Source organism: Bos taurus, chromosome 4 (genome assembly GCF_002263795.3).
Source record: "Bos taurus isolate L1 Dominette 01449 registration number 42190680 breed Hereford chromosome 4, ARS-UCD2.0, whole genome shotgun sequence".
Taxonomy (NCBI): domain Eukaryota; kingdom Metazoa; phylum Chordata; class Mammalia; order Artiodactyla; family Bovidae; genus Bos; species Bos taurus.
This window is the reverse complement of record NC_037331.1, coordinates 58,901,553-59,045,731: the sequence shown is the minus strand read 5'-3', so window position 1 is coordinate 59,045,731 and position 144,179 is coordinate 58,901,553.

Genomic DNA, 144,179 nt, shown 5'->3' with positions numbered 1-144,179 from the left:
TGCTGCTGCTAAGTCGCTTCAGTCATGTCCGACTGTGCGACCCCAGAGACGGCAGCCCACCAGGCTCCCCTGTCCTTGGGATCCTCCAGACAAGCCACTCCAGTGGCTTGCCATTTCCTTCTCCAATGCATGAAAGTGAAAAGTGAAAGTTAAGTCTCTTAGGTTGTCTACTTGAAAGTTATACCGTCGTGTCCAACTCCTAGCGACCCCATGGACTGCAGTCTACCAGGCTCCTCCGTCCATGGGATTTTCCAGGTAAGAGTACTGGAGTGGGGTGCCATTGCCTTCTCCGAGTTTTAAATATAGGAAACGACATAAAGTAATTGCATAACAAATGTCAGATGAATGAAAAAATTAGTGAAGTATTAGTGAAGAAATATTGAAATAATTTGCTAGTGATATTAGTGGCAATACCTTGATATAAGTTGTACGTTTATGAAATTCAGCTTCTACTATCTTCTTTCATGATCTTTGAGATTTTATATTTTTTGAGATTCAGTCACCCAAAGATACTTTACACAAATTAGTCTAATTAATTATAGAATATATTATAGGCACTTGGACCAAAGTATGTAAATCTCAATCTGGATTTTATAGGAAATTTGTCTGTATAATTTGTCATGAATGAATCCATGAAAAGAATAATTTTAAATTGAATTTTTAATAAAACTTATAATTTACTCATGCTATTAGAATCAGATGGTCAACACCGAAATCAGATTGATTATATTCTTTGCAGCCAAAGATGGAGAAGCTCTGTACAGTCAGCAAAAACAAGACCAGGAGCTGACTGTGGCTCAGACCATGAACTCCTTATTGCTAAATTCAGACTTAAATTGAAGAAAGTAGGGAAAACCACTAGACCATTCATGTATGACCTAAATCAAATCCCTTATGATTATACAGTGGAATTGAGAAATAGATTTAAGGGCCTGGATCTGATAGATAGAGTGCCTGATGAACTATGGAATGAAGTTCGTGACATTGTACAGGAGACAGGGATCAAGACCATTCCCATAGAAAAGAAATGCAAAAAAGCAAAATGGCTGCCTGGGGAGGCCTTACAAATAGCTGTGAAAAGAAGAGAAGTGAAAAGCAAAGGAGAAAAGGAAAGATATAAACATCTGAATGCAGAGTTCCAAAGAATAGCAAGAAGAGATGAGAAAGCCTTCTTCAGTGATCGATGCAAAGAAATAGAGGAAAACAACAGAATGGGAAAGACTAGGGATCTCTTCAAGAAAATCAGAGATACCAAAGGAACATTTCATGCAAAGATGAGCTTGATAAAGGACAGAAATGGTATGGACCTAACAGAAGCAGAAGATATTAAGAAGAGGTGGCAAGAATACACAGAAGAACTGTACAAAAAAGATCTTCAAGAGCCAGATAATCACGATGGTGTGATCACTCACCTAGAGCCAGACATCCTGGAATGTGAAGTCAAGTGGGCCTTAGAAAGCATCACTACGAACAAAGCTAGTGGAGGTGATGGAATTCCAGTTGAACTATTGCAAATCCTGAAAAATGATGCTGTGAAAGTGCTGCACTCAATATGCCAGCAAATTTGGAAAACTCAGCAGTGGCCACAGGACTGGAAAAGGTCAGTTTTCATTCCAATCCCAAAGAAAGGCAATGCCAAAGAATGCTCAAACTGCCATACAATTGCACTCATCTCACATGCTAGTAAAGTAATGCTCAAAATTCTCCAAGCCAGGCTTCAGCAATATGTGAACCGTGAACTTCCTGATGTTCAAGCTGGTTTTAGAAAAGGCAGAAGAACCAGAGATCAAATTGCCAACATCTGCTGGATCATCAAAAGAGCAAGAGAATTCCAGAAAAACATCTATTTCTGCTTTATTGACTATGCCAAAGCCTTTGACTGTGTGGATCACAATAAACTGTGGAAAATTCTTCAAGAGATGGGAATACCAGACCACCTGATCTGCCTGTTGAGAAATTTGTATGCAGGTCAGGAAGAAACAGTTAGAACTGGACATGGAACAACAGACTGGTTCCGAATAGGAAAAGGGGTTCGTCAAGGCTATATATTGTTACCCTGTTCATTTAACTTCTATGCAGAGTACATCATGAGAAACGCTGGACTGGAAGAAACACAAGCTGGAATGAAGATTGCTGGGAGAAATATCAATAACCTCAGATATGCAGATGACACCACCCTTATGGCAGAAATTGAAGAGGAACTCAAAAGCCTCTTGATGAAAGTGAAAGTGGAGAGTGACAAGGTGGCTTAAAGCTCAACATTCAGAAAACGAAGATCATGGCATCTGGTCCCACAACTTCATGGGAAATAGATGGAGAAAGAGTGGAAACAGTGTCAGACTTTATTTTTCTGGGCTCCAAAATCACTACAGATGGTGACTGCAGCCATAAAATTAAAAGACACTTACTCCTTGGAAGGAAAGTTATGACCAACCTAGATAGCATATTCAAAAGCAGAGACATTACTTTGCCAACAAAGGTCCGTCTAGTCAAGGCTATGGTTTTTCCTGTGGTCATGTATGGATGTGAGAGTTGGACTGTGAAGAAGGCTGAGTGCCGAAGAATTGATGCTTTTGAACTGTGGTGTTGGAGAAGACTCTTGAGAGTCCCTTGTACTTCAAGGACATCCATCCAATCCATTCTGAAGGAGATCAGCCCTGGGATTTCTTTGGAGGGAATGATGCTAAAGCTGAAACTCCAGTACTTTGGCCACCTCATGCGAAGAGTTGACTCATTGGAAAAGACTCTGATGCTGGGAGGGATTGAGGGCAGGAGGAGAAAGGGAAGACAGAGGATGAGGTGGCTGGATGGCATCACTGACTCGATGGACTTGAGTCTGAGTGAATTCCAGGAGTTGGTGATGCACAGGGAGGCCTGGCGTGTTGCGATTCATGGGGTCGCAAAGAGTCGGACTCGACTGAGCAACTGAATGATCTGATTAGAATAAAATGCTGATTAAATATAATTTATTCTTTTAGAAACTGTAATAAAATTTTAGCCTGATATATTGTTTATTTTCTGTAACGTCATTTAAAATTTATCTGGTGTTCACAAACTCTAAATAAAAATTGGTACACAGCAAACTTAATTATCTAGTGTTTGTATTAAACTTGGTATTGCCTCCAGGAGTTCAGTTCAGTTCAGTTGCTCAGTCGTGTCTGACTCTGAGACCACATGAATAGCAGCACACCAGGCCTCCCTGTCCATCACCAACTCCCAGAGTCCACCCAAACCCACGTTCATTGAGTCGGTGATGCCTTCCAACCATCTCATCCTCTGTCATCCCCTTCTCCTCCTGCTCTCAAAAAGATTGAGAATCTTTTTGAGATTCTCAAAAAAGACCCGGAATCAGGGTCTTTTCCAGTGAGTCAGCCCTTCACATCAGGTGGCCAAAGTATTGGAGTTTCAGCTTCAACATCAGTCCTTCCAATGAACACCCAGGACTGATCTCCTTTAGAATGGACTCATTGGATCTCCTTGCAGTCCAAGGGACTCTCAAGAGTCTTCTCCAACACCACAGTTCAAAAGCATCAATTCTTTAACACTCAGCTTTCTTCACAGTCCAACTCTCACACCCACACATGACCACTGGAAAAACCATAGCCTTGACTAGATGGAACTTTGTTGGCAAAGTAATGTCTCTGCTTTTGAATATGCTATCTAGGTTGGTCATAACTTTCCTTCCAAGGAGTAAGTGTCTTTTAATTTCATGGCTGCAGTCACCATCTACAGTGATTTTGGAGCCCCCCAAAAACAAATCCTGACACTGTTTCCACTGTTTCCCATGAAGTGATGGGACTGGATGCCATGATCTTCGTTTTCTGAATGTTGAGCTTTAAGCCAACTTTTTCACTCTCCTCTTTCACTTTCATCAAGAGGCTTTTGAGTTCCTCTTCACTTTCTGCCATAAGGGTGGTGTCATCTACATATCTGAGGTTATTGATATTTCTCCCAGCAATCTTGATTCCAGCTTGTGCTTCTTCCAGCCCAGCGTTTCTCATGATGTACTCTGCATATAAGTTAAATAAGCAGGGTGACAATATACAGCCTTGTCGTACTCCGTTTCCTCTTTGGAACCAGTCTGTTGTTCCATGTCCAGTTCTAACTGTTGCTTCCTGACCTGCATATAGGTTTCTCAAGAGGCAGGTCAGGTGGTCTGGTATTCCCATCTCTTGAAGAATTTTCCACAGTCTATTGTGATCCATACAGTCAAAGGCTTTGGCATAGTCAATGAAGCAGAAATAGATGTTTTTCTGGAACTCTCTTGCTCTTTTGATGATCCAGCAGATGTTGGCAATTTGATCTCTGGTTCTTCTGACTTTTCTAAAACCAGCTTGAACATCCAGAAGTTCACGGTTCACGTACCCACTGTTATTTATGGCTAAGCCCAAGTTTGCTGCAGAACCAACCCATCTCAAGTGTCTGTTTAATATTAGAGAGCAGGAAACATACAAGACAATAAACGCTTCAAAATTTTGGGTTTGATTAAAATTCATTATTAGCTAATGCCTAACAATATTCTTATGCGAAAGTTTTCAGTATTTTCTGAGAAAAGTAAAATATTCTTGGTAAACTATAATATTTCTCTGGCAGCGTCGATCTATGTGTGATTTATTAATACCCATGTTCCATACTTTTTTTGAGATATATTAAAAATATGTTCTGAAAAATACTTAATTTTTCAGTAGTTCTACTTAGGACAAAATTGAATCTATAGATACCTCTTTGTTTTCCAATTTCAGTGTGATTTTTCTCCATGCTAAAAGAAATGCAATGAAATAAATCAGATCTGTAAAATATGCTTTGAAGTTAAAGGGCTTTGTGTCATGAAACCCTCAGGGCAAATAAAATGGTTGATAGCTGCTAATGTCATTTGAAATTAATAGTGTATCAATTTGCAATACTGTTTTTCCTGTTATGGAACCTAATATTTAATTCAACATTTATTGATCCCCTACTATGTGCAAGGCATTGTGCCATGCCATTTGGGGGTCACAAAGTCAAAAGAGAACAAGGAACCTACTTCCAAAGGATCTAAACATTTTGAAGTCACTTAGTCGTGTCCAATTCTTTGCAACCCCAGGCTCTTCCATCCATGGGACTTTATAGGCAAGAATGCCGGAGTGGGTTGCCATTTCCTTCTCCAGGAGATCTTCCCAACCCAGGAATTGAACCCGGGTCTCCCGCTTTGTAAGCAGACGCTTTACTGTCTGAGCCACCAGGGAAGTCCTAAGGACATGTGATAAAATTTGACTGTGACTCAAGGTAAGATGTACAAATGCTTCACTAAAAGTGTAAGTGAAAGACAGTGAGAGGAAAGAGTGATTAAAATATCCAACAGGGGCTTTTCTCTGGGCTTTAAAAGAAAAAAAAGATTTTTAGGGGTTGAGTAATTAGGAAAGTACATTGTATACTGTAGCCTGATGAAATAGCATGGGAAAAGAAGTGGCCATCTTGGAAACTGAGTAGTCTGAAGGAATTGAAGTATAAAGAATGGAATGTCACGGCTGTGTGTGTAGAGGGAGATACTGTGGAAGTAAGAGTGTGGCGATCCTTGAGTGCCATGCATTTTACCCATATTCTAGAAAATAGAGCCTAAAGCAGAGTTTGCATGCTCATACTTTGTTGAATATTTTGGTTCCAGAAAATTAAGAGCATTGGAAAGGACAAATGAAGGGGACAGGATGGAAATCAAATACAAGATGTTCTGTCACTGAGTTGTTGCAAATTGTTACAAGAAATCACAGATGGTTGTTTTGTCAAGCAGGACATCTCTAGAGAGGCCATATGGAGCCATTGCATCTCACAACAGTCTGTCACAGGGGGAAGGTGAGCAATTTATCTCCTGGCGGCTTCTCATCCCATCTTTCATAGATCAAAATTCAAATCGTGGGTGATGAGAATGCTCTAAAATTGGACAGAGGTGATGGTTGTGCAATTCTGTGATTGGACTAAAAGCCACTGAAGTGTACACATTAAACATGTGAATTTTATGTCATGTGAATTGTATCGCAATAAAGTTAATATTAATAAATTCATGGGCTTCCCTGGTGGCTCAGACAGTAAAGAATCTGCCAGCAATGTGGGAGACCTGGGTTCGATCCCTGGGTTGGGAAGATCCCCTGGAGAATCCTCATAGACCGAGGAGCCTGGTGGGCTACAGTCAGTGGGGTCAAAAGGAGTCGGACACAACTGAGCGACTTTCACTTTTCAAGAATACTAGTACTCTTACTAGTACTCCCACTCCAGTATTCTTGCTTGGAGAATTCCATAAGATAGAGGAGCCTGGTGGGCTACAATCCTCCCCTCGTGGCTCAGATGGTTAAGAATCCACCTGCAATACAGGAGACATAAGAGATCCAGGTTTGATCCCTGAGTTGGAAAAATCCCCTGGAGAAGGAAATAGCAACCCACTAAAGTATTCTTGCCTGGAGAATTCCATGGACAGAGGAGCCTGGCAGGCTATACAGTTCATGGGGTCACAAAGAGTCAGACGAGACTGAATGACTAACTCTTCACTCTTTAATAAATTCAACCCATTGGAATCTAGAACATTTGGGGATTCAGTTAGGTTTAAACTGGGAGTTAAGAGTTTCTGTGGATTCTACCATGAAAGATGGTCACGGAGATTAAGTTCAAAGCCAGTTCCTGCATTTTAAGAAAACTGAAACAACTGATGTGTGAGATAATGATGTGAATGTGACTATCATAGTGGCCATGGGTTTGTGATCTTCCATAGGAGCTAATCAGATCAGAAAACAAGTAATTGGACAAGGCCTAGAAGAACAGATAGGACTGAAATATCTGTAAAGCAGCAAAAGCTAACTCCTAAAAAAGGCTTAAAGAGGATTAGCACACCAACCTGAAATTTCTATTGATATTATTGTATCTGATCTTGGGGTCTGAGATTGAAGATAGCCACAGATTCTTCATTCTTCCATTCATGGAAGGGTGGAGTCCAGGTGCACTCTTGTTGAATCTAGGCTGGTCTTAGTGATTCTCTTGACTAATATAATGCAGAAGAATTGACTTCCTGGGACTTTTGAGTCTAGGTAAGGAAAAGATTTGCAGCTTCCATCTTTATCTCTTAGAATACTTGCTCTTGAAACACAGCTGCAAGTGGGGAGAAAGCCCAAGAAGCCCAGTGCAGAGGGCCCTGTGGAGCAGAGCTGAAGCACACAACTTAAAAGGCCTCCTGAGTGCCCAGCCAACAACCAGCAATAACTTACCAGCTCTGTGAGTGGTCTCTCCTATACACAGATCCTCCAATTACTTGCATTCTTTGTATACATTAGCATAATTAATCCCAGGTGAAGTCTGTAGTAATTGTGATCAAAATAGTGAAGAGAAAGGAAGATAAGAATGGAGGAAAATAATAAAGATAATGTATTATGGAGCCACAATTTTAAAAGAAAGCACAGCTGGAGGCTAGGTCATGCATGATATATCTGGAGAGGCCATTTGTAATCCCTACATTTTGGAATAGTCCACTTGAGGATGTCAGTCTTAAAATACTTCATCAAAGGAAGTGTTCTTCACCTGAAAGAGGATTCTACAATGGAATCTGGGGTAATTATTCAATAAATACTTAATAATTTCTCTTTTCATTTGTGAGGTAAGACAAATCAAACACAATATTAACTAAGTTTTTGTTAGATTTATCTGCCAGTTCTTTCTGGCTTTCACTGGTTAAAGTTCTCTTAGGATGCTCGTGTTTCATGTTTGAATTGTGTCTCATGTATCCTCAGGGCTACTAAGAAAGATTGGAACTTATGAAACTAATTGAGTCACACTTGGGCCTTAGAGCTGCTGTGGTTCCCACTGAAGTGGTTAGTTCAGTCGCTCAGTCCTGTCCGACTCTTTGTGACCCCTTGGACTGCACCACACCAGGCTTCCCTGTTCATCACCAACTTCCAAGCTTGCTCAAACTCATGTCTACTGGGTCAGTGATGCCATCCAACCATCTCATCCTCTGTCATCCCTTTCTCCTCCTGCCTTCAATCTTTCCCAGGAAAGTGGTATTATTATAGGAAGTGGTATTATGTATGTAAAATTACAACCTTGCTCTTGGAGAATTCTCTGAAACTACTGAGGTGATAGGAAATGAGGTAATAGTGTAGCACTTGAGGCTTGAAGACTATATATCCAAAATATTATGTTACTATCACCAGAACATATTCATAATCCATAGAGGAAGACAACTGTAAAAAATAAATTTGGAGATGCTCAGTGGAGTCAAGTAGACCATAGTTCTTGTCTGTGCCCAGTTTTTACTATTTTTAAGGATTATGTTGGCTGTAGATAAGGCATAAACTGGATATATCCTTTGATATTGAGAAAGTTTGTCAACTAGTATTTGATTAATATTGTGGACAATTTGTCCCTTTTATCATGAATTATCTCATTAAATATTTCAGCACGTGTCCACTTGAGGTTATCTTTTGTGACTTTAGCCATCCTAGCTTTGATATAATTTGTCTTACAACCCAGTCATTTTCAGTATTTTTTTTTCAGAACTGTTGGCCAAATTTGGTGTATTAACTAGTGGAAGTTTTTGACTTCTCCAGGATTTTTCTTTTTGTTTTACAAGAGCTCTTTGAATAGGACTTTAGTCAGCATAAGTGGCTTAGCATAATGGCCTGCGTAACCATTTCCTCTAGATGCATTTTTATGTCATTTATGATAAGTCACATAACCACAGTTTCATCAGATAGCATAAAGCACGAAGTGCTTCATATAACTGTTGTCTAGTTTTTGTAGGAATACCTGAGGAAATTAAGACTCTTTTTTGTTTTCATAAAAGAGTTTTCAACTTTGACTTGATTTCAAAGTCATGAAGTATAAAAACCTATCAGCTTTCTATGATTATATTTAGCCTTTATATTAACCAAATTGACATGCCCTACAAAGGGTCATAAGTTTACCTACCTGACGATTTCTTTTGGTAAGAAGCAGGGTTATACAATAGATTCTCAGGTAGTTACTCAATAACCACTTTATATTTTCTCTTTTCATTTGTGAGATAAGACAAATCAAGCAAAATATTGAATACGGTTTTTATGAGAATGTCTAAATGATATGTTCTTAAAATGGACAACTCTTGAACTATAGAAACATGGTCATTACATTCTCCATTGGATAAGGATGTTAAAGTTGCTAAATTTAAAATATAAAATACAGATGTATATTTAATATGAGAAAGGAAAATATAAATATTTTGTATTTAATCAGATACCATAGTTAAACATTTAAAAATAATTTCAGTTAGCAATAGACATTGTATGCGTATGATGCCATCAAGTTTGAAGGTAGTTTTAACACGAGAACTGAATAGGTTTTTAAAAATTAAGACTTTACTCTTTTAGAGAAGTTTTAGATCACCGTAAAATTGAAGGAAAGGTACATAGATAGCCCATTACAGTTGTTTTAATTGATTAACCTACACTGACACATCATTATCACCCAAAGTCCATAGGTCACAGGCTTCCCTTGTAGCTCAGTCAGAAAAGAATCTGCCTGAAATGCAGGAGACCCTGCATTTGATTCCTGGGGGTCGGGAAGATCCCTGCAGAAGGAAATGGCAACCCGTCCGGCAGGCTACAGTCTACGGGGTTGCAAGACTTGGACACGACTTAGTGACTAAACCACCACCACCATAGGTCACATTATGGTTTACTACTGGTGTTGTACACTATGGGTTTAGACAAACATATAATGGCATATACCCATCATTATGATATTATACAGGGTATTTTCACTACCCTAAAAATATTCTGTGCTCCATATTTCATCCTTCCCTTGACCCTAATTGTCTGGCAAGCACTGATTTATTTATTTATTTAGTGAATTTATATATATCCTTTTTAATTTCTACTTATTTTATACTTTTTGCTGTTTTTTTTTGTGTAAAGAAATAATATTGTCTGTGTATGTGTACTTGATTTGATTTGATTTAGGTCATACCTGAATGGTCTAGTGGTTTTCCCTACTTTCTTCAATTTAAGTCTGAATTTGGCAATAAGGAGTTCATGGTCTGAGTCACAGTCAGCTCCTGTCTTGTTTTTGCTGACTCTATAGAGCTTCTCCATCTTTGGCTGCAAAGAATATAATCAATCTGATTTCAGTGTTGACCATCTGGTGATGTCCATGTATAGAGTCTTCTCTTGTGTTGTTGGAAGAAAGTGTTTGTTATGACCAGTGCATTTTCTTGGCAAAACTCTATCAGTCTTTGCCCTGCTTCATTCCGTATTCCAAGGCCAAATTTGCCTGTTACTCCAGGTGTTTCTTGACTTCCTACTTTTGTATTCCAGTCCCCTATAATGAAAAGGACATCTTTTTTGGGTGTTAGTTCTAAAAGGTCTTATAGGTCTTCATAGAACTGTTCAACTTCAGCTTCTTCAGCGTTACTGGTTGGGGCATAGACTTGGATTACTGTGATATAGAATGGTTTGCCTTGGAAACGAACAGAGATCATTCTGTCGTTTTTGAGATGCAGGTCAGGAAGCAACAGTTAGAACTGGACATGGAACAACAGACTGGTTCCAAATAGGAAAAGGAGTACATCAAGGCTGTATATTGTCACCCTGTTTATTTAACTTATATGCAGAGTACATCATGAGAAATGCAGGACTGGAAGAAACAAAGCTGGAATCAAGATTGCCGGGAGAAATATCAATAACCTCAGATATGCAGATTACACTACCCTTATGGCAGAAAGTGAAGAGGAACTCAAAAGCCTCTTGATGAAAGTGAAAGTGGAGAGTGAAAAAGTTGGCTTAAAGCTCAACATTCAGAAAACGAAGATCATGGCATCCAGTCCCATCACTTCATGGGAAATAGATGGGGAAACAGTGGAAACAGTGTCAGATTTTATTTTTTTGAGCTCCAAAATTACTGCAGATGGTGACTGCAGCTATGAAATTAAAAGACGCTTACTCCTTGGAAGGAAAGTTATGACCAACCTAGATAGCATATTCAAAAGCAGAGACATTACTTTGCCAACAAAGGTTCGTCTAGTCAAGGCTATGGTTTTTCCGGTGGTCATGTATGGATGTGAGAGTTGGACTGTGAAGAAGGCTGAGCGCTGAAGAATTGATGCTTTTGAACTGTGGTGTTGGAGAAGACTCTTGAGAGTCCCTTGGACTGCAGGAAGATGCAACCAGTCCATTCTGAAAGAGATCAGTCCTGGGATTTCTTTGGAAGGAATGATGCTAAAGCTGAAACTCCAGTACTTTGGCCACCTCATGCAAAGAGTTGACTCATTGGAAAAGACTCTGATTATGGGAGGGATTGGGGGCAGGAGGAGAAGGGGATGACAGAGGATGAGATGGCTGGATGGCATCACTGACTCGATGGACATGAGTCTGAGTGAACTCCGGGAGTTGGTGATGGACAGGGAGGCCTGGCGTGCTGCGATTCATGGGGTTGCGAAGAGTCAGACACGACTGAGTGACTGATCTGATCTGATCTGATCTGATGTGTACTTGTGTGCTCACATTGATTATTTTTTGCCAACTCTCTTAACTCTCTTATGAATCATATAAAGGGGTTCCTCTTAGGTGTACAGTAAGCCCCCTGCTGCTGCTGCTAAGTTGCTTCAGTCATGTCTAACTCTGTGTGACCCTATGGACAGCAGCCCATCAGGCTCCTCTGTCCACAGGATTCTCTAGGCAAGAATACTGGAGTGGGTTGCTATTTCTTTCTCCAAGTAAGTCTCCTACTTATGAGCCAATTATGTTCTGAGAGCAAATTCGTTAAGTTCAGTTTGTTCATAAGTCCAAAAAATTTAACCTAGATACCCAACTAACACAATGGTCTATATAATACTATACTTCAATTAAGTGTGTGATGCTTTTCATGCAAATAATACATTAAAAACAAACACAAAAATAAAACATTTTTTAGTCTTATAGTAAAGTACCTTGAAAAATGCAATAGTACAGAAGAATGACTAGCATAAAGGGGCTGGCATCAAGTGAACAGGCAAGAAGACTTAGTGACTGGAAGATGGTGAGGAAATGGTAGAGCTGAAGGGTCATCAGCAATAAGAGATGAAGTTCAGTTCAGTTCAATTGCTCAGTCGTATCTGACTCTTTGCAACCCCATGACTGCAGCATGCCAGGCCTCCCTGTCAATCGCCAACTCCCGGAGCTTGCTCAAACTCATGTCCCTAGAGTAGGTGATGCCATCCAACCATCTGATCCTCTATCGTCCGCTTCTCCTCCTGCCCTCAATCTTTCCTAGCATCAGGGTCTTTTCCAATGAGTTAGTTCTTCCCTTCAGGTGGCCAAAGTATTGGAGTTTTAGCTTAATCATTAGTCCTTCCAATGAATATTCAAGACTGATTTCCTTCAGGATGGACTGGTTGGATCTCCTTGCAGTCCAAGGGACTCTCAAGAGTCTTCTCCAACACCACAGTTCAAAATCATCAATTCTTTGGTGCTCAGCTTTCTTTATAGTCCAACTTTCATATCCAAGCATAACTACTGGAAAGATGATAGCTTTGACTAGATGGACATTTGTTGGCAAAGCAATGTTTCTGCTCTTTAATATGCTGTCTAGGTTGGTCATAACTTTTTCTTCCAAGGAGCAAGCATGTTTTAATTTCATGGCTGCAGTCATTATCTGCAGTGATTTTGGAGCCCAAAAAAAGAGTCTGTCACTATTTCCATTGCTTCCCCATCTATTTGCCATGAAATGATGGGACCAGATGCCATGATCTTAGTTTTCTGAATGTTGAGTTTTAAGCCAACTTTTTGGCTCTCCTCTTTCACTTTCATCAAGAGGCTTTTTAGTTCCTCTTCATTTTCTGCCATAAGGGTGGTGTCATCTGCATATCTGAGGTTATTAATATTTCTCCCAGCAATATTGATTCCAGTGTGTGCTTCATCCAGCCCAGCGTTTCTCATGATGTACTCTGCATAGAAGTTAAATAAACAGGATGACAATATACAACCTTGATGTACTCCTTTTCTGATTTTGAACCAGTTTGTTGTTCCATGTCCAGTTCTAACTGTTGCTTCCTGACCTGCATACAGATTTCTCAGGAGGCAGGTAAGGTGGTCTGGTATTCCCATCTCTTTCAGTATTTTCCACAGTTTGATGTGGTTCACAGTCAAAGACTTTGGCATAGTCAATAAAGCAGAAGTAGATGTTTTTCTGGAACTCTCTTGCTTTTTTGATGATCCAACGGATGTTGCCAATTTAATCTCTCGTTCCTCTGCTTTTTCTAAATCCAGCTTGAACATCTGGAAGTTCTCAGTTCACACAGTGTTGAAACCTGGCTGGGAAAATTTTGAGCTTACTTTACTAGCATGTGAGATGAGTGCAATTGTGCCATAGTCTGAGCATTCTTTGGGATTGCCCTTCCATGGAATTGGAATGAAAACTGACCCTTTCCAGTGTTGTGGCCACTGCTGAGTTTCCAAATTTGCTGACATATTGAGTGCAGCGCTTTCACAGCATCATCTTTTAGTGTTTGAAATAGCACAACTGGAATTCTATCACCTTCATTGGCTTTGTTCATAGTGAGGCTTCCTAAGGTCCACTTGACTTCACATTCCAGGATGTCTGGCTCTAGGTGAGTGATCATACCATCGTGATTATCTGGGTCATGAAGATCTTTTTTGTATAGTTCTTCTGTCTATTTTTACCACCTCTTATTAATATCTTCTGCTTCTGTTGAGTCCCTACCATTTCTGTCCTTTATTGTGCCAATCTGTGCATGAAATCGTCCCTTGGTATCTGTAATTTTTCTTGAAGAATTCTCTAGTCTTTCCCATTGTACTATTTTCCTCTATTTCTTTGCATTGATTGCTGAGGAAGGCTTTTTTACCTCTCCTTGCTATTCTTTGGAACTCTGCATTCAAATGGGTCTATCTTTCCTTTTCTCCTTTGCCTTTCACTTCTCTTCTTTTCTCAGCTATTTGTAAGGCCTCCTCAGACAACCATTTTGCCTTTTTACATTTCTGTTTCTTGGGTATGGTCTTATTCCCTGCCTCCTGTACAATGTCACAAACCTCCGTCCATAGTTCTTCAGGCACTCTGTCTATCAGATCTAATCCCTTGAATCTATTTCTCACTTCAACTGTATATTTGTAAAGAATTTGATTTAGATCCTATCTGAGTGGTTTAGTGGTTTTCCCTACTTCTTCAATTTAAGTCTGAATTTGGCAATAACGAATTCATGATCTGAGCAACAGTCAACTCCTAGTCTTGTTTTTGCTGACTGTTTAGAGCTTCTCCATCTTTGGCTGCAAAGAATATAATCAGTCTCATTTCAGTATTGACCATCTGGTGATGTCCATGTGTAGAGTCTTCTCTTGTATTGTTAGAAGAAGGTGTTTGCCATGTCCAGTGCATTCTCTTGGCAAAACTCTACTATGCTTTGCCCTGCTTCATTCTGTACTCCAAGGCCAAATTTGCCTGTTACTCCAGGTTATTTCTTGACTTTTACTTTTGCATTCCAATCTCCTATATGAAAATGACATCTTTTTTGGGTATCATTTTTAGAAGGTCTTGTAGATCTTCATAGAGCCATTCAACTTCAGCTTCTTCAGCATTACTGGTCAGGCCATGGACTTGGATTACTCTGATATTGAATGGTTTGCCTTGGAAAAGAACAGAGATCATTCTGTCGTTTTTGAGATTGCATCTAAGTAATGCATTTTGGACTCTTTCATTGACTATAATGGCTACTATTTCTTCTATCGGATTCTTGCCCACAGTAGTAGATATAATGGTCATCTGAGTTAAATTCACCCATTCCAGTCCATTTTAGTTTGCTGATTCCTAAAATGTCAATGTTTTCTCTAGCCAATCCCCTGTTTAACCAGTTCCAATTTGACTTGATTCATGGACCTAACATTCCAAGTTCCTATGCAATATTGCTCTTTACAGCATCAGACTTTACATCCATCACCAGTCACATCCATAACTGGGTGTTGTTTTTGCTTTGTCTCCATCTTTTCATTTTTTCTGGAGTTATATCTCCACTGATCGCCAGTAGCATATTGGGCACCTACTGACCTGGGGAGTTCATCTTTCAGTGTCCTATCTTTTTGCCTTTTCATACTGTTCATGGGGTTCTCAAGGCAAGAATACTGAAGTGGTTTGCCATTCCCTTTCCAGTGAACCATGTTTTGTCAGAACTCTCCACCATTACCCGTCCGTCAGAGGGCAGACAGACTGAAAACCACAATCACAGCAAACTAACTAATCTGGTCACATGGCCCACAGCCTTGTTTAACTCAATGAAACTATAAGCCATGCTATGTAGGGCTACCTAAGACAGACAGGTCAGGAGATGAAGGGCAAGCTGCAATTTCACTCACAGCTGACATTAACCTCAGGCGTGAATGCAATTGCACCGGTACTGGTTCTTTGCTGGATTCAATTCTGTCTACCCTCTTAAAAAAACAATCCAGTGGTATCTGGGTAGTATCTCTTTCTTCTCTCATTATAAATGACAAGGTAGCACTGGTCTGCATTCTTAAAGGCTGCTGCAACCTTCATGTACCATTCTACATTTGTGGCCTATGTCTCAAGAACTAAGATTGCCTCCTCAAATGAAGACAATCCCCTTGCCATTTCATGCATCAAGAATCTCTTCAGTCACTTTTTTCCTCTTGTTGCTCCACTTTCTCAATTATTTTCACTTTTGTTTTTCTTGTTATTGCTGGTTTGTGCTTCTTAGCAGTACCAGCTACATCATCACTGCTTTTATGCTTGCTTCTGGACATCCTGGACTTGAAATAAAGATACTATCCTACTGTACTCTATACAATACTGTACAAAAAGTACTCTATACAGTAAGTACACAAAAGCACACCCACTTGTAAGGATGCATGCATGACAGTGTATGCCAGACATGTGAACTAACTTATGTGATTGGACCTGGGAACACACATTCACCTCCTTGAAATTTTGCAACTTAAAGATTCGTTTGTAGGGGACTTACTGTATAATATATGGGGCTTTCTCCGTGGCTCAGTAGTAAAGAATCCACCTCTAGTATAGAAGATGTGGGTTCAATCCCTGGGTCAGGAAGATCCCCTGGAGGAGTGCATGGCAACCCATTACAGTATTCTTGCCTGGAGAATCCCATGGACAGAGGAGCCTGGAGGGCTATGGTCCACTGGGTTGCCAAGAGTTGGGCATGACTGCAGTGACTGAGCATGCACGCCCCTACTCTAATATATATAAGTATTTCTGAGATCTTCATCTGTCCCTCTGAATCCTATAAACTTGATTTTTTTTAAAGCTATTATCTATAGAATCTGTTAAACTTCACTGAAGAGATTGGTATCCTTCTTTGTTAAACTAGAATTTTCTTACTTGAGAAAGGAAACCATTGTTATCACTTTATTTTATTGGATCCTATTATTGGATTCAAACAAATTCTTTAGTGGCTCAGTGGTAAACAATACACGTGCCAGTGCAGGAGATGTGTGTTCGATCCCTGGGTCCAGAAGATCCCCTGGATAAGAAAATGGCAACCCACTCCAGTATTCTTGCCTGGGAAATCCCATGGACAGAGGAGCCTGGAGGGCTACAGTTCATGGGGTTACCAAAGAATTGGACACAACTGAGCAACTAAACAAAAACAACTATTACTGGATTACCCCTTAGGTAGTTTACATGGAAAAATCATTAAAGAACAGTAAATTATTTTAAATTTTGTGAATTTCTAATAACAGAAATGATCAGTAGTAGTGTGTATTTATCAATAGAATTTCAAAATTTTGATTCTGCTAAAACACTGTCTTATTCACTTTGCTTCTTAACTAAATCTTTTTTTTTTTTTCAAATCAGAAAAATCTCAACATGCTTGCAAATCTTCAAAGGTTCTTCCTTATTAAGGCACAGAAATTCACAGCATTGCAGTTCTTCATATCTCAGTAGGTATTTTCTAGTGACATCTCATCAAATGATATTTCATGACTATTCCATTGTCCCACCTGATCAATAGGAATTCTCTTTACTTTTTAAACAACAAGTTTAGATTGTAGGATCTTTGGCTCACCAACAGTATTTTATATTAAGGAAGCAAGAAATTTGTTATTTTTCCTGACCCATTTTTTGACTGGTATCTCTCATGTGTAATTTAATCTGTTTAACACATTTTTATGGAGACACTTCAAAGACAGTTCATGTCACCTTAAGAAAAAAAGAAATGAAAATTTAGTGTCCTAGAATTTGTTTCTTAGGGAAAATCAGCAAACTATAAAACAATGAAACACCATGATGTCAGAATCTGTAGATAGATGGTAGCAACAGTGACTTTCAGGTACCAAGGAGATGTAGGATCAGACTATTCACTGATATTTTCTCTAAAGAAAAACCAAAATTAAGTACCTTTGAATTATGAAGTAAAATTTGATTGTTTCATGAGTTAAAGGACTCAATTTAATTCCATTTAAATATATAGTGACCCATGATAGCTGATAATCACAGAATATCACATGAGAAAATCTTAAAATTGTGCTTTTTATTTCAACATTGAAATGGAGCTGCAGTTGATATTTGGCTTAAATATTTGATCTAAGTATGTTGTAAAATAATGATTGTCAAAATAAAAATTACCAGTTTTTTAAAAACATAAACTTGCAAAATATTTTCATTTTTATGTACTAATCAATGCTTAGAGGCACAAATATGAATCTCAGAGAGTCTGGTTTTTCTTCTTTTCCTAAGCAAAATAAGATTTCACGTAACTTTTCCTCCATTACATTTGCATCTGTTTTCTCCTCTCTTGTCACTCATACCCAAACTACATACAACGTAGCCTCTACCTCTGTCGTCTTTTGGCCGGGATCTCCAAAACCGTCTTAATTGCCCAATTTAGAGGATTCAGTTTTTTTGATATCTTCTAAGATTTCTCAGCTATATTTCGTATTGTTGACATTATGCTCCTTATTACAATTCTGTTTTCTGGGAGAGAATACTTTGCTTGTAATCTTGCCACCTCTGTGAGATTTTTATGTTTGGCTTTCCTATCGTCTACATCCTCTTCCTGAGTCATTTTAGCCATCTCTTTGTCTTCAGATTCTCTGTAGAAGCAGATTGCTACTAAGTCCATATTTCCATTACAGACATATGAGTTGGCCAAAAAGTTCATTCATCTTTTTCCATAAGATATAAAAAACCCAAATGAACTTTTTGACCAACTCAATATTATTTTAATTATGGACTTTTATTTTCATCTCCAGTCCTAGGTGTCATACACAGCACGTGCTGAACTCAAAGGCTTTGTTTCATAAGCATTTCTTCAGAAATGTTCTTCATTTCTGACCTCTGTCAATTAAAAGAACCATTATTCATTTACATTCTAAAGTCTGAAAACTGCGTATTTCATGTATCTTTCACCACCAAGTTCTGTTTTTCTGGATTTTATCTCATCTTTTTGCCCCTTATTTCTCTTTTGTCATGTTTCATTTAGTCTGCTTATTAGTCTCCCAACTTGTGGTTTTCTATAGTTTTGCCCAGTCCTTTCTCCACATTTTCCCTAACTGAATCTTTCAAATATCAAGAGAGTAATTCATCTTAAATTGAATTTGATGTATGAAATAAAACATCTATTGATTTTCTTAAAATTGCAAGCTAGTTGTTTCAGATTTGCTTACAAAAATATTCCTCATTTGATTTGTGGTGTCTATATTACTGTAATAAATTCTAACACACAGTTGCATCTCTTTCTGGGCAATCTTTTCCAATCCGTATTGTTCATGTAGTTGCTTGTCCGGGAACAGCTGTCCTATATGACATATTATGTCTTTATAATGTACTGAGATTTTTTTTAAATAACTAGATTCTTCATATTAGTCTATTCTTTCTGAATTATCTTTGATATAGTCACCTATTGATTTTTTCAAATCACTTTTTTAGTGATTCCCAAAGAAGTCCATTTAAATTGCATTGAATTATGGCATACTATGAGAGAGAATTAACGTTTTTATATATACAGTTGCATTTGAATGACATGATATATCAGCCCACTTATTCTCTCAAAGTGTTATATCCTTGAATAAAAATTTGTAGTTTCTTTATAGATTTCACACAAAGAACTAAAAAAAAAGATTAAAAAGCCCTCTTTTGTCACTTTTTTCCCCCAAGGGAATAGTGTAGCAAAAAATGTTCTCATCTAAGAATTTTATGTAATTTAGGATTGTCCCTGGAAAGTTATTCATTTTCACCCCTCCTCCCAATAGCTCAATCACATTATTTGTGAACCTTGTCAGATCATCACTCCCATACATCTAAAGAGAATGATTAAATCCCAAAATGGGCAGAGATAGCTGAAAGAGCATTACAATTTGGTATTCAATAGAAATGTGGCCATATTTTGTAGTAACAATAAGTGGGGTTGGGATAGTATAATTGCAGTTTAATTTATTTAAAGATGGTGCTGTAAATCATTATTTTCTATATTCTTCTTTATGTTTTTGTGTTCCAAGAAATGATAAAATTCACTAAAGACTAATCTGTAAACCAAATACTAAATTATTGTTTAAAACACTATATATACCAGGCTTTCCTGGCAACTCAGTGGAAAAGAATCTGCCTGCCAATGCGGGAGACACAGGTTTGATCCCTGATCCAGGAAGACCCCATATGCCACAGAACAACTAAGCCCAGGCACTACAACTGTTGAGTCTGTGCTCCAGAGCCCAGGAGCCACAACTACTGAGCCCCAGTGCTGCAACTACTGAGGCCCCCACACTCTAGAGCCTGTGCTCTGCAACAAGAGAAGTGACCACGATGAGAAGCCTGTGCAGTGCAACTAAAGACTAGCCCCTGTTCACTGCAACTAGAGAAAAGCCTGCACAGTAATAATGACCCAGCACAGACAAAAAAATAAAATAAATTTTTTTTTAAGAAACAGCATATACCAACTCTTAGTGATCAGAGTTGCCAAACAAGAGTGATATTAGTAAGACTAGCTCTTACTTGTTAAATACTCAGTTCCATACACAGAGGGAATATAGCCTTACTTGTGAGAGTTTAAGCATTGTCAAACTGCTTAAATTCAACTTTGGCTCCTTAATCAGTCTGTTGCCTGGGACATATAGCTTAGCCTCTGCTTGCTTTGATTTTATCATCTGTAAGATGCTTTATAGAGCTGCACGGTGAAAAACTGAGATAGTATGTGTAAAGAACTTTGCGTAGTGCCTGACATCTGCTAAGTGATAAAAGTTAGCTATCCCTTAGATAACAAGGATGATATTTTGAAAGCATCAAACCAATTTAATTTAATTCACATGCTAATTTAAAATTTATTTCCCTGCATCCTTTCTATCATTAAGGCCAAAATACAAGGTTTGTCTATTGTCACCAAAGAATGTTTTGACCACCTTTGGCTTTTAGACCTCTTCCTTGAAAAATAGAACCAGGCTTTAGTGAGGGAAAGGGGATTTATATATTTTCCAACAAATTAAGCAATGTGTTATGATTGTTCAGATAACCAAACTTTTACTGTAAGTAAAGGCAGAGAAACCTCAGAATATACACAAAGGAAAGAAAAAAGAGTTCTCAGACTTGAGAGGTTAAAAGAAGAGATGGGGAAGAGGTCCCACTTGAGGGCTGAAGGTGTTAGAAATCCCAAATAGGTTATGTGGGAAGCCAAAAGCTGAAGATTTTAGACCTAGATTAGTCTGGAACTGTGAGAAGGGACCACAGGCAGGTGTCCTTGAACCAGAAAGGAAATGGCAGCATAGTGTGGGTCATAGAGTGCCTGAGTTTCCATTGGCTCTTACGTTTTAAAAACATAGATGCTCTAGTATGATCTCAGAATTGGTACTGGGAATTGAGAGTTAGTGGAGCTGCTCTGGGACTATCAAAGTAAAAAACTTGAGGGCACTCCCCAGAAGAAGCCATGAAGACAGTTGTTGAATCTTCAGTCTTGGTGTAAGTTCTGACTAAGATCCAGTATCTGCAAAGCTCGTGAGAGCTGGGGTGGGAGCTAGTCAGGAAAGCAGGGCTGTGCCTGGAGAAAAAGGACTGAAAGCTGAACATGCTGATGACTTCAACTGGTGAGGACGTTTGCCGCCAGAGTGTCCAGTGACCAAGAATTACTGAAGAGAGCACCATGAATTTAGAGGGCAGTACAACCACGTGTAGACATATCAGCTGCCCCTTTATCCATCTCCATGGAGACACATCTATACCATATGGGGAAAAAGATAAATAACTTGGAAAGACTGAATATTTACTGAAAAGATTTCAATTCATCCAAAAGAAAATGAATTAATTTTGTCTAGTTCAGTGTTTTCCTCCTGTATTCCCTTTCACCATCCACATTAATGGGGACTTCAGAAGAATGACTACATTATAGAAAGTATTCTACTAATTTGACTTTTCCCTATCCAAGTCATGGTGCATATGTGTCATTTCTTAACACATTAGCATTATCCTATTAATACCCACAACAACTTTTGAGAATACTACTGGTTTTTTCTTCTATTTTGTAGATTTAACCTCCTCCCTCCCCCCACCCCCCCCCCCCAAAAAAAAAAAAAAAAACCAAAGTTACCAAACTTGCAAGGGAAAACTGAAACCCAGGCAAGGGAGTTCATTGCTAAAATCCAGTGCTTAAAGTGCTGTTATACTACACAGTGCCGCCTGCAAAAAGCATATCTGGATTGTTTTTATATATTTCCCAGTATGGACTTCTTTTGTTAGTCTCCCACACTATCATTACATACTATTTTTCTTCCCTACAGCCATTTCCCCATTTTCCTGTGTCTGTCTGAAAACTCCTCCTTTCTCTTTCCTGGAACTCTTCTGTTATGGTGGTGGTGCTGGTTTAGTTGCTCAGTCATGTCCAACTCTGCGACCTCATGGACTGTAGCCAGGCTCTTCTGTCCATGGGATTTTCCAGGCAGAATACTGGAGTGGGTTGCCATTCCCTTGTCTAAAGGATGTTCCCAACCTAGGGATTGAACCTGGGTCTCCTGATTTATGGCAGATTCTTAACCCTCTGAGCCATCAGGGAAGTCCTCTCTTCTATTACATTAGTTAACAATTAGTGGCCAACCCCTGACTTTCACTGACTATTCCCTCCACTTTCAGGTTTTACATAAGGACTGGCTATCTCTTGAATTTCTATTTGAAACTGCTCTTCTCCCAGCATCCTAGCACCTGGGGGTTAGGGGCTAGTGCTTCTCTCCCTATTACTGACGCTTTCAGATTACAGCACCTCTCTCTTCCAGTTAAAACCCCTGTTGCTTTAAAATTCCTGACTTTCAGTGATTCTTTTTTTTTTTTTTTTTTTTTTTTTTTTTTTTTTTTTGTATTTCTTTTTTTTTTTTTTTCTCTAATTTTATTTTATTTTTAAACTTTACATAATTGTATTAGTTTTGCCAAATATCAAAATGAATCCGCCACAGGTATACATGTGCTCCCCATCCCGAACCCTCCTCCCTCCTCCCTCCCCATACCATCCCTCTGGGCCGTCCCAGTGCACCAGCCCCCAGCATCCAGCATCATGCATCGAACCTGGACTGGCAACTCGTTTCCTACATGATATTTTACATGTTTCATTGCCATTCTCCCAAATCTTCCCACCCTCTCCCTCTCCCACAGAGTCCATAAGACTGTTCTATACATCAGTGTCTCTTTTGCTGTCTCGTACACCGGGTTATTGTTACCATCTTTCTAAATTCCATATATATGCGTTAGTATACTGTATTTATGTTTTTCCTTCTGGCTTACTTCACTCTGTATAATAGGCTCCAGTTTCATCCACCTCATTAGAACTGATTCAAATGTATTCTTTTTAATGGCTGAGTAATACTCCATTGTGTATATGTACCACAGCTTTCTTATCCATTCATCTGCTGATGGACATCTAGGTTGCTTCCATGTCTTGGCTATTATAAACAGTGCTGCGATGAACATTGGGGTACACGTGTCTCTTTCCCTTCTGGTTTCCTCAGTGTGTATGCCCAGCAGTGGGGTTGCTGGATCATAAGGCAGTTCTATTTCCAGTTTTTTAAGGAATCTCCACACTGTTCTCCATAGTGGCTGTACTAGTTTGCATTCCCACCAACAGTGTAAAAGGGTTCCCTTTTCTCCACACCCTCTCCAGCATTTATTATTTGTAGACTTTTGGATCGCAGCCATTCTGACTGGTGTGAAATGGTACCTCATAGTGGTTTTGATTTGCATTTCTCTGATAATGAGTGATGTTGAGCATCTTTTCATGTGTTTGTTAGCCATCTGTATGTCTTTTTTGGAGAAATGTCTATTTAGTTCTTTGGCCCATTTTTTGATTGGGTCGTTTATTTTTCTGGAGTTGAGCTGTAGGAGTTGCTTGTATATTTTTGAGATTAGTTGTTTGTCGGTTGCTTCATTTGCTATTATTTTCTCCCATTCTGAAACTTCAGCATGTATCAGAAATCACTGCTAAAACAGATCAGGGACTGGGGACTAAGAATTTGAATTTCCAACAAGTTCTTGTGTGATGATGATACTGCTAACACAGCTACATACATATAAATCATTTTTAGATCTGAATGTTAAGAATAAAATCTATAGAGATTTTCAAGATGTTTAATCTTAAGTAGTTAGAATTATCTCACCATATTCTTTGTTATTGAAATCTGAAATGATCCTTTTGTATTTAGCAGGAATTTCCACTTCTTAATTTCACCAAATACTAATTTGACAATGATGCTCTTATGTAAACTTTACAATTCTTTCATATATTAGAAAAAGCACATGTAGCAATTATAAACTGCTTTTTGTGAGTAAATTGGGTAATTCATGATTCAAGTAGTAATACATGGACATAAAATTACCCTTTTTCAGAAGTATTTCTGCGATATATTCTGTCAGATATAATTTTGAATTTCAGTCTTTGCAAAACCTTGTGAAAGAACCCAATATCCTCTTTCCCCTGAAGTCTTGTATTATTTATGGTAATATTTTATGAATAATAGTATCTTTTTCATTAATATTTATATGTTCATTATCATCCTTTTGCAACTCTCAGTATATGTAATCTCAGTAATTACATTAGGAATGATACATCTAGCCAACATCTATTTTTTGGAATGCATTGCAATTTTCTTTTCTATTGTTTAACTACACAAATAAATTACTACTAACAAGTTTGAATTGAGAATAGTATGTATTCATGTGACAATTTTAATTAAAACTGTGGATTGATTTTCAGTTCTTTTAAATGACAGGTAAAATACTGATTTCTAGGTAAATATAACACATATCTAAAAGAACTTTTAAAATGCAAGTATCAGCAATGTTAAACTCATTGTTCGTGAACAAAAGAGAGAACAAGATTATCAATACATTATTCTGGGAAATACTGACAGAACAAGGTTATTAAAAATAACTATGGTTTTTCCAGTGGTCATGTATAGATGTGAGGGTTGGACTGTGAAGAAAGCTGAGTGCCGAAGAATTGATGCTTTTCAACTGTGGTGTTGGAGAAGACTCTTGAGAGTTCCTCGGACTGCAAGGAGATCCAACCAGTCCATTCTGAAGATAAGCCCTGGGATTTCTTTGGAAGGAATGATGCTAAAGCTGAAACTCCAGTACTTTGGCCACCTCATGCGAAGAGTTGATTCATTGGAAAAGATTCTGATGCTGGGAGGGGTTGGGGGCACGAAGAGAAGGGGATGACAGAGGATGAGATGGCTGGATGGCATCACTGACTCGATGGACATGAGTCTGAGTGAACTCCGGGAGTTGGTGATGGACAGGGAGGCCTGGCGTGCTGCGATTCATGGGGTCGAAAAGAGTCGGACACGACTGAGCGACTGAACTGAACTGATACAAACAGAAAAAAAGAGAAATTTCCTCATAAGCTCTTATTTTAGTCCACCGAAGATGAGTTCTCTCTATTCCTATGTGAAAAACTGCTGCTGCTGCTGCTGCTAAGTCGCTTCAGTCGTGTCTGACTCTGTGCGACCCCATAGACGGCAGACCACCAGGCTCCCTATGTTCCTTTAATTCACATATATTATGGGTCTAGATTAATTTTATATCAACTCCGATGGTAGGTATAAATATTAACATAGCATTGAAATAAACATAACCAGGATGAATATCTCCTAATTTTCTTACCCAAGGGAGCTTTGTTTCAGGAATAGAAACAAGTAAGAATTAACTTATTAAAAATCAATTGTACTTTAATGTTAATGGCCTCATGGAAGCCCAGGAGGGTTTCATGGGAACTTGAAATTTTTTAGGACACGTGTTTTCTTCTCTTTTCTTTCTGAATGTCAGCTTGACTCTTCTGCTTCTCTCTGTGGCCCAGCTCTCCTTGCTTACGTAGCATTGCATTCTTGACTCATCATTGTTATTCCATGGCAGCTTTAGCTCCCAGGCTGTCAAAGTTTTCAGTTCAGCTCCATACATTTGAATGATTCATTCTGTTTTCCAAATAGCAATTACCAGGAGAGAGAAACTGAGCAGATAATTTTGGATCAGAATACCTACCTCTTGTTAAATCAGTTATCCTAGAAGATTTGAGTTGTATATTTTAGGCCCATGATGTGGGGGCAATATTCTAAATCTTTACTTTTCTTCCTGCAAAAAAAAAAAAAAAGCCTGATTTTTTAAGATGTACAAAATTTATCCAAACTACTCTTTCCCATAGTTATTATCAGCTGTTACCAAATTGCTATTATTATTAATAATATTGTTGTCTTTGCCATCATTAATTTCAAGTGTTTTTAGAGTAATCACTATAAAACTTAGGTTATACATTGTCACACCTCTGCTCAAAACATGTCAATGGCTTAGTGTTCCATTGGAATAGAACATACAGTTCTACCTGGGTGGCCCCTGCCGCCTGCCTCTTTGCCATATTTTGTATCACTATTTCTTTTTTTTTTTAAGATTTTTTTATGTGAACCATTTTTTAAACGATTGAGTTTGTTACAATTTTGCTTCTGTTTTATGGTTTTTTTGTTTGTTTGTTTTTGGGCCAGGAGTCATGTGGGAACCCTAGATCCCTGGACAGGGGTGGGACCCACAGCCCCTGCCTTGGAAGGCAAACTCTTAACCACCGGAGTGCCCGAGAGTCCCACATACCACTTCCTTGATCACTGTGCTTTAGATACTGAACTCTTTTCTATTCCCCTATTATGTTAGATCCTACTCCAGGGCTTTTATACATTTCATTTCCTACACTTGGACTGTTTCTTTTCCCTTCTTAATACCCTCCTTCCCCCAGGTTAACTCATTTATTCTCCACTTTAAGTATCATCTATAGGAGGTCTTTTCTACCCTCTTGATCTTAAGAAAGTTGTCTTGTTATATTACTTGAGAACACCCTGTATATATTTTTGTTCTTTCTGTTGCATGACACTGCAATTTTTTCTTAGTGTGATTACTTCTTTTATGTCTGTCTCTTGTGCTTATCTTTACTTCCTAAAGAGAAGAATGCATGTTTTATTGATCAGCGTATCAGAGGCTCTTGCAGTTACAGATGTGTAATTAGTACTGAATAAAGTTTAGTATATGGATAAATTGATAAATAGGTTGGGTTGCCTCTTGCAGGCTATAGGTTTTCTAAGGAAAAGTAGAGAATATGAGGGAATAATGCTTGTCTAAACTTGCTTTTTGGTACAGAAGAGAGAACTCTCAAGTCGTTTCTGAAAAATGTAAGTGAAGTGAGGGCCTCTACCCTATTCCTTTCTTTGAATCTAATACTCTTATTTAGATAATTTAAGTTGTTCTTTATTTGCTGTGCAGTTTTGAGCATGATGCATGCATTCTTCAGTTCTTAATTCTCTCATTTCTAAATAAGCATAACAGTGACAATTTTAAGCACATTGGTTTTTTCAAGGGTTGCTTAATGTACACATGTAAAACCATTAGCACTCTGCCTTGAATACTGAATGCAATTATTAAAGAATAGTTTCTTTCCCTCCTCATTTCCTCTGCATTGTCATTGATTAGGTATGTCTTTTCTAGGTAGTGAAAGCCTTAAAATAGAATAACTTGTCATGGGACACTGTGAAATTTGCTTTTCTAGCTACCTTAACAATTAGGATTGACTTATCCATCAGATTTTGATTGACTGACTCAGGGTGTGGATCAAATGAAATCTCAAGGGCTTCCCAGGTGGCACTGGTGGTAAAGAATCTGCCTGCCAGTTCAGGAGACATGAGAGGGCTTGGTTTGATCCTTGGGTCAAGAAGATCTCTTGAAGTAGGAAATGACAACTTACTCCAGTACTCTTGCCTAGAAAATTCCATGGACAGAGGAGCCTAGCTGGCTATAGTCCATGGGGCCACAGAGAGTTGGACACGATTGAGCAAAGTGACTATAAACAGTAAGCACCACAGTCTTTTTTTAAGGTTGTAGATTTTAAAGTTGGAGAATAGTGTAACTGGTGCTAGAAATATCACACATGATATAGAACTGCCTTACATACAAACAATGGTAAGGCTCCGATGGCTCTAAAAACTGAACCACTTTACAAGGTTTAACACACTTTAGGAAGAAATATCAGAAAAGCTAAGAGACAAAACTGTATTTATCATGTCTTTGGATGCAGAAAATTCTATCTTATGTATTCTAGGTTCATCAGTATATGGTGCATGCCCTGAGATAAAATATTGGTTAAATTAGCTGCTTTAGCTAATTAGAAGATAATAAATGACCTAAAAGGAGTACCACAGTGTTTTCTTGTTATAACAGGCAAGAAGCATCTAAACAGAACCTTGACATTACTTTTAGATAGAAGCTGTTTTCAGGTCAATTTTATTTAGTCACTCAAATATTAGTTGATAATCTATTACATGTAGAGAACTATTAACTATTAATTATTTGTTTATTTCTTTGCTTAAACAGAACCTTGTGCTCACCAGGACCCAGGAGAAAGGAGCAGTGAGCCCAAAAGAGACTGACCCAGACTTGCCTGTGAGTGTTCAGGAGTCTCCGGTGGAGGTGTGGTTGGCCGTGGCCTGCTGCAGGTTGGGGACAACTGAGTGTAGCAGTTTTGAAGGAGGTTGCCATTATCTCCATTACCTCCACCATAGTTTGGCCCCAGGTAAATAACAGGGACTTCCCTGGTGGCTTAGATGGTAAAGCGTCTGCCTACATTGCTCTGGAGACCCGAGTTCATTCCCTGGGTCAGGAAACTCCCCTGGAGAAGGAAATGGCAACCCACTCCAGTACTCTTGGCTGGAAAATCCCATGGACAGAGGATCCTGGTAGGCTATAGTCCATGAGTTAGCAAAGAGTTCGACTGGGTGACTTTGCTTTTACTTTTCAAATAACAGGGAAGGAACACAGCCCCACTCATCAATAGAAAATTGGGTTAAAGATTTACTGAGCATGGCCCTGCCCATCAGAACAAGGTCCAGGTTCCCCCTCAATCAGTGTCTCCATTCAGAAGCTTCCATAAGCCTCTGATGGAGACGGATAAGCCAGAATGACAGAAAATGAACCAATCTGATTACAACGACTATGGCCTTATCTATCTAAATAAATGAGCCATGACTTGTAGGGCCACCCTAGACAGACAGGTCATGTTGGAGAGTTCTAACAAAACGTGGTCCACTGGAGAAGAGAATGGCAAACCACTTCAGTATTCTTGCCTTGAGAACCCCATGAGCAGTATGAAAAGGCAAAAAGATAGGACACTGAAAGATGAACTCCCCAGGTCAGTAGGTGCCCAGTATGCTACTGGATATCAGTGGAGAAATAACTCCAGAAAGAATGAAGAGACTGAGACAAAGCAACACCACCACCCAGTTATGGATGTGACTGGTGATGGAAGTAAAGTGGGATGCCGTAAAGAGCAATACTGCATAGGAACCCAGAATGTTAGGTCCATGAATCAAGTCAAATTGGAAGTGGTCAAACAGGAGATGGCAAGAGTGAACGTCGACATTCTAAGAATCAGCGAACTAAAATGGACTGGAAAGGGTGAATTTAACTGAGATGACCATTATATCTACTACTGTGGGCAAGAATCCCTTAGAAGAAATGGAGTAGCCATCATAGTCAACGAAAGAGTCCGAAATGCAGTACTTGGATGCAATCTCAAAAATGACAGAATGATTTCTGTTCGTTTCCCAGGCAAACCATTCAATATCAGAGTAATCCAAGTATATGCCCTGACCAGTAATGCTGAAGAAGCTGAAGTTGAATGGCTCTATGAAGATCTACAAGACCTTCTAAAAATGATACCCAAAAAAGATGTCATTTTCATATAGGAGATTGGAATGCAAAAGTAAAAGTCAAGAAATAACCTGGAGTAACAGGCAAATTTGGCCTTGGAGTACAGAATGAAGCAGGGCAAAGCATAGTAGAGTTTTGCCAAGAGAAAGCACTGGTCATAGCAAACAACTTCTTCCAACTACACAAGAGAAGACTTTACACATGAGCCTCACCAGATGGTCAATACTGAAATCAGATTGATTATATTCTTTGCAGCCAAAAATGGAGAAGCTGTATACAGTCAGCAAAAACAAGACTGGGAGCTGACTGTGGCCCAGATCGTGACCTCCTTATTGCCAAATTCAGACTTAAATTAAAGAAAGTACCAAAACCCACTAGACCATTCAGATATGACCTAACTCAAATCCCTTACGATTATACAGTGGAAGTGACAAATAGATTCAAGGGATTAGATCTGATAGAGTGCCTGAAGAATTATGGACAGAGGTTCATCACATTGTATAGGAGGCAGGGATCAAACCATCTCCAAGGGGAAAAAAAATGCAAAAAGGCAAAATGGTTGTCTGAGGAGGCCTTGCAAATAGCTGAGAAAAGAAGAGAAGCAAAAGGCAAAGGGGAAAAGGAAAGATATACCCATTTCAATGCAGAGTTCCAAAGAATAGCAAGGAGAGATAAGAAAGCCTTCCTCAGTGATCAATACAAAGAAATAGAGGAAAACAAAGGAATGGGAAACACTAGATATCACTCCAAGAAAATCAGAGATACCAAGGGAACATTTCATGCAAAGATGGGCACAATCAAGAACAGAAATGTTATGGACCTAACAGAAGCAGAAGATATTAAGAAGAGGTGGCAAGAATACACAGAAAACTATACAAAAAAGATATTCATGACCCAGATAATCATGGTTGTATGATCACTCACCTAGAGCCAGACATCATTGAATGCAAAGTCAAGTGGGCTTTAGGAAGCATCACTATGAACAAAGCTAGTGGAGGTGATAGAATTCCAGTTGACCTATTTCAAGTCTTAAAAGATGATGCTGTGAAAGTGCTGCACTCAGTATGCCAGCAAATTTGGAAAACTCAGCAGTGGCCACAAGACTGGAAAAGGTCAGTTTTCATTCCAATCCCAAAAAAGGCAATGTCAAAGAATGCTAGACTACTGCACAATTGCACTCATCTCACACGCTGGTAAGATAATACTCAAGATTCTCCAAGCCAGGCTTCAACACTACGTGAACTGTGAACTTCCAGATGTTCAGGCTGGATTTGGAAAAGGCAGAGGAACCAGAGATCAAATTGCCAACATCTGCTGGATCATCAAAGAAGCAAGAGAGTTCCAGAAAAACATCTATTTCTGCTTTATTGACTATGCCAAAGCCTTTGACTGTGTGGAACACAATAAACTGTGGAAAATTCTGAAAGAGATGGGAATACCAGACCACCTGACCTGCCTCCTGAGAAATCTGTATGCAGGTCAAGAATGAACAGTTAGAACTGGACATGGAACAACAGGCTGATTCCAAATCAGCAAAGGAGTACATCAAATCTGTATATTGTCACCCTGCTTATTAAACTTATATGCAGAATACATCAAGAGAAATGCCAGGCTGGATTAAGCACACACTGGAATCAAGATTGCCAGGAGAAATATCAATGAACTCAGATATGCAGATGACACCACCCTTACAGCAGAAAGTAAAGAAGAAATAAAGAAGCTCTTGAAAGTGAAAGAGGAGAGTGAAAAAGTTGGCTTAAAACTCAACATTCAGAAAACGAAGATCATCGAATCTGGTCCCATCACTTCATGGCAAATAGATGGGGGAACAATGGAAATGGTGACAGTCTTTTTTTTGGTGGACTCTAAAAGCACTGCAAATGGTGACTACAACCATGAAATTAAAAGACATTTGCTCCTTGGAAGAAAAGTTTTGACCAACCTAGACAGCATATTACAAAGGAGAGACATTACTTTGCCAACAAATGTTCATCTAGTCAAAGCTATGGTTTTTCCATTAATCATGTATAGATGTGAGAGTTGGTCTATAAAGAAAGCTGAGTGCTGAAGAATTATGCTTTTGAACTGTGATGTTGGAGAAGACTCTTAAGAGTTCCTTGGACTGCAAGGAGATCCAACCAGTCCATCCTAAAGGAAATCAGTCCTGAATATTCATTGGAAGGACTGATGCTAAAGCTGAAACTCCAATACTTTGGCCACCTGATACGAAGAACTGACTCATCTGAAAAGACCCTGATGCTGGGAAAGATGGAAGGCAGGAGGAGAATGGGATTACAGAAGATGAGGTGGTTGGATGGCATCACCAACTCAATGAACATGAGTTTGAGTAAACTCCAGGAATTGGTGATGGACAGGGAGGCCTGGCGTGCTGCAGTCCATGGGATCACAAAGAGCTGGACATGACTGAGTGACTGAACTGATAGAGAAATATCCTTATATGCTCATTTCATTTTCTCTTTCTGCTTGAGTTGTTATTTATTATGAAAATTAAAAGTGTCAGAAATGACCAGAAAGGGAGAGGCCATATTCATCTGGAAAAGTAAGTCAGTGCTTCCTAGACAAGGTTGTTGTAGTGCTGCATATTGAAAGGTGCCTATACATTTGATAGGGCTTCCCTGTTAGCTCAGCTGGTAAAGAATCTGCTTGCAATGCAGGTGTGGAAGATCCACTGGCGAAGGGATAGGCTACCCACTCCAGTATTCTCGGGCTTTCTTGGTGGCTTAGCTGGTAAAGAATTCTTCTGCAATGTTGGATACCTGAGTTCAGATCCCTGGGTTGGGAAGATCCCCTGGAGAAAGGAATGGTTACCCACTCCAATATTCTGGCTTGGAGAATTCCATGGACTGTATAGTCCATGGGGTTGCAAAGAGTCAGACACGACTCAGTGACTTTCACTCACTCATACATTTGATAACTTGAAGTAAAATCTGGCCTATATCATGAGTAGAGAGGCAGAGAAAAGCATATTCAAGCAATAAAAAAGCCAAAAAAAAAAAAAAAGGCACAAAACAAGTAACTTGATTGGATCAGTGCTTTTATATAGAGTAGCTATTGGTGTTCAGGTTAGAAAAGCGATTTCTGGGCAGCCTCTTTTATTTTGTACCATTTATTTTATTTTACTTTTTATTTTATATTGGAGTATAGCCAATTAATTTAATTAACAATGTTGTGATAATTTCAAGTGGACAGCAAAAGGACTCAGCCTTATATATACATGCATCCATTCTCCCTAAACTCCCTTCCCATCCAGGCTACCACATAACATTAAGCACAGTTCTCTGTGCTATACAGTAAGACTTTTCTGATTATCCTTTTTAAATATAGCAGTGAGTTTATGTCCATCCCAAATTCCCTAACTATCTGTTTCCCCTATCCTTTCCTCTGGCAACCATAACTTCATTCTCTAAGTTCTGTGAGTCTGTTTTGCAAATAAGTTCATTTGTATTGTTTCTTTTTAGATTCCATATAAAAAGGATGCCATACAATATTTCTCCTTCTCTGTCTGACTTAGTTCATTCAGTATGACAGTCTCTAGGTCCATCCTTATGTCCTTTTATTCTCTGTCTCAATCTGGCAAAATTCCTACTCATTCTGTCAATACCAATTTACTTCTCATCTCCTGGGAAAATTGGACTTTGACCCCCTATACTACATTGCTGTTAAGTCCTCTTATATCTATCACCTATAGGCTTTCTTTTACAATGGTCGCAACCTGCCCAGCTACTGAAATTGCAGGAGATATTTGGGCTCAATAGCTATAACAGTTGGTATAGTGTATTGGGTTTGGGTTGTAATTCATGATCTCCTGAAAAGGCTGTCTCAATCATATGATCAAAGGTGATCTTTCCAAAACAACCTGGTCAATTGCTAGAGCTTGTAATACTGCCATAGGGTTGGATCAGTTTCTGAGTCATTTTACTGAAAATGACTAGTACCAAGAATGACTTATATATTTTTCCAGACTTGATTGAGAATTTAGTTAAAATGCCCAAAGTCTAATTAGAATTGACACTTCAGCTTGTCTAGGGGATTTTCCAGGCATGCAGTTTTATTGTCCTTTGTGTATGGTGGTGGATGGGAAGAAGAGTAGGTTGGGGGATATTTCTAAGCTCATTTAGATTAGTTATTCCTAGTGATAAAACCATAGAAGCCATTATCAAGACAGGGCACTTTTGGCATTTGGCAACTAGAAAGGCTTATAAAGTGGGGTAAAATGAAAATATGTTTCTTTTTAATTATCCCATCTAGTCTGTAAGCAAATAAACTGAATCAGGGACATTCTAGGTTTCTTTCTATTTGATGGAGGGGAGTGGGAGCTCCAGGTTTCCTGGAGGTCTGTTATCCCAAGTCAAGGCCTGTTAGGTCAGCTTTGCAAAATGTCTGAAACAGAAATGAAGCTGTGGCCACTGGGGAGAGAAAATAATGGTTTTCAGAGAAGACTCTCCTCAGAGTCATATATTGGCCTTTTTTTCTTCAAGTTTTTTTGAACTTTGTTCATAAATATTTGTTGAACTTTCTTGTTTAACCTTTTAATAAGCTGATGAGGAAATCTTAAACAACTTTATTAGTAGGGTAAAAATTCAACTAAAATTGTTATGGTTTAGGTTTTTCAGATGCCCTATTTGTTTATGCAATCCTACCTTTAGAGAATTTTGATGTATATAATCCAAGTGAAAGATAATATGGGAAGTGCGTTTTGAAAATGGGACAGTTCTGTGCTTTCTGTTCAGCTACAGGAAATGCCCTGATTCTCAAGGTTGTGATGGTTTTATATTTTAAACCAAATCTTGATTTCAGTTTTTTGTGTTTTCCTGGTAATGCAAACACAAGAACAAACCCCATAGTTTTCAATATAGAGTGACTTTATAACATTTTATAGAAATACATTAATTACATTAAATGTTCCCATTGGCAAAGTCTTGTATCTAAAATGGAAAGTATCTCCTATACTTTATATTTAGGTAAAGGTGCTAAAATATTCTTTTGCACCCTATTGAAAAGCTCAATTTAAGATTGTTGCCTGCTGATTTTAAGGGAACAAGGAAGCAAAAGGTGACACTGAGCGATGGATGCTTTATGAGGAAATGTGTATGGCAAGTTAGTTTCCTTCCTGAAAAAAATTTCTATCCCATAGCAGAAATGGATTATCTTATTTGTGAGAGTTTACCTCATTAAGAAACTTCACATATTTTTTTTTAATCTTAGAAAAAAATTCTCTTGGAGACATTTTCCCTCTAAGATGTTATATGGAACCAGTGGGGAAAATATCCCTAAAAAATTTGAAACCACTATTTGAGTTAACACTTATTTTTCAAACAACACATAAAAACCACCATGGTGATGTTAAATATCAAAATAAAAATTTAAGATTTAATGCTGTGTGTATTTTTCTCCTTTGTGATCCTAATTAGTATTAGATGCAGGTAGAAGTCATAGTTAGAGCCCTGTCTATACAAGTGAGGGCAACACATACTCCATTTCATGTTTTATGAAACTGTGCTGGCCTCTAGTTCTGTGGACCTCCAAAACTAAGATCATGGCATCTGGTCCCATCACTTCATGGGAAATAGAATGGGAAACAATGGAAACAGTGACAGACTTTATCTTCTTAGGCTCCAAAATCATTGTAGACAGTAACTACAGCCATGAAATTAAAAGATACTTGCTCCTTGAAAGAAAAGCTATGACAAAACTAGACAGCATATTAAAATGGAGACATTCAGTTCAGTTCAGTTCAGTCGCTCAGTCGTGTCTGACTCTTTGTGACCCCATGAATCACAGAACACCAGGCCTCCCCGTCCATCACCAACTCCCAAAGTTCACTCAGACTCATGTGCATCGAGTCAGTGATGCCATCCAGCCATCTCATCCTCTGGCGTCCCCTTCTCCTCCTGCCCCCAATCCCTCCCAGCATCAGAGTCTTTTCCAATGAGTCAACTCTTCACATGAGGTAGCCAAAGTACTGGAGTTTCAGCTTCAGCATCATTCCTTCCAAAGAAATCCCAGGGCTGATCTCCTTCAGAATGGACTGGTTGGATCTCCTTGCAGTCCAAGGGACTCTCAAGAGTCTTCTCCAACACCACAGTTCAAAAGCGTCAATTCTTCGGTGCTAAGCCTTCTTCACAGTCCAACTCTCACATCCATACATGAAGAGACATTACTTTGCCAGCAAAGGTCCATATAGTCAAAGCTATGGTTTTTTCCATAGTCATGAACAGATGTGAGACTTGTACCATAAATAAGGCTGAGCACTGAAGAATTAATGGTTTCAAACTGTCATGTTGGAGAAGACTCCTGAGAGTCCCTTGGGCTGCATGGAGATCAAACCAGTCAATTCTACAGGAAATCAACCCTGTATATTCATTGGAAGGACTGATGCTGAAGCTCTAATACGTTGGCCACCTGATGAGAACAGCTGACTCTTTAGAAAAGACCCTGATGCTGGGAAAGACTGAAGGCAGGAGGAGAAGGGGTGACAGAGGATGAGATAGTTGAATGGCATCACCAAGTCAAAGGACATGAGTTTGAGCAACTTCCGGACATGGTGAAGGACAGGGAAGCCTGGTGTGCGGGGGTTCATGGGGTCAAGAAAGTCAGACATGACTGAGCAACTGAACAACAATCAACACGGTACTTCTCAGGATATTTTCATAATATTGAAAGGTTCTCTATAGCAGTTTGTTGAGATCAGATTAAAGAATTATTTTTGAGCAAAAAAAGTCTTGGAAAAAATAAGGTCACATATCCATTCAAGAAAGAAAGACTGGAGAGATGCTCTTTCTGCTCACCTGTTTTCCCTAAAACTGTAAACAATGCACAGGAGGGTGATTTCCTCCTTTTCTGGAAGGGAAATTGATATTATTTTAACTCGATATCATTTGTCTACTGTCCTGTAAATATGTTTGCTTCCTGGGCATAAAAATAGAAGAAACATTTTCTAAAACATTGAGTTTTACCTATTCTTGATGAGTTTTATGGAAGTACTCTGATGGTTTACCCAGAAGATATTTTTAGTTTTATATCACCTTTCCTTTTGTACTCCTGTTCAAAAGGTTGAGCTCTCAGAAAAAGGAGTTCTCAGAAAATACAGCTTTGGTCTAACAAAAATTTAATTAGAAATATGATACATCAGTTGCAGAGTTAAATCATATAATAAATTCCTGAGTTCATTGTGAAGGATTTTGAGTTATGGCTAATTTGAATAATCCAGCCCAACTGGGAATTTCCTCTCACTGTCATTTATAGGAAAAGAAAAGCAGGCCTGCAGCTGCTGATATATATATATATATATATATATATATATATATACACACACACACATATGTATATATATATATATTTTTTTTTTAACTGACACTGGCAGTAACTTCTAAATAAAAGGAAAAAGAAAGAGCTACTGAGAGCTTAGAATGAAAGATTTCCAGGAATATTTTTCTATTTGAGATTTCTTTATTTATTCTCATTGTATCCCCCCTAGGATTACAAATAATGTCCTTCAGGCCTGTCAGTATTAACAATTATATGTTTATGAGCAGACAGAAATTCAGGATACTATAGACTCTATTGCTATAGATCTAGTAAGGGCGGGGACTGCAGGGAGGAGTAAATGGGAAGTGGTTTGGATGGAATTCTGCCAGATAATCTCATGGGTTTATAGATCAAGATTCACAAACTTAAATGCCTCTAGGAGTGTGTTAGCATCTTAGTGAGCTGAGGAATACATGTCTCATTTAAGTAAGGATTCTTTATATTAGGATTTAAGATCCTTTATATTACTTTAGGATCCTTTATATAACTGCAATGAATTAATCCAGCCTCAGTGTTGCCAGAGTGTGGGACCACCAATATGTGAATTATCTCCTAGATCAGAGCTGAATACTCCTCCACAGGAGAAAACAAAATAGAGACATCCAATAACCTAACACTTACTAATGTCTTGCAACCAAGAAAAAATTACTGGGCAAGCAAATAAGTAGGAAAATATGACTCATAATCAGGACAAAATATAGTTAATAGAAACAGATTCAGAAATGAAAGATGATGGGATCAGAGGGCAAAGAGTCTAAGACAGCTTTCATAAATATGTCCAAAGTAAATACAAAGTACTGTTATAAATAGGGAGTTGGCCAAGGGAAACTAATAAAAAAACATCATCATCAGTAATGAAGCCAAATGACTTGCTACTTAATGGTATCTCTCAAAGTAAAATGTGTGTGGTTTGACAGATTGTGTGTGTAATTTGAAATGTAGAAACATACTGCCTATGAAACAAAAGTTTATTTTGGCTCTTTTGGCTCAGTCATGAAATATATATGTACAAATTCTCAGATAAATCTGCTGCTTTAAAAGAAGCGTGTGTGTGTGCTAAGTTGCTTCAGGTATGTTTAACTGTTTGCACTCTATGGACTGTAGCCTGCCAGGCTCCTCTGTCCATGGGATTCTTCAGGCAAGAGAACTGGAGTGGGTTGCCATGCCCTCATCCAGAATATCTATTTACCCAGGGATCTAACTCACATCTCTTATGTCTTCCACATTGGCAGATGGGTTCTTTACCACTAGCACCAGCTGGGAAGCCCAAAAGAAGCACAGGGTTTGTTTAGTGCTTCAGCAATGATGGCATGACTTAATGATTATACATACCTGTACAAACAGAGATTTACCTCTTCCTAGAGATATTGAGGTAGGGGATGTATGGAATACACCTGTTTGAGTATTTAAATACAGCCTCCCTGTAGCATGATCTAAGTGAAAAAGTTAAAAAGAGAAAGAATCTGTTTTCATGTTTATCACTTTGTTTTTCTAGTGAGAGCTATTTAAAAGTTAAAACATTTTTTTTTTTTTTTTGCTTGAGGAGGTGAGAGGAAAACCTTGTTGAGTTAAACCCTATAGGCGAGCCCTTAAGTTTTATAAGGACTCAGCTCTGGAGCTGAATGTATATGTCTCCAACATAGCCTACTAACTTTAATGTAAAGACACCAGTGCTTTGCAGACACTGAAAAGAGAGAGTTAACACTCCCATTCAGTATTGAACAATATCTGGGAAAGTTTATAAATCATTGTTTCTGATTTTAATGGTCTTTATCCAAAGGATTCGCAAGTTCACTTCAGATCAACCAAACTAAGTAGGTTACATCATACTTGGTAAGTGCAATTGAAACCTGAATTTAGTATTAGTATTGGCATACTACCAAATAATTCTGTTTTAAATATTTCCCTGAGGGAATGTGTTGTGTGTTATTCTATTTTCTACTATTATGCAAAATTGCCTGGCACTCGTCCTTTCTTATTCTTCAGGTCTGTGGAAGAGGTTGATTTATATATTTGCTGTTTTATTCAGTTGGTTTGTCATTTTTGTTTGTTGACAGTATTGCATCTTTCCCTTCTTTCATCAATATTTTTCAATAATTTTCATACTAAAAGGTTTTACAATGTATAACAAGTATTTTTTGTCATGAAAATATACTGTTACTAAATGTTGTTATATACAAAACCTATCTGTAAAATCAGAGAAGGTGATGGCACCCCACTCCAGTACTCTTGCCTGGAAAATCCCGTGAATGGAGGAGCCTGGTAGGCTGCAGTCCATGGGGTCGCTAAGAGTCGGACAGGACTGAGCAACTTTACTTTCGCTTTTCACTTTCATGCATTGGAGAAGGAAATGGCAACCCACTCCGGTGTTCCTGCCTGGAGAATCCCAGGGACTGGGGAGCCTGGTGGGCTGCCATCTATGGGATTGCACAGAGTTGGACACGACTGAAGTGACTTAACAAAATCTGTAAAATGGGAAATTTTAGTTGTTCTGAAAAGCCTCCTATCTCAAATCACTGAGGCAACTTCACAGATTCTTAGATTTTTGAACTTTATTTTTTTTTTATCAGTAAAATAGGAGAAACACCTATTCAGTGTGTATAACAGATCTGTTAAAAAGGAGGTTTATCATATGGTAAAATATGTCCTGTCCTTTGATGGCGTTTAGTGAGGTTGTCATTATTATTCTCACAATATGCTTCACAAATAGAAAATGAAGAATATCAAATCTCTGTGCTTAGCTTTTCAAGATGAATCAGTTTATAAAGGACACAAGAGTCCCTGAGATGACTGGAAAGACAGACCAGTTCAGTTTTACATTGACTGAAGGCAAAATATGTGCATTCGTGGATAGACATCTGAATTTTTTAGAGCTGTTAACACAAAGAATGCCTGTATACCCATATCATTTCCTCTACTGTTAATAGCTGATGTTAGTTCAATATAAGTCAGAAATATGACATAATTTTACTGGGCTAAAATCAAAGTGTCAGCAATGCTGCTGCATTTTTTTATGGAGGCCTGTACAGGAGAATCTGTTTTCTTGCCTTTTTCCCACCACTACAGGCTAAGTTTGAATGCTTATAATAGTTTTACTATAATCACCAAAAACTAAAAGCTCCTATAAATTTGTAAGTTTGTGTGAACATTATTTTTTCAATTTATTGAATAAATACCTATGAGCACCATTGCTGAATTGTGTGCTAAGATGTTTAATCTTCAAAGAAACTAGCAATCTAAGTGACTGTGCATGCAGGCATGCTAAATCACTTCAGTTGTGTCCGACTCTGTGTGACCCTATGGACTGTATCCTAACAGGCTCCTCTGTCTATGGGATTCTCCAGGCAAGAATACTCAAGTGGGTTGCCATGCCCTCCACCAGGGGATCTTCCTGACCCATTTGCTATTTCACCAGCAATGAATGAGATATTCTATTGCTCCATATCTTCACCAGCTATTGATATGGTCTTTTTTTGTTTGTTTCATTTTAGCTACTCTAATAGGTGTAACGTACAGGGAAGCATGGAATGCTGTAGTCCATGGGGGGTCGCAAAGGGTTGCTCAGTTGTGTCTGATTCTTTGTGACCCCCATGGACTGTAGCTCCTCTGTCCATGGGATTTTCCAGGCAAGAGTACTGGAATGGGTTGCCATTTTCTTCTCCAGAGGATCTTCCCAACCCAAGGATTGAACCCCAATCTCCCTCATTGTAGGCAGACACCGTCTGAGCCACCAGGGAAGTCCTAACTGAATGACAAATACGACTGGCATGTTTTCATATGTTTATTTGCCATCTGTATATATTTGGGCTTCTCTGGTGGCTCAGACAGTAAAGAATTTGCCTTTAGTGCAGGAGACTCAAGTTCGATCCCTGGGTTGGGAAGATTCCCTGGAGAAGGAAGTGGTTATCCACTCCAGTATTCTTGCCTGGAGAATTCCATGGCAGAGGAGGCCTGGTGGGCTACAGTCCATGGGGTTGCAAAAGAATTGGACATATTGAGTTACTAAAACTTTCACTTTTCATATTTTCTTCAAAGATGTTTCTGCTGAGATCTTTTGTCCGTTTTCAAATTGTGTTTTGCTTTCTTTTTGTTGGGTATATGGTTTTTCCAGTGCTCATGTATGGATGTGAGAGTTGGACTGTGAAGAAGGCTGAGCGCCGAAGAATTGATGCTTTTGAACTGTGGTGTCGGGGAAGACTCTTGAGAGTCCCTTGGACTGCGAGGAGATCCAACCAGTCCATTGTGAAGGAGATTAGCCCTGGGATTTCTTTGGAAGGAATGATTCTAAGGCTGAAACTCCAGTACTTTGGCCACCTCATGTGAAGAGTTGACTCATTGGAAAAGACTCTGATGCTGGGAGGGATTGGGGGCAGGAGGAGAAGGGGACAACAGAGGATGAGATGGCTGGATGGCATCACCAACTCGATGGATGTGAGTCTGAGTGAACTCTGGGAGTTGGTGATGGACAGGGAGGCCTGGCGTGCTGTGATTCATGGGGTCACAAAGAGTCAGACACGACTGAGCCACTGAACTGAACTGAACTGACTGAAGAGTTCTTAGTATATTTTTGATTCAAGTCATTTATCAGTTATATGTTTTACAACCGTATTTTTCCAGTCTTTGGCTTATTTTCTATTCTCTTAACAGTGCTTATGACAGAGCAGAATATTTTTATTTTAATGAAGTTCAATTTATCTTTCCTCATGAGTTGGGCTATTGGTGTTTTATTGAAAACTCATCACCAAATTAAGGTTGTAGATTTTCTTCTATGTCTTTATCAATAAGTTTTTGTTCTGCATTTTAGATGTAAGATTGATTTTCAGTTAATGTTTTATGTAAGGCGTAATTGTGTTCTGTTTTGTTTTATTTTTGTTTTTTGCAAATGAACATCCAGTTCTCCAATTTTCTTCTTAATTATTGTGTTGCCTCTTCTAGGACTTTTTCTTTTCCATAGAAAATTTAGAAACAATATCTGCAAAATAGCTTTCTGGGATTTTGTTTTGGGATTACATTGACTCAATAGATCAGGTTGAGAAGAATTGACATTTTAATAATATTGTCTTCAATCCCTGAACATAGACACCTCTCCTTTTATTGAGATATTTTTTTGATTTTTTTTCACCAGTGTTTCTTGTGATTCTGCTTATGGTGTTCTGCTTATGCATCCTATTCATATTTCATTAGATTTATGCATGTTTCATTGAGTGCTATTGAAATGTTATAACTTTGTATACATTTCATATTTCAATTGTTCTTTGCTGGTATATAGAAAATCAGTTGACTTTTGTATGTTAACCTCGTATCCTCAACCTTGTTATGCTCACTTATTAATTGTAGGACTGTTTTTTAATTGTTTAAGGTTTTCTACATAGACAATCATGCCTTCAGTGAATAGAGACAATTTCTTCTTTCTCAATTTGTGTAAACTTTATTTCTTTATCTTGTTTTACTGCCCCAGCCAGGGCTTCCCTCTATGACACTGAGTAGGCGTGGTAAGAGGGCACATCCTAGTCTTGTTTACAAAGTAGAAAGTGAAAGTATCAGTCACTTAGTTGTGTCTGATTCTGTGACCCCATGGACTATATAGCCCACCAGGCTCCTTTGTCCATGGAATTCTCCAGACAAGAATACTGGAGTGAGTTGCCATTTCCTTCTCAAGGGGATCTTACTGACTCAGGGAACAAACCTAGGTCTCCCACAATGCAGGCAGACTCTTTACCTTCTGAGCCACCAACTAGCCCTATTGACTGTCAAATGTCAATCAAGCACAGTCCCTAGAGATACTGGTGATACTAAGTAATATTTATATAAATTGATATATTATATGATCTTTTTGTAACTCTTTATAATTCCTAGAAATAGTAGCTACTCAATAAATATTTTAAGATTTGATAAATAATATAATGAGTTTATTTGACAATTCTTACTCTCAAGAGATTAGAGTTTAGTATTGAAATCCTAGCAAAATTCTAGATTGGTTAACAACATAGTTTTTTCAAAAATGCATCTTCCTGGAAAATGTTCCCTATGTAAACAGACCCATTAATACATGAAAAACACAAAACTTGGTCAAAAGGAGGTACATTATTCGTTAGAATAGATACAGAAGAAGTAAAAATAGATACAAAAGAAGGGAACACAGCTCCACCAATCAGCAGAAAATTGGATTAAAGATTTACTGAGCATGGCCTGGCCCATAGTCAGTCTCTCCCATCAGGAAGCTTCCACAAGGCTCTTATCCTATCCATCAGAGGGCAAATAGAATGAAAACCATAATCACAGAAAACTAATCAAACTAATCACATGGACCACAGCCTTGTCTAACTCAATGAAACTATGAGCCATGCCATGTGGGGCCACCCAAGACAGACAGGTTGTGGTGGAGCGTTCTAACACAATGTGGTCCACTGGAGAAGGGAATGGCAAACCACTTCAGTATTCTGGCCTTGAGAACCCCATCAGATCAGATCAGATCAGTCGCTCAGTCGTGTCCGACTCTTTGCGACCCCATGAATCGCAGCATGCCAGGCCACCCTGTCCATCACCAACTCCTGGAATTCACCAAGACTCATGTCCATCAAGTCAGTGATGCCATCCAGCCATCTCATCCTCTGTTGTCCCCTTCTCCTCCTGCCCCCAATCCCTCCCAGTATCAGAGTCTTTTCCAATGAGTCAACTCTTCGCATGAGGTGACCATGCAGAGTATCAAAAAGGCAAAAAGATATGACATTGAAAGATTAACTCACCAGGTTGGTAGGTGCCCAATATGCTACTGGAGATCAGTGGAGAAATAACTCCAGAAGGAATGAAGAGGCTGAGCCAAAGTGAAAATAATACCCAGCTGCGGATGTGGCTGGTGGTGGAAGCAGAATCTGATACTATAAAGAACAACATTGCATAGGAATGTGGAATGTTAGGTTCACGAATCAAGGTAAATTGGAAGTGGTCAGACAAGAGATGGCAAGAGTGAATATTGACATTTTAGGAATAAGTGAACGAAAATGGACTGGAATGGGTGAATTTAATTCAGATGACCATTATATCTACTGCTGTGGGCAAGAATCCCTTAGAAGAAATGGAGTAGCCCTCATAGTCAATAAGAGTTAGAAAAGCAGTACTTGGGTGCAGTCTCAAAAATGACAGAATGATCTCTGTTCATTTCCAAGGCAAACCGTTCAATATCACAGAAATCCAAGTCTATGCCCTAACTCAGTTTAGTTTAGTCGCTCAGTTACGTCTGACTATTTGCAACCCCAGCAGCATGCCAGGCTTACCTGTCCACCACCAACTCCTAGAGTTTACTCAAACTCATGTTCATTGAGTCGGTGATGCCATCCAACCATCTCATGCTCTGTCATCCACTTTTCCTCCTGCCTTCAATCTTTCCCAGCATCCGGGTCTTTCCAATGAGTCAGTTCTTCACATCACGTAGCCAAAGTATTGGAGCTTCAGCTTCAGCATCAGTCCTTCCAATGAAAATTCAGGACTGATTTCCTTTAGGTTTGACTGGTTGGATCTCCTTGTAGTCCAAGGGACTCTCAAGAGTGCTCCAATGCCACATTTCAAAAGCATCAATTCTTTGTTGCTCAGCTTTCTTTATAGTCCAACTCTCATATCCATACCTGACTACTGGAGAAATCATAAGCTTTGTTTATATGGACCTTTTTTGGCAAAGTAATGTCTCTGCTTTTTAATATGCTGTCTAGACTGGTCATAGCTTTTCTTCCAAGGAGCAAATTTCTTTTAATTACATGGCTGCGGTGGCTTTGGAGCCCTAGAAAATAAAGTCTGTCACTGTTTCCATTGTTTCCCCATCTATTTGCCTTGGAGTGATGGGACTGGATGCCATCACCGATGCCAAACATTAAGTTTTTTGAATGTTGAGTTTTAAGCCAGCTTTTTCACTCTCCTCTTTAACCTTCATCAAGAGGCTCTTTAGTTCCTCTTTACTTTCTACTTTAAGGGTGGTGTCATCTGCACATTATCTGAAGTTATTGATATTTCTCCTCACAATCTTGATTCCAGCTTGTGCCTCATCTAGCCCAATGTTCCTCATGATGTACTCTGCATATAAGTTAAATAAGCAGGGTGGCAATATACAGCCTTGATGTAATCCTTTCCCAATTTGGAACTAGTTTGTTGTTCCATATCCTGTTCTAATTGTTGCTTCTTGACTTGCATACAGATTTCTCAGGAGGCAGGTAAGGTGGTCTGGTATTCTCATCTCTTTAAGAATTTTCCAGTTTGTTTTGATCCATACGATCAAAGGCTTTGGTATATTCAATAATGCAGAAATAGATGTTTTTCTGAAATTCTCTTGCCCTAACTACTGATGCCAGAGAAGGTGAAGTTGACCAAACCCATGAAGACTTATAAGACCTTCCAGAACTAACACCAAACAAAGATGTTCTTTTCATCATAGGGGACTGGAATGCAAAAATAGGAAGTCAAGAAATACCTAGAGTAACAGGTAAGTTTGGTCTTGGAGTAAAAAATGAAGCAGGGCAAAGGCTAACAATGTTTTGCCAAGAATGCAGTGGCCATAACAAACACCTGATTCTAACAACACAAGATATGACTCTACACATGGTCATCACCAGATGGTCAATACTGAAATCGGATTGATTATATTCTTAGCCAAAGGTTGAGAAGGTCTATACAGTCAGCAAAATCAAGACTGGGAACTGACTGTGACTCTGATCTTAAACTCCTTAATGCCAAATTCAGACTGAAGTTGAAGAAAGTAGGGAAAACCATAGGGCAATTCAGGTATGACCTAAATCAAATCCCTTAGGAATATACAATGGAGGTGACAAATAGATTCAAAGTATTAGATCTGATCGACAGAGTACCTGAAGAACTATGGATAGAGGTTCTTGACTTTATACAGGAGGCAGGGATCAAGACCATTCCCAAGAGAAAGAAATGCAAAAAAGGCAAAGTGGTTGTCTTGAGGAGGCCTTACAAATAGTTGAGAAAAGAAGAAAAGTGAAAGGCAAAAGAGAAAAGGAAAGATACACCCATCTTAAATCAGAGTTCCAAAGAATAGCAAGGAGGGATAAGAAAGCCTTCCTAAGTGATCAACGCAAAGAAATAGAGGAAAACAACGGAATGGGAAAGACTAGAGATCTCGTCAAAAAAAATTAGCTATATCAAGGGAATATTTCATGCAAAGATGGGCACAACAAAGGACAGAAATGGTATAGACCTAACAGAAACAGAAAATATTAAGAAGAGGTGGCAAGAATGCGCAGAAGAAGAATACAAAAAGATCTTAATGACCCAGATAACCACGATGGGGTGATCACTTACCTAGAGCCAGACATCCTGAGTGTGGTGTCAAATGGGCCTTAGGAAGCATTACTATGAACAAAGCTACTGGTGATTATGGCATCCCAGATGAGTTATTTCAAATCCTAAATGATGATGCTATGAAAGTGCTGCACTCAATATGCCACAAATTTGGAAAAGTCAGCGGTGGCCAAAAATGTTCAAACTACCACACAATTGTACTCTTTTCACATGCTAGCAAAGTAATGCTCAAAATTCTCCAAGCTAGGCTTCAACAGTACATGAACTGAGAACTACCAGATGTTCAAGCTGGATTTAGAAAAGGTAGAGGAACCAGATATCAAATTGTCAACATCCACTGAATCATAGAAAAAGCAAGAGAATTCTAGAAAAAACATCTACTTTTGCTTCACTGACTAAGCTAAAGCCTTTGACTGTGTGGATCACATCAAACTGAAGAAAATTCTTAAAGATACGGGAATACCAGACCACCTTCCCTGCCTCCTGTGAAACCTGTATGCTGGTCAGGAAGCAACAGTTAGAACTGAACATGGAATAATAGACTGGTTCCAAATTGTGAAAGGAGTACATCAAGGCAGAAAGTGAAGAGGAACTAAAAAGCCTCTTGATGAAAATGAAAGAGGAGAGTGAAAAAGTTGGCTTAAAGCTCAACATTCAGAAAATGAAGATCATGGCATCTGGTCCCATCACTTCATAGGAAATAGATGGGGAAACAGTAGAAATAATGCCAGACTTTATTTTTGAGGACTCCAAAATCACTGCAGGTAGTGATTGCAGCCATGAAATAGACATTACTTTGCCAACAAAGGTCAACCTAGTCAAGGTTATGGTTTTTCCAGTAGTCGTGTATGGATGTGAGAGTTGGACTGTGAAGAAAGCTGAGCACTGAAGAATTAATGCTTTTGAACTGTGGTGTTGGAGAAGACTCTTGAGAGTTCCTTGGACTGCAAGGAGATCCAACCAGTCCACTTAAAGGAGATCAGTCCTCGGTGTTCTTTGGAAGGAATAATGCTAAAGCTGAAACTCCAGTACTTTGGCCATCTGATGTGAAGAACTGTCTCATTGGAAAGGCCCTGATGCTGGGAAAGATTGAAGGCAGGAGGAGAAGGGGATGACAGAAGATGAGATGGTTGGATGGCGTCACTGACTCAGTGGACATGAGTTTAAGAAAGCTCTGGTAGATGGTGAAGGACTGGAAGCCTGGCATGCTGCAGTCCATGGGATCACAAATAGTCAGACATGACTGAGTGACTGAACAACAATAATATTCAAACAGCATTATAAAGTGAAACAAATATGTAAGAACCTTTGTAATTTAGGAAATAATTTCGATAAATGAGGTAGCAGACAAAAAGTTCTAATTTTGCTAACAATTTTCTTATGCCTATTTTTCTACTGGGTTAATACTTTTCTTTTCACATAGAGAAGAAAAGTATGTTATATTTCCCACAGTGAGCAAGAGTGTGCTGTCCTTCTATGCCTTCAATACTTTCCCAAATCTAGATACTTTGAATAAAGCAGGGAAGGCTTATAAATATGAAATTTTAAAAAAAGGAAAATTAAAAAGACCAATGTTAAGCCACTGAGTTTAAATTGAGGTATAGTAAGGAAAACTGTGAATAACTAAGATAATAAGATACTTCAATCATTTGAGGACTAGGAATGCTGACTGTTGAACAATTCTGAAATGCAGGGTCTGCCTTTAAGCAGAAATTTCTGGGAGAAGATACAACCTATTACGAAATAATATCAATAAGAATTTTCTAGTATAATAGAATTTTCTTATATGGAATAAACTGAAAGAAACAGAGTTTACAAACCAGACTATACATGAACAATTGATAAGTTAGATGCAAATCTTAGTATTTATTGATTAGAGCTACTCTTGTAGAACTCTTTAGCATATCAACTAGGTATTTTAGTAATGTTCTGCATAGCAGAACCGTAGTTTTTGTTTGTTTGTTTCCAGATGGAAGTGACTGTAGAAATAATCCCAAATGACTGGTTCTTTTTAAAAACTGATGACTTTGAAAAGTGATTCAAATATTTCAGTTATGGAGAAAGTACCCTTATAGATTATGCTTGCAACAAGATTTAAGAGGAGAGAAATTAAAGGAAGTCACCTATGTATCCACTCTCTGGAAGTCTTTATTTTTGTAATTGTAAGCTCAAAATAGTGAGTAATGATGGTAACTTGAGTTGAAAATGAGCTTGGAAGGTGGAAGAAAACAAAATCTTAATACTTTTGATTATAATTTGATGAATTAATTGGAAATAAATATATATTTATGTCCACTAAATATATAGGTGATAAAGTAAACTAAATTAGAAGTCCTGATGTAACTTTCAATTTAGTTACTGATAGCATTCTTCTGCAGAGAAGGCAATGACAACCCACTCCAGTACTCTTGCCTGGAAAATCCCATGGATGGAGAAGCCAGGTAAGCTGCGGTCCATGGGGTCGCAAAGAGTTGGACATGACTGAAGTGACTTAGCAGCAGCAGCAGCATTCTTCTGAATTGTAGTACTGAAAATTCTAGACCGATTCATGAATGCTTAATTTAGTTACCCCTGAAGCCACTACTTTTGTCCATTTCTATATTTTAACACCCTCTAAAAATATATGCTACCATCTTTCTTTAAATTTATTTTTAATTGGAGGATAATTGCTTTACAGTGTTATGTTGGTTTCTTCCATACATCAACATGAATCAGGCATAAGTATACATATATTTTCTCCCTCTTTAGCCTCCCTTCTGCACCCCATCCTATTCCTCTTGGTCATCATAGAGCACCGAGCTAAGCTCCCTGTGTGATATAGCAGCTTCTCACTAGTTATATATTTTACACATGGGAATGTATATATGTCAATGTTACTCTCTCAGTTCTTCCTACCTACTCTTTACCCGGCTGTGTCCACAAGTCCATTCTCTATGTCTGCGTCTCTATTTCTGCTCCGCAAATTATCTTGCCATCTTGTACTTATTTTTCTTAAGACTCTTAAAGGGTATATTGGTAACATCAAGTAATTTCTTATAATCTCCCCATAAAATAGGTAGGTTATGGTTATAATTAGATGCATTATCTTGTTCAAAAACTCCAACAAGTTAAAAGAAATAAGCCCTGAAATCTGATAGTCATGTAAATTTCACTAAGCTATTTTGCTGATTCTTTAGCACATTCTGCTATTCAAAAGGCAACAAAACTTACAAACATAGTTAACTGTAAGAAATCAAAACATGTTTGAATTACTGCTATAGCAATTAATAATCAGAAATTAGACTAAGGTCTTCACACATCTTTTACTTTTCTTATTTTTAATATCATGTAAGAGGTATGACGGAGAAGGCAATGGCACCCCACTCCAGTACTCTTGCCTGGAAAATCCCATGGACCGAGGAGCCTGGAAGGCTGCAGTCCATGGGGTCCCTGAGGGTCAGATACGACTGAGCGACTTCACTTTCAGTTTTCACTTTCATGCATTGGAGAAGGAAATAGCAACCCACTCCAGTGTTCTTGCCTGGAGAATCCCAGGGATGGGGGAGCCTGGTGGGCTTCCGTCTATGGGGTTGCACAGAGTCGGACACGACTGAAGTGACTTAGCAGTAGCAAGAGGTATGAGAAATTTCCCTTATTTGAAGTTCTTGCTCACCAGCTCACTCTGTTCACAGTTTCAGCTGGCGTATGTTTAAGTGAGCATGTTCAAAGCATCCAAAGCATTGTGCTGCTGTTGACGTTTTTAAGGATGAGTTGATTGGGAAAAGTCATAATTCAGCTTTCTCTGAAAATCACCTATCAGTATGCACAAATCTAAAGCTTTCCTTTAGGCAACTCATCTAAATTCCATCTTTTGCCTGTGATTTTTTTCTCAGCTCCTGGCATTGAAATATATAGTAGCTATTGATCATTTTGCCATGATTTTAGGGTGCTTTTACAATTGGAAATCTGTGAAGTTAATTTTCCAATTTGGAATACTTTGAAAGGAGTATTCATTCTGCTTTGCTAACTATACCCAGAACTTGAGCTGGAAGGCAGAACCAGTTTTCTAATAGGTATAAGTGAATGGATTAGGGGGCCACACACCTGGCATGGGTTAAAGGAGTTCTAGTCTCTCCTATGCCAAACAATACTGTATTTTGCTTACACTTAAAATTTAATTTCTCGAGTTCCAACTGTGTGGGCTTTGTAGATAAGACTTATAGAACAGGGATCTTGGGAATCATCTATTCTTTAGAAAAATATAAAAATTCATTACCAGAGAACAAAATTCAAACTAAAATATAATGACAAAATAAAAAGACTCAGAGACCAGAGGATAGGTTGGTAAAATGGTATCACTAAGGATATAGAGAAGTGGTGGTTTTAGCATATTGAAATGTGACCAAATTTTTCTGCTTTACAGATTTTCTTAACACTAAACTCAGAAGAAGGTCATTTCCTCAGAAGTGGGATTTTTTTTTTTTTCTGAAAAGCTATATTTCTTATGTTTTTTTGGATTGATAAGATGTCTGTTTTGAGAGAAGAGTCATTTTCAGATACTATTTTCTGGCTTAATTAGCCGGTTGGAAGGGAGAGTACCCTTAGTTACTGCTTAAACTTTTAGGCTGAATGTTTTCTTAAGAGCACAAATATTTAATGATAGATTCAAGGCTAGGTTTCTTCAGCAAATATTAAGGAACCAAAAAAAAGTGACTTGGAATTATAGTCTATTTTATAATAACATTTTATATTCCAAGAAAAGTTCTGCAGGACAGTGTCCTCTTATCTTTACCTGGCTCATTGTTTAGTATGCTAATTATGATCCTGATGTTACTGAGTGGAGCTGGGGCTGCTCTGTTCCTTGACTACTCAATTAGCTGAACTTTAACCATATCTTGACAGCTTGCTGTCAATCACAAGGTGGAATGATTAAAGAATGGATTCAACAATATAAACTAATAAATAAAATGGTATACAGCACATTGGAGAAGGCAATGGCACCCCACTCCAGTACTCTTGCCTGGAAAATCCCATGGATGCAGGAGCCTGGTAGGCTGCAGTCCATGGGGTCGCTGAGGGTCAGACACGACTGAGCGACTTCACTTTCACTTTTCACTTTTATGCATTGGAGAAGGGAATGGCAACCCACTCCAGTGTTCTTGCCTGGAGAATCCCAGGGACGGTAGCCTGTGGGCTGCCGTCTATGGGGTCGCACAGAGTCGAACACAACTGAAGCAACTTAGCAGCAGCAGCAGCATACTGCACACCTGAATTTTACTGATAAATATACTACTAATTGAATGAACTTGAAAAAGTCACTTCAACATTCCAGGTCTCATTTGTCATCTCAAGTAAAAGGATAGGGTTACCTTCAATGATCTCTATAACCAGGGTGACATATATCATCCAATGGAAAACTCTCTTTTGAGAGCAAAAGATGGCAGTGTTAATATTTATACCTGAAACACAGACTCAATCAAGAATGTCTCAGGAAACCTAAGATGTATGAACAGCCTGTGTACAATGAACAGACCCTTCTTGGAAGTTCTTCATAGTCCCACAACCTACAGACTCCCAACTTCCTATTCACAACAGTGATGAGGTCTCAGCAACTGTTTTGTAAAATGTTACTCTTCTGCCTTAGCCTTAATTGGGTGCTGGAGGAATTAACACTTGAACCAAGCTGGCCTGTCACAGTTCTTCACCCAGGAATTTAGAATTGTAGCTAAAACTTTATAGTTTAGTCTGCCTGTTACCTTTAAAGGAGAAGATTTAGCTTGCACATTGTAAGTAAATATTCAGAAACCAAAAAAAAAAAATCATTTTGCAGAACAAGAGTAGAATGAGGCACATAGATCATTCATCTCTGTCACATTTACTCAGCATGGTGGCCATCACAGAATAGCACTTAGAGAAAAAGCTTTTAAAATGAATTTCTGTTTCTTAGCTGATAATTAGTGTTTCACAGATTTAAACTGTATTTTGACTCTTTGATGACTATGCTTCTGCTGGTGCTGCTGCTAAGGCGCTTCAGTCATGTCTGACTCTGTGCGACCCCATAGACGGCAGCCCACCAGGCTCCCCCGTCCCTGGGATTCTTCAGGAAAGAACACTGGAGTGGGTTGCCATTTCCTTCTCCAATGCATGAAAGGGGAAAGGGAAAGTGAAGTCACTCAGTCGTGTATGACTATAGGATTTCCAAAATGAGTACTTTATTTCCAAGAAGGATTCCAGGTGGCTATACTTATTGACTTGTGTCTTAAGAACAAAACAACAACAACAACAAAAAAAATGAAAAAGAGTAAAACTCTAGATGATAGGAGAGATGAATGGATCAGGAGTTTTGTACTAATAACTTGTGGTTTTGAGCATTAAACATTCTTTTTTTGCGGGGAGGCAGTAAAGAAAATGGTGAGCAAGGCATTTCATGGAACATAAATACGTTCTTGGAGGGGAGTTTATTGAAATGCTTTGAGATCACCTCTTCATACTGAAGAGGCAGCAAGCCTTAGTAAAGAAGCCTTGGAGCTTTGGAGCCTCAATAAAGGAGTTCTTCATTCTTCTAGGACACAACCTTTAACGTGCATCAGCCAGTTCAATCTCTGGGCCCTTTATTCAAGTTTTAATTTCTTGGATGAAATAAGGGTCAGATTCTATAGCTAGGGCACCTATGGTGTATAGAGAAGAATCCTAATAGCACAGATAGGGCCATTTAAGAATTTAATGTGAACCAAGTAGTCAGCCAAATAGAATTGATGCATACAAAGTTACATCCCAACTTCAATGATGTAGAAATGTGGGGAAAATCAAGCATCTCAAAGATATGTATCTTAATTTGAGTTTCCCCAGGCATAAGCCTTGAGAAGCATATTTGAGGGCAAGAAATTTATTTGAAACACAATCCCTGGAAATGCCAATAGAGAAGTAAAGAAGTGTGGCAGTAAAGTATAGGAGGTAAATAAAGAGTATTCTATCTAATAAGTTGCCTCTGTGAGCAAATAGAGCTTAATATCACTGAAAGACTCTGAGAAATGATGTAGAACACACATCAACTCGTGTGAATTATCAGTGGAGCTCTACTTATGGGAAGCACTCCTTGTAGTACACTTCTCTCCTGATTATACAAAGTAAGAACAGGTGTTAGCAGTCAGTGACTACTTAGGCATAGAGATATGATGCTGAAAGCAAGGATATGGTAAACGGCTGAGAAAAGTGATGTTGGTGCAATAAGAACAGCATCTGTCATATCAAGGAAAGGCAGCAGTTCTGTAATCCTAAGAGGAATGGGGAACTAATGGCATCAGACAAAGGTGGTGGTTATTTGCTAAGTTGTGTCCAACTTGTGACCTCATGCACTGTATAGCCTGCCAGGCTCCTCTGTCCACGGGATTCTCCAGGCAATAATACTGGAGTGAGTTGCCATTTATTTCCCCAGGGGATCTTCCCAACCCAAGAACTGAATCCAGGTCTCCTGCCTTGCAGGCAGATTTACTGACTGAGCTACAAGGGAAGGCGCTTTGAAACATTAACTTTTTCAGTTCAGTTCAGTTCAGTTGTGTCCGACTCTTTGTGACCCCATGAATCCCAGCACGCCAGGCCTCCCTGTCCATCACCAACTCCCAGAGTTCGCTCAAACTCATGACCATTGAGTCAGTGATGCCATCCAGCCATCTTATCCTCTGTCATCCCCTTCTCCTGCCCCCAGTCCCTCCCAGCATCAGAGTCTTTTCCAATGAGTCAACTCTTCACATGAGATGAGGTGGGCAAAGTACTGAAGTTTCAGCTTTAGCATCATTCCTTCCAAAGAAATCCCAGGGCTGATCTCCTTTAGGATGGACTGCTTGGATCTCCTTGCAGTCCAAGGACTTTCAAGAGTCTTCTCCAACACCACACTTCAAAAGCATCAATTCTTCGGTGTTCAGCCTTCTTCACAGTCCAACTGTCACATCTATACATGACCACAGGAAAAACCATAGCCTTGACTAGATGGACCTTTATTGGCAAAGTAATGTCTCTGCTTTTGAATATGCTATCTAGGTTGGTCATAACTTTCCTTCCAAGGAGTAATCCTCTTTTAATTTCATGGCTGCAATCACCATCTTCAGTGATTTTGGAGCTCCAAAAAATAAAGTCTGACACTGTTTCCACTGTTTCCCCATCTCTTTCCCATGAAGTGATGGGACCGGATGCCATGATCTTTGTTTTCTGAATGTTGAGCTTTAAGCCAACTTTTTCTCTCCTCTTTCACTTTCATCAAGAGGCTTTTTAGTTCTTCTTCACATTCTGCCATAAGGGTGGTGTCATCTGCATATCTGAGGTTATTGATATTTCTCCCGGCAGTCTTGATTCCAGCTTGTGATTCTTCCAGCCCAGCGTTTCTCATGATGTACTCTACATATAAGTTAAATAAGCAGGGTGACAATATACAGTTTTGACGTACTCCTTTTCCTATTTGGAACCAGTCTGTTCCATGTCTGGTTCTAACTGTTGCTTCCTGACCTGCATATAGGTTTCTCAAGAGGCAGATCAGGTGGTCTGGTATTCCCATCTCTTTCAGAATTTTCCACAGTTTATTGTGATCCACACAGTCAAAGGCTTTGGCATAGTCAATAAAGCAGAAATAGATGTTTTTCTGGAACTCTCTAGCTTTTTCAATGATCCAGAAAAGGTTGGCAATTTGATCTCTGGTTCCTCTGCCTTTTCTAAAACCAGTTTGAACATCAGGAAGTTCACAGTTCACATATTGCTGAAGCCTGGCTTGGAGAATTTTGAGCATTACTTACTAGCGTGTGAGATGAGTCCAATTGCGTGGTAGTTTGAACATTCTTTGGCATTGCCTTTCTTTGGGATTGGAATGAAAACTGACCTTTTCCAGTCCTGTCTGTGGTCACTGCTGAGTTGTCCAAATTTGCTGGCATATTGAGTGCAGCACTTTCACAGCATCATCTTTCAGGATTTGAAATAGCTCCTCTGGAATTCCATCACCTCCACTAGCTTTGTTTGTAGTGATGCTTTCTAAGGCCCACTTGACTTCACATTCCAGGATATCTGGATCTAGCTGAGTGATCACACCATCGTGAAAAACAAAATTTACATATTTTTTTCAAGGCTTGAGCATGAGTATTTGCTATTTTGGTGTTTTGATAAATGAAGTCTTCTTGGGGCCTTGGAGAATCATTAAGAAATCATTATTAAAGAATTATCTAATAGCAAAATATACAAATAGAAGAAAACTTTGGAAGGTGGATTTTTTCTGTAAAGTTTGTTTTCCAGTAAGTAAATTTTATCTATCCTAAGAAGGCTATTAAACAAATAAAACTCTTAAATTTAATGTTTATGTTTATATATATATATGTTTATATATATATATATAATGTTTATATATATATATATAATGTTTATATATATATATATAATGTTTATATATATATATATGTAGCCTCATCTTCCAAGAGTGTTGTTTTTTTTATTATTTCATCATTGAGAGGTCATTTCCAAAATACTATCAGAGAACACATGCAACAGTTTGGAATTATGTTCATAGTTACCTACAACATTCACTGCTGAATGGTCTAATCTGTCAGGGCCCAGTGTGGCAGAAAGTAAAGATTCTCAGAGGGTGATATTTACTGACTTTTTCATCTGAGGAGCAAAGGGAGGCTCAATAAGAAGCTGTACAAATGCATAAGACATTCTCCTTTGCATGATTTTGGAATTACATTGGATATGGATAAATTCAAGGATACAAAGAAAATATTTGGAAGCAAAGCATACTGAGGAAATGGTAGATGGTCAGTGAGCTTGTAGTGATTCTAGGCTCTGTAAAGAAGTGAAAATTCAATTAAGTGAGAATTGAGTAGAAACAGAATTTTGTTATGATATTTGGTTGAAACATTTATCAAATTAGGGGAGCATAAAATGTGCCTAGATCATGCATATTGATTGTTTTCCTTTAAAAAATTTACAACAGATTATTTAAATCTCTTATTCACTTCTCTTAACAGGCAATACAATTAAAAAACTTTTTTTAGATTAACTATTTGTGCTAAAGAAAATCCCTTGCCAACTTTTGCAAGTTAGTTTATTCACTGGGGAAACATATTAAATCACTAAATGGAAAGACATACTCTCCAAATAAAGTCTCAAATTCTTTTGCATGGAAGAAACATGAGTCTCCCTAAATACTTCCAGAATGTAGAGGGAAAGTACAGAAAAAGCTTTGGGCATTTCAGATCGACCTGTGACAAACCAGAATTTATGTAGAACATAGGTCTAAATCACAAAGATATATTGGCAAATCTTGACCTAAACCTGAAAAAAAACTAAACCTAGAAAATATTTACCTAAGGAATAATTTTTGAGGTTTTAGTTATTGTTAAATGTGCAATATGTATTTTGTCATTTTAAAGCAGTCTATTTTTAGGGTATTAAGGATCAAACTCGTATACATTTATTGTGAAATTATGCTGGTAATGAGAAATAAGAATGCATACAAATATCCTTTTGCATGGTTTTAAAAGTCACAATTAATAATGAAAGTGAAGGCTTGTGAGGACATATAACATTGGAAAATTCATTTTAACATCATTGTGCAGTCACCCTTTCTGTATGTCCTTTTAAAAAATGTTTTAATTAAGAAGTGCCAAAATTTGAAATTATTTCTTAGTGTATCATATCATCCGTATTTTTAAAGCAGAACTCTAATTTCAGTCATAATTACTGGCATTCCTCACCTAAGAGGCAGACAAGGAAATATCAGCCATCCCATAATGTAACCAGGAAGAGGAAGGAGTAACACAGAAGAGAGCAAACCGAAGGCACAAAAATGAGAACAATCTGTACTGAGTATGTACATATTGTTTCAGGACAGCTAATGATCACTAATGAAGCAGTAAATATATACATTTTTATATACTGTATTATTAAGAAAAAAAAGTGATTTTATTCATCTCACATGTAACACAATTGGTATAATACTCACATTATTGGTAAATCAACTTACAATTTATTAAGTTAAAATAAGTTCTTGTTTCTTTTTTTTTTTTTTTTTTTGATCTGGCACAGATTCCCTGTGAAGGCAGAAAGTATGAAGCTGATAACCTTAAATTAGAGGAGGGCTACTTGTTCTAAGGCTGTGTAAGTCTAAGATGCACATTCCTTTTTGAGGAGTAAGATGAAAACAGTTAACCCATCTGGAATAGTTGTTTTTAAGAAACTACCAAAGTATGCTGGGTATTTTTATTGTTTAATTTTGTGTGGCTTTTCCCCAATGTGCAGACCAATCCTATTTCTGGTCATTTCCATGTATTTAGAGCCATGGTTTTCAATGTTGGAAATGGTCATATGACCCTGCTGCTGCTGCTAAGTTGCTTCAGTCGTGTCCGACTCTGTGCAACCCCATAGACAACAGCCCACCAGGCTCCCCCGTCCCTGGGATTCTCCAGGCAAGAACACTGGAGTGGGTTGCCATTTCCTTCTCCAATGCATGAAAGCGAAAAGTGAAAGTGAAGTCGGTCAGTGGTGTCCGACTCAGCGACCCCATGGACTGCAGCCCACCAGGCTCCTCTGTCCATGGGATTTGCCAGGCAAGAGTACTGGAGTGGGGTGCCATTGCTTTCTCCATATGACCCTAGGCTTTAATATTCATTTGTCAAAGCCCATTGGGTGCTAGTCTTTCCATTGTGTGTCTACCAGACCTTTGGGTAGGCTTTGGAGAAGTGCTGATGGATATATAGATACAGAAATAGATGGCACAGATAGAAAAAGATGGATAACTGTATAGATAGAAAGACACATGAATAGTTTGGAAAATAGGAAATTTTACCTACCATCAGTGGATATATATGGAATAGCCTTACATGTTCATCTTCTTATTTTGGGAAAATTCTTACTTTCTAGCTGGAAGTGAAAGTGATAAAATATGGGTACACTTATACAATATCTGATAAATTAACAACTAATAGAAGAAAGAAATTGCTCTTCAGCTGTCTTTGTAATACTCTATCAAATAAGTAGTTCCTTGGATTTTCTCAGTACACATTTTCTGTTTTATTTGTTGACTGCAGATCTGTAATTCCTGCATGCTTCTGACTTGACCATTACCATTCTAAGAACACATTAAGTAGTCAACAAATAATATACTCTCTTATTCAAAAGCAGAGACATTACTTTGCCAACAAAGGTTCATCTAGTCAAGGCTATGGTTTTTCCAGTGGTCATGTATGGATGTGAGAGTTGGACTGTGAAGAAGGCTGAACACCGAAGAATTGATGCTTTTGAAGTGTGGTGTTGGAGAAGACTCTTGAGAGTCCCTTGGGCTGCAAGGAGATCCAACCAGTCCATTCTGAAGGAGATCAGCCCTGGGATTTCTTTGGAAGGACTGATGCTAAAGCTGAAACTCCAGTACTTTGGCCACCTCATGCGAAGAGTTGACTCATTGGAAAAGACTCTGATGCTGGGAGGGATTTGGAGCAGGAGGAGAAGGGGACGACAGAGGATGAGATGGCTGGATGGCATCACTGACTCGATGGACGTGAGTCTGAGTGAACTCTGGGAGTTGGTGATGGACAGGGAGGCCTGGCGTGCTGCAATTCATGGGGTCGCAAAGAGTCGGACACGACTGAGTGACTGATCTGATCTGATACTCTCTTTATGTAGAATATATTATTTACTTTAATAATTTTGGTGTCATTTCTTGAGACAATTGTTTCCATATACACTTATGTACAAATTCTTTCAATACCTATAATATCACAGAAGGTAATTTACAGATTATCTCGTTCTATTTACCTACTATCTAGGTGAGGAAATTAGTCTGTGGTAGTTGAGGTGTTCTGAGTAAGTAATCAGCTTTGAGTGAAAAACAAAAACAAAAACAAAAAACTCCTGACATCAGACACGTACTCTTTTTAGGATTAACATGTTTCTCTTGGGGATTATTGAAATCTATTGTAACTTGGGGAGATCAACTTCAGTGAAGGGAATTTTTTCTGTTTGTTTCTTCCTTTTACTTTTCTACTTTTTTAGAAAGGAGTTTTGAAAAGAATGAAAATTTTGAAATGAAGTGCACTGTGCAATAAGGTTGAATCTGATGACCTTGATAATGGAAAGCCTTTGAGGATAAGCAAGGGAAAGGAGTTAGATGGGTCTGAAGGACTGTGTAAATTGAGCTATGACATTGAGTGGGAAAAAATGTGTGGCATAATTATTAATTATTGGGGTTAGGATGTCAGATTTTGTTTCTATAATGACAGCGTTCTGTCAGTTTTGGCATCTTTCATTCTTTTACTCTTCAGTTTATTTAGTGTCTACCATTTCTGACGAGCATTTCCTCTCTCATTCTTGCCTTCTTTCCTCCCATCCCTCATTGCTCACCTTCTTCTCTATCTCTCTCTCTTTTTTCCCTCCCTCACACATACACACACAGAATGAGGAAGAAGTAGAGCAAATAGCTATTTTTTAGCACATATTTCTTAGTGAAAGCTGTGTAAAGCAAGTATTTAAATACTTAAATCATTTTATGATTTGTTTACTTAATCCCACCATCTGTTCCTTCACTCTCATGGATATTTAATTTCCCTTGCTAACAGGAATATATATATCTATAATTTTTCCTCCATAGATGCTGATGGCTTCCTATATACATATAATTGCAATAAGTATGATCTTATCTGCTTTGTTTCTTAAAATTTCTTCCTTCAGTTTCTTAATTCCTTCCTGCCATTTACATACCACCCAATATCCAAAACACAACTCATATATAGATGACTTGACAGTATGCATTTTCTTACTGAGGTTATTATTCATCATTTGGTTGTTATACAAATCACTTTGATTTAGGGATTATCCTTTGACTGATGTGAAGTATGTTCAAATAATCATATTTCTTCTCAATAGAGGAACGTATAGCCATGCAAAAATGTGGGGCTACGGTTAATGGATTCAGTCAGGAAGCTAATGGATAAAATTGACTTAGAAAGAGCATGAACAAACTGGCTTATACTAGTCTACAGGACTGGATTAGTGCTATAGTTTTAATTGCTTGTTATTTTAAAAATCACACTGTGTATAATACTTAATGACTTATGGGGGTTTAATATATTTAAAATAAGCCTTAGCCCTTCAAGGTTCTAAGGAATATGGAAACATTATTGTTGATTTTACCTGTGATTGTTTTTTGGCCTCTTGAAAAGGAACTTTGTAGTTATAAATTATAACTATGTTAGAATTATAAATTGAAGATATTCATAGACAAAAAATTTGCTAATGGGCTTTATAGCCTTATAAAATTTATGAGTATGTTAATATTCTAATGAAAAATTGCTAAGGAGTCAAATTCATAATTATAAACAATAAAAATGTTGATTCAAGTAATTATTACTTAAAGCTTAAGTTTGCTGGAAATCTAGCAAAATTTTTATTAATATCATATAATAAAGTAATTGTGATGCTTTTAATTAAATTCTCAGAGGTGACACTATACTAATATGATTTCTTTATTCAATGCCTTTGAAAAAAATGGCTTATCTCTTATTCAAGATGTCAGAGAATCAGCATTTAGAAATATGAGAAATTCATCTACCAACACTGGATTTAGAAAAACTCTTCATGCTTTCAAGCTGCTGGAGCAATTTGGGGAAGAGAAATTAATGAGATACATTTCTAATACTAAATAGCTTCTGAAGGAAGTAGTTCTCAAAGTATAAAGTTTACCTCTTGATTGAGAATTCTCTGGTGAGATGCAGGATAGCTCTTCACTTGAAAATATTAGACTGAAATTAAGAAATCAATAGAAAATATTTTAAAAACTCTAAATATCACATTTTCATGTGATCTTAATGGATATTTGTGATAATTTACACTTTAACCATTTAAAGAGTGTTTATGAACATCTCTTTCCTTTCACATGAGCTTCCTTTTCAGTCTGTTAACAAAGAATGGAATGAATGGGCTTATACAGTACAACATGTGCATGTGTAGGAACTCATAAAAGACAGCATGGTGAAATCTAAATACCTTTGGCACAACTTCTAAATTTTCTCAAAACCACTGTCATGGAATGAATTTATAATATGCACTGTCAAAAATCGTGGTTTTAAAAGTCTTTAAGTCTAAGAAATTGTTGCTAAAAGCAAAAGTCCATATAAACACAATAAATATGAAAACCCTGATGAAGTTGACCTGCCCTGGTTGGATCTGGTCCTCTGGCTCTGAGTTCTGCTCACTCACACACATAGGAAACTGTAAGGAAACCTTTTGGAACAAGGTTTATGAGGCATTGGTCTACAGTACTGATTACAAATTGCCTTGACATTTCACCACTGTAAAGCACATGGCATCCAGTCCCATCACTTCATGGCAAATAGATGGGGAAACAGTGGAAACAGTGACAGACTATTTTGGGGGGGGTTCCAAAATCACTGCAGATGGTTACTGTAGCCATGAAATTAAAAGACACTTACTCCTTGAAAGTTATGACCAACCTAGATAGCATATTAGAAAGCAGAGACATTACTTTGCCAACAAAGGTCCATCTACCCAAGGCTATGGTTTTTCCAGTAGTCATGTATAAATGTGAGAGTTGGATTATAAAGAAAGCTGAGCACCAAAGAATTGATGCTTTTGAACTGTGGTGTTGGAGAAGACTCTTGAGAGTCCCTTGGACCGCAAGGAGATCCAACCAGTCCATCCTAAAGATCAGTCCTGAGTGTTCATTGGAAGGACTGATGTTGAAACTCCAGTTCTTTGCCCACCTGATGCGAAGAGCTGACTCATTTGAAAAGACTCTAATGCGAGGACAGATTGAAGGCAGGAGGAGAAGAGGACAACAGTGGATGAGATGGTTGGATGGCATCACTGACTCAATGGACATGAGTTTGGGTAAACTCCGGGAGCTGATGATGGACAGGGAGGCCTGGCATGCTGCGGTCCACGGGGTCGCAAAGAGACGGACACGATTGAGTGACTGAACTGAACTGAACTGAAAGCACATGAGTAGTTTTTCTCCTAGAATTCATGAAATACAACCCTCACATGCCCTCCCTCCTCTTTCTCTCACTGTTCACTTATTTATAATAGTATGTGAAAGTCTCAATTGGTCAGTCATGTTTGACTCTTTGTAATCCCGTGGACTGTAGCCCGCCAGGCTCCTCTGTCCATGGGATTCCTTGTTTACAGAGGTATTTTACTTGTTTACCATGTTCCCCTCAGAGAGCTGTATCATGGTACTAGGTTGGTGCTTCTTACTCAATTAGAAATAGTTCTTAAATACAACTCATAATAGTTGAAGAATTCAAAGTCAATCCGTGTGATAGAATGTGTAATGTATGTATCTATGTATGTATGTTTAGTCCCTAAGTCATGCCCTACTCTTTTGTAATCCCGTGGACTGTAGCCCGCCAGGCTTCTGTGTCCATGGGATTCTCCAGGCAAGAAAACTGGAGTGGGTTGCCATTTCCTCTTCCAGGGGATCTTCCCAACCCAGAGATCCTACCTCCATCTCCTGCATTGTCAGGCAGATGCTTTACCATTGAGGGAAGCCCCAGGTGATAGAATACTATTTACAAATTAAAAATGATTTTACAGATTAAATTTTATCAACGGAAAAAGATAATCATGTAGAATGCCAAATTGAAAACTGATTATTTTCCTTACAATTTATCTTTCTATTTAATCTTTCTTCATTTCAAATAACAAAAACCAGTACCCCTAATGATAGGATAATTTTTCCCCTGTTTCTTTGTTTCTCTCTTCTTCCTTCCTCAATCTTCTTTTTTGATGACCTACACCTTTATAAGTTTTCTGCAATAAATTTATCTCACACAGTACAATGGTATAAAATAAACATTTTTAGAATGAATATTTTAAACTTGTTCATATGAGGGAAATTTGTTTTAGGACCAGGCTGCCCTTACACATTTAGTGAAAGCTTGCTAGTTTCATTGGCCTCTCCATTTCTCCTTCATTTATGAAAAAGGGATGCTGCTTCAGAAATTAATCAGCATTAACAGCTGTATGACAGGTTATTTACTTGCTTGACACTTTTACTAATTCTTAGGCCTGATAATAGCTTTTCTCCCTCATGACATAGAACAATTTTTAAATGATTGACACTAAATGTTATTATAGTGTTACTGGACTCAGAATTAATTTTAATCAAATGTTGAAGCAAGGGCTTTAATAATGAGTCAAGAGCATTGCCTAAATATTGAACTATTTTTTTTGTAGTATAAAGAATGAATAATTTAAATTTCAGTGTATGTAATCATTATTGTGTGCAGTTATACATTCCTTACAATAAGAAATAAATTGTTTATTGCATTTCAAAAAGCAGTTCATTGGAATGCTAAGTATAAATATTTCAGAACACCAAATACCTCCAGATGTAATACTAATAGAAATGTTAAGAATTGTTCTAATCCTATCATTCTTCTTATTCCTCTCCTCTTTTGTTCTTAAAAAATCACCAGTACAAGGATTGTCTACAGTTAAAATATATATTGTGGGTATATTTTCACTTTTGACGTGTATTAAAACTCATGCACCACATGTATCTCATTTTATTGTGAGAAAGATAAGAAAAATACATATTCTTCTTAAAAATTAGTTTTTAAAATTGTAGTATAGTAATTCTTTGTCTTATTTCATTTTCTTTTGATCTAAAAATATTTATGTTTTGCTTTTATTATTTTATATAGGAATCAATTTTCTCTGTCTTCTATATAAAATAATTATGCTAGAATTAATGGAATTAATAAAACAGCCTGCTGCTACTGCTGCTAAGTCGCTTCAGTCGTGTCCAACTCTGTGCGACCCCATAGATGGCAGCCCACCAGGCTCTCCCGTCCCTGGAATTCTCCAGGCAAGAATACGAGAATGGGTTGCCATTTCCTTCTCCAGTGCATGAAAGTGAAAAGCGAAAGTGAAGTCACTCAGTCGCACCAACTCTTAGCGACCCCATGGACTGCAGCCTACCAGGCTTCTCCATCCATGAGGTTTTCCAGGCAAGAGTACTGGAGTGGGGTGCCATTGCTAAAACAGCCTAGAATAATCTAATTTCACCTTGCATAAGTAAAAATAAGTAAAACACTTGTAAAAAGAAACTACAATAGGAAATCCTGGCATCTCTTAACTCCTAAAAACATTAAAATGAAATATTAGAGGTTTTCATTTAAGTTAGCACTGGGTTTGTATCTGAAGCTATAATTTCTTATTACCCCATCATAAGTTTAAACAGAATTTTAGTATTGGAAAGTAAGTACACAGGCCAAATATCAGTTTATGATATTTTAAAAATAATTTCTATGTGGAATGCAAGTGAATCATGGAATTTAAAACTAAAGTACTGATATTTCAATATTAATCTTTAGCTTTGTAATCAACAGGGACATGACATGTAGCATGTAAAATATTTTTAAATTTAGCAAAAGCAAATTTGCTTAAGAAAGACCTTAAAGGCTCTTTACTTTGCATAATCATATTTTGACCAGAAAAATTCCAGCCAAAACTTAGTGTCCTTTAAAGTACATACAACACAATGGATTTTTATTTATAATATTTTCCTTTAAAAGGAGCTTATAATTAGCTTAAAATAAGTCTATTTTCTGCCGATATTTTCTTTAGTACTTCATTTTTGGGTTATTTTTATGTTATCTCAGCTGAGCTAGACCAGATTAAACATTTGGATTATTTGCTGGGAGTTCAGTTCTGTAAAAACAAAACAAACCATTCTGGGGTTGTTAAGAGTGTGTCAATAAATGGGCAAAAGGATTGTTTGAGCCCTGTGAATTAGAAGGTAAATTGAAGTCGGAGTTACCATAAGCCTAAGGCAATGGCACCCTACTCCAGTACTCTTGCCTGGAAAATCTCATGGACGGAGGAGCCTGGTAGGCTGCAGTCCATGTGGTCGCGAAGAATCGGACACGACTGAGCGACTTCACTTTCACTTTTCACTTTCATGCATTGGAGAAGGAAATGGCAACCCACTCCAGTGTTCTTACCTGGAGAATCCCAGGGACGGGGGAGCCTGGTGGGCTGCCGTCTATGGGATCGCACAGAGTCGGACACGACTGAAGTGACTTAGCATAGCATAGCATAACCTGTCAAAGTAAGGATGCATTCAGATTCTGATTTCAGTGTATTCAGCTACCCCATTCAGAATGGTAAAATCAGAAGGAAAGGCCCATGCCTAGTGTCTGGGGGCTAAAATGTTGCTTATTTTTTCTTTTTAAATTTCTGTGACTCTCAAAGTGTATCATCAGTTAGTGACAGTTTTTTCTTCCTCTTCTGATTGGGAAATATTCTACAACTTGACAATTAAATATTCTGAGTACTTTTAATAAGTTCATTTATGTGGCTTTAAAAATAATGAGTAAACAAAACAGACTTAAGCTTTGCCTGAATTATCAATACATAGTAAGAAAAGTGCATGAAACTTAAAATATATGCAATACAAATTGAATAACTCGATGCTATTAATTTCCCAACTTGCTTATATTGTACTTGGAATCACTTTTAAATAATTTGTTCTATGTTGATATTTATGGTAAAATATATATATTATCTTCTCTCCTTTGTTTATAACTGAGTTGCACCATATTATTTGCATGTGATTCTCTGGTGCCTAGCGTATTTGCACAAAGTGGGAATATTTCAATACAGGCTTATTTAATTAGGGTAATTAATGACATATTCAGTCAAGAACTTTTCTGAAATGAATTTTGAGTAGTACAACTTCAGTGTGGTACTGGCTGAATTTTAACAGAATGTGTTGGTTGTTTGCAGTGAGTAAGAGGGAGACAAAGAGAATGAGAATGAGAGCAATACAAAAAAGAGAGAGAGAATGAGAATGAGAGTAACAGAAAAAAGACCAGAAGTCAAGGACAAGGGAGTGAGAGAGAAGAGACTAGGAACTGAGAAGAGGAGAAACTAAGATAGATTTCTCATACTCAAACAATGTTCCTGAGTTTTCCTTTCTCTTTTGCTATAGATTTTAAGACTACTCCAGGCAAATAGTAACAGCTCTGTTCATAAAATTATTAGAAAATACTGAATTTCATTGTTTGATTATTTCATTGTTGAATTTATTTTGTTACTTTGTTTTAATGAATTGCTGAGTAATCCATAGCAATTGTTGGGAAATGTTGGTGTTTGATGCATAGAACTTAAAAAAATCATGAGTTCTGGTTTGTGTGCATTTTCAACACAATGAAATAGTGCTAAGCAGTACCTGATAACATTCCTAAGCTCTGCCCTCAGAGTGATCTGCAACCCATGAACACTGTCTTCAGCTTCATCCTCTCTAAGCTACTTTTCAGTTTTAAAATTCTATACCATGAAACCATGACAGTGTTAAAGCTGACATGCATTGTAGAAAATAACTTTTCCTCTTTTGAGGATACTTGTCAAATGTTTCATCTGTGGCTGACTAATTTACCACTTCACTGATCTTATCAGTTAATTAAAGTACATTTCTTAAGCATATCGTCTTCATAGTACTGGCAATCATTAGACATAATTTTTAAAAGTATACCTAAAGCTAAGACAATACAATATATAGATTAGTTATTGCAAAAAATAAACTAGCTAAAGAATAGAATTGTTTTATATTAGTTCCCTTTTACTTTTCACATTTACTTTTGATGTTAAATAAAAAGAAAACAAAATAAAATTACCATTTTTTAGAGTGAAATATGATAACATTTGTTTTAATTGCTGAAGTAATTTCTGCTATAATTCAAACTTAATTTTTTTTCCCTAGTGATGGCTATTTCTGGAAAACCAGTTCATCAGAGCTAGTAAATAATTCTTCAGTTCTCTAATGGGCAGTAAGCAGGCCCTTTGTCCTGCTACAGGAATGGATCCTTAAGGCAGTAAAAAATCATTCTTCCCACACTTTTAGTCACCCGGCTTCCCCCTTACCCCACCAGAGCACTCACCTTTATCCTAGGCCTATTTGGCTCGACATTTGTGTCACTGAATTTCTTTGGCTAATTTTCATTTTATACCATGTAAGACTATTTGAGTTTCTGCCTCTGGGAAGTACCAGAAAGTCAGAAAATTGGAGCTATTCTCAAATAATGTTTTAAAAGATTTAGAATGATGATTTTCAAAAACCTCTTACTGAATAACTATAAAGCTATGAATTAGGAAATATTCTGGAAAAATGGGAAAATATTCTGGAAAAAATGGGACAGACTAGAGATCTCTTCAAGAAAATTAGAGATACCAAGAGAACTTTTCATGCAAAGATGGGCTCAATAAAGGGCAGAAATGGTATGAAGCTAACAGAAGCAGAAGATATTAAAAAGAGGTGGCAAGAATACAAAGAAGAAGTATACAAAAAGATCTTCATGACCCAGATCACAATGGTGTGATCACTCACCTAGAGCCAGACATCCTGGAATGTGAAGTCAAGTGGACTTTAGGAAGCATCACTATGAACAAACCTAGTGGAAGTGATGGAATCCAGTTGAGCTATTTCAAATCCTAAAAGATGATGCGGTGAAAGTGCTGCACTCAGTATGCCAGCAAATTTGGAAAACTCAGCAGTGGCCACAGGACTGGAAAAGGTCAGTTTCATTCCAATCCCAAAGAAAGGCAATGCCACAGAATGCTGTAGTTACCACACAATTGCACTCATCTCACGCTAGCAAAATAATACTCAAAATTCTCCAAGACAGGCTTCAACAGTATGTGAACCATGAGCTTCCAGATGTTCAAGCTGGATTTAGAAAAGGCAGAGGAATCAGAGATCAAATTGCCAACATCCACTGGATCATCAAAAAAGCAAGAGAGTTCCAGAAAAACATCTACTTCTGCTTTATTGCCTATGCTAAAGCCTTTGACTGTGTGGATCACAAGACTGTGGAAAATTTTGAAAGATATGGGAATACCAGACCTGCCTCCTAAGAAATGTGTATGCAGGCCAGGAAGCAACAGATAGAACTGGACATGGAACAACAAACTGGTTCCAATTTGGGAAAGGAGTAGGTCAAAGCTGTATATTGTCACCCTGCTTATTTAAGATATATGCAGAGTACATCATGAGAAACACTGGGCTGGATGAAGCACAAGCTGGAATCTCGATTGCCGGGAGAAATATCAATAACCTCACATATGCAGATGACACCACCCTTATGGCAGAAAGCAAATAAGAACTAAAGAGCCCCTTGTTGAAGGTGAAAGAGGGGAGTGAAAAAGTTGGCTTAAAGCTCAACATTCAGAACACTAAGATCATGGTATCTGGTCCCATCACTTCATGGCAAATAGATGGGGAAACTGGAAACAGTGACAAACTGTTTTTGCGGGGCTCCAAAATCTCTGCAGATAGTGACTGCAGCCATGAAATTAAAAGACACTTGCCTCTTGGAAGAACAGTTATGACCAGCCTAGACAGCATATTAGAAAGCAAAGACATTACTTTACCAACAAAGGTCTGTCTAGTCAAAAAGCTATGGTTTTTCCAGTAGACATATATGGATGTGAAAGTTGGACTATAAAGAAATCTGAGAGCCAAAGAATTGATGCTTTTGATCTGTGGTGTTGGAGAAGACTCTTGAGAGTCCCTTGGACTGCAAGGAGATCCAACCAGTCTATCCTAAAGGAAATCAGTCCTGAATTTTCATTGGAAGGACTGATGCTAAAGCTGAAAGTCTAGTACTTTAGCCACCTGATGCGAAGAGCTGACTCATTTGAAAAGACCCTGATGCTGGGAAAGTTTGAGGGCAGGAGGAGAAGGGGATGACAGAGGATGAGATGGTTGGATGGCATCACCAGCTCAATGGACATGAATTTGAGTAAACTCCAGGAGTTGGTGATGGACATGGAGGCCTGGCATACTGCAGTCCATGGGGGTTGCAAAGCATCAGACATGACTAAGTGACTGAACTGAACGAAACTGGAAAAAAAAATGTTATTGACCTAAATAAAATTCTCCCTAATTGAAACAATGCATTTTTTCCCCCTTAAAATGAAATGGAGTTTTTTTTTTTCAGTTGAGATTGAAAAAATTGATGACTGGTGAGTCATATTCATTTTTAATCATTATGCTGTGGCTGATGAGCTAGTGGGTCCAAGTAAATGGCTAGGAAATTGGTTCACAAAATGTCTCAAAGCTGATTTTGGCTAATATTGACCTTACTGATCTGCCGGCTTGGCTTACTTATGAAGGACAACACAGAAAAGCAATGGACTGATGAGTACTTGTTTTCTATTGTTATTTTACATACGTAAAACTGTGAATACATGCACGTTTTGTGTTCTGTTCTAAATGTAGTTATCTTAGTGAGTTTGAAAATGTGCTTTATGGAGGATGATGACAGGATTGCATTTTTTAGTTTCCTTTGCCTATACTTCTTGTTGTTCAGTTGCTAAGTCATGACTGATTCTTTGTGACTCATGGACTTCAGCGTGCCAAGCTTCCCTGTCCTTCACTATCTCCCTGAGTTTGCTCAAACTCATGTCCATTGAGTTAATGATGTCATCCAATCATACATCCTCTGTCACCCCCTTCTCCTCCTGCCTTTGGTCCTTCCCAGCATCAGGATCTTATCTAGAATTGGCTCTTCACATCAGGTGGCCAAATTATTAAAGCTTCAGTATCAGTCCTTCCAATGAATAGTCAGTCTTGATTTCCTTTAGAATTGACTGGTTTGATTCCTTGCAGTCCAAGGGACTTTCAAGAGTCTTCTCCAGAATCACAATTCAAAAGCATCAATTCTTCGGCACTCAGTCTTCTTTATGGTCCATCTCTTACATCTGTACACAGCTACTGGAGAAACCATAACTTTGACTATATGGATCTTTGTCAGTAAAGTAATGTCTCTGCTTTTTAATATGCTCTCTAGGTTTGTCATAGCTTTTCTTCCAAGGAGCAAGCAGCTTTTAATTTCATGGCTGCAGTCACTGTCCACATTGATTTTGGAGCCCAAGAAAATAAAGTCTGTCATTGTTTCCATTGTTTCCCCATCTATGTGCCACAAAGTGATGGGACCAGATGCCATGATCTTCATTTTTTCAATGTTGCTTTTTAAGCTAGCTTTTTCACTCTTCTCTATTACCCTTACCAAGAGGATTTTTAGTTCCTCTTCACTTTATGCCATTAGAGTGGTGAAAGTGAAAGTCACTCAGTCCTATCCAACTCGTTGTGACCACATGGACTGTATAGTCCATGGAATTCTCCAGGCCAGAATACTGGAGTGAGTAGCCTTTCCTTTCTCCAGGGGATCTTCCCAACCCAGGGATCAAACCTAGATCTCCCACACTATGGGTGGATTCTTTACCAGCTAAGCCACAAGGAAGCCCAAGAATACTGGAATGAGTAGCCTATCCCTTCTCCAGCAGATCTTCCCGACTCAGGAATCGAACCAGAGTCTCCTGCATTGCAGGTGGATTCTTTACTAACTGAGCTATGCATAAGAGTGGTATCATCTGCATATTGAGATTGCTGATATTTCTCCCAGCAATCTTAATTCCAGCTTGCCTATACTTGGCTGATAAAAAATATAAGAAAGTTTATGCAGGAAGTTCTCAGAGTCCTATGTAGTCTAGTTTAGGACAGGTGATTAGTAAGTCAGAGTACTATGAATATTTTGATAATTCTTATGAAACTGACTAAACCATAAAACTGATTTTTCAAACCATCCTCCCACAAAACAGCCTTCTCATTACAGAACAAGGACCCATTAATGAATGAGGAACTTTGAGACCAAGTTAGTTGTTTGTATACGTATCAATCATGTTCTAAAATATGCTGATTACTTGGTTCCTTCTTTTTTAATGTTTATTATACACATGCAAGTATTAATGTGTGTGAAAATGAGTATCAATGTGTCTTACATGATTTTTGAAAGAATTTAATCACTATAAAGAGACTGTCCCTTATTCTATTTATGGAATCACTCCTACAGAGCATAATCCCAATGTTTTATAATGGTTTCTGCTGTCATTTACAACTGCTTTTTTAAAGTAGGAAAAATACATAGTATAAAATATGCACAATTATTTTTAAATAAAATTTAGATCTAATTTCCATATAGGCATTATTTTTAGCTTGTCACAAATTCTAAATAGTACAGATTTTAATTTTTCCTGATCCCACCCATAAACATGAGACTTTTCATCATTCCATAGAGAAAGTAGATCTTTATCTATCTGATCCAGCCCTTCATGGCTTCAGGACAAATGTTTGATTCAGTTTGCTTTCATTAAACCAGAGTAGTAGCCAACTTGTAGTAGACGGCTATGAGTGACTATGGGCATTGCTGGCAGTTATGAGTTCGTCCTACAGAACTTTTTTTTTTCTTTTCTCCTTTAGATTTGGATCTTATTTCTGTCGTTGGTAGACAAAATCTCGGACTTCTTGCTGTCTATGCACTTCTTTCAGAATGTAATTCTCTAACCCTCTGACTCCAAGACTTTCTCTGTTTCTTTTTTTTCTTTCTGCTTCTGTTGTTTTTTTTGTTTTTCTTCTTGCCTTTCTAAAAAGTATTTTTATTTTTGACTGATTACTTAAAAACTACTTCCTTGTCTCTTTTCTAAGAACTCACCTATAGAGTTTGTAAAGAGTGTCTTATAATTCTCCCCAAGTCTCCTTCCCCAAGTGTCTTATAATTCTCACTGATGACATATATTCCTGCCTCCCAATACCACTATTATGTGTGACCAATGTGACTTAAGCTTTATCTGCTGTGATGAAAAGATGTCATATTTACAGTACTATTGTAAGTCTCAGTATTCTGGGTGTCTATATGCTATACTCCAATCATTTTCCAAGATCACTCTGTATCAATATTCTGTATGGTATCAAAATTTTAATATGTGAATGTTCTTTCACACTTGTGAGGAAGAAGTCCTTGAGAGCCTTTAAACTAGGGTAGAGACCATGCCATTTTTTTTTAACCATTGGATTGTCAGTGTCTACCAGATTTCTATTCATAGTAAGAGCTCAAGAAATACATGCTGAGTGAATGAATGAATGTTTGTGTTTCTAGTATCTCCGTGGATGAGTGGTCTTCATAGCCTAAGAACAACACCTGTGTGTATATTGGCATTCCTTGACTCCCTGAGCTACACGGTCATCTGCTGTCCACACTGTGGCCTCTCATAATGGCAAATAGCTGAAGAGTGTGTGTGTGTGAAATATCTAATTGGCTCTTACTTACATCCTGTATCCACTTCCTTTCTATCTCTATACTTTTATTTTCTGGAGAGTCACGGTAGCCCCACTGCCATTCCACAAATTTCTAATTCTAGCTTTTGATTCCCAATGATGATATTGCAGAAATACTGATTGTCTTTGTATTCTTTTAATAAGACATCTTTATTTTTTTTTTTACTTTTTAAAAATTAATTTTATTTTATTTTTAAACTTTACATAATTGTATTAGTTTTGCCAAATATCAAAATGAATCCACCACAGGTTAAAGCATGTAGAGGAAGACAGGAGGTAAAATACTGTTAAGAAAATTAAAAGTCCTTTGCTAATACTGCCAATCAAAAATTAAACATGACTGCTGTTCTCATCTCTCCTATTCAAATCCATCTCCTCCTCAAATTAAGATGCTTTGAAGAGGTAAGTTAAAATCACTTCTGTGCTTTTGCAAAATTTCAGCTCGTTTCTTAAGTGGAGCTCTCAGTGAACGTGACCTCTTTTTCTTTCTCAACAGTTAGTTGAGCAGATACAGGTCCTTGTTACATTGTGTTTCCTCGTGTATTTACCACATCTGTGACATTTTCATATTCTCATAACTATTTGTGTGGTAGAGTCTACCTTTAATGTTCCTCTCACCCACGGATGCCTTCCACTGTGTTCCCATTGCTTATCAGCCACCCAGGCTGACAGAGCCACTGGAAAAGGCACTGCTCTGAAAGATCCTTTAACTGAGAGGAGTATCAGATGACTGAATAAATCTTTACACTGTTAAATTTTCAACATTGCCTTTAGAGGACATGTGTATATGTGTGGCTTTCCAAATTTTAAAAACACTACCCAGTGAAAACTTACTATACACTTCAGTTTGATGGTATATAACATATATTCTACAAATGAATAATAAATAGTCTTCATGTCTGATTTTCATTTAAAAGGCAAAATCATTTGTTGTTTTACCATCACAGTTTCATGAAATTGGAAGCATACCATTGTTTCATATTGATGATTCTATAATGAGTGTGTTTAAATGCAAGTGTTCTGCTGTTATTTATTCTTTTACTGTCAAACAACATTATTTCTGGAAGTGAACAACAGACTGAAAATTTGGAAAGGACAAAATAGATTTATATATAATAAAACAATTTAAAATATCCTTTGAACTGATGAGGCAGTTCAGTTTATTTTCTCTCCAATATGTGCATTTTGTCAAATGCTAGATCTACGTTACTACCAAAAAGTAACAAAATAATAAGAAGCTGTATTTTATTCTGAGAGTGAATCATAGGCTGAAAGAATCTGTGTCTGATAAACTCTCTGCTAAGTCGCTTCAGTCGTGTCCGACTCTGTGCGACCCCATAGACGGAAGCCCACCAAGCTCCCCCGTCCCTGGGATTCTGTAGGCAAGAACACTGGAATAGGTTGCCATTTCCTTCTCCAATGCATGTAAGTGAAAAGTGAAAGTGAAGTCGCTCAGTCATGTCTAATTCTTAGCGACCCCATGGACTGCAGCCTACCAGGCTCCTCTGTCCATGGGATTTTCCAGGCAAGAGTACTGGAGTGGGGTGCCATTGCCTTCTCTGGATAAACTCTCTATTGTAATGTTAATCGCATGGGTTCAAAGAATACCCTGACTTGACCCTAGGATCCTATATTGAATGAATATATACATATATTCAATTATATCATTCTCAATATTATATTAATTTCTTTTAACCACATCATTTAAATCAGTCAACTTTGGCTGCACATTAGAGTAATTTAAGAAGCTTTTCAAATCACTGAGGCTTTGAGTTTACCCAAGAGTAACTGAACTGAATCTTAAGTGTAGGATGGAGGCATCCTACACTTTTAAATTTTTAAAAATAATTTTTAAAATTGTCCAAAATAATTCTAATGTGAAGTCAGAGTTGAAAACCACCAGACAAGTGGATGCAAAGGCTAGCTAGCTCTGGAGTGTGTTAGTTTCTAATTTCTTTGACTACAGGGTGGCAAGCAATATGTGCCTATGGGCTAAGTTGCTTCATTCATGTCTGACTCTTTGTGACGCTATGGACAGTAGCCCGCCAGGCTCCACTGTCTGTGGGATTCTTAAGGCAAAATTGCTGGAGTGGATTGTCATGCCCTCCTTCAGGGGATCGTCTTGACCCAGGGATCAAACCCGCATCTCTTATGTCTCCTGCATTGGCAGATAGGCTCTTTACCTCTAGTGCCACCCAGGCAAGCAATGTATGTCATGACAAGTCTACAGAGGAAAGGACATTTGAATAATCGTTAGCCTGAAAATTGGTTGTTTCTGTATCTACCACATATACATCTCTTCTAAAAAGGACCATAAATACCTACATTCAACAATTGCAGTGAGGTAAGCCAATTAAGAAATCACATCATCTTTTGTTTTCTCCAATGTGTGTATATCACTTTTGCAAACATATAGATTTCTATGCTTCATTCTAATGTGAGTACCCTATGCCCTTACTTAGGAAGGCAAAATTTTGCTTGAAGAAAGAGGTTATTTTTGGAAATCAGAATCAAAATCTTAGATGGACAAGAGAAAGGAAAAGTTCTATCTTGAATAATCCTGAAGGGGTTGTTGTAACAAGGAGTGTTAATGGAGAGTATACATGTATGCTGCTGCTAAGTCACTTCAGTCATGTCTGACTCTGGGCAACCCCATAGACGTATGTATAAATATCATTTATATATAAATATTATTTATATAACTACTTCTTGATATTCAAATAAGTCTGGGAAAGAATCAGTTATATTCTTACCGCTCTTCCCTGAACCTCTGAAAATAGGAGAATGGCAGAGAGAATGAGAATTAAAGCATCCTAGATTAAGGATGTGAGAAGAGGTAATTTGAAAAGCAAAGTAGTCTTGTTTTTAACCAAATTTTACCTTCTTTGGCTTACTGTGAATGTAGTTTTGTTCCCATTATTGGGAAATGGACATGGAAAGATCAAAAGTGAGAACGTTTTTAAAAGTTTGAAATTATCTGGCTCCTGGGCAACTGAAATAAGAGACTTCATCGCTGGAGAAATCTAGAAATTCTGTAACTTTAAAAATATTTTATTATACATAGAATACTAATTTTCTTATATAATACTTAGGGTATTATGTGCTATTTTTGTATTTTTCTTTTCCATTCATTTTTTGCTTTTTTATACTACATTAAAAAATAAATGTTTATTTAATGGAGTGCTAACTTTTGTAAAGCATCTATGTGATAACTGTCAGCTTTGAGATAACCATGTCTTTGGATCTCACTTAATATTAGAAGATATTGACATTCACAATTACCGATTTTTAGTTTTGACCTTAGCAAAAAAGAATGAGCAACCACTTCATTCAAACCAGGCCATAATATCACACTTTTTTTTCCTATGACTTGATTTATAATTCCAGTTTAGCATGAACTTGTCATCTATGTAAACGTAACTCACTTTCAAGGAGAGATGTTAATTTATTATAAGTTCTAAATCATAAGAACCTATTTGTGAATGGGATTGTTTACAGATACAGGCTGTAGCTTCACTGAAATAGAAAATAGAAGGAATAATTTTTGCTAAAGCCTCCCTGGTAGCTCAGACTGTAAAGAGTCTGCCTACAATGCAGGAGACCAGGTTTAATCCCTGGGTTGGGAAGATCCCTGGAACAGGAAATGGCAACCTACTCCAGTATTCTTGCCTGGAGAATTCCATGGACCGAGGAATCTGGCAGGCTTCAGTCCATGGGGTTGCAGAGTCGGACACGACTGAACAACACTTTGACTTTCCAGGGAGTTAGTGTACCTTCATCAGTAGGTGATTATTGTTATGAAGCAATAGTCATGAGAAAGATCTCTAGCCACTTTCCCTGCTGAAGCTGATTTCAACAGAAAATGTTCATTTTTGCTTACAAAGTACTTAATACGTGTTTGGGCAATATACTTTTAAATAGCTGTATAAAACACTATCTCTTTAAATTTTTACTCTCAAGCTTATATTCAATGTAAAGCAGTTAGTAGTAGAGATAATGTCTTTAGGTCAAATTAGTTCAGAAGTTTACAGTTTTGGCCAAAGGCCATTAGAGAACTATTTGTATAAAATATGTAGAATACATTCTCAGAGAGTGAAAGGTTATGAGATAGCAAAAAGGGGCTTAATGAAATGAGTTTGTGAGTCTATGAATATATAACTTGGTTGCATTTGCATAGGGATGGATCATTTTACAAGTTTATATTTAGAGCACTTGTTTTAAATTCAGAGCTCAATATTGTCATTATTATTCTTTGGAGGGGGTAGGCTTTTGCTTTCAGTCAAAAAAGTAAATAAGTGACTATGTGTTAACTTAGTGCCAAAGACTGGGATGAAAAGTTCCCAAAACAGTGAAATTGTTGAAACTGGAAATAAAAATTAGGTTGAGTTAATTTTTAACTATATATATATAGGAGTATATTTAGCATTAAATTGAAGAATAGTCATTCGAGTTCAAACACATTTAGCTTAAATATTTAGGTTTTGCCGAGATTATTTTCTAAGTACCTATCTGGTTGTGATATTTAGTCTTGCTTTCTCCCTGTCTATCTGATTGTTTTATTTATTCTGCAGCTAAATGTGTTAGTTATCCTAAAGGCAAACGTTAGAGTCATTATATGATTCTAAGAGAAGGGTGTTGATCAGCTGAACGAGATGGTTAGTTTCAAATGTCTTGTTAAGCACTTAGTATATAAAAATCATGCTGAATCTGCTTGTGAAATTAATGATTATGTGGCTATAATTACGCATCCATAACTAAAAGGGGAAACACTTTCTTAAAGTAAATATGACTCTAGAACTCTCCATTTCTACTTCAATACTAAGATTTTTCTCAAGTTCTTTTCTTAAACACAAGATTCTCTTCCTGGTATAAAAATTGAAAAAAGTGTATATACACATTGGGAGTGGGGTAGGATAAAATCTAATGCTCAATGGGAAACATCCCTACACTAAAAAAAAGTTCCTTCAACCAGTGCACCAACGGAATGACTGCTAGTTCTCCATCTTTAAATTTCAGTGTCATAGTCATTTATAAAACATAAATGTTCCTGAACTCTTGTGATTTCCTGTTAGAGAAAAAAATTAAGACATATACATTTTCTCAATGTTAACTCATATATCTGTTGTGTTTATTATTCAGAAAAGGAATATTTAAGATTTCTCATTTTACCAAAGAGAAAAGTAGACAATCAAATGCCATATGATGGAAATATAATTTATGATAGCAGTTTTGAGTTGTTCCTAAGAATAAATAGCTCCTGCTATTTGGGGATCTATGCAGTTAAGGCTCATCTTTGAATTTCATTGTGGAAGGATTTTCAGATGCCAAGATAAGAAGCAATAGTATAGATGATGGCTGTATTCAGAAGGGCACTGGGCTATTTTGCAGAAAAATCATACTAAAGATTTATATCTTTTTTTATGTCACATCTATAATTCACATCAGAAATTACATTTTTCTTTTAATCCATAGGTTATAATTCTAATACAGTTATATGTATTGTATTTCAAGTTGAAATCTGCTCACAAAGCCTTAAATACATAATCTATTAATATTTATACCCTGTGCTTATTTTTAAACAAATGTTAATTCTATTCATGTTTAATACATGTTAATGCTACTCTCACAAGCAAAATCTAGTATATTATTAGAACAAGATTTATAATCTTATATGTAAAATGGTAAATATTTATAACTATAAATAAGATTTATAAATAGTATTTTAAAATAATTTACATAGGGTATATAATGTCAGTTGAGTGCTAGTGAAAACCTGATTAACTTTTTATTAAATATTTACTAAATTAATAATATAATTTATTATTAAAAATAGTAAGTACTTCTGAGAACATTATTATAATTAACAACTAATTGTTGTTTTAATTCCTATCTTACAGATGAAGAAACTGAGTATTAAAATTAGTTAAATAATCTTTCCAATGTTGTATGTCTAGTAAGGGGCAAAAGTTGGATTTAAACCCACATTTTCTTGACTTTAAAATATGTAACTTTAATATTTTACAGGGCTGGGTTCTGTGTTGTATGTAGGGATAAAAGGAAATATAACCATTGGTGTATTTTTTCAAGGAACATCTGGTATAGTTGAAAAATTAGTCATTGGAAAAAAATTTAATTATTGGCCTTTTTAAAGTTTCCCCAACTGTTTTGATTACCATTCAGCCAGCTTTCTTATTTGTAGAGCACCTTGGGTTTAATTTCAGTGTTTTAGATAAAGAAATTGCACTGGATTATATTTATGGTCAATTACAGTTCTAAAAGTTTATGATTACTGCAAATTGAAAGCAAATTAAACAATTTATTTAAAATAACTGCATGTTCTTAGAGCCTTTTCCAGTCTGCTCAAATGGAACTCACTTAAACAGGACCCTTGGTACCCTCTTCCTAAAATGGCCACGTGCCAAGCAAAGAGACTGTTTAGAAAAGTTTGAGAAAGAAGTACATGAATAAGTAAAAAAGTCACTATTATGATTTTATGTTTGTATGCCAATAAAAGCATTTTCAAATAAGGATTAAAAGACCAAATTACCTGTGCACGCTTGTGTGTGCTCAGCCACGTCCGATTGTTTGTGACCCTACGGACTTAGCATACCAGGGTCCTCTGTCCATGGGATTTCCGGCAAGAATACTGGAGTGGGTTGCCATTTTCTTTTCCAGTAGATCTTCCCAACCCAAGGATCAAACCCGCGTTTCCTGCATTGCAGGCCGATTCTTTACTAACAAGCCACCTAGGACGCCCCTGAAAGAAAGTGAAGTCTCTCAATCGTGTCCGACTCTTTGTGACCCTGTGGACTGTCGCCTACCAGGCTCCTCCATCCATGGAATTTTCCAGGCAAGAATACTGGAGTGGGTTGCCATTTCTTTCTCCAGGGGATCTTCCCAACCCAGGGATCGAACCGAGGTCTCCTGCATTGTAGGCAGACGCTTTAGAAGTACCTAGATATAAATACAGGAGTATGTATAATTATGTCTACTTTTGTTGCAATTGTAACTGCTTTTTCTCACTTAATGAGTTACATTTAGAATGGCTAGGATTTTCTTTTCAATAATGCTGTCCCTTAAAATCTGTAAATTAGACCAAATACAGATGTTTTTTAGTTAATTCAGATTTTTGAGCAATTTTAATTTTTGGACTTATGTGAAAATCAACCCAGTACATTTTGCATAGAATGTATGTTCTATATATGTACAAAATGTATGTACATTTTGTTGTCACTATGACTTGGTAATTTTAAAACATTTGATCATTATGTTTTACTATAAAATCATAAATTCTATGATTAAAATTAAAATTAAAGCAGTTCTGTGTATGATCGTTAATAGAGTAAGTGTCTGTGTTATAAAAAGGAATAAAACATTTCCCTGATTTTTACAGAGTATTCTGTTTACTCTGAGACATCAAGTTGTTTAGGCTTCTTTGTAAACATTACCACATTTATGTTCTTGGTTTCTTTTATTGTACACATGTTCTACAAAACCTACCTTATCTATAGACCTTAGATGACAACAAAGAACCAGAAAGTCTCTTTTCTTTACTATAAAAAAGGCCAATGATATACAAAAGTAAAGAAAATAATATAATATTCCATGTCCTCAGCTTCAAAAATCATCCCCTCATGGCAGTCTTATTTTATTGATGACCTAACCCTCTATTTCTCCAAAATTCTTTGAAGATAATTTTGAAAATTATGTAATTTCATTTGTGAATGGAGAATGATTGGTGTGCTTTTTAATTAACTCTCTTTTGAAAAATGTTCTTCCTCTGTACCTATTTTTCTTTCACATTTGCTTCTAAATGAATAAACCAGGTGGCATGTCCATAGAAATTTTAAATCTGGATTTCATTGATTATATTTCCATGTGTTTATTAACATGCTTCTCTCTGTTACCTTGGGCTTCCCTGGTGGCTCAGTGGTAAAGAATCTGCTAGCTTTTTTTTTTTTTTCTGTATAAACTGTGAGGTAGACTGAGAAGTTTGATCAGAAACTGGTTTAAGGTTTTGACAAAACCACTTCAGAAATAATGTCTCATACTTATTTCCAGAGGTAAAAATCTCTCTCATGTCTTTCTCTTTCCACATCTTACCCCATCCCTCTTTGATGTTAGTAACCATTGACAATCACTACAAACATCTTTTACTACATTAGGGATTATGAAAAGATAACATCTAATTTAACAATCCTAATTATTAGCTGTGATGCCTTTACAAAGAGAAACTTTCCTCATCAACAATTATGTTATCATGAATAACAGTTTTTATATAAAGATAACATATTAGATTATTTATTCTTATTTACCAGATTTTCAAATATTTAGCTGATTTTACTTATATCTTCCAGACATGATAGAAATTTTGCTATGGTTGTTTGTTTTAAATCATTAAAAACTCATAGGTTTAAATATTTTTAATTTGTTAAAATGGTTGCAATTATTGTCATTTCAGTTAAATTGTTATTGCAGAGCTCTCATTTAATTTTATTGTGATCAGATCAGCTGATTTTATTGTATGTTTGTGATGTTCTTTAAGAATAGTTCACAGTATTATGGAAAGGAAGAGAAATGAGCAACAGAAGATAGTAAAATGAAGTACAGATGATAAACAAGAAGCTTCTGAAACATGTTAGACATAGATGAGGGAAGTAGTTCATTTGTGTGCTGACATAAACAGGAAGGGATAGAATGAACAAGTATCACATATTCAAGGAGCACCCCATTTTTATGACAGTTATATACCCTTAATTTGGACACTCTTCAGTGCTCCTTATCTGGCTCTATTTAGCTCTAAGACGTGTAGAAACCAACCACTGGTGTGTAGCAAGTTACAGGAGCTACAGCTACCTGCCAGGAGTCTTGTTCCTAATTTTCTCATAAAATAAGTATGTGTGTTGATTCCAGTCACCTTCCTTCTGCTGAGTCATCTTGACTGCCTTCAGCTAACTGGCCCTTTTTGCCATACTATCACAGGGAAGGATGATGGAAGAGAGAAACTGGTGGAGTAGGGAGGGAAACAAGGGAGAGAGGGGCAAACGGAGAGGGAGAGGGAGAGACTGAAGTACTGTTTTCCTTCTCTCCCACTTTCATGCTGCCATAGCACATTAAGCTAAGTTGCTTTGTTGTATGTTTTAAACTGACTCAATAAACTGTGTGATTCGAACATCTTAACTTGATCTGGAGACTTTCTGTCCTGTGACTTCTAGGATCGACTGTGTGATTGTGTACTTGACAGGTAAGAGCTTCAAGATGCTTTTCTTCTCCAAGAGGAGCCTATACCTAGGGCTGAATTCTGACTTTCCATGCACCCCTGATTTAAAAAAAAAAATTAAATTTATATTTTATAACTGTATTGGTATATAAATTAATAGATTAATGTTCTGTACTAAAATAAGTTCACTTTTCCTCTAATTTACAAAAGATTAAAATGCAATCATGGACCCCTAAAAGTATTGTGGGTGGTAGGCACTGTGCCTACTGTACCTAATGAAGAAGGTACCTTTCCTTTTGAAGATTTTTTTAATACTTTTGGTTTTTTTAACCCAAAAGGAAAATTTAGCAACATTATAGAAATTTGAAAATAGAAAGTAAAATCCCTTTTATTTCTGCAGATGGCTATTGCTGACCATGTGATACATATACTTACAGGTTACCTTTTAATCTTTATACTGGCCTATCCACATATACATGCATACACTGTACTCTGTGGGATCATCCTGTGAGCCCTGTTGTTTATGTTGATCTTTCCATTAATAATATATTATGGACATATACATTGTGGATGGTATTGTGGAGATTGGTTACAGTGGCTATAATGGATATTTGCTGGATTATTAAAGAATATTAAAATCTGCTGCAGAGAACATGATAAACAAAATAATAATGAAGATAAATTCAATAATATAAATGGTAAATAAGCAATTAGCCTGAGTCATGTTGTTATAAATTTCGAATGAAGGGATATTTATTAAACCACTTACTAGACAAGGAATGCAATTTATATTCATTTCTATTTCTAATGATGATTTAATTTTGACAAGATGAAATTTAGGAGAGTGCTTTAGGAATTTCTTTAACTAGTACCCAAATCCTAGTTGGTAAAGAAGGATTAAAGCAGAGGACACAGTACTTCATAAGGTGTGATAACTTTCTAAAGGTTATAGTTGATAGTAGGTTAAAAATATCACCATTATGATGTTACCTCCATAATTAAACACAAACAGGCAAGCAAACAAACAAATAGGTTTGTTTTAATATACTCCTGTGTTCACAAGGAGAACCTAAGTTAGATCATACCTGTAGCAACAGTCTGACTCTGGACACTTCTGTGTTTTTTTTGTGTTATGATCATAACAGCTTCCTATTAGATTTCACTTCTTGACAGACACTGATCATCTAAGGTGGTTTCAGAAAAGAGCAATCAGGAGTGTGAGGGCAGTCTGATCTGTATCACTTTATTGCCATCTACAAAAATTTGAAATGTTATTATAAAGGAGAGAAGCTTTTGGAGAGATCTGAAATAGTGTATCACAGAAGTCTAAGAGCAAAATAAATTATCTAAATAATTAATGAATTCTCATCACTGCAATGGTCACAGTCAGTGATTTTAGTCCTGGCTGCATATTAGAGTAATGTTGGAAGACTGGAAAAAAAAATTACCAAAGCTCAATTCCATCTCAGGAAAATTACATCAGATTTTTCTTTGAGAGACAGTGTTTTTAAATAAAAGATACCACCTAGTGTGTATCCAGGGTTAAAATATCCTGTTTGAGTACTTGAGTTTGGTGACTGGGCAAATGAATCATAAACAGCATTTTAAAACTAAGTGTGTAGACTTTGAAGCCACCCTTGTATCTGAGATCTTATCATGCAATAGTAAGGCTGACTTAGTTATAAACAATTCTAACTTACTAGCAGTAGTTAACACAATTCATGAAATGCTTTCTTCACCTTTGGATTTTTCTTCTCTTGATTCTCCTTTGCCATTACTGGTTGTTCCTCATTCCTTTCCTTCACTTGTTGCCTCTAAAATTTTCAGCCTCAAAACAATGAACTACTTTAGGACTCAGTTCCTGCTATCCTCTCCGCAATTCTGTTTTCTCCTGGGATTTCAACTACATGATGATGACTGAAATGTGTATCTTCAGGTTGAATCTCCTGACCTCCGGATTTGATATCCAGTTGTCCACATGACATTTCTCTTGGTATGTCTCAGAAGACTCTACCTTAATAAGGCTAAATGTGAACTTCTAATTCCTGTATGCTGCAAATACTATATCAAGTCAGCAGTTTGGTTATGGTTTCCTAAATGATTTTTTTTAATGAGCAGATATTTTCAAATTTGACAAGGTATAGTTTATTATTTTTTAATTTTTCCTTTGTGCTGTTTTGGTACTACATTGGAGTTTTCACAGAGTTTTCTTTCAGAAGCTGTGAGATTCTGGATATTCTGTTTGGTCTATGATATCCATATCAAATGTTATTTTTAGGGGGACGGTATGAAGGAATGAGTTTCTTTTTTCCAATATATATCCAGTGTTTCAAACACCATTTGTTTTAAAAATAATTTTATTCTCCAGTTGAATTGACACCTTGATCAAAATATCATCTGATAATATATGCCCTATTAATGAATTATCTATTATGTGTCACTGATTTTTTTTTTTTAGTCCTTCCTTTCGTCAGTACCTCAGTGTTTGATTTCTGACTTTAGAGTAAGATCAGGACATGTAAATCCTCCACATTATTTTTCATTTTCAAGATGATTTTGGTTGTTCTAGATTTTTGCCATGAAAAAAGTTTACAGTCGCTGACTGATCGGGCTACAAAAATTAGTAGTTTAGAAATGCAGTTAAGAACTGTGTATGTATTCAGGAATGGGAAAAATAAGCTCTACAGTTTATTTTTTAAGCCTAAATAGTAGTTATTGTTCTCTTATTCCTTTCTCGTTATTGCTCTCCATGATTTCCATATAATCCTTAACAAATGTTACAATTTCATCTATGTAGCACATACAGAAAATTTTTTTTTGACTGAACTTCAAGCCTAAGTCATTTTTACCTCAGAAGGAAAGATAACTGTTTTGAAGATAAGAGTATTCACATTAGGTCTTCAAAAATCTCTTTTCCATTACACAGTTATATTTATCTTCAAAAGGTCTAATCCATTTCAAGGAAAAGATGTATGAAATCAGCTTGATTCCCTAAGGCAAACCCAGAGAGAATCTTATGTTTACTTCTTTTAGTAAACTTAGAGCTGCTGTCTAAGCCAAAATTAAAAGCATAAATAAAAAATACAAATAGACCAAGAAGCTAGATAAGTTGACTTCACAAGTAGATTTACATATTGGATCATCAAAACTTTTCCTGGCCCAGTCCTTAATTTATGAATGCTATCATCAATTTGAGCCTTGACATCATTTCCTATTGTTGCCCAGCCTTGCGGTACTTTGGCTTTCCCCTGAAATATAAATGTTTTTTCTGACAATAATGTAATAAATAGAAAGGCACAGTTTATTAAATTTATTCTGCTAAAATCTTCTCTAGTGTGCACTCTTCCTCCCTCCTAGATACATTCTAGGAAAACCTTCCTTAGCACTTCTATGGGAATAAAGAGCTAGATATTTAGTCTCACACACATTCAAAACAATAAGTAACAGTAAGTTTCTGAAATTGACATAACCAGTGGAAAATGACATTTAATAGATATGAAACATTTTAAATGAAAAATTTCAATATATCAGCATTTGAAATTTTCATTATCTTCTGTATTTGTATTGGCTCTTCTGATGACCAATAATTTTTATATATAGTGAAAGTTAGTCACAGAATAATTAATGGATAGACTAAGAGCTGGGGCTTTCCTGGTTACTTAGCTGGTAAAGAATCTGCTTACAATGCAGGAGACCCGGGTTCAATTCCTGGGTCAGAAAGATCCACTGGAGAAGGGATAGGCTACCCACTCCAGTATACTTACCTGGAGAATTCCATGGATAGAGGAGTCTGGTGGGCTACAGTCTATGGGGTTTGCGCAGAGTCGGACATGACTGAGCGACTTTTACTTCATTTCAGACTAAGATCTCGGAGAAGGCAATGGCACCCCAGTCCAGTACTCTTGCCTGGAAAATCCCATGGATGGAGCAGCCTGGTAGGCTGCAGTCCATGGGATCAGGAAGAGTCGGACACGACTGAGTGACTTCACTTTCACTTTTCACTTTCATGCATTGGAGAAGGAAATGGCAATCCACTCCAGTGTTCTTGCCTGAGAATCCCAGGGATGGGGGAGCCTGGTGGGCTGCTGTCTATGGGATCGCAGAGAGTCGGACATGACTGAAGCGACTTAGAAGCAGCAGCAGCAGCAGACTAAGATCTATAACCTAATCTCTTTTTTTGTTTGTTTGCACTTTCAGGGTGACCTTTCTTTGTTTACACTTCTGTCTTCCTTGTTTCTCCTATGAATGCCACTAGTCAACTTTTTAAATTTCCTCCTGGCATTACTGATGTAAATTTCCTTTAATCTTCTCTTGACCTACATAAAACATAGCAATCTCTTCTCTGAAGTTGTTATAGAATTTGCCTTCAATTTAAAAATACCCTTCCTCCAATGCATCATTTATTATAGTATGTATCACTGAATTCAGATTTCATTGCATACCATCATGTTCTACTTATATGTGACACTCATATGTATTACTTTTAGATTCATTGGTTTTCTCTTTTTCTGTTATTTTGTTTATCTACACTTTAACCTTTATTATTTCCTTCTGCTAGTTTTGTATTTATTTTGTTCTTTTTTCTTTCATTGTTAGGTTATAGACTTGAGATCTTTTGATTTTTTAGGGTAAGCATTTTGAGCTATAAATTTGCTTCTAAGCAGTCATTTTGCTTCATCCTGTAAATTTTGAAGTGTTGTATGTATCAATAACCTCAGATATGCAGAGGACACCACCCTTATGGCAGAAAGTGAAGAGGTACTCAAAAGCCTCTTGATGAAAGTGAAAGTGGAGAGTGAAAAAGTTGGCTTAAAGCTCAACATTCAGAAAATGAAGATCATGGCATCCAGTCCCATCACTTCATGGGAAATAGATGGGGAAACAGTGGAAACATTGTCAGACTTTATTTTTGGGGGCTTCAAAATCACTGCAGATGGTGACTGCAGCCATGAAATTAAAAGACGCTTACTCCTTGGAAGGAAAGTCATGACCAACCTAGATAGCATATTCAAAAGCAGAGACATTACTTTGTCAACAAAGGTCTGTCTAGTCAAGGCTATGGTTTTTCCTGTGGTCATGTATGGGTGTGAGAGTTGGATTGTGAAGAAGGCTGAGCGCTGAAGAATTGATGCATCGGAACTGTAGTGTTGGAGAAGACTCTTGAGAGTCCCTTGGACTGCAAGGACATCCAACCAGTCCATTGTGAAGAGATCGGCCCTGGGATTTCTTTGGAAGGACTGATGCTAAAGCTGAAACTCCAGTACTTTGGCCACCTCATGCGAAGAGTTGACTCATTGGAAAAGACTCTGATGCTGGGAGAGATTGGGGGCGGGAGGAGAAGGGGACGACAGAGGATGAGATGGCTGGATGGCATCACTGACTAGATGGATGTGAGTCTGCGTGAACTCGGGGAGTTGGTGATGGACAGGGAGGCCTGGCATGCTGCGATTCATGGGATTGCAAAGAGTCAGACAAGACTGAGTGACTGATCTGATCTGATATATATATATATATTTTTTTTTAATTTAGTTCATATCAAAGTATTTTCTCAATTCCTTTATGATTTCTTCTTGACCTTGTGGTTGTTATCTAATTTACATATTTGTGACCTTCCAGTTTTCCTTCTGTTATTAGTTTCTAATTTCATTGCACTGTACTTGGAGAAGATATGTTGGATAATTTCAGTTTCATTTTTTAAAATTTTATTTGGACTTATTTTGTGGTCTAACATATCTGTGCAGAAGAATATCCCATGTGCACTTGAGGAAAGGTATCCTATTTTTTTGAAGTGGAAAGTTTTATATATGTTCAAATCTTTTATTTTGTAATTGATTTTCTGTCTAGTTGTTAACTCCATTTCTGAAAGTGGGATATTGAAGTCTCCAACTATTGCAGAATTATTCATTTCCCCATTCAATTATTTCAGTTTTTTGCTTCATATATTTTGAAGTTCCATTGTTAGTTCATATTTTTATATTCATCTGTCTGGATTGTATATCAGTGTTAAATTTATCAATGGAGGGATAGGCCAAGTGCTAACTTATATGGAACTAAATATTCTGGGTTTCTGATATTTAATTTTGATTACAGTTTTATGATATCTAGTTGTATTTCTTGCCTTTGATTCCATATGATATGTCTATTAGGACAATAAATTTAGCTTTTATCCTTAAACTACCTTGAGTAAACTTTTAAGCTAACAATCCAATGTATATATAACAATAGGCCCATATGATCAGAAATGAAATATTATATGTTTGTTTAAAAACAAAAGCTCTTTAGTGGAAAAAAAAATCATTCTATTTGAAAAGTTAAACAGAGAAAGTATACAGAGAAAACAAACTAGTTAGAGAAAGGAAACTTATTGTATCATTGTATCACAATCAATAAAGGGCAGTTATATCATATTTTATCTACCTAGCATCTGTTATTACTATTCTGCATTATTTAGAAATCATATATATATATATATATCAAGCTTTTACTTTGAGTTGGAGAATACTAGGGACGGGGGAGCCTGGTAGGCTGCAGTCCATGGGGTCTGTAGGAGTCGGACACAACTGAGCGACTTCACTTTCACTTTTCACGTTCATGCATTGGAGAAGGAAATGGCAACCCACTCCAGTGTTCTTGCCTGGAGAATCCCAGTGACGGGGGAGTCTGGTGGGCTGCTGTCTATGGGGTCACACAGAGTTGGACACAACTGAAGCGACTTAGCAGCAGCAGCAGAGACAATAAAATGCTTCAAACTGATTAATATTCATTGAAAGTGAAAGTGAAGTCACTCAGTCATGCCCAACTCTTTGCGACCCCATGGACTGTAGCCCACCAGACTCTTCCATCCATGGGATTCACCAGGCAAGAATACTAGAGTGGGTTGCCATTTCCTTCTCCAGGGGGTCTTCCTGACCCAGGGATCAAACCCAGGTCTCCGGCATTGTAGGCAAACGCTTTACCATCTGAGCCACCAAGGAAGTATATATATACTATATATGTGTGTATATATTTATATATATATACATACACACACAATAATATGAATGATTCAGTGTAGAAATATGTGATATGTACCTATGCTTCTTAAAAGGTTCACAAAGACTCTAATATTAATCTTACTAATGTCTAGTGCTCAACACTTGCTTTTCTCTAAGTTTATTCAAGACAATCACTATTCTTTTCACTTTTCTTTTTCTTTTGACAAGTCTGCTTTTCCTTCTGCCATGATGATATTGACATCCTATGTCAAAGTCCTGGTTGTTTCATATGTCAGAATAGAAAGATATTCTCTCTAAATAGGTGCTGGTGGAAACAAAGAAATACCAAAATTGAAATATACTTCTGGGTAGACACTAAAATAAATTTTCCAAGTGATTTTTTTATAGTATCACAAATTTTGGTCTCTCTCACTGTCTCCTCCTTTCTCTGTGTCTGTCTCTCCTCTCTTTTTCTATCTCTCCTTCTCTCCTACCTCCACATTAGGTGTTAGAATATTTCATTTCTAGTCTCTGCTAAGTTGATTTAGAGTATAACCTTGGGCAAATAACAAAATGTACTTGGGATTCTAAATTTTGGTCCTTTAAAATGATAACATAAAATAGATGATATCTAGTGTAGCTTTCAGACCTAAAATTCTGTGATTCAAAGACATAATGAAGCACCACCTGGGGTTATATAACATGGCAATGAAAAATTTCAAATGAACAGTTTTGAAAGTCCTACATTTGCTTGAAAAGATGAATTTTACTTTGAGCTGAAATGTCACGTTAAACATGTATCTTCCCTAGATATTTTTTATTCCAGGGAAGAAAGGACTAATGAAGCTAGTTTTAGCCCAGTGTTATTTATTATGAGGATATAAATGGGACATAATATAAATCCACAAAGAAGAGACTATATGAAGTCAATGCTCATGAAGCTTAGCTTGGACATTAATGCTGGACTCAGCTATACTAAGGAATCAATCATAACAGCCTCAACTTGAGTGCTCTCTGACAGACATAACTCCAGACATGACTCATAGTTTGCATGAACTCTTCTTCCTGATCTATTTTCTTCATCTTTTTATTCATTATTTCTCTTCTCTCATGCCTTCACTGTACCATGACCATTAATCTACTTTCAAGAAGTTACTCTTTCATCTTTGACACCTATTGGTAATCAGCTATTTTGGTTCATATTATTGAGAGAAAATCTCTTAAGTCTAGCTCATTTTTTTAAAACCAAGCTTTTTGGAAGAGATCAAGTATTAAGTGTTAGTTGCTCAGTTGCATCTGACTCTTTGTGACCCCATGGACTGTAGCCTACCAGGCTCCTCTGTCCATGGAATTCTCCAGGCAAGAGTAGTGGAGTGGGTAGCCACTCCCTTCTTCAGGAGATCTTCCTGACTCTGGGATTGTACCCAGTCTCCTGCATTTCAGACAGATACTACTTTACCATCTGATCAACCAGAGAAGCTCCATTAGCTGTGGTAGGGTGAGTAGGTAGAGCCATGAAAAAGAAAAATGATCACCAAGGCCACCCCGTTTGTCAAAGTACATGGGTTTCATTCTTCCCCTTCAAGCAGGCATGGCTATGTAGGTAACATGAAATATGTTTAGCACACAATCATCTGGACATAAGATTACAAATAGTAACAACTACTGTTGGCCATAGGTACCCCTGTATAATGTATTTTCATTCCTGCTTTCAGGGGAAGTCATCTTATAGCATGTCTAGAAGTTATACTGAGCAAGGAATGTTTGAGGAGATTTATTACAAGCCTCCAATGCAAAGGAAAGTGGACATTGACTTCTGTTAATTAAAGCAGCTACTGTAAAGGAAATGGAAGTAAGAAATTAAAGTTCCTACATCTCTCTGCCAATTGTATAATAATAGCATAAAACCTCAAAGGCTTGTGTGAAATCAAAGGCTAGTTGTAATGTTTAAAAAACAAATTTAGTGACTGAACCATAACAACAAATGTTTAAGTTAAACAGTTTTTCAAAATTATGCTTTTAAAAATTATTTATCCACTTAGTGATTATCTCATGTTTTCCTCCAGAGTAAAAGTACAAGTTCAAAGTTCAAAAATTGAAAATGACCTGTGAATTTGACAAAGGAGAAAATACATATTTGATGAGAAATAGGAGTCTGGTGTACTTGAGTAGTGATAACTGTTGCAAAATTCTCTAAAGTCAATAATACAATGAATATGTAAGGCTTTCTGAAATAGGTACTAACAATTATTTTATGTTAATATTTTGTTTATAAAGGAGTGCCTTTAACTGGTATGAGACAATAGCCAGTTTTTATAACCCATAAAGTGTATATTGTACAACCAAATGCTGAAATTAAGCTTAAATTTATAACTCATTTATCTGAGGGATATTTTTTTAGTTCATACAGCATATAAAGACATGTATTATTCATTTAAACTGTTAGCTCATTTGCATTTTCATTAAACTGTAAAGACTATATCACAGCAATGTGAGTAGAATTTTAACTTTTATCTACTTTGAACACGCAAACCCAAATTTCTTTTGTTTAAAACTCAAGGTGCTTACCAATATGCATCTATACAGGTGTACATACATGCACATTTAAGATGTCCATATATGTATATTTCTATAATTGAGGAAGCAAGCAAATAAAACATCTAATGTCCAATTTATGTGTTCTTTTTTGAAATAACATATTTTGTTTTATAAATGAATCTTCCAAACAAATGAAGGATCCCTTAGGCATTGAAACTTTTAAAAAGTTATTGTTGTTTGAAGTATGCTATAATTTTTTTCTGTTAAAATCAATTACACTGAATATATTATTCTATTATTGATGATTCAGAGATATAGTTTTAATAAGCTATTAAAACTGTAAGGTTCTTTTCCTAAAAATAAATAGCCAGCAAGGCATACTTTTTTAAGTTTCATACATTTATATATAGTATTTTTATAAACATTTATAAAATATTTAAAACAACTTTATGGGCTCTGACTTACTAACAGGCTGTGAATAAAAGTAGAAGAAATGCCTCCCTTTTAATAGTGTTTGTCATCTTTAAATTTGTTTCTTCAAATTTACTTATTACATCAGTAAATAAATATTTACTATTGTTTATGAATAAGCAATTGAAATACATTCAAGGAGAAACTGGCAGAGCTTTTTTGAAGGAGACATATAATAAACTGGTGAACATTAAAATGCATAAAGATAATTTCTTATATTACTAGGGATTGTATTATGCTGTTAGAATAACAACAATGCCTAATAATTATTGAACACTTTTATTGTAATAGATACCCTTCTTTCCATGGCTTAATTAATTTGTTTCCTTATAGGAACTTAAGGGGTTTTATTACACCTGGTTGTTCATATGAGGAAAATGAGGAAGAAATATTTTAAATAAGTAACTTGTTTCACAGCTAGTAAGTATTGAGAAAATAATTAAAATAAAATTTCCTGCTAACCCAGGAAACCTCTCCATTTTCTCCAAAAGTGGAAGAGAAAGAAAACAGTTTATTCAATGAGCATAAAACCAGAATGTGATGCTCATTGTAGGCAATCTGCTAAGAGATTGCAAAGGCAAAAAGAAATCTCACCACATCTGTAGCCAAGCAGATACAACCCATTATAGATATGTCTTCAAGATAAACAATAACTAGCCCTTGAGCAAGGAGACTTGAAAGCACCATTTATCATACATACTTCATCCTAAGTTAACCTGATAATTAGGGTGACCTTCTCTGTCAATGAATTGGCCTTATCCAAAGGAAAAATAAACTTCTCTTTATGACAGGAGGTAGTTTTGCAATTTGGAGTGTGGCACCTGCCAAAGTTAGAGTCCTAAGCTTTTAAGGAAAATGGGAAATAGAGATACATCTTCTGTGATAATTACATACCAAAGAGATGGCTCCCAGGTCCTTGAGAAAGACATACCCTAGTTATAAGGTTATAAATCTGACAAAGGTCTTATTTAGTTTTTTAAACATTTTGCATACACTTTCAAAAGACAGAGAAAGAACTTAGAGTTGCAAGTTCTCTAAATGTAATGCTCAAAGGAAGGGAGACATTGCTTTCCTTGTATTTAATAGGAAGAATTAAGCCTCTTATTTTTAATTTGCATGTGCCTTTACACAAGTAAATAACAGGATTAAGATTTGAGTCCAGGAAATGTTGGCAGAACCCTTAAATATTTCCATATATATCATTCTGCTAAGTGTATGCTTGGCATAGAGACAACTTCATTTGATTTGATACTTATATGATGATAAGGATCCAGGCATATATGTTCCAGGGAAAGAACATTCCATGTAGATGAAACAATAAGTCAAAAGATCTTGAGATCAAACACACATTTTATGTGTTAAAGGACACAAATAAAGAGCTGGATAGAGTGGATGTGTGGCTGGATACAACAGAGGAAAGAACATAAGCTTGGACATTTAAGTTAGGGTTAAATCTAACTTGAAATCCCTGAAGGCCATGATAAGAAGTCTGATTTTTTTTTTCTAGTGGAAATATAAACCCATTTGAAGGCTCTTTTAAGCAGAGAATTATTATGACCTCATGTTTGATTAGAGGAATTATTTCTCTTATTGTGTGAAGAAGTTGTGTTGTGTTCTGTTGTGAAGTTAACAATGGGGGGAAATTAGTCAAAAGTAGTCTCAGTAGCCTGTAGTATTCCAGGTCTTTGATTATAGCAATAGAAATTTAAGTTAAATTTGGCTATTCTTTTGGGAATTCCCTGACAGTCCAGTGGTTAGGACACCGCACTTTCCCTGCCCGGGTTCATTCCCTGGTTGGAGAACTAAGATACCATGTCCTGTGGCACAGCTGCAGAAAAAATAAATAAATTCTGCTATTTTCGGAGGTAAATCTAAGAATCTATACTGCTGTGTTGGATGTGAGGTGTAAGGAAACAGAGAAATCAATGGTGAGTCCAAGAATTGTGTCCTAAATAAAAATGGTTGTGCTAAAAGGAAGTCTAGAGCAGATTTAAGGAAATGGGAATGAGTAACAGCTTTAGCTATTTAAGGTTGTAATGTTACCTACATACATTTTAGATATGTCCAAGTGGTGATGTCAAATTAACAGTTGGATTCAGGAGTATATGGCTGAGCTACCAATAAGGAAGATGACTGGGAATCACTCAGAGTTGACGTAGCAAAAAAAAGAAAGAAAATCAAAGAATCTTAAATAGAGGCAAAAGAACAGTGCAAGTAGAGGGAAGAGTTTGGTATGTAGAGTTTGGTACATATATCAAACCTTGGTATTAAGAGTATTATGGGATAAGTAAATCATGAAGAAGACATTGGTTTGGAAGGGAAAAGTCAGAAACCAAAGTATGGAAATAATTAAGAGATTTAAGAAACAATTGAGAAACAGTAAGAAATGCCAAGAATTGAAGTGATGGAAAGCTTTAGTCAGATTGTGCAAAGGAGAAAAAGTATAAAAAGTAAATGTCTAAAACTCATAAAATAGATCTCTGAATTTCCCACCAAAGTTGACATCACAATAAAGTTTTAATTTTATTAAAATTTTATCTCTTTTGAAGCACAATAATAGCTATATTTTAAAAATAATAGCCTCTCAATTTAATGAAAACATGCATATGTAATCTTAGACACTTCCGAACTTAGATGTTTAGATATTAAAACCTTAGTTATTATTTTAAAAATGCAATTAATACTATCTCTGCAATTGCAGGTCATTAGACATGGGAATGGGCTTCCCTTGTGGCTCAGTGGTAAAGAATTTGCCTGCCAATGCAGGAGATATGGGTTTGATCCCTGAGTTGGGGAGATCCCATGGAGAAGGAAATGGCAACCCACTCAAGTGTTCTTGCCTGGGAAATCCTATGGACAGAAGAGCCTGGTAGGCTTCCAATCTAGGGGTCACAAAGAGTTGGACACGACTTAGTGACTGAGCACACATGCAGATATTGGAATATTTGTTTTGAATTATTTTTACCATCACTTATTTTTGGAAAATCTCTATTCAGTCTATTCACTTCTAATCAACAAAATTATTGTTAGCTATATATCTGGGGCTGTAGCTAAAATCCATGCTATTGATCCCTGCTTTTCTGTGCCTAAGGCTAAGTAAACTTTCATAAAAAGCAGCAACCGACTGGCAAAAAATAGAACAAAACAAATGTCTTGTGCTTCAGTATCAATGTCAACAACTGTCTATTACATCCTTGCAAACTAGCTTTAAAGGTTTCAAAACCATTAATATTATTGCATTTGCTGAAGGATTTGGGGACAATATGATATTAAAGAATCTGTTTACTTGTTCTGGATATGTTCATATTTCTATTTGAAAAAGTGTTTTTTCAATATGATTTTTCTATGATAGTAAAAGGAAGCAAAACTTGTCTTTAATTCCTCAAATTGAGAGGAATGTTTAAGGCAATTTTACAATGTTAATAAATAGGAAAGCTCATTAGCATCTGATTTACTGGGGTGGTCAGGATTCAAACATGGTTTATTGCAGTGCACTTAGCACATAAGGCATGCATTTTGTTTTCAATTTCCTTATACTCCCAGCTGAGTGGTAAAACTATTCTATGCAGTATATTAGTAGCAATAATACAGTAAAAGCTGGAGGGGGTTCTGGAATATCTTAAGAAATTTATTTCTACTTCTGCTGTAACAACCACTCAAGGCATAAAGTTCGTAATGTGACACTTACAGACTTTAAGGATCATTTAAAATAAAATCTGAAACAATAAAACATTAGCATTGTTATAAAGCAGGAAATCATATTACAGATCCACATTCCTGTAAATTTGACATTTGTATGTATCACTCTCCTTTGCTACAGCCATCCATCCCTCTCTTGTCTCAAAAGGAGATATTTTTATTGAAAACAGGAATTCAGTCAAAATAATAATTGTGATTTTTATATTTCAATTATAGTTTAAAGATTTTAATTCAATAATGTTCAACTTTAAATTGGATTCTTACAAGAGTAGTGATCTGAGAGCTTTATTACATATTGAAAGAAGCTTTACTCGCTAGCTATCAGTTCAGCCTGGCCTTTGGGGTCTGTCTCCACAGCTTCAAATAGATCTAGGGAAGATGCTTAACTTAACAGATAAGGCCATAGATTATGAGAAGAAAGATTATGTATTTCTTTAATGTCATAGAATAATGTGGAATATGTATAATTTACTTAGTAGTGATAGTGAAGTCGCTCAGTTGTGTCTGACTCTTTGTGACCCCATGGACAGTAGCCAACCAAGCTCCTCTGTCCATGGGATTTTCCAGGCAAGAATACTGGAGTGGGTTGCCATTTCCTTAGGTCATCCTTAATATAGATTGTTAAACAATTCAGGGCAAAAAAAATGAAATAATATGGTGAAAGCACCACTGAAAGGCAAGAGGGATATATGATTGTAGATTTCATTTATCTGCTTAACTAATTTTTAAAAATATTTTAATAATATAAATTTATTTATTTTAATTGGAGGCTAATTACTTTACAACAGCAAAAGAGACAGAGATGTATAGAACAGTCTTTTGGACTTTGTGGGAGAGGGCGAGGGTGGCATGATTTGGGAGAATGGCATTGAAACATGTATAATATCATATGCAAAGCGAATCACCAGTCTAGGTTCGATGCATGATACAGGATGCTCAGGGCTGGTGCACTGGCATGACCCAGAGGGATGGTATGCAGAGGGAGGTGGGAGGCGGGGTGCAGGATGGGGAACACATGTACACCCGTGGCAGATTCATGTTGATATATGGCAAAACCAATACATTGGTTTCTCTCTGAGCCAAGAATTGTGCTGGGCTCAAAAGGCTCACTGCTGTATAAGACAAACTTGGTTGCAATACTCCTAATATTTACATTCTACTGTGGAGAATGGAGTTTACCAACAGAACACACTGGTCATAGAAAACACCCTCTTCCAACAATGCAAGAGACGACTGTACACATGAACATCATCAGATGGTCAGTACCAAAATCAGATTGATTATATTCTTTGCAACTGAAGATGGAGAAGCTCTCTAGGGTCAGCAAAAGCAAGACTGGGAACTGACAATGCCTTAGATCATGAACTCCTTATTGCAAAATTCAGACTTAAATTGAAGAAAGTAGGGAAAACCATTAGGCCATTCAGGTATGACATAAATCAAATTCTCTATGATTATACAGTGGAAATGATAAATAGATTCAAGGGATTAGATCTCATAGAATGCCTGAAGATCTACGGATGGAGGAGCTCTGTAACATTGTACAGGAGGCAGTGATTGAAACCATCCTCAAGGAACAGAAATGCAAAAAGGCAAAATGGTTGTCTGAGGAGGCCTTACAAATCGCTGAAAAAAGAGAATTGAAAGGCAAAAGAGAAAAGGAAAGATATGCCCATCATGAGGAGTTCCGAAGAATAGCAAGGACAGATAAGAAAGCCTTCCTAAGTGAACAGTGCAAATGGAGGAAAACAATAGAATGGGAAAGACTAGAGATCTTTTCAAAAAAAGTAGAGATACCAAGGGAATATTTCATGCAAAGATAGCACAATAAAGGACAGAAATGGTATGGACCTAACAGAAGCAGAAGATATTAAGAACAGGTAGCAAGAATACACAGAAGAACTATATAAAAAAGATATTAATGACTTGGAAAACCATGATGGTGTGATCACTCACCTAGAGCAGACATCCTGGTGTGTGAAATCAAGTGGGCTTTAGGAAGCATCAATATGAACAATGCTAGTGGAGGTGATGGAATTCCAGTTGAGCTATTTCAAATCCTAAAAGATGATGCTATGAAAGTGCTGCACTCAATATGCCAGTAAATTTGGAAAACTCAGCAGTGGCCGCTGCACTGGAAAAAGTCAGTTTTCATTCCAATCCCAAAGGACAATGCCAAAGAATGTTCAGACTACTGCACAATAGCACTCATTTCATGTGCTAGCAAGGTCATGCTCAAAATCCTCCAAGCTAGACTTCAACATTATGTGAACTGATAACTTCCAGATTGTACAGGTGGATTTAGATGAGGCAGAGGAACCAGACATCAAATTGCCAACATCTGCTGTATCATCGAAAAAGCAAAACAATTCCAGAAAAGTATCAACTTCTACTTCATTGACTATGCTAAAGCCTTTGACTGTGTAAATCACAACAGATTGTGGAAAATTCTTAGAGAGATGGGAATACCAGACCACATTACCTGTTTCCTGAGAAACCTGTATGCAGGTCAAGAACAGAAGTTAGAATCAAACATGGAACAACAGACTGGTTCAAAATTGGGAAAGGAATGCATCAAGGTTGTATATTGTCACCCTGTTTATTTAATGTAGATGCAGAGTACATCATGTGAAATGCCAGGCTGGATGAATCACAAACTGGACTCAAGATTGCCAAGAGAAATACCAATAACCTCAGATATGCAGGTGACACCTTATGGCAGAAAGTGAAGAGGAACTAAAGAGCCTCTTGATGAAGGTGAAAGAGGGGAATGAAAAAGCTGGCTTGAAACTTAATATTCAAAAAGCAAAGATCATTGCATCTGGTCCCATCACTTCAAGGCATATAGATGGGGGAACAATGGAAACAATGATAGATGTTAGTTTTTTTCGGCTCCAAAATCACTGTTGATGGTTACTGCAGCTATGAAATTAAAAGATGCTTGTTCCTCGGAGGGAAAGCTATGACAAACCTAGAGAGCATATGAAAAAGCACAGACATCACTTTGCCGACAGAGATATATATAGTCAAAGCTACTGTTTTTCTAGTAGTCATGTATAAATGTGAGAGCTGGACCATAAAAAAGGCTGAGCACTGAAGAATTGATGCTTCTTAACTGCAGTGTTGGAAGAGACTCTTGAGAGTCCCTTGGACTGCAAGAAGATCAAACCAGTCAATCCTAAAGGAAATCAACCCTGAATATTCATTGGAAGGACTGATGCTGAAGCTTGCTACCTGATGCGAAGAGCTGACTAACTGGAAAAGACCCTGATGCTGGGAAAGATAGAGGGCAAGAGGAGAAGTAGATGACAGAGGATAAGATGGTAGGATGGCATCACTGACTCAATGGACATGAGTTTGAGCAAGCTGTGAGAGTTGGTGATGGACAGGAAAGCCTGGGATGCTGCAATCCACAGGATTGTAAAGAGTTGATGTGACTGAGCAGCTAAACAGTAACTGTGGAGAATGGACAAACACAGGAGTAGAAACAAGTACAAACCCATCATGCTGACTGCTCTAAAGGAAGCAGAGGAAGACTAGGGTAGCAACTTAGAGCATACAACATTAGTTGTTATTCAAGTCAGCAAAGGCTTCCTTCAAGAGAACACATTGCCCTTGAAATGATATATGAGAATTATTAAGCCATGATAATATCAGGGAAAACATAGTAAGAAAAAACAAAAACAAGGCAAACAAAAATACAAGTGCAATAAAAAAAAAGCCTTGGTTCAAGTAATGTTTAATTTATGGAAAGGAGTTTAGTTTGACTGTAGTATAATTGCATTAATTTAATTTATAATTTCTGTAATTATGTTGCTAATATATTAACTGTTGTGTTTATAATATATATGTGAAACAATAATGTATTATTGTTTATAAAAGTATTAAAGCTTTATTTTTAATTACCACTGAACTGTAAATATGCATATATATTAATATATATTTAATGAATTACCATTGCATACCATAGGTGTCATTGGCATTGTATACAATCTTCTGAGTAACTCAAGGGACAGAATGGTTAAATACACTGGTATAAAAAAAAGATCACCATGATAAATATTAGATATAATAGATTTGTAAGTTTATCTTGTCTCCATACTTACATCACTATTCTCCACTATCCCCAGGACTTCATAACATACACAATCTAAATCAGCAGAGATGATTTCAGCTCCTCAGCATATACAGAGCTCTTACTGTCCCTTCTGTTTTGAACATGCATCTTTTTTTTTAAATCTATTTAAAGCCTAATGATCCTTCAAGCCCAGTAATGCTGCCTCTTCTCCATAAGCTGCTTGATGCTGTGTCAGGTTGAATCTGGATTACGAGCTTTATGGAATTATTTCTGAAACTTACTTAATATCCTTTAGTGAGTATGTGTGAGCTCGGGCACTCAGTCCTGACCAACTCTTTGTGACCCTGTGGACTGTAGCCCGCCAGACTCTTCTATCCGTTGGATTTTTCAGGCGAGAAACTGGAGTGGGTTGCCATTTCCTCCTCCAGGGGATCTTCCCCACCCAGGGATCCAACCTGCCTCTCCTGCATAGCAGGTGGATTCTTTACCACTGAGCCATCAGAGAAACCCAAACAATATCTTTAGTTAGAATTTAATTTTGCAATGATTTTCTCCATGTTATATTTGTATCTTAGTCTCCCTTACAAGCTTCTTGAAGGCATAACTTTTTCTTGTACTATTTTGGGATACTTTGTAGTGTCATATATTATTACTCCCAGAGGTTTGCTCAGTAGCTAATTACTAATTGAAATACTCTGGTTTTATTGAGATATTCAGCTTTATTAAGGGCTTATTTTCTCATCAAAATTACCTCATATCATTTCTTCACTGTTTGGATCATATTGAACTCATAGTACTCTTTTCATCTTTATTACCATCCATAATAATCTTTTATTATCATCCATACATAGACACACACATATATACATAATATTTATATAATATATATTATATATATATTTATATAATATATGAGTATATTATATATATTTATTATCCATACATAGACACAAACATATATACATAATAATCTTTTATTATCATCCATACATAGACACACACATATATACATATATATATATGCTTATTTGTATATGCAAAGTTTTTGTTTGAATATTGGTTAATACATTTTGTACTAGAGAATATAGTTACTAGTTTGAAGCCTACAAACTAAAGGATATAACAATGATACTTAACTCTGGTTGTTCAGTAGAATATCTAAGGAATTAAGTATGAATTCTCATTTAATTACTCTTAGGTTGGGCTTGAAACGTATCCTGTTTGAAAGTTCCTCATTAGAATCATTTAAAATATTCTTTTTTTTAATTAATTAATTAATTTTATTTTTTTTTTAGTTTTTTATTTTTATTTTTTAATGTAAATTTATTTATTTTAATTGGAGGTTAATTACAATATTGTATTGGTTTTGCCATACATCAACATGAATCCGCCACGGGTATACACGTGTTCCCCATCCTGAAAACCCCTCCCTCCTCCCTCCCTGTAGCATCCCTCTGGGTCATCCCAGTGCACCAGCCCCAAGCATCCAGTATCATGCGTTGAACCTGGACTGACGATTCATTTCATATATGATATTATACATGTTTCAATGCCATTCTCCCAAATCATCCCACCCTCTCCCTCTCCCACAGAGTCCAAAAGACTGTTATACATCTGTGTCTCTTTTGCTGTCTCGTATACAGGGTTATTGTTACCATCTTTCTAAATTCCATATATATGCATTAGGGTACTATATTGGTGTTTTTCTTTCTGGCTTACTTCACTCTGTATAATAGGCTCCAGTTTCATCCACCTCATTTGAACTGATTCAAATGTATTCTTTTTAATGGCTGAGTAATACTCCATTGTGTATATGTACCACTGCTTTCTTATCCATTCATCTGCTGATGGACATCTAGGTTGCTTCCATGTCCTGGCTATTATAAACAGTGCTGTGATGAACATTGGGGTACACGTGTCTCTTTCCATTCTGGTTTCCTCAGTGTGTATGCCCAGCAGTGGGATTGCTGGATCATAAGGCAGTTCTATTTCCAGTTTTTTAAGGAATCTCCACACTGTTCTCCATAGTGGCTGTACTAGTTTGCATTCCCACCAACAGTGTAAGAGGGTTACCTTTTCTCCACACCCTCTCCAGCAATTATTGCTTGTAGACTTTTGGGTCGCAGCCATTATGACTGGTGTGAAATGATACCTCATTGTTTAAAATATTCTAAGGGGCTTCCTTGGTGGCTTAGATAGTAAAGACTCTGCCTGCAATGCGGGAGACCTGGGTTCAATCTCTGGGTTAGGAAGATCTCCTAGAAGAGGGCACCCAACCCACTCGAGTTATTCTTGCCTGGAGAATCCCCATGGACAGAGGAGCCTGGTGGACTACAGTTCATGGTGTCACAAACAGTCAGACACAACTGAGCAACTCAGCACACACTACACTCTGTGTGTGTACAGAGTGTAAAGCTACACTCTGTGTTGAAAATCCTTGGTCTATCAAGCAGGTAGAATGCCTGGTCCAAATGCTGGAAGGAACAGATAGGTAAGAAGGACCTCAAAGTCTACCTGGGTCATTCTGACTCTAAATGTTTCTAACTGATTTAGTACACTGTCCTCTTTTATTACTGTAGTTGGAGATTCTATTTCTAATAACACTTATTGAGTGAGAAAATTGCATTTGTTATTTGGATCTCATGTAAAGTACAAAACTTTTGTTTTATAGATTGGATTATACAGCCTTCTAAAAATTTGGGACAAAGAGCCAAATATTAAAAAGTACCAAGGCAGTGTTGTATCATAAATGATATTTTTAGAAAATTGTATTGCTAATGCTAAGAAATAGAATGGACTGATTACAATATTGTACCAAAGCATAAGTCATGTTGAAGGAAAATATTTCAAAAATTGCTAAAGTAATAGGATAGATGTTAGTCATATTTCTGATGTGACTGAAAATAAATTGTTGGTAAAAAATGTTTTCTTTGACTTTAAAATAAGAGGATGGGTTCAACAGTGGTTGCAGAGTAAGAACAGCAGTAATCAAAGGTAAATCTTAAGAACAAATGCATTCATTACTAAAAAGACAGAAGGCAAGTAAAAGGGCTAATCATATATCTTTAAATATTGGGGAATAATAAAACAAGTTAATGCATTAGTCAATATTAAAGCAATAATATATTATGAAACATCAAGCAGTTGAATAGAAATGATTAAAAAACACCATCTGTTGTTCTTTGAAGAAAAAGGAATAAAATAGGCATTTCTACTAGACCAATATTGCAAAAAGATGAACAACCAAACACACAATTAATTATGAAAAAAGGGACATAACTGTAGATTCAGAAAATAAATTAATAAAATTATATGTGAATACTATGGATAATTCTATATTGCTGGGCATCAAATAAGAAAGGAAAGCAGATGACAGTATTTGAATTCTTGAATTTAGTCTTTGGCCTTCTTATGGTCACTTTTTAAGAATTTCAGAGGGACTTACATGCCTGGAAGACAAAAAGTAATCAAAAGAATAATCTGTGAGATTTTTACTAAGAGACTTTCCCATGAATATAATCTTTAAAAAAATGGATTCTCCAGGCAAGAATACTGAAGTGGGTAGCCATTCCCTTCTCCAGGTGGTCTTTGCGACCCAGGGATCGAACCTGGGTTTCCTGCATTGCAGACAGATTCTTTACTGTCTGAGCCACCAGGAAAGCCCATTAGTAAACTAGGTAAACTAATATACTTATTTGGATTTTGTTTTGTTTTGCTTAGGCAAGAAGCAGGATGATAGAGACAAAGCAAGTCGGTAGGCCACTTTGTAACCTTAACTCCTGAACTCAGATACTGCACATAAGGTCTGATTACAATAGTGGGAAAAGACCAGTGCAAGGAGTACACATCGGACAATAAGAAGAAGTGAGTAGAGGAGAATGGGTAGTGAACCAAACACAATAATTTCCATTTGCAAACACAACAGAAGGAAGTCTAAACCAAAAACAAGCATTTCAATTTTTAGGTTTCCTAGACTTTCCAAGAGTCATAAACCATAGAAAGTGTTACAGTCCTTACCCTTGAAGCCTTTCTGGAATTTTCTGCATCAATTCTGGCTTTCAACTCCAGTTCCACTCCTTCCCTACCACATACACACACACATACATCACATCTGACTTCACACAAACACTTCACACCTGACTGCCACTTACTATAGTTAATCAGATTTTGACTTTCTTCTGATTTGTTTAATCAGTTACCACTTTTCCATTTTAGCTTCCAATTTTATGACATCTCCCATACAGAGAGAGTACAAGTACACATATAGGTTCAATCTGTTGAGTTTAAACAAAATCTGTTTTTTTCTAATGGTTTTGGTAACAGAATGAGAGAAAGAAGAAAGAACAGAGTAAACATTGCATAGTAACTGACAACACCAGAGTCATTGAAGTAAATGTGTGAGAGTCCTTCTTAGAGATACAGATATAACTGGGAAGCATTTTGCAAAAGGATTTAGACTTAACCTTCCTGAGGCTAGCTTAGCTCACTGCTACTTGGGCAATCAAAATTAAGTAGAATGAAATATTAAAACACTCGAGTTCTAGAATCATGTGATTAGCTCAAATTCCAAATGGTATATTTCCCAGGTGAGTAAAGTCTGGCAAGATTTATAGCCACTTACACTTTGATTTATTCAGCTATAAAATGTAGACTAGAATAGTCCCCAATTCATAAGACTCTTGTAAAAATTAAACAAAACGAGGATCAAAATGTTTAGAAGAATTCTTGGGCTATCAAAAGGGTGTAATGTTTAATGATTATTGTTATTAATGTGTTTTATGTGTTTACTGAATGGTGATGACAATGTAAACAGTACATAAGACAATTCACTAAGATAATATTGAAAAACTTTATTCGCTTTATTTAATCAAATTGAAATAATCAAATTCATGTGATTTGATTCCCTCAAAATATGTAGACTAAGTTAATTTAAACATTGTTTATGATTATATGTGAAAAAGTTAAACACACTTTAAACAAGACATAAAGATGTGATTAAAATACCTACTTCAAAATAAAAATCTGATCATACTCAACAGTGAAAAATTACTCATCTTGATTAAAGTCAAGAGCTAAAGAAATATGCTCTTTATTATCACATCTATTAAACAGTGTTCTGAAGTTTTAATCATTTCAATACTTAGGAGAAAGAAATAAAACATAAGAATTTGAAGAAGATTATTATTGTTTGTGTATTATGTAATTGCTTGCCCAGGAAACTTAAGGAATTCAATAAGAAAGCTATTTGAAATAATAGACTTTAGGAAGGTTTCTAATTGTAACATACATATGTTTTCTACATATCAGAAATAGCCAGTTTGGATAAAATGGAATTATAAAAAGTCAGATGCTTTTTACAATGGCAACAAAAATTGAAACAATCCATGGAACAAAGTCTATAAAAGACAAAATATAGTAGCAAGTGGTTAAATATGAGACTTTGGTATCATATAAGACTTGGATTTGAATCTGAAATGTACCTGTAATCGCTGACATTTGGGCTTCCATGATAGCTCAATGGGTAAAGAATCCGTCTGCAATGCAGGAGATACAGAAGGCGTGTATTTGATCCTTGGCTCAGGGAGATCCCCTAGAGGAGGAAATAGCAATCCGCTCCAGTATTCTTGTCTGAAAAAATCCCACGGACAGAGGAGCCTGGCAGCCCATGTTGGGTGGCAGAGTCAGACATGACTTAGTGACTAAACAACAGCAAGTAACATTTATTGATACTTTCTTGAGTAGATGGTATTGTAAGCACTTATTGTTTAAATTAATCTTCTCAGCAGTTCTATGGGTTGGATAATATCGTGTCCTTTTTACAAATGAGGGAACTGAAGTACAGAAAAATGAAAAATAATGTGCCTAAGATGATAGTCAATAACTTGTTGAGGCTGGATGTGAAGCCTCATAGTTTCAAAGCCAGTGCTTTTAGAAATTTCAGATATCTGCTATCTTCTGATTCCTCATCTGTAAAATACACCATTGTTATATGGATTGCATATTTTGCTTTTAGCAGACTGCCTGATAGATCAAGACCATTAAGTGGTAACTCCAATTTTTACTAAAAATATACAAAAACATAATATTTTCCTGGATAGGAAGATTTATTATGCCTTAATTATTTCCTAAATTGAGTTACAATACTTAGAGAAATTTAAGTTTAAAAGATAGACTTAATGTTCATTTAGAAGTAAAAATGCCTTTTGCTTTTGGCCAAGACAGAGTTATTAGTACTAGACTAGCTGTTTCAATGTAAAGAACTGTAAAACTGAATAACATAGAGGAAGATCGTTTTTCAGCTCCCAAATGCAATCTATGAGAGAAGGGAAACTTAGGTAGTGAGGACTGTAGTAACTATAGCTCCTTGTCTGAGGATATGTTGACCATGAGCAGCAAGTTAGAGCCCAAGCCGACTCCTGCCACCCCACTGAGCCCAGGAGGCAGAAGCAGCTGAAACAGGCTGCAATCCATGGGTTAGGGCAGGGCAGGAATATAAGGATGGTTACTGTTTCTATAACAAATCACTACAAATTTAATGGCTTAAAACAACACAAATGTTTTTTCCTCTTGGATATGATGATTAAAAGTCTACAGCCAAGGTGTTGGAAGGGGCATATCCCTTCTTGAGGTTTATTTATTTATTTATTTTTGCCTTTCTAGCTTGTAAAGACCATCTGCATTCCTTGACCTGTGGTTCCTTACTTATCTTTAAATCAGTGGCATGATGTCTTTTTCCTGACTTACAGCCTCCCTTTTATAAGAAACCTTGTGATTCCCTTGGGCTCACCATGATAATCCAGGATAATTTCTCCATTTTAAAACTAATGCTCATCTGTGAAGTCCCTTTTGCCATGTAATAAGATAACATATTCATAGGTTCCGAGGGTCAGGGTATAGCGACAACTATTCAGCCTTTACAAAAATGGTTTCTGCTATGTTATTTCTGGAATGTTATTTCTCTCAATCTGCATTCATCTCAATGAAAATACACACTCTCAACATACATTGGTGATGTAGGAACAGGATAAATGCAATAGTCATTCTCATCCAAGAATGGTAGGAATGAGAACACATTGCAATAACCTATACATAGCAAGTCTCAAATCCAGCCAGTGCATGCCACCAATTTCATTGGTTAGATCTCAGTATTGTTCCCTATAAGCTGCTCTCCACATCTTCTAGATGGTTGTTATTTATATCTAGGCTCTTAATTCTACTCTCTGGACTCTTGACTCCACTTTCTCTTCTACTTTTTAATACCTTCCCTTTTTACAAGAAATTTGCCGCTCTGTGCCTTTCTTAGCCTGATTCCTACCTATGTATAGGTCAGGACCCGAAGGGTTGAATTCATTTTGAACTTTCCCTATTTTGGTGCAAGCTAACAGTATGTCCTCAAATACTGCACTCTTGAGAGCCCTTGTGGTTTTCCTATGAATATCATAGAATTCACTCATTAGACAAACACTGTGAATACCTATTGCTTTAACTCAGGATCTTTCTTTGTCAGGATGTGTTGGAGCAATGCTCTTAAAATTCTTAAAAGTAATTTGAAATATTAAGAAGTTCTATGAGATAGTCCTTAAACCTTTCTGAAGTCTTAACAAAGGTTTCTACAGTCATGCTGTTGAGATGGTCTTTATCCCAGGGGCATTTTTTTTTTTTTTTTACTCTGAGAGCCTTTTTCCATTGAGAGAGGCTGAGAATATGATGCATTTTTTTTTAAACTGAGAAATTCCTGACTTCTTTTTACTTCCTCTAAATTTTACTTGAAAATGGAACAATTTTTAGCTTATTTCTAAATATCCCTACCTCATCATACGCAGCTAAAGAAAACCAGTTAGCACTTGCAACTGAGTGGAACTCTTAGCCAAACATACCAGTTTATTTAATATATTTTCTATTTTATCCCAAGCAACATTTTTCTAAATTCCTCTCTTGTATGGCAGAAGTAACAGTTCTTATGGATTCTAAAACAAAATTTCTTGCAGTCCTTGCAGCTTCCATAATTATTATTCCATTGAAAATAATCCTCTCCATGCCCTTCAGGCCTCCATTAGCTACCCAATCCTAAAACGAAAGTCATATAAAGGTTGTTTTTTTTTTTTTTTTTTTTTTCAGTTGTATCACCCCACTCTAGGTACTGATTTCTCTTCCAGTCATTTCTGCTCTATAACAAATCATCTGAAACCTTACTAGCTAAAAATAACATTAAGCAAAGCATTGTCTCTCATGGTTGGGTGGCTTGACTGAATTCAGCTGAGCACTGCATTCTCTTAGGCAGCTGCTGTCAGATAACTGGGACATTAAGGGTTTAATTCAACTGAATTTCCAAGATGTACCCACTCACATTACTGAAAACTAATATTTGTTGTTGGCTCTGATCTCAGCCTGTGCTATCGGCCAAAGTGACTATGTTTACTTTAGACTATGAGACCTGTCTGGTCTGGGCTTTTAGCAGAAAATTGTGGGTGGGATCTGTGAGGCTACATGACAACAGCAAGCGTTCCAAGAGTCCCAACTCTCATTATAAACAGCTTCACTGTGATCTATTGATCAAAAATAAGCACAGGGCCAGCCCAGATTCTAGTGAAGAATACCACGCAATGATGTGAACACAAAGAGGTATATTCAGTGAGAAGACCATATTGTGAGACTAGCTACCACATGAGAATTATTAAGGTCTTAAATGTTATTTATTATAAATATACTTCATTGAGTGACTTAAAAGTCTTCAGATATAGATGAATAATTATTATTAATTTTATTGAGTGGTTTTAAGTTTTTCAGAAATAAGAACATACTATTTTTTATAATTTTTATTGAATATCTGATATTTTCTTTAATCAGAAATTCATGTTGACTTTGCCTTTTTATTTTCAACTGTAGCCTTAAAAATGATATGTCTTTATTGGTTTGAGTCTCTGCAAGTAATATTATCCATTTTCTTAAGATTCAGATAATATTTATAGTTATATCTTGTTAAATTTTAAAAATATGAAATCAAGTAACATGTATGAAAATTTGTAACATGGCTAGACCCAAAGTAAGAACCAATCATTTTTAACTTCAACAAATTATCTTCTTTTTACTTACTAATGTTTTAAACCTGTTTCCTAATTTTCTCCAACATTCGCTATTATAAGTGTGCTAGTAAAGATTAATCTCGATTCCCAAGAAGGGTAGTACTAAAGAATGTGCTATCCATCAGACAGTTGCACTCATCTCCCATACTAATAAGGTCATGTTTAAAATCTTGCACGCTAGGCTTCAGCATTATGTGAACCAAGAACTTCCAGATGTCCAAGCTGTTTAGAAAAGGAAGAGGAACCAGAGATCAAATTGCCAACATTCGCTGGGTCACAGAGAAAGCTAGAGAATTAAGGGGAAAAAAACACCTACCCTTATTTCATCAACTACACCAAAGCCTTTGACTGTGTGGATCATAATAAACTGTGGAAAGCTCTTAAAGATATGGAAATACCAGACCTTTTTACCTGTCTCCTGAGAAACCTGTATGCTGGTCAAGCAGCAACAGTTAGAATCCTATATGAAACAACTAAATGGTTCAAGATTGAGAAAGCAAACGAAAATTTGCTGTCACCTTGTTTGTTTAATATATATGCTGAATACATCATGAGAAATGCCAGGCTTGATGAGTTACAAGCTGGAATCAAGACAGGTGGGAGAAACATCAACAACCTCAGATATGAGGATGATACCACTCTAATGGCAGAAACTGAGAGGAACTAAAGAGCCTCTTGGTAAAGGTGAAGGAGGAGAGTGAAAGAGCCAGCTTAGAACTAAATATTAAAAAAAATAAGATCATGGCATCTGACCCCATTACTTCATGGCAAATAGAGAGGGAAAAGGTGGAAGTACTGACAGATTTCCTTTTCTTGGGCTCTAAGATCACTGTGGATGGTGACTGCAGCCATGAAATCATAAGACATTTGCTTCTTGGCAAGAAAGCTATGACAAACTTAATGTGTTGTAAAGCTGAGACCTTACTCTGCCAACAAAGGGCTGTACAGTCAAGGCTATGGTCTTCCCAGTAGTCATGCACGGTTGTGAAAGCTGAACTGTAAAGAAGGTGGAGTGCCGAAGAATTGATGCCTTCAAATTATGGTCTTAGAGAAGACTCCTGAGAGTCCCTTGGTCAGCAAGGAGACCAAACCAGTCAATCTTAAGGGAAATCAACCCTGAATACTCATTGGAAGGACTGATGCTGAAGTTGAAGCTCCAGTATTTTGGTCATCTGATGCAAACAGCTCACTCATTGGAAAAGTCCCTCATGCTGGGAAGGATTGAGGGCCAAAGGAGAAGACAGCATCAGAGGATGAAATGGCTGGATAGCATCACTGATGCAATGGACATGAACTTACGCAAACCTCAGGAAATGGTGAGGGACAGAGAGGCCTGCTGTGCTGCAGTCCATGGGGTCACAAAGAGTGGGACACAACTGGGCAACTGAACAAAAACAAAGATTACTAACAATAAATAGGCATATACAGGGCATTTTTTAATTCTCAAAGAAATGTGAACTAAATGATCAAGATAATGGTATAATGTTTATTTTCAACAGGAACTTTTTTTTTAAGGTAACTGATTAATTGTGCCTAAATTTAGTCAATTATACTTCCTTCTGAAAAGTTAATCCCAATCTTAATCATACTACCCATGGACCCAAATTCACTCAGTTGTGTCCGACTCTTTGAGACCCTGTGGACTATACAGTCCATGGAATTCTCCAGGCCAGAATACTGGAGTGAATAGCTGTCCCCTTCTCCAGGGGATCTTCCCAACCCAGGGATCAAACCCAGGTCTCCCTCATTACAGGCGGATTCTTTACCAGTTGAGCCACCAAGGAATTATCTTATTCATGCCTTCTTAGAAATTTTTACTTTAAGGAAATCTTGGTGATTTGCAATGCTTTTTTTCCCCCCTGAGGTCCAAACTAACTGAGAAATTAGTTACAGAAGTAATGTAAATGGAACACCACATATCTGCTTTATGAATTCACGGTTTATTTTTATTCTTCATATGTAAATTGAAATTACTTATACAAGGCAGCATGCTTTTCACCTTGCAGATGAAGGGTCTTTCGCTGGAAGCTTGACAAATAGGAGAACAAAGATTGCTTGTGTTCTTCACACTGAGTACAGATTATCCAAAAGAAAGAGCAAAGGCTAACCCACAATACTGTTTTTCCTCTTAAAATCAATAGCTAAATCACTAATTTTCCAGGATCATGAATGAATGGGGATGTGGAGGGAAGCTAGAAGATATTCTCAGTACATGCAAAAGGGTAAATGTCCAATATATCCCAAATGTAATAGGAAAATCAGGACTACTTAGGAGAAGAAAATGACTTCTTCTACCATATGATATAAAATATTTTATATTATCTATCTAGATTTTCTAGGTATTCAATTGAAATAATTTATGAGTAGTTATTAAAAACCCAAGGGCTTCCCTGATAGCTCTGTTGGTAAAGAATCCACCTGCAATGCAGGAAACCCCGGTTCGACTCCTGGGTTGGGAAGATCCCCTGGAGAAGGGATAGGCTACTCACTCCAGTATTCTTGGGCTTCCCTTGTGGCTCAACTGGTAAAGAATCTGCCTGCAATGTGGGAGACCTGGGTTCGATCCCTGGGTTGGGAAGATCCCCTGGAGAAGGGAAAGGCTACCCACTCCAGTATTCTGGCCTGGAGAATTCCATGGACTGTATAGTCCTTGGGGTTGCAAAGAGTCAAAGATTGTAAAAATATATAGTTATAGACCAGGTGGCGTTAATGGTAAAGAATCCATCTGCCAATGCAGGACATGTGAGAGACACAGGTTCAGTCCCCGGGTTGGGAAGATCCCCTGGAGGAGGGCATGGGAGCCCACCCCAGTGTTCTTGCCTGGAGAATCCCACAGACAGAGGAGCCAGCAGGGACCTGGAGGACTACAATCCACAGGTTCGCAAAGAGTCAGACACGACTGAAGTGGCTTAGCATGCACATATACATAGTTTATTAAGCTAAAGATTATTCGTGAAAAGAAAAATTGATGTGTGTAATACATAAGTTAAAAGTTTTTAATGCTATTCTAAGAACATAAATATTCAGGAAGTCTCTGGTTATAGAAAACAATAAATTTATTAGATGCAGATTGTTTTCATATTTCTGTAATCTATAAAGAATAGATAAAACATCTTTAAATATACTGTCAATTCATAGTTTGAAAAATCAGAATTAGATAAAAATTTTCCCATTACATTTACAGTAATGACATTTGGGCTTTCTAAACCTTTTTTCTATGTAAGTTTTCATATTACATATCAGTTTAACTTGTTCTTGCTACAAAGACATCAAAGCATGAAGTGAATATATGTAGAAGAATTCTACAGCCATTATAATTCATTTTATTTTATGGCAACACAAAATTTTTCTTTTACATGATTTGTGTTAGCATTAAAGGAAGCAGTTCATCTAAGAGCCAAAAACTAAGAGATCGATGAGAATTATATCCTCCTTGAGTATTATCTTTGCTTCTGGATGGATTGTTTTCTTCAATAATATTTTTAAGTGAAAATGTTCTGAATAAACTAAGGTGTTTCAGTCTACGATATTTGTTCCGCTCTGTACAATGCTCCTTTGACCAAGACACTCAGTTTAAGGACATATCAAGAATTTTAAATGTGTATTGCAACAAAGGAGGTGTGAAGATCATGCTGAAAGACAAAGTGTAAGTATAAAGAAGACAGATTACTCATCCATGATTTAGGAAATATATGCTCATTCATTTTCTCATGAATCATGGATGTTAAAAGTTTCCAAAGATGAATGTTGGGTTTTCATTAAGAATCTCAGCACATTCTTGATTATTTATAATTTGAAATATAATGACACAACTAGAAAGAAAATCAGCTAAATTTCAGCTTAAATGTCCTTTTTCGTAAATTTGACCTTCCTCACAAATATATAGAACTCATGACACTCTGAGGATCTGGAAACCTGTACCTGTGAGGGCAGATTTCAATTTAAAAGGATTATGCTCCCAAATGCCAGAGCTGCCAACAGCTATCTATGGGAAGCTGTTTTGGGACATCGTTCCTAAAATTATTGCTTCTAGCAGATGGCTTATTCACAAGTGAGGATGATTCAATACTTAAAATGATGAAAAAGATGGGACTTTTGGAGGTGAAAGACACTTGCGATGTTGAAAACCTTATATTTATATAAAATCTTGACAGTTAAGACACTAATAGGAAAATACTTGCCCCACCTGTTCTCATAAAATCCATTTTCCCCCAAATATGGTATGTATTAAAAATTATTGAGGGTATTGTGAACCATGATGGAAATAATTTTCTAATTTTTTTCAATTCTAGACTTTCTGCTCTCATATGGAAACCAATTTATTCATTTCATGTTGCAATATATTCTATGACAAATGCTTTTGGGATAATGATTTGTTCTCTTCTGAATTCTGGGCAGCTTATTGAGACAGTATCATGCTAATTAAAATGCACCTAGGAAGGTATCACTGTGGTCAGGACTTCAAAGATGGTTAAGACAAATTAATATTGTTGAACCCAAGAGATATTATAAATTCCTCTTTATGCTTCCTTTATTTCTTTCAAGGACAGTTTACCCCCTGTAGACATAACTGATCTTTTAAGTTTCTTATTGTCTCCTCCTGAAGAGTACTTTAATTCACTGCTTAGCAACTTCAGACATTTTTTGCTGCATTATAACTTTTTGAATTCAAACAACATGACACAGCCACAATTTCCAAAATCATGTTGGGAATTATAAATTAGGAAGACTTTAAAAGGAGGTAAATTGTATTTTAGAAAAATGTGGTAAGCAAACCTAAAAATTATGGGTTTTGATTTTGCATTTGCCAAATGAATTTAAGACATATCACTTAAAAGTAAAATTACTTATGTTAGAAATACTCATTGGAGTAAATGGCTAACTATTGGAAGATGGCAATTCAAGTTTAAGTCTCTATTCTTTGAATTTAATTAGAATTCATGAAGTATTTTTTCTGTATTTAATATAGGTATGAGGGTGCTTATAAAGTTGTGAATACTTATACTTTCTTTGAAAACAATGTGACTGATGGCACATAATTTTTCTCAGTATCCTAACTTGTCATGTGGAATAGTTCATATTCCTAGACTCAAGTAAAAATTGAAAAAAGTATGTAAATGGGGAAGATAAAGAATTGGACTATAAAAATATGTTTGTGTTATTATTTCAAACAAATGAGGCAGTGTTTTCCAAAGGTTGTATGCTCAAAGTCTGGAATCAAACTGCCCTTTGCATACTCTGCTCTTTCTAGTTGAGTAACTATAGGCATATGAGTTAATTTCTTTAAACCTCAGTTTCCAAGTTATAAAATAGGGAGCATTTTAGTAACTGAATTATAGGACTGTATAGGGATTAAAGCGGAGAAAGCAATGGCACCCCACTCCAGTACTCTTGCCTGGAAAATCCCATGGACGGTGGAGCCTGGTGGGCTGCAGTCTACGGGATCGCTAAGAGTCGGACATGACTGAGCGACTTCCCTTTCACTTTTCACTTTCACGCATTGGAGAAGGAAATGGCAACCCACTCCAGTGTTCTTGCCTGGAGAATCCCAGGGACAGGGGAGCCTGGTGGGTTTCTGTCTATGGGGTCGCACAGAGTCGGACACAACTGAAGCGACTTAGCAGCAGTAGCAGCAGCAGGGATTAAAGAAAATAAATTGTATCGAGGCCTTAGTTCAGGGCCTGGCACAAAGTAAAGGCTTAATGAATATAGGCTTTATTATAAATAATCAAGTCATTTTTAATTGGGATATAGTTGACATAGAATTATATTGACATAACATTATATATGACATAACATTGTATTAGTTTTTCCTGGGTCTATATTACATTAGATCCAGGAGAAAGGAGCAGTGACCCCACAGTAGACTGACTCAGACTTGCCTGTGAGTGTCCAGGAGTCTCCGGCGAAGGCATGGGTCAGTGGTGGCCTACTGCAGGGTCGGGGTCACTGAGTGCAGCAGTGCGTGCGTGGGACCTTCTGAAGGAGGTCGCCATTTTCTTCATTACCTCCACCATAGTTTGGTCTCAGGTCCAACAACAGAGAGAGAACACAGCCCCACCCATCAGAAGAAAATTGCATTAAAGATTTACCATGCATGGCCCCACCATCAGAACAAGACCTAGTTTCCCCCTGGTCAGTCTCTCCCATCAGAAAGCTTCAATAAGCCTCTTATCATCCCTCAGAGGGCAGACAGAATGAAAACCACAATCACAGAAAACAAACCAATCTGATCACGAGGACCACAGCCTTGTCTAACTCAATGAATGAGCCATGCTGCATAGGGCCACCCAAGATGGAAGGGTCATGGTGGAGAGTTCTGAAAAAACGTTGTCTACTGGAAAAGGGAATGGCAAACCACTTCAGTATTCTTGCCTTGAGAACCCCATGAAGAGTGTAAAAAGGCAAAAAGATATGACACTGAAAGATGAACTTCCCAGGTCGGTAGGTGCCCAATAGGCTACTGGAGAAGAGTGGAGAAATAACTCCACAAAGAATGAAGAGACAAAGCCAAAGCAAAAACTGTCCAGTTGTGAATGTGACTGGTGATGAAAGTAAAGTCCGATTCTCTAAAGAACAATGTTACATAAGAACCTGGAATATTAGGTTCAAGAATCCAGTCAAATTGGAAGTGGTCAAACAGGAGATTGAACATCAACATTTTAGGAATCGTGAACTAAAACGGACTGGAATGGGCAAATTTAACTCAGATGACCATTATATCAACTGTTGTGTGCAAGAATCCCTTAGAAAAAATCCCTTAGGAAAAAAAAAAACTTCAACAAAAGTCTGAAATGGACTTCTTGGGTACAATCACAAAAACAAGAGAATGATCTCTGTTAGTTTCCAAGGCAAACCATTCAATATTGCAGTAATCCAAGTCTATGTCCCAACCAGTAATGCTGAAGAAGCTGAAGTTGAGCCGTTCTATAAAGACCTACAAGACCTTCTAGAACTAATACCCAAAAAGGATATCTCTTCATTATAGGGGACTGCAATGCAAAAGTAGGAAGTCAAATGACACCTGGAGTAACCAGAAAATTTGGCCTTGGAGTACAAAATGAAGCAGGGTAAAGGCTAACACAGTATTACCAACAGAAAACACTGGTCATAGCAAACACCTTCTTCCAACAACACAAGAGAAGACTCGACACATGGACATCACCAGATGGTAAATACGGAAATCAGATTGATTATGTTCTTTGTAACCAAAGATGGAGAAGCTCTATATAGTCAGCAAAAAAAAAAAAAAAAAAAGACTCGTAGCTGACTTTGGCTCAGATAATGAACTCCTTACTGCCAAATTCAGACTTAAATTGAATAAAGTGGGGAAAACCACTAGACCATTCGGGTATGCTGCTACCATTGCTAAGTCACTTTAGTTGTGTCTGACTGTGTGTGATCCCATAGACGGCAGCCCACCAGGCTCCACCGTCCCTGGGACTCTCCAGGCAAGAACACTGGAGTAGGTTGCCATTTCCTTCTCCAATGCATGAAAGTGAAAAGGGAAAGTGAAGTCGCTCAGTCGTGTCCGACTCTTCGCGACCCGAAGGACTGCGGCCCACCAGGCTCCTCCAGCCATGGGACTTTCCAGGCAAGAGTACTGGAGTGGGGTGCCATTGCCTTCTCTGATTCAGGTATGACCTATATCAAATTATATGGTGGAAATGAGAAATAGATTCAAGGGATTAGATCTGATAGACAGAGTGCTTGAAGAACTATGGATGGAGGTTCGTGACATTGTATAGGAGGCAGAGATCAAGCCATCCCCAAGAAAGAGAAATGTAAAAAGGCAAAATGGTTGTCTGAGGAGGCCTTACAAATAGCTAAGAAAAGAAGAGAAGACAAGAGAGGAAAGGGAGAAAAGCAAGGGAGAAAGGGAAAGATATGCCCATTAGAATGCAGAGTTCCAAAGAATAGCAAGGAGAGATAAGAAAGCCTTCCTCAGTGATCACTGCAAAGAAATAGAGGAAAACAATAGAATGGGAAAGACTAGAGATCTCTTCAAGAAAATTAGAGATATCAAGGGAATAATCCATGCAAAGATGGCTCAATAAAGGACAGAAATGGTATGGACTTAACAGAAGCAGAAGATATTAAGAAGAGGTGGCAAGAATACACAGAAGAACTATTCAAAAAGATCTTCATGACCCAGATAACCATGATGGTGTGATCACCCACCTAGTATCAGACATCCTGGAATGTGAACTCAAGTGAGCCTTAGGAAACATCACTACAAACAAAACTAGTGGAGGTGATAGAATTCCAGAGGAACTATTTCAAATCCTAAAGGATTATGCTGTGAAAGTGCTGCACTCAATATGCCAGCAGATTTGGAAAATTCAGTAGTGGCCCCAGGACTAGAAAAGGTCAGTTTTCATTCCAATCCCAAATTAAGGCAATGTTGAAGAATGTTCAAACTACTACACAATTGCACTCATCTCACATGCTAGCAAAGTAATGCTCAAAATTCTCCAAGTCAGTCTTCAAAATACATGAACCATGAACTTCTAGATGTTCAAGTTGGATTTAGAAAAGCAGAGAAACCAAAGATCAAATTTCCAACATCTGTTGAATCATCAAAAAAGCAAGAGAGTTTCAGAAAATCATCTTCTCCTTTATTGACTATGCCAGAGCCTTTGACTGCGTGGATCACAACAAACTGTGGAAAATTCTTCAAGAGGTGGGAATACCAGGCCACCTGACCTGCCTCCTGACAAATCTATATGCAGGTCAAGAAGCAACTGTTAGAACTGGACATGGAACAACAGACTGGTTCCAAATCAGGAAAGGAGTACATCAAGGCTGTATACTGTCACCATGCTTATTTAACTCACATGCAGATTATATCATGCAAAATCCCGGTCTGGATGAAGCACAAGCTGAAATCAAGACTGCTGGGAGAAATATCAATAACCTCACATATGAAGATGACACCATCCTTATGGCAGAAAGTGAAGAAGAATTAAAGAGCCTGTTAATGAAAATGAAAGAGGAGAGTGAAAAGGCTGGCATAAAACTCAACATTCGGAAGACTAAGATCATCGAATCTGGTCCGATCACTTCATGGCAAATAGATGGGGAAACAATGGAAACAATGAGAGACTTTATTTTGGGGGCTCCAAAATCACTGCAGATGGTGATTGCAGCCATGAAATTAAAAGACGCTTGCTCCTTGGAAAAAAAGCTATGACCACCCTAGACAGCATATTTAAAGCAGAGACATTACTTTGCCGACAAAGGTCTGTCTAGTCAAAGCTATGGTTTTTCCAGTAGTCATGTATGGATGTGAGAGTTGGACTATAAAGAAAGCTGACTCCTACAGCTCAATTCCAGAAAAATAAAAGACCCAATCAAAAAATGGGCCAAAGAACTAAATAGACATTTCTCCAAAGAAGACATACAGATGGCTAACAAACACATGAAAAGATGCTCAACATCACTCATTATCAGAGAAATGCAAATCAAAACCACTATGAGGTACCATTTCACACCAGTCAGAATGGCTGGGATCCAAAAGTCTACAAATAATAAATGCTGGAGAGGGTGTGGAGAAAAGGGAACCCTCTTACACTGTTGGTGGGAATGCAAACTAGTATAGCCACTATGGAGAACAGTGTGGAGATTCCTTAAAAAACTGGAAATAGAACTGCCTTATGATCCAGCAATCCCACTGCTGGGCATACACACTGAGGAAACCAGAATGGAAAGAGACACGTGTACCCCAGTGTTCATCGCAGCACTGTTTATAATAGCCAGGACATGGAAGCAACCTAGATGCCCATCAGCAGATGAATGGATAAGAAAGCAGTGGTACATATACACAATGGAGTATTACTCAGCCATTAAAAAGAATAGATTTGAATCAGTTCTAATGAGGTGGATGAAACTGGAGCCTATTATACAGAGTGAAGTAAGCCAGAAGGAAAAACACCAATACAGTATACTAACGCATATATATGGAATTTAGAAAGATGGTAACAATAACCCTGTGTACGGGACAGCAAAAGAGACACTGATGTATAGAACAGTCTTATGGACTCTGTGGGAGAAGGAGAGGGTGGGAAGATTTGGGGGAATGGCATTGAAACATGTAAAATATCATGTATGAAACGAGATGCCAGTCCAGGTTCGATGCACGATACTGGATGCTTGGGGCTAGTGCACTGGGACGACCCAGAGGGATGGTATGGGGAGGGAGGAGGGAGGAGGGTTCAGGATGGGGAACACATGTATACCTGTGGCGGATTCATTTTGATATTTGGCAAAACTAATACTATTATGTAAAGTTTAAAAATAAAATAAAATTAAAAAAAAAAAAAGAAAGCTGAGTGCTGAAGAATTGATGCTTTTCAACTGTGGTGTTGGAGAAGACTCTTGAGAGTCCCCTGGACTGCAAGGAGATCAAACCAGTCAAACCTGAAGGAAATCAGTCCTGAATATTCATTGGAAAGACTGATGCTGAAGTTGAAACTCCAATAGTTTGGCCACTTGATGTGAAGAACCGACTCTGGAAAAGACTGTGATGCTAGGAAAAATTGAAGGAGGGAGGAGAAGGGGACGACAGAGGATGAGACGGTTGGATGGCATCAGCAATTCAATGGACATAAGTTTGAGCAATCTCCTGGTGTTGGTGAAGGATGGGGAAGCCTGGTGTGCTCCAGTCCATTTGGGTCGCAAAGAGTCAGACATGACTGAGTGACTGAACTGTATTAGTTTCAGGTGTAGAATGTAATGATTCACTATATATATATTGGAAAATGGTCACCATCATAAATCTAGCTATTTATCATCACTACACATAGTTTTTGTTGTTGTTGTAGTGAGAACTTTTCAGATCTATTGTCTTAGCAACTTTCAATTAAAAGTGCTTTATTTTTAGGTATACTGCGGTATGTGTGCATGCATTTTCAATCGTGTCCGACTCTTTGTGACCCAATGGACTGTAGCCTGTCAGACTTCTCTGTCCATAGGCTTCTCCAGGCAAGAATACTGGGGTGGTTTGCCATTTCCTACTCTGGGGGATCTTCTTGACCCACTCTCCTGTGTCTCCTGCATTACCACGGCTCCACCTGGGAATCCTTTACTGTCTATTAAATCCCCAGGACTTAGTTTATGATTGTAAGTTTGTATCTTTTAACCACCTTCACCCATTTCATCTACCTTGCCACTCTTTAGCTCTGGCAACCACCGATCTGTTTTCTGTATCTGAGTTTGTTTATGTATATTCCATATGTAAGTGCAATCATATGTTATTCACCTTTCTCCATCTGACTTTTTTCACTTAACATAATACACTTAAGGCCCATCCCTGTTGTCACAGATGGCAGGATTTCCTTTTTTGGTGGTTGAATAATTTATATATTATATATGTATTTAACATTTTATTTATCCACTCATCCATCTATGTACACTTAGGTTGTCCCCGTATCTTGGCAATTGTAAATGATGCTGCTATGAATATTGAAGTGCATGTATCTTTTCAAATTACTATTTTCATTTTCTTTGGAAATGTCCAGAAGTGCAATTTCTGGATCATATGGTAGTTCTATTTTTAAATGTTTGAGAAACCTCCAAGTGTTTTCTATAGTGGTGTCACCAATTTACATTCCCACTAGTATCCATACTGCTGCTGCTGCTGCTAAGTCGCTTCAGTCGTGTCCGACTCTGTGCGACCCCATAGACGGCAGCCCACCAGGCTCCCCCATCCCTGGAATTCTCCAGGCAAGAACACTGGAGTGGGTTGCTATTTCCTTCTCCAATGCGTGAAAGTGAAAAGTGAAAGGGAAGTCTCTCAGTCATGTCCGACTCTTCATGACCCCATAGACTGCAGCCTACCGGGCTCCTCCACCCATGGGATTTTCCAGGCAAGGGTACTGGAGTGGGGTGCCATCGCCTTCTCTGAGTATCCATGCTAGCACTTGTTATTTCTCATCGTTTTGACTATAGCCATTCTAACAGTTGTGAGAGAATATCTCATTCTGGTTTTGATATGCACTTTCCTGAATATTTATGATGTTGAGCACCTTTTTATGTACCTGTTGGCAATCTATGTGTCTTTGGGAAAATGTCTATTCAGATCTTTTGCCCATTTTTTAATCACATTGTTTGCTTTTTAGCTGTTGAGTTGTATGATCAAGAGTCATTTTATGTTCTTTCATTTGGCTGTGATACATTTCCCTGAAGGACATATCTGATTTTATTGTTCTCTTCAATACATTAATTTAAAAGGCTTTTAGTTAAGTGCAGGTCAACAGCATTTAAATAACAATAATTTGAAGACAACTTTATTGTCTTTTACATATATGGCATACAACAGATCTGTAGGAGTGTAGTGTTATAGGTGGGTATTTTTTAAACAACTGGCACATTAGTGGACGTGCAGGCAAGGGTAACATGAAAGGGCTGTTTATCAGAAAAACCTGCTTCCAAGGCTAACCCTTGGCTGGCTTTTGAAATGTTCCCTGGGTAATAGATTGCTTTTGTGTCTGAGTCAGTGAATGCTGTTGTCCAACCTCTCTAGATTGTATACAAACAATTACTCGTAAGCACCTACTTTCCTTCTGAGAGTCTGGGATTTCAGTGATTGTGGTGATCGCAAAGGCAGAATGTCTTTATTGTGTTGTTGTTTAGTTGCTAAATCATGTCAGAATCTTTTGTGACCCCCATGGACTGTAGCCTGCCAGGCTTCTCTGTCCATGTGATTTCCCTGGCAAGAATACTGGAGTGGGTTGCCATTTCCTTCTCCAGGGCATCTTCCCAATCCAAGGATTGATCCTACATCTCCAGTATCAAAAGACAGTTTCTTTACTACTCGGCCACGTGGGAAGCCCAAGTTATACTGACACTGTTAAAATTCCCACTTCAAAGCGGAGAAAACTGAAATTAATTTTTCTAGTCCATTTGCTGGGACTAGAAATTAGTTTAAACACTCACAGTAAGTACACTGATTCTGCCAGTTAGTTACATGCCTCACTCATGTAGGCATTTGTATTACTGTCCTCCCTCAAAATGTCTTTTGCTTGTAACAAAAAATCCAGGAATAAAGGTTTTCCGGGATTTCATTCCAAAAGCGCCAGGATCCATCACTTTGGCTAAATCATCTGCGTAGGTCCCATTTACATGCTAGCTGAGAATATTCTACTTTTGTAAATGTTTCAAACTCAGACTTTCCAGTTTGGACTCTGGAACATTTCCCAGATTTCATGGATTTTTAACAATCCCTTGGTGAATCTATACTAGTTTATATTATTTTAACTGGATGTAGAGTCCTCTGAATTCTTCATATTGTACAGTTTAAATTAGGAGTTCTGATGGGAGAAATCTTAAGTAGTTAAAAGTCACAAGGGAATGCTTAATGCTAATCACTTTATTTACATAAATATCAATATAATGGGCTCCCTAGAGTTCCCATGTGCCCGTGCACGTGTGTGTTGCTTTCTAAACCAGATGTCTTTATCGTTTTTTTTCCAATGCTTTCAAACTAAAGTCTGCTTAAATTTCGTATAAGTAAGTATATTTTGCAGAGTTTGTTTGTCATTACTCAACAAGCAAAAATAAGAGTTAGAATAAAGGATAAAATTACTATCCATTTTCTCAATTACCTGTTTCAGAGGCATTATTTATCTCCTCAACCCTTATACAATGTTTATGGATTCTCTAGGGCTGTAACTGACAATTATGAGTAGCCTTGCCCCAAAAAATCACAGTTTGCAATACAATTTTTAACATTTTATGGTGTCATGGCAACAATAAAAGCAGGAGACAGCTTAGTACTTTTTCTAATAATGTACCTTTATTCTCACTCTCTCATTCATTCTCTTTCTCTCTTTCACTCTTCTTACTTCCTCTCTCCATCCCTTAATCAATCACAAATATATTGGATAGGATTTTTTAATTTCAAGAACAGAAGTCAACTGTAGTTCACAGTTTTTAAAAAAGGTAGGAAAAGAATTCTGTAGATGGTCACAGGAATCTCTTGGGGACCAGAGAACTGGGATTTGAGGCTAATTGGCAGGACACAATTTCCTGTTTGATTATATCCCAGAAATGATCTTGCAGTTGAATTCAGACACCATAGCCTATATAACAATGCCACTGATGACACCAAAGCCGCTTGTCTCTGGTTAGAACTGCTCCACTCTTACACAGAGAAAAGAAGACGCAACTGCCCTGTGGCTATCTGTCTTAGAATGGGTGCTGCATGACTCTCACTTCTTCACATCACTGGCTTCAAATGAAAGTTTCAGAGCAGGGGCTTGAGTGTGAACTTCCAGTGAGTCGAGGCATGTAAGAAACTCAAATATTTGACTCCTCTGTGAGAGGAGGTTTTGCCTCCTAAATAGAAAGAGCCCACACACACTGGACTTCTGTGCACATGCAGAATAACCTGAACCAATGGCAAATGTCCATACTACCAACTATAATCATGGATCCATTCAAGACAACTGCAGAAATGAATCATTTAAGAATGACAGTTTAAACTATCATAGACTAACAAAATATCTTTAATGGTTGTTCCTGAAAATAACAACACACTGCTAAAACACTTCAGTAAAATTTAATCTGTCTCAAAGCCAGTCTTCTGAACTAAGTCCTCTTGGTTCTAAGTTTGGAATCACATAGCTTCACTTATTGTCCTCATAGTATTTAGGGGCTCATCTGCTATTATAGGAGAAATACCAGTTGATGCATTCATGATAGAAGGAAAAAAACCAAAGTGAATTAAATAACACTTTACTCCCTCACTTTAGACATTTTTCAGAAAAAGCATGTACATTAATTAATTTTTGTTTACCACACAGTAGTTTAACAAAAATAGCTGTGAAAAGAAGGGAAGTGAAAAGCAAAAGGGAAAAGGAAAGATATACCCATTTGAATGCAGTGTTCCAAAGAATAGCAAAGAGAGATAAGAAAGCCTTCCTCAGTGATCAATGTAAAGAAATAAAGGAAAACAATAGAATGGGAAAGACTAGAGATCTTTTCAAGAAAATTAGAGGTACCAAGGGAACATTTCATGCAAAGATGGGCTCGATAAAGGACAGAAATGGTATGGACCTAACAGAAGCAGAAATATTAAGAAAAGGTGGCAAGAATACACAGAAGAACTGTACAAAAAAGATCTTCATGACTAAGATAATCACGATGGTGTGATCACTCACCTAGAGCCAGACATCCTGGAATGTGAAGTCAAGCGGGCCTTAAGAAGCATCACTATGAACAAAGCTAGTGAAGGTGATGAAATTCCAGTGGAGCTATTTCAAATCCTGAAAGATGATGCTGTGAAAGTGCTGCACTCAATATGCCAGCAAATATGGAAAATTTAGCTGGCCACAGGATTGGTAAAGGTCAATTTTCATTTCAATCCCAAAGAAAGGCAATGCCAAAGAATGCTCAAACTACTGCACAATTGCACTCATCTCACACGCTAGTAAAGTAATGCTCAAAATTCTCCAAGCCAGGCTTCAGCAATACGTGAACCGTGAACTTCCAGATGTTCAAGCTGGTTGTAGAAAAGGTAGAGGAACCAGAGATAAATTGCCAACATCCGCTGGATCATGGAAAAAGCAAGAGAGTTCCAGAAAAACATCTATTTCTGCTTTATTGACTATGCCAAAGCCTTTGACTGTGTGGATCACAATAAACTGTGGAAAATTCTGAAAGAGATGGGAATACCAGACCACCTGACCTGCCTCCTGAGAAATGTGTATGCAGGTCAGGAAGCAACAGTTAGAACTGGACATGGAACAACAGACTGGTTCCAAATAGGAAAAGGAGTACGTCAAGGCTATATATTGTCACTTTACTTATTTAACTTATATGCAGAGTACATCATGAGAAATGCTGGGCTGGATGAAGCACAAGCTGGAATCAAGATTGTCGGGAGAAATATCAATAACCTCACATCTGCAGATGACACAACCCTTATGGCAGAAAGTGGATAAGAACTCAAAAGCCTCTTGATGAAAGTGAAAGAGGAGAGTGAAGAAGTTGGCTTAAAACTCAACATTCAGACAACTAAGATCATGGCATCTTGTCCCATCACTTAATGGCAAATAGATGGGTAAACAGTGGAAACAGTGGCTGACTTTATTTTTCTGGGCTCCAAAATCACTGCAGATGGTGATTGCAGCCATGAAATTAAAAGATGCTTACTCCTTGGAAGGAAAGTTATGACCAACCTGGACAGAATATTGAAAAGCAGAGACATTACTTTGCCAACAAAGGTCCATCTAGTCAAGGCTATGGTTTTTCCAGCGGTCATGTATGGATGTGAGAGTTGGACTACAGAGAAAGCTAAGTGCGGAAGAATTGATGCTTTTGAACTGTGGTGTTGGAGAAGACTGTTGAGAGTCCCTTGGACTGCAAGGAGATCCAACCAGTGCATCCTAAAGGAGATCAGTCCTGGGTGTTCATTGAAAGGACTGATGCTGAGGCTGGTCCAATACTTTGGCCACCTCATGCAAAGAGCTGACTCATTGGAAAAGACACTGATGCTGGGAAAGATTGAGGGCAGGAGGAGAAGGGGAGGACAGAGCATGAGATGGTTGGATGCATCACCGACTCAATGGACATGGGTTTGAGTAATGGGTTTGGGGATGGACAGGGAGGCCTGGTGTGCTGTGGTTCATGGGGTTGTAAAGAGTCAGCCATGGCTGAGCAACTCAACTGAACTGATATCTTAGTTATTTTGATTCACATTTAAATGTAGAATACCTAAAAGAATATGATTCAGTCATATTACTTGGTATCAAAAATAATGGAATGCTCATGCTCTAGAAATGGCATTTCCACACTTTCAAAACAATGCATTAATCTATAATTAATCTATAACTATATAGATTGAAATATTTATTTTGGAACTGCATAAATTATGGGATCACATTTAAAAAAACTTAACTCCTGGAATCAGTGAGCTCTCTAAATTGGATGATTCCCTTGGAATTAACCTATAATCTGAGCCACAAAGTGTGACTGAGTATAGCCTTTTCTAGTATTTTAAGTGTAAAAATTATCTAAAAATTTCTCTCTTATATTCAGTAATCAATTTTCAAAATTTGGTTAGAGAATATTATAAACTTGCTTTTACTTTTTTCTCCTACCCCATCTGCATATACATGTAAATAAACACACACACACACACACACACACACCCTTAGGATACAGAAAAGTAAAACCTACATTTTACTATCAGTTTCCTCACATTTAATTCTTTAAAAAACCTGACTTCAAGTAAAAATAAGTCCAAATATAGCATGAATTTTGGAGAAGGCAGTGGCATCCCACTCCAGTACTCTTGCCTGGTAAATCCCATGGGTGGAGGAGCCTGGTGGGCTGCAGTCCATGGGGCCGCTAAGAGTCGGACAGGACTGAGCGACTTCACTTTCACCTTCACTTTCATGCATTGGAGAAGGAAATGGCAACCACTCCAGTGTTCTTGCCTGGAGAATCCCAGGGACGGGGGAGCCTGGTGAGCTGCCGTCTATGGGGTCTCACAGAGTCAGACACGACTGAAGAGACTTAGCAGCAGCAGCATAATGAATTTACAGCTGAACTCACATCTTGAGCAGTGGATAGGTGACGTTGTAATTCTTTTAAATCAGTTTGTATAACTAACCAACCCAATTATGAGTGGCAAGAAGGTAATGGGTGGGTGGTGGAGGTGGTCAGTAAAAGCAATAAACTTTCAAAAAATATCATTTACTTCTTTTATTTGGTTTTAAGAAACCATTTGGGAATCTATTTTGATAAATAAGTTATTGGCTACAGCCCCTTTAAAATTTATTTTAGACATTTTAATTTTATTGTACTGGCATTCCTTTTGCCCCTAAGGCATGGATAATCTGAAACAATACTGGCAGTTGTGCACTTATAGGATATAGAAATAATTGGATAAAAACTGAATTAATGCAAAAGTATCTAGTACAGTATATCCATTAGGGCACAAACAACATTACTCTTCCCTAATATAAAATCTTCTTTCTATGGCTTAGATATTGCTGTAGAGAAATAGAACACTGTAAAATAACATTTAGAACTTTTTCAATTTTAAGAAAGAAAACCTAAATTGTTAAGTAACAGTTACTAAAGGAGTTAATCTATTCTTTTGTCCTCTCTATGCTCTGAAAATATATATTGTCAACTTGATAGAACCTTCATGATATTTTCAAACTCTTTTGGATCATGCTGATGAGATAAAGTGCAACACTCTCTTAAGAAAGTATGCAATATAGGTTTGTTGGATTGGAACCACACAGAGACAGGAAGGTTCAGGTGATTACTGAGGAATGGGGGTCGGAGGGCACTTCCAGATTGTAACATTTTCGTAAACTGTACGTTCTCTGAGGAGTTTTTATTATGATTCCTTCAGTATCAATCTGAACACTTCTTGTGAAACTTGCCACATTCCAAATCAGTGCTCCATTCCCAAGACAACTCCCTGCTGTGCCATGGATTCTTCAGACAAACTATTTCATCAAGTGATAGGTGTCCTCTAATTGCTCTTTCATCTCATCATAGTCTGGTTCACGAATTTTCAGTTCATGTTCTCTCACATCTGTGAGAACTAGAACAGTTCGATCACTGCTAACTGGACAAGCGATTAACCCTGGCCATCCAACAGTCCTTTCAGGATTTTAATGTTTTTTCCCCTTGCCTCATATTCTGATACTTAAACCTAAAGAATCATATCATGGATGATTCTAGTTCATTATCTTTATGAAAAGAGGTGGCAGATAAATTAACATTGTCTCACCTATACTTACAAAGATGTGATGTTTCAGGGGCCTAAAATGAGGTGAGAGCAGCTGAGAGGTGGTTTACCTAGGTGCTGGGTGAAAGTGACGTCACTCAGTCGTGTCTGACTCTTTGCAATGCCACGGACTGTAGCCTATCAGGCTCTTCCATCCATGGGATTTTCCAGGCAAGAGTACTGGAGTGGGTTGCCATTTCCTTCTCCAGAGGGTCTTCCCAACCCAGGGATTGAACCAGGGTCTCCCGTGTTGTAAGCAGACGCTTTACCATCTAAGCCACTCGGGAAGAACTCTGATCATGTGCTGGGTACATGATAACAAAGGAAGGATAAAGGAGATAGCTCAAATCAGTCAATCCTAAAGGAAATCAACCCTGAATATTCTTTGGAAGGTCTGAAGCTGAAGCTCCAACACTTTGTCCACCTGATGTGAAGAGCCAACTCATTGGAAAAGACCCTGATGCTGGAAAAGATTGAAGGCAGAAGGAGAAGGGGACGAGAGAGGATGAGGTGGTTGAATGGCATCGGCAACTGATGGACATGAATTTAAGCAAACTCTGGTAGATAATGAAGGACAGGAAAGCCTGGCATACTACAGTCCATGGGGTCACAAAAAGTCTAACATGACTTAGCAACTGAACAACAACAACAACAAAAGGAGATAGTATCTTGTTGAGAAACCAAATTTGAATGCCAAGCAGAGCAACAACAACAAAAACAGAGGAAAAACACAGACCCTCTCAAAGAAATAAATGGATAGTTGGGCGGAATTCTGCCAAAGGAATTTGGTTAGAAATTCTCTTTATAGGTTTTTACGCTTTCTGCCTTTGGCAAAATCTAAATTCTTAAAGGCAGTGAGCTAACTTGAATCTCACACCTCTCTCAAAAAACCCTAATTCCAAAAGCCTGGGGATGGATTTCTTCAGGCTTCCCAGTGGGTAATTTAGATCTGTCGTTGGATACTCTACCATGGATAAATAACTTTCCAGCTAACGAGGGATGCAGTTACTAATTCTTTAAAAAGATTCTGTCTCTCCACTAATTTTATTTGCAAAATTTTGTCTTTAAGCCTCTTATGGAGCCTCAGAAATGAGGCTTCTAATCAGGGCCCTGCTCCTATGAACCCTCTGCGCATTCATTTTAGGGATACTTTGCATCCCAGTTTCCTCATTAGGGCTTCCCTGGTGGTTCAGACAGTAAAGAATCTGCCTGTAACACAGGTGACCCAAGTTCAGTCCCTGGGTTGGGAAGATCCCCTGGAGAAGGGGATGGCAACCCACTCCAATATTCTTGCCTGGAGAATTCCATGGACAGAGGAGGCTGGCAGGCTATGGCCCATGGGGTCGCAAAGAGTTGGACACAACTGCATGACTTTCACTTTCACTTTCCTTATTTGTAAGAGACAGGATAGAATACTTACCCATCAGGGGACTTTGAAGATCAAATGCAATAATGTCCAAAAGGTGCTGGGTACAAAAATAAAACCTATAACAACATAAATTATAATTATGTTTCTCATTTTCTCTCTTAAGCATTTCATTTACATCCCACCTCCTACCCTCGTTCCTAAGGATAAGTGTACAGGAAAATATGCCTTTGCCACTAACTATTTGCTCAGTGTGTCCATGTCCCTGTGTCTTTAGATAAAGTTCTACTCATTTTTCAGATCTCAGCTCAAGATTAACTTCTTTGGGAGGTTGACCTCAAGTCTCAATATAGGCCAGGTTCTTGTAATAAAATGGAATTTAATTCCCTTAAAGGACTTAACTCAGATTTTAATTAAACTTAGTTTTATGATTATTTGTCTAATATCTGTCTCCTGTATGAAAGTATATGCGTCACAAGAACATCAACCATGTATTTATTGACCATTTCTTTATTCTCCTTGCTTACAATACTGTTTCGTTGAAGATAGGTGTTTAAAAACATTAGTAGAATAAACTGAGTGAACACAAGAATAAACATTGTCTTCAGAAGTCAATATAAGAAAGAGGAATTGAAAATATAAAAATGATATTTAATTTGGAAACTTGAAACTCATGTGTGAAATTAGGAAGAGCTAACTTAGCAAAGCATCTGTGATGAAAGATGAACAAGCATGAGGTGAAATGCAGTGACAGTGATCAGATAACTTATTTAAACATCTGACAGTAAAAGAGAGAAAGAAGAAAGAGGGGATAAGGGAAAAAAGGAAGAAAGCAGTTGAAAGTATTCTTCCTAAACCTAGTGAATATACTTTGTTTTAGGGTCACTGGATAAGTGGAATCAACAAGTCTAAAAGAACGTACTCCCAAACCTGCAGATGATTAGAGGCAGAAGTGGGGCACGGAGATGGCATAGGTTATAGACTTAAGGCTGGCAGTTGCTTGTATGGAAAGAGGACCAGCACGGAGGATGAAGATGAAGTACATCATTTTTGGAGGGTATCTGTCATTGCCTTGTTAGTGTATCAAAATAGTTGGCCTCCTTAAATATGATTCTGTAGTGCAGAGTGAATGGTGCCCTTCAGTGATCTTGCTACAGTGGAGTCTGGATAAGAGGTTAGTTGATGTCAGATGGTGCAGGGTTCAGAAGAAGGTACAGTAGTTTTTCAGGTTGCTTAATACACATAAAGCGAGTGCTTATATATCACATATGTAGAGTCCTTAAGGATCCTGTGTGTTGCTCTGAACAGGCTACAGTGGTGATGTAGGTAGTACAGACTTTACCAGCCTAGATAAATTGTCTCCCATGTTCATGTACCAAGTCTTATCAACAATCTCACTTGGATTCACTGCTTACTTTGGTCACTTCAGTTGGTTTTTAACTAGCTTACATCAATGCAAACTTGTCAATAAAAACAATTTCCAATGGTAGAGCCCCATTATACTTCAAGACTTTAGGTTACAGTATCTGCCTCCCAGTTTTTCTGTCTGATAAAAGGGCTGCTTCTCCGTCTCCAGCTTGTTTGACATGAAACTAATGTTTTTCTTTCATCTGTCATCTGTTGCCAGACATCTGACCTCTTAAAATTTCTAAGACTTGGAGAAGTTGATGGCTAGAAATTCTCTCCCTACCCCTCCACCGCTGAAACAATTGGTCTCCAGCTTTCAGGAGAAGGTGTGTTGGAGGCAGCCATTGGGGAGAAGGTCATTTTAGTCTCATTGCCTATACCAGTTGCCAGAGGTGTTGGCTGTAATACAAATGGAGGGAAAGATTTTTAAAATGTAATGTTCCATCTCAATGCTAGTTAGATGTCTACCATATTCAAAACAAAGCCATGTCTCCACATGACCACTTCCTCACCCAGTGTTGTATTCAAAGAAATATCACGTCTGTGTCTAAAAGTAATCTTAAAACATTTAGATGTTAAATGCAGTCTAGAGACAACAATAGCACCCCACTCCAGCACTCTTGCCTGGAAAATCCCATGGACAGAGGAGCCTGGTAATCTGCAGTCCATAGGGTCGCGAAGAGTCGGACACAACTGAGAGACTTCACTTTCACTTTTCACTTTCATGCATTGGAGAAGGAAATGGCAACCCACTGGAGTGTTCTTGCCTGGAGAATCCCAGGGACCGGGGAGCCTGGTGGGCTGCCGTTTATGGGGTCGCACAGAGTCGGACACGACTGAAGCGACTTAGCAGCAGCAGCAGTAGCAGAGACAACAAAGGGGGATTGTTTCTCTAATGTTAAAGAAGGATTTCTTAAAGATTCAATTTCCCTAACTTTCTCTCGGAGTCTTACAGAGTTCTCTGAACCTTCTCATCTCTTGCTAAGATCCCAGAAAATTTTTAATCTTCTCAGCCTGAGTGAAATCTTTTCTTCACTCCTCTTCTCAGTCCCCTTTGGGCACCAGACCCGTCAGTGACTTTCCATATAAGCAAACGAAAGTTGATTTTGTGCCTCTCAATTTTCCTAGACAGTCATCTCTCTGATTCTAAACAATGCAGAGAAAGAACTAAGCAGGGAATCTGGAATTCTCCTTAGCAGACAAAGAGGAAAAGTGTGAATTTTCTTTTTTTTTTTTTTGTCACATAAGCTAACCCCCACATCTCTCATTTCTTCTGCAAATGAATACATTGTATACCTATAGACTCTGAAGTTGCACCACCGCATTTGTTTTGTCTTTGTCTTTTTAAAATTAATTTTTATTGGAGTATAGTTAATTTACAATGTTGTGTTACTTTCTGCTGTACAAGAAAGTGAATCAGCTATACATATACACATATCCACGGGCTTCCCGGTGACACTGGTGGTAAGGAATCCACCTGCCAATGCAGGAGACATAAAAGACACAATTTTGATCCCTGGTTCAGGAAGATATCCTGGAGGAGGGTATGGAAACCCACTCCAGTATTCTTGCCTGGAGAATCCCATGGACAGCGGAGCCTGACAGGCTACAGTCCATAGGGTCACACAGATTCAGACATGACTGAAGTGACTTAGCACATACGCTTGCACTCTTATTTACATTTTTTTCCTGTATCGGTCATTACAAAGACCTGAATAGAGTTCCCTGTGCTATATAGTCGGTTTTTATTAGTTATCTATTTTATATATTGTAGTGCATATATGTCAATCCCAATCTCCCAGTTTATCCCCCACTCCTTCACAGATGTGGAAAACAAACTTATGCACTGGCCTCATTTGAATTCAAAGCTGCCAATACTGGATATTTGACTTGGAGCTAGTCTGGCAATTTTCTCCTCACTCAGTAGAGTTAACAGCTACCACACAGGGATGTTGAGAGGATTCCATGGATAACATATCAAGTTTCTGCTGTGAATGCCTCAGAGTTATCTTGCAGCAAGAGCTAGTTTCCTTTGCAGTAGGATTCTGCTTGTGACAGCAACTATAACTGTCACTGTAATAATTATGATGATGATTTCAAAAATTTTTGGTTGGGCACATAAAACAAGTTCAAAAATTTGTCCAAAGAGATTGGTCACTTCTACATTTGACCTTGAATTGTATAATGCATATGCTGCAATAAATTTTAAAAGGCTTAGTATTTGAATACCAGGAAAATAAAGCAAAGAGAATAAATTTTAGCATGGTTATTGGTAAATTCCTTACCACAGTTAAAACTGGATATTTTAATGAGGTTTTTTTTCTTATTTCATTACTTGTTGACCAAAAAAATCCCTTGAACATGGTCAATGCTAAAATCTCACTTGGGGTACTGTTTTATCCTCATCTTTGAAAATTAAAAATTACCCCGCTCCTTACTGACTTTTGCTTGCCATTTGTTTCTTTTTGTAGCTCATTGTAAAAGATTTGTTCAATAAATGTGACATTACCATTCAAATTATTTTAAGATGGCTTGTTTACTTTTCTTCAAAGGAAATAGTCAACTAATTTTAGTACCAGCTTAGTCCTCCAGTAGAGCAGTTCTAGTGTGTTTTGCATTAATGTGTTTATATCTAAAAATGAAACAACATGCTGAGTCAGTAAGAAGAGAAGGAATCTTAAGCCTTTAGGCATCTTTTTACTGAGCGGAAGAATTTACTTTTATGAATCAGTGTTCCACTAGAATAACTAATTGAATATATTTCAGAAATTCTTTTATATCAAGATGTTTGTATTTTTCTTAAAGAATCATAGTTTGTGTCAAGATACTTTAATCAATTGAGTTCACATGGATGGATTGAATCTGTTTTAGTGTATGTTTTATTCAAGGAGAACTAATGATATTCTTCCACTCAGGGATTTAGGGAATGAAGCTGTTTGTTTATTAAAACGAAAACCGTAAGAATATCTCAGAGTAAATGCAGCTCAAGCTAGAAAAAGACTTTTGTATTTGAAAATAGAAAGTCACTAATCATTTTTTTTTTTAATAATGTGAGGAACCGGTAGGAATGAATGCCATCTATAGGTATTTGAGGATGAAGAAGTGGAGAGGAAATATATGCAGGCAGTTTACCATCTCTTTGAAAATTGTTCTCACTGGTAGCTTCAGGAAGGGCAAAGAGAGAAAGGAAGGTCATGTTAGAATGTACTTGAATGTGTTTGTAGGCTAAGGGGAAGATAGAAAAATTAATATTGATCCACACAGGCAAAACACCTGCCTGGCATTTGATATTTAGCTGGAGTTGAAACAAGGGTTTAATCCTATTTTCCTTTGATGGCAAGGACTACGTGGTAATTCACCGTTCACAGACTCCTGCCATGCCCATAGGTGAAGGAGTGAGGGGAGAGTAAAGAAAACGCCAGTGGCCACTACAGAGAAGTCTGGTGACTGGATCAGGTGCAAGTATAACTCCTAAAGTGATACACTTTCCTCAGTGATAGAAAAAAAAAAAAGGCATTGGTAAAGTTATAGATAAGGATGAAGAAGAAAAAAAAAAGGCAGGTGCTAACAGATGTTGTCTTGCCATATAAGCTTTAGAATTCACTTGTTTATATCTACAAAATCACTTCCTCAGATTTTTTGAAGACAAATTTATGTCTTTATCGGAATTTTAATGCTTGGAGGACACTGGAAAAGAATTCAGAACATTTTTGAGTTGTGAGAATAGAACAGAACACAGAAAGGATAGTGAACAAAGAAAAAGACACTTATCTCTATTGGAGCCTCTACCCTAATAAATGTTTGTTTACAACTAGCCTCTAGAAAGTTTGGGAGTGATGAGTGATGTTTGTCTCCTATGAGAACTGCCTTCTTAGCCAGTCTTCTTTTTCGCACTCCATTCCAGTGTTCCATGGTGGCTCAGTGGTAAAGAACCTGTCTACCAATGCAGGGGATGTGGGTTCGATCCCTGGGTTGGGAAGATCCCCTGAAGAAAGAAATTGCAACCCACTCCAGTTTTCTTGCCTGGGAAATCCCATGGACAAAGGAGCCTGGAATGTTACAATCCAATGGGCTACAAAAGAGTCGGACACTACTTAGCAACTAAACAACAACAACCAGTGTTCTATTTATTGGAACCTGGCCTGCTAAATGTCATCCCGATCCCCGGAATTACCTTGATGCCATTCTCTTCCTTTAAATAAAATTTATATTTCCTCTTGTCACCTTCATTTCAGTTTAGTTCTCTGTGAATTCCAAGGGTCCAGTATTACTTCCAGCAAACATTTCTATGTAGTAAGAGAATCCTTTTAGACACAATGTCTTTGTCCTTAAATCTGATCAAACTGTGATTTCTTGGAGGGATTTCTAAAGTTTCTGCTTTCTCAATGGGTCACAGATGTGGAAGAGATCCCTAGAGTTCACTATTTTCATATTCTCTTCTTCCTAGGAACTGAGACGGATTACCCAGACTCCCTTGCAGTTAACTGGGGCTCCATGACTAAGGGCTGGCCAAGAAATATAATAAAAAGTGATACATACTTTCAAGAGTGAATCACAATGACTCTTCTCCTTTCAACATAATTTTTTCTTTTTAAAAAATATTTTCTAATTGAAGTATAGTTGATTTATACTATTGTATTAGCTTCAGGTACATAATATAATGATTCAGGTTTTTGTGAATATAATATTCCATTATAAATTACTATAAGATACTGGGTGTAATTCCCTGTGCTATACAGTAAATCCTTATTATTGATCTATTTTAAGTATAGTAGCTTGTGTTTGTTAATTCCATACCAAAAATTTGTCCTTCTCTCCTTCCCTGTCCCCAAATTGTGTTAAACGCATTTAGATAAATTTTAGAACCGTATGTTAAAAATATTGCATGTTCAGATTTTCATGATTTAATATGATGTTAGCTGTAGGCTTTATGCAAATATTCTTTATCAAACTGAAGAACTTCCCCTTGGTCCCTAGTTTGATCTGTGTTTTTATCATGAATGGACTTTGGATTTTGCTAAATGCTTTTATGAGTCAACTGATATGATAATATGATTTTCTATTTCTATTGATTACATTGATTAATTCTCAAATATTTAGCCTGCTTAACATATCTGGCAGAGAAGGCAATGGTACCCCACTCCAGTACTCTTGCCTGGAAAATCCCATGGACGGAGGAGCCTGGTGGGCTGCAGTCCACGGGGTCGCCGAGAGTCATACACGACTGAGCGACTTCACTTTCAATTTTCACTTTCATGCATTGGAGAAGGAAATGGCAACCCACTCCAGTGTTCTTGTCTGGAGAATCCCAGGGACGGGGTGAGCCTGGTGGGCTGCCGTCTTTGGGGTCGCACAGTCGGACACGACTGAAGTGACTTAGCAGCAGCAGCAGCAGCAGCAGAATATCTGGAATAGATTTCACTTAATCATGGAGTATGACACTCTTTACACCTTTTGAGTTCAATTTGTTCATATTTTTGAGGATATTTTTGTCAATGTTCATGAAAGAACTAGTCTATAGTTTTCATTTCTTATAATACCTTAATCTGCTTTGTTGTTTGGGGCAATGCTATTCTCAGAGAAAGAGGCAAGTTTTTTCACTGTATCTTTTCCTGGACAAGATTTTAGAGAATTAGTGCCAGTTTTTCTTTAAATGTTTGCTAGAATTTACCAGTAAAACCATTTGTGCCTGGTGATTTATTGGTTTGGATGGCTAGTTTATGATTTAACTTCTTTACTAGATATAGAATTACTAAAGTAATTTACTTTTTTGTGTGTTTTGGTACTTCGTGTTTTTCAAATAATTGGTCTGTTTTATCTGAATTATCAAATTTGTAGACATGAAGCTGTTCATATATTTTTTATTGTCATCTAAATCCAGGGACTTAGCAGAAATTATCCTCTTTCAGTTATGATACCGATGTTTCATGTCATCTCTCTTTTCACATTCATTAGCCTGGCTGCTGCTGCTGTGCTAAGTCGCCTCAGTCGTGTCCGACTCTGTGCGACCCCATAGACAGCCCACCAGGCTCCCCTGTCCCTGGGATTCTCCAGGCAAAAACACTGGAGTGGGTTGCCATTTCCTTCTCCAATGCATGAAAGTGAAAAGTGAAAGTGAAGTCGCTCAGTCGTGTCTGACTCTTAGCAACCCCATGGACTGCAGCCCACCAGGCTCCTCCATCCATGGGATTTTCCAGGCGAGAGTACTGGAGTGGGGTGCCATTGCCTTCTCCAGTTAGCCTGGCTAGAGGTCTGTAAAGTTTGTGTTTCTTTTCAAAGAACTATTTTTTAGTTTTGTTGATTTTTCTCTATTGTTTTCTTGTTTTCAATTTCATGGTTAGTGCTCTAATTTTAATCATTTTTTTCCTCTGCTTGCTTTTTAGAGTTAAATTGATCCTTGTTTCCTAGTCTTTTACATTGGAAGCTTGGGTTATTGATTTTAGATCTTTCTTTTATATTACATGCACTGAATGTTATACATTTTCCTTTAGGCATTGAACTATTTTTATACCATGACAATGATTTTGATATGTTTTATTTTAATTTTCATCTAGTTCAAAATTTGTTTTAATTCCTCTTGAGTCATCCTATTTGACTCATATTTTATTTGCTATTTAGTAATGTATCATTTAATTTCCAAATGTTTGGTGATTTTCCAGCTAAGTTTTTGCTATTGATTTTGTAATTCCATTGTGGTTTGAGTGCATACTTTGTATGACTTCTATTCCTCCTATTTGATGAGGTATGCTTTATGGTCTAGAATGTGGTCTTTTGTGGTGAATGTTCCATGTGAACTTGAGCATAATGACCATTCAGCTGTTATTGAAGAGTGTATTCTAAAATTATCAATTAGACCAAGAGGATTGATAGTGACCTTCAGGTCCACTCTCTCTCTATTGATTTTCTACCTACTTCACCCATCAGTTATTGACAAGGGGAATATTTTAATTTACAAATATAATAGCACATTTACCTATTACTTGTTTTAGTTCTATCACATATTTGATGCTCTATTGTTAGGTACATACCCTTTTAGGATTATTGTGCTTTATTGAAGAATTGACCCCTTTATCACTTTGTAATATCCTCTTATTATCTCTCAGTTTTTCAGCCAGCCTCTGTCTCTGGTCTGTGATCTTCTCAAGTCTTTCTTTATATACAATTTTCAGATAAGAATACCTGGGCTGGCCTGAGAATTTGCCCATCATCTTTCTCATACAATGCTTATATGGATAATTATATTGCCCTCTCCCAGTCTAGTCCATACGATATAAAGCAATAAGTATTTTAATAGGTAGCAGTTTTATAATTCATACTATGTATTAGGCACTGGTCTCAGCACCTTATATATATTTACTTCTTTGTTTCCTATAAATAACTTATGAGGAGGCACTATCCTTATCTGTATTTGATAGTTGAGGAAACTGAGAGACACATTAAATAATTTTCTCAGCGTCAGTAGCTAAATGGCAGGTCAAGATTTTGTCATTAAGAAGACTACATCTTGAATAATTAGAAATTTGCGTGGATGGATGTTGGATAAATGAGCTTTTGTGTCGCCAAATAAAAGCATAATTTTAGCTTGTTACCACTTTCTCATGTCACCATGAAAAGGCAATAAATAGCACAATGTTTCTACAACCACTTAGTGTATTGTTTACCAGCCATTTCTGTGATTGCTACCCGACAGCAAGTCAATACTTGTTACTTCTGAGTGTTTTTGTTTCTTTAGTAATCTCCAAATTTACATTTCTCCAATACCAAGAGGTATAATTCAGTGTTCACTATTAAATGAATTAGCTAGGTGGATCTGTAAATGTTTCTGATGAAATTAGGTTTCATTTTCTGTGGAGTCTGGTGGACAAAATTACAGCATTTAATTTAGTGAATTATGAGGACACAGGCTGTGCTTCATTGATTTATTCACCTTTTTCCCTTTAGTGTGGACTTTGAAAATGTAGTTATAACTATTTTATTTCCAATAGAAAATAAAACATTGAATTTTCAAGACTGGAATGGTAGCACAAATCTGGGTTATTTTTACATAATTCTTATAAGTCATATTGAAAACTGCTTATACATGGTAGCCTATTTTACATATTTATTGACATGAACAACTATATCTTATATCTTAGGCTAAAAAATTGGGACATCTGGCTGTCAAACAGTCTCCCATCTTGCTTATACTATATTGGTCTATTATATAAATTTTCACATTTTATGGAATTTGGCAAGAAAAAAGAACCAGTGCTCAAAAGGCAGCTTATGTAATTTAAACTATGTATTTACCATGTGTCTGTGTTTTCTGTAAACTCCTTGAATAAAACCTAGATATGAGAATTTGATTCTTTAAAAATGTATTTTTATGAAGATAGTAAGCTCAGTGAAACAATTAGACCCACGGGTCAGCTGACATGAAGGAAATCCTTATTTTTAGGTAAATATGGTGGAATGTATCATCATAGGAGTCCATTTCCATGTCCCAAACACATAGAATATAGCTGAATAAATTAAATGCATAGCCAAGCTTGAAATGAAGAATGGAAAAATCCACAAGTGTTTGAAATGGAGCAGAAAAGTCAAGAAAAGACACTTATTAGATGTCAAGCCAAGATGCCTATAGGGAAATTGGAATGAGATATGAACTTTAAACAAAGAATATAGGCCTCCATACAACCACATGGATAATAATCCTGACCACTGATTCGAGAAGTACAACAAGCAGGATTAGAATTGCCATGAGAAACCCTGGAGCCATCAAGGGATCTTTTATGAAATGTTGCCTAGAAAAATTCCACCCCAGCTGCCAAAGGGAAGTAGCAAAGAAATTCTCTGTCATCTCTCTGAATTCTCCCCTCTCAGTGTTACTCTTGTAAACCTTTGTAACACTTTAGAGTTGAATAAACTTAAGCATTCTCTTGACCATGTATCTGTTGTTTTCTCTGCTTTGAATATTCTTTCTACAGAGAGCCACACATGTTATCACTTCTTTTTTGTCAGGTCAATGGTTCAAGTGTCATCTTGTCAGAAAGGCTGTCCTCACTGCTGTATATACAATAGCATATGTTTCCCCAGCCAAGAACACTGTGTGATCCCTTCACCTTTCTTTAAATTTCACCACAGTGCCCACCATCATCAAAAACATGAAGAATTCATTAGTTTATTATCAGTCTTCTATCACTAGAATTAAGCTGTGTGCAGACAGGGACCTGTTTAAGCACTTAGCTTAATGATATAATATATCATTATACAATGTATATATACATTATATAATACATTATACATTATATAATATACATTACATATCATTATATAATATATATAATAGATCATTATATACATTACGTGATATAATACGTGAACCGTGAACTTTCAGATGTTCAAGCTGGTTTTATAAAAGGCAGAGGAACCAGAGATCAAATTGCCAACATCCGCTGGATCATCAAAAAAGCAAGAGAGTTGCAGAAAAACATCTATTCCTGCTTTATTGACTATACCAAAGCCTTTCACTGTGTGGATCACAATAAACTGTGGAAAATTCTTCAAGAGATTGGGGATACCAGACCACCTGACCTACCTCTTGAAAAACCTATATGCAGGTCAGGAAGCAACAGTTAGAACTGGACATGGAACAACAGACTGGTTCCAACTAGGAAAAGGAGTACGTCAAGGCTGTATATTATCACCTCGCTTATTTAACTTATATGCAGAGTACATCATGAGAAATGCTGGGCTGGAAGAAGTACAAGCTGGAACCAAGATTGCCGGGAGAAATATCAATAACTTCAGATATGCAGATGACACCATCCTTATGGCAGAAAGTAAAGAGGAACTAAAAAGCCTCTTGATGAAGGTGAAAGAGGAGAGTGAAAAAGTTGGCTTAAAGCTCAACATACAGAAAATGAAGATCATGGCATCTGGTCCCACCACTTCATGGCAAATAGATGGGGAAACAGTGGAAACAGTGTCAGAATTTATTTTTGGGGGCTCCAAAATCACTGCAGATGGTGACTGCAGCCATGAAATTAAAAGACGCTTACTCCTTGGAAGGAAAGTTATGACCACCCTAGACAGCATATTGAAAAACGGAGACATTACTTTGCCAACAAAGGTCCGCCTAGTCAAGGCTATGGTTTTTCCAGTGGTCATGTTTGGATGTGAGAGTTGGACTGTGAAGAAGGCTGAGCGCCAAAGAATTGATGCTTTTGAACTGTGGTGTTGGAGAAGACTCCTGAGAGTCCCTTGGACTGCAAGGAGATCCAACCAGTCCATCCTAAAGGAGATCAGTCCTGGGTGTTCTTTGGAAGGACTGATGCTAAAGCTGAAACTCCAGTACTTTGGCCACATCGCGTGAAGAGTTGACTCATTGGAAAAGACTCTGATGCTGGGAGGGATTGGGGGCAGGAGGAGAAGGGGACGACAGAGGTTGAGATGGCTGGATGGCATCACTGACTCGATTGGCGTGAGTCTGGGTGAACTCCAGGAGTTGGTGATGGACAGGGAGGCCTGGCATTCTGCGGTTCATGGGGTCGCAAAGAGTTGGACATGACTGAGTGACTGAACTGAATTGAATGTATCATTAGAAAATGTATCATGATGTATCATAATTATATAATATATCATGTGGCACATAGAAGATGCTCAGTTGTCCTTATTAAGAATAAGAGAAGGGAGAGAAGGAAGAAAGAAAGAAAGGGAAGACATGCCTTAAATAGGTAATAGGTAAAAGGTTGCCTCTCTAAAAGAATTCAAGCTAGATTTAGAAAAAGCAGAGGAAAGTGAAAGTGAAAATGAAGTCACTCAGTCATGTCCTACTCTTTGTGACGCCATGTACTGTAACCTACCAGGCCCCTCCATCCATGGGATTCTCCAGGCAAGAATACTGGAGTGGGTTGCCATTTCCTTCCCCAGGGGAATCTTCCCAACCCAGAAATTGAATCTGGATCTCCCACCTTGCAGGTAGATGCTTTAACCTCTGAGCCACCAGAGAAGCCCCAGAAGAGAAGGCAGAGGAACCAGAGATCAAATTGCCAAACCTACTGGATCATAGATAAAGCAAGAGAATTCCAGAAAAATCATCTACTTCTGCTTCATTGACTACACTAAATTCTTTGACTGTGTGGATCTCAACAAACTGTGGAAAATTATTCAAGAGATGGGAACACCAAACCATCTTACCTGCCTCTTGAGAAATCTGTATGCAGGTCAAGAAGCAACAGTTAGAACTGAACAGGGAACAACCGACTAGTTCCAAGTTGGGAAAAGAGTACATCAAGGTTGTATACTGTCACCTTGCTTATTTAACTTCTATGCAGAGTACATCGTGTGAAATGCTGGACTGGATGAAACACAACCTGGAATCAAGATTGCCAGGAGAAATACCAATAGCCTCAGATAGGCAGATGACACCACCCTAAGGGCAGAAAGTGAAGAGGAATTAAAAAACCTCTTGAGGAAAGTGAAAGAAGAGTGAAAAAAGCTGGTTTAAAGCTCAACATTTAAAAACTGAAGATCATGGAATCTGGTCCCAACACTTTATGGTGAATAGATGGGGAAACAATGGAAACAGTGAGAGACTTTATTTTCTAGGGCTCCAAAATCACTGCAGATGGTAACTAAAGCCATGAAATTAAAAGGTGGTTGCTCCTTGGAAGAAAAGCTATGACCAACGTAGACAACATATTAAAAAGCAGAGACATTACTTTGCAAACCAAAGTCCATCTAGTCAAAGGTATGGTTTTTCCAGTAGTTATGTATGGATGTGAGGGTTGAACCAAAAGGAAAGCTGAACGCTAAAGAATGGATGCTTTTGAACTGTGGTGTTGGAGAAGACTCTTGAGAGTCCTGTGGAGAACAAGGAGATCCAACCAGTCCATCCTGAAGGAAATCAGTCCTGAATATTCATTGAAAGAACTGATGCTGAAGTAGAAGCTCCAATACTTTGGTTACCTGATGCAAAGAACTGACTCATTGAAAAGATCCTGATGCTGGGAAAGACTGAAGGCAGGAGGAGAAGGGGATGACAGAGAATGAGATGTTTGGATGGCATCACCGACTGGATGGACATGAGTTTGAGCAAGTTCTGAGAGCTGGGGAAGCCTGGTGTGCTGCAGTCCATGGGGTCACAAAGAGTCAGACATGACTGAGCAACTGAACTGAACTGAACTAAAAGAATAGTAGGCTTGATAATTCTTGTTTGATTGCTCACTGAGTTAACAACCTCGTATCATTAAAAAAAAAAGGTCATTGCTATTATGAAGTCATTAGTGGTACTGTGTGGGGGAGCAGAGATAAGCATTGGCATTACAAAGAAGCAAGACTGAATCTGTTGAAAGTGTCAATTTATTAATCATCAGTGCATTGGTTCCTTATAACCTGGGATTCAGTTGATGGCAGAAATTGTTTATTGTTCTTGATCCTGCTTGACTATGAGGAAGTTTGTCCTGAAGACTGGGCTACTACGAAGACACCAAAGCATTTGTACTCACATTTATACTCTCATTTCTTTTTTTTTTTTAATCTCTATCCTTCTGTGTCTCACTTATCTGTACCAATAGATATGATGCTTAGAAACTTCTGTTCCTTATAAATGTATCTGGTGTCAAATGGATTTTGAATAAGATGAGAGCAAGCAAATAAGGCCCAGTCAGCAGAATTCTTCATGTCCTACAACACAAATATCAAGCATTTACATTTATTAGTGCCTAGAAACATTTTCGCATTATTTGGTGTATGCTGATGCTAAATCGCTCAGTCGTGTCTGACTCTTCAACTTATGGACTGTAGCCCACAGGCTCCTCTGTCCATGGGATTCTCCAGGAAAGAATACTGGAGTGGATTGCCATTCCCTTCTCCAATTTTGGTGTATAAGTTTGTGCTATTTAGGTCAGATAAGCTCATTTTCTGAGGCTTCCCACATGGTGCTAGTGGTAAAGAACCTGCCTACCAATGAAGGAGATGTATGAGACTCAGGTTTAATCCTTGGGTCAGAAAGATGTCCTGGAGGAAGCCATGGCAACGCCTTCCAGTATTCTTATTTGGAGAATCCCACATAAGAGGAGCCTGGAGGGCTTTGGTCCATAGGGTTGCAAAGGGTCAGGCACGACTGAAGGGACTTAGTACAGCCCAACACATGCTCACTTTCTATCTAAAAGCTTTAATTTTCCACAATATACAGTGTAAATGTTCAACTAAGTTTTGAAAGATGTATGTGTAATACTCTGCCTTCTTTGGCTCAATCCTCAAGGTACATGAAAAGTCACAACTTTTATCACATGTTATCCCTGATTTTTAAGTAATAGCCATCAGAATTGCCCTTAGTTATGAATATTTGAGGTCTTCAGGGCAAAGTTGAATGACAGTAGAGAGAAAAACTGTCAGAGTGGGCAAAGAATTGTAGAGTGATGGAAAAGATACCTTTCAAAAGGTGAAAAAGAAGTTTCTATGAGAGACTGAAAAATTAAATCTGGTATTCTTAAGACATTTTATTAATTCAGTTCAATATCATGAATATTGGATTTAATTCTTTGAGGCTTCTCTTAACATTCCTCTTTTGAATCTAGCTTAAAGTATAGTCTGGTTCCTTAAATGTTGTTACTGGCTTTATATTGTTTCAATCATGCATTCTTTCAGCAAGCATTTATTATTTGTTACTCCATACATAAGCCTTTAGGTTGTGGCGGAAAGCTGTCTCAGTGACTTGACTCAGCATGCTGTTGTGATCCCTGTGTCTCAGTCTGAGGTGTATGTGTCTGGTAGGCTGAGTCACCAACTATGAATGCTAGTATATTTTTCTTCCTTTCTTTTTTATGATAGTTCATAGGGAAAATAATGCTGTGAATTTAATGTCGTTTTTTTGTTTGTGTGGGGAACCGGGGGGAATGGTGGGTGACTGTGACCATCCCTGTGTGATCTCCTGAAGGTGAGAGTAGAACTGAAAGGAAGAAAGTCACAGAACTGAAAGGAAGGCAGAAAGAAACTCTGCTTCCTTAACATCTAAGACGAGTGTGTTATCAGCTAAAAATTGAATTCATTGGCTTTATATAATTGTAATTCAAACCAATCTACAATAACTGCTTACATCTTAATGATGATGGAGTGCTAAAGTTATCATTATTGTTTATAAAAGACATCATAACTATAATTAACTCATATTGAACTGCCTTTTTGTTAACGACATTGCCAAAAGTCACACTCGGATGCATTTGGCTCCTTTTAGTGAGCAACATGTGACTGAATGAGCCCTTCAAGAGATTCTTTCTGAGTATAATTTAATACAGCGTTTGCTATAAATCATTAACAAGGGCAGTATAGTTGTAGCATTTACTTTTATATAGTTTTTATTTAAATTAAGGAAAGAGTCTGTATATACAGGGAAATTAATTCTTGATTAAAATATAGTGAGATCTGAAGAAAAATTGGAGAGAACAAATACTGCTCACTTTTCAAAGTGAATTATGTTTTTTAAAATTTTTAATTGAAGTATAATTGCTTTACAGAATTTTGTAGTTTTCTGTCACACATCAACATGAATCAGCCATAGGTATACATATCCCCTAGTTTCTGTTGCATGGCACTGCTAATTTCTACCATAAGGGAATAAAACTTGCAACTATTCACTATCAGTGTGTATATACATGTAG